Here is a 144,179-nt window from a genome sequence, read left to right as displayed (position 1 = left end):
TGCCTTTTGGTTTTAAGGGTTATTGGCTTTTTGCTCTTGCCTCTTGGTTTTAAGAGCTTTGGCTTTTTCTGCTTGCTTTTTTTTTTTTTCTATTTTCGCCTATTTTTTTTCTGCAAGTTTTGTTCTTTGCTGCTTTTTCTTGCTTCAAGAATCATTTTTATGATTTTTCAGATTAGCAAATAACATGTCTCCTAGTCATCATTCTTTCAAGAGCCAACATATTTAACATTCTTAAACAACAACTTCAAAAGACATATGCACTGTTCAAGCATACATTCAGAAAACAAGAAGCATTGTCACCACATCAATATAAGTGAGCTAAGTTCAAGGATAAATTCGAAACTCATGTACTTCTTGTTCTTTTGAATTAAAACATTTTTCATTTAAGAGAGGTGATGGATTCATAGGACATTCATAACTTTAAGACATAGTTACTACTACTAATGATCATGTAATGAAGACACAAACATAGATAAGCACATAACATAGAAAATGAAAAACAGAGAAAGCAAGAACAAGGAATGAATCCACCTTAGTGATGGTGGCGTTTCCTTCTTGAGGCACCAATGATGTCCTTGAGCTCTTCTATGTCTCTTCCTTGTCTTTGTTGCTCCTCCCTCATTGCTTTTTGATCTTCTCTTATTTCATGAAGCATGATGGAGTGCTCTTGATGTTCCACCCTTAGTTGTCCCATATTGGAACTCAATTCTTCTAGGGAGGTGTTGATTTGCTCCCAATAGTTTTGTGGAGGAAAGTGCATTTGAGGCATCTTCGGGATCTCATGGTGATGAGCTTCCTACGCCTCTTGAGCTCCATGAATGGGCTCTCTTGCTTGCTCCATCTTTTTCTTAGTGATGGACTTGTCCTCTTTAATGAGGATATCTCCCTCTATGTCAATCCCAGCCGAATTGCATAGGTGGCAAATGAGGTGAGGAAAGGCTAACCTTGCCATGGTGGAGGACTTATCAGCCACTTTGTAGAGTTCTTGAGGTATAATCTCATGAACTTCCACCTCTTCTCCAATCATGATGCTGTGGATCATGATGGCCCGGTCTATAGTAACTTCAGACCGGTTGCTAGTGGGAATGATTGAGCATTGAATGAACTCCAACCATCCTCTAGCTACAGGCTTGAGGTCCAATCTTCTTAGTTGAACCGGCTTGCCTTTGGAGTCAACCTTCCATTGAGCTCCTTCTACACATATGTCCATAAGGACTTGGTCCAACCTTTGATCAAAGTTGACTCTCCTTGTGTAGGGGCGTGCGTTCTCTTCCATGTTTGGCAAGTTGAACGCCAACCTCACATTTTCCGGACTAAAATCCAAGTATTTCCCCCGAACCATTGTAACATAGTTCTTTGGATCCGGGTTCTTACTTTGATCATGGTTCTTGGTGATCCATGCATTGGCATAGAACTCTTGAACCATTAGGATGCCGACTTGTTGGATGGGATTTGTTAGAACTTCCCACCCTCTTCTTTGAATTTCATGTCGGATCTCCAGATACTCATTTCTTTTGAGTTTGAAAGGGACCTCAGGGATCACCTTCTTCTTGGCCACAACATCATAGAAGTGGTCTTGATGGGCTTTGGAGATGAACCTTTCCATCTCCCATGACTCGGATGTGGAAGCTTTTGTCTTCCCTTTCCCTCTTCTAGAGGATTCTCCGGTCTTAGGGGCCATCAATGGTAATGGAAAAACAAAAAAGCTATGCTTTTACCACACCAAACTTAGAATATTGCTCGCCCTCGAGCAATAAAAGAATAGAAGGAGAAGAAGAAGAAATATGGAGAGGGAGAGGGAGATGTGGTTTCGGCCAAGAGGAGTGTAGATGGGTGTGTTGTGTGAATTTGATGAAGAATGGAGGTCTTTATATAGGGAAGGGAGGGGGGGAAGGTTTCGGCCATATGGGTGGGTTTGGGTGGGAAATTGCTTTTGAATTTTTGAAGGTAGGTGGAGTTTATGAGGTAGGTTTATGGGGAAGAGTGGATGGATGTGAGTGGTGAAGAGGTGATGGGGAAGAGAGTTTGAGGTGATTGGTGAAGGGTTTTTGGGGAAGAGTGTTTATGGGGTTGTGTGAAAGAAAGTGGTGAGAAGAAGTGAGTAGAGGTAGGTGGGGATCCTATGGGGTCCACAGATCCTGAGTGGATCCTGTGGGGTCCACAGATCCTGAGTGGATCCTGTGGGGTCCACAGATCCTGAGGTGTTCAAGGATTTACATCCATGCACCCATTAGGCATGTAAAAATGCCTTTGTACCCAACTCTGGGCGTTCAGCGCCAGGTTGGTGGCCATTTTGGGCGTTCAACGCCCATTTGTGTGCCATTTCTGGTGTTGAACGCCAAAACCATGCCTGTTCTGGCGTTCAGCGCCCAGAAGCTGCCCATTTTGGGTGTTCAGCGCCAGAACCATGCTCTGTTCTGGCGCTGAACGCCAGACAGATGCTCCTCCAGGGTGTGATTTTTCTTCTGCTGTTTTTGATTCCGTTTTCAATTTTTATATTTATTTTGTGACTCCACATGATCATGAACCTAAGTAAACATGAAAAACAATAAAAATAAGAATTAGATAAACATTGGGTTGCCTCCCAACAAGCGCTTCTTTAATGTCAATAGCTTGACAGTGGGCTCTCATGGAGCCTCACAGATGTGCAGAGCTTTGTTGAGACTCTCCAACACCAAACTTAGAGTTTGGATATGGGAGTTCAACACCAAACTTAGAGTTTGGTTGTGGTCTCCCAACACCAAACTTAGAGTTTGACTGTGGGGGCTCTGGTTGACTCTGCTTGGAGAGAAGCTTTTCATGCTTCCTCTCCATGGTTGCAGAGGGAGATCCTTGAGTTTTAAACACAAGGGAGTCCTTATTCCATTGAAGGACTAGTTCACCTCTGTCAACATCAATCACAGCTCTTGCTGTGGCCAGGAAAGGTCTTCCTAGGATGATGGATTCATCCTCTTCCTTTCCAGTATCCAGGACTATGAAATCAGTAGGTATGTAAAGGCCTTCAACCTTTACTAACACATCTTCTACTTGTCCATAAGCCTGTTTTCTTGAGCTGTCTGCCATCTCTAGTGAGATTTTAGCAGCTTGCACCCCATAGATTCCCAGTTTCTCTATTACAGAGAGGGGCATGAGGTTTATTCCTGAACCAAGGTCACACAGAGCCTTAAAGATCATGGTGCCTATGGTACAGGGTATTATGAACTTTCCAGGATCCTGTTTCTTCTAAGGCAATGTCAGTTGATCCAGATCACTTAGTTCATTGATGAACAAGGGAGGTTCAACTTCCCAAGTATCAATGCCAAATAATTTGGCATTCAGCTTCATGATTGCACCAAGAAACTTGGCAGTTTGCTCTTCAGTAACATCCTCATTCTCTTCAAAAGAGGAATACTCAGCAGAGCTCATGAAGGGCATAAGGAGGTTCAATGTAATCTCTATGGTCTCTAGATGAGCCTCAGAGTCCTTTGGTTCCTCAGAGGGAAGCTCCTTATTGACCACTGGACGTCCCATGAGGTCTTCCTCCTTGGGATTCACGTCCTCTCCTCTCCTCTCAGGTTCGGCCATGATGCTTATGTCAACGGCCTTGCACTCTCCTTTTGGATTCTCTTCTGTATTGCTTGGGAGATTACTAGGAGGGATTTCAGTGATCCTTTTACTCAGCTGGCCCACTTGTGCTTCCAGATTTCTAATGGAAGACCTTGTTTCATTCATGAAACTTACAGTAGCCTTAGATAGATCAGAGACTAGATTTGCTAAGTTAGAAGCATTTTGTTCAGAGTTCTCTGTCTGTTGCTGAGTTGATGATGGAAAGGGCTTGCTATTGCTAAACCTGTTTCTTCCACCATTATTAAAGCCTTGTTGGGGCTTTTGATCCTTCCATGAGAAATTTGGATGATTTCTCCATGTTGAGTTATAGGTGTTTCCATAAGGTTCACCTAAGTAATTTACCTCTGCTATTGCAGGGTTCTCAGGATCATAGGCTTCTTCTTCAGAAGATGCCTCTTGAGTACTGTTGGATGCAGCTTGCATTCCATGCAGACTCTGAGAGATCATATTGACTTGCTGAGTCAATATTTTATTCTGAGCCAATATGGCATTCAGAGTATCAACTTTAATAACTCCCTTCTTTATAGGCGTCCCATTGTTCACAGGATTCCTTTCAGAAGTGTACATGAACTGGTTATTAGCAACCATGTCAATGAGTTCTTGAGCTTCTGCAGGCGTTTTCTTTAGGTGAATGGATCCACCTGCAGAAGTGTCCAGTGACATCTTTGATAGCTCAGATAAACCATCATAGAATATATCTAGGATGGTCCATTCTGAAAGCATGTCAGAAGGACACTTTTTGGTCAACTGTTTGTATCTTTCCCAAGCTTCATAGAGGGATTCACCTTCTTTCTGTCTGAAGGTTTGAACATCAGCTCTAAGCTTGCTCAGCTTTTGAGGAGGAAAGTACTTGGCTAAGAAAGCCGTGACCAGCTTATCCCAAGAGTTCAGGCTATCTTTGGGTTGAGAATCCAACCATAATCTAGCTCTGTCTCTTACAGCAAAAGGGAAAAGCATGAGCCTGTAGACTTCAGGATCTACTCCATTAGTCTTAACAGTATCACATATCTGCAAGAATTTAGTTAAGAACTGAGAAAGATCTTCAGATGGAAGTCCATGAAACTTGCAGTTCTGCTGCATCAGAGAAACTAATTGAGGTTTCAGCTCAAAGTTGTTTGCTCCAATGGCAGGAATGGAGATGCTTCTTCCATGTAAATTGGAATTAGGTGCAGTAAAGTCACCAAGCATCTTCCTTACATTATTATTATTTTCGGCTGCCATCTCCTCTTCCTGTTCGAAAATTTCTGAAAGGTTATCTCTGGATTGTTGTATTTTAGCTTCTCTTAGTTTTCTCTTCAGAGTCCTTTCAGGTTCTGGATCTGCTTCCACAAGAATGTTCTTATCCTTGCTCCTGCTCATATGACAAAGAAGAGGGCACAGAAAAATAATAATAGTAGAGTTCCTCTTTTTTTTTTTGTGAGTGAGGGAGAGATGTTAGTAGATGAATAAACAAATAGAAGGAGATGAGAGAGAAGAGAATTTTCGAAAATTATTTTTGAAAAAAGAGTTAGTGATTTTCGAAAATAGTTTTTGAAAAAGGTTAGTAGTTTTCGAAAATTAAAACTAAAAATTAGAATAATTAATTAATAAAAAAGAAATTTTGAAAAAGGGGGGGGGGATATTTTCGAAAATTAGAGAGAGAGAGTTAGTTAGGTGGTTTTGGAAAAGATAAGAAACAAACAAAAAGTTAGTTAGTTAGTTGAAACAAATTTTGAAATGATAAGAAGTTAGGAAGTTAGAAAAGATATTTTGAAATCATATTTTTGAAAAAGATAAGATAAGAAGATATTTTTGAAAAGATATGATAAAAATTAGTTTTTTTGAAAAAGATTTGATTTTTAAAATCACAATTAATGACTTGATTCACAAGAAATCACAAGATATGATTCTATAACTTAAAGTTTGAATCTTTCTTAACAAGTAAGTAACAAACTTGAAATTTTTGAATCAAAACATTAATTGTTATTGTTATTTTCGAAAATTTGATATAAAAAATAAGAAAAAGATTTTTTTGAAAAACATTTTTATAATTTTCGAAAATAACTAAGAAATTTGAAAAAATTTGATTTTTGAAAAAGATAAGATTTTCAAATTGAAAATTTGATTTGACTCATAAGAAACAACTTGATTTTAAAAATTTTTGAAAAAGTCAATCCAAATTTTCGAATTTGATGAGAGAAAAAAGGAAAGATATTTTTTGATTTTTTGAATTTTTAATGAAAAACATGAAAATGATGCAATGCATGAGAATTTTAGATCAAAACATGTGATGAATGCAAGAATGCTATGAATGTCAAGATGAACACCAAGAACATTATGAATGTCAAGATGAACATCAAAGACACAATTTTGAAAAATTTTTAATGCAAAGAAAACATGCAAGACACCAAACTTAGAATTCTTTAATGCTTAGGCACTAAGAATTCAAGAATGCATATGAAAAACACAATACAACACAAAACAAAAAATCATCAAGATCAAACAAGAAGACTTACCAAGAACAACTTGAAGATCATGAAGAACACTATGAATGCATGAAATTTTCGAAAAAATGCAAGATGAATATGCAATTGACACCAAACTTATGATATGACTCAAGACTCAAACAAGAAACACAAAAAATGTTTTTGATTTTTATGATTTTCTAATTTTTTTGGATTTTTTTCGAAAATTATATGAAAAAGAAAAATAAGGATTCCAAAATTTTTAACATGAATTCCAGGAATCTTGCATTCTTAGTCTAAAGCTTCAGTCCAGGAATTAGACATGGCTCACTAGCCAGCCAAGCTTTCAATGAAAGCTCCGGTCCAAAACACTAGACATGGCCAATGGCCAGCCAAGCTTCAGCATGTAATTCAGACATGACATGCCTGACATACCCTACAGTTGTATAACAGCTGATGGTTGGAAGCCTCAGTCCAAAAGAATTTAGACATGGCTTTACAGCCAGCCAGGCTTCACATGCTTCATGAAACACTAGAATTCATTCTTTAAAAATTTTGAATAAATTTTTTTTTTTTGAAAACATTTTTTTTCGAAAACAAAAGAAAAATTTTTAAAAGATTTTTGAAAAATTTTTGAAAATAAAACAAAAAGAAAATTACCTAATCTGAGCAACAAGATGAACCGTCAGTTGTCCAAACTCAAACAATCCCCGGCAACGGCGCCAAAAACTTGGTGCACGAAATTGTGATCTCCAGGCTCGAACAAATCCTGGTAATGGCTCCAAAGCTTGGTGCTCTGATCTTAATTCATAATTGTCACAACTTCGATACAACTAACCAGCAAGTGCACTGGGTCGTCCAAGTAATACCTTACGTGAGTAAGGGTCGAATCCCACGGAGATTGTTGGTATGAAGCAAGCTATGGTCACCTTGTAAATCTCAGTTAGGCGGATATAAATTGATGATGGAGTTTTCGAATAATAAATAATAGAATAGGGATAGAGGTACTTATGCAAATCATTGGTAGGAATTTCAGATAAGCGAATGGAGAGGCTTTTCGTTCCTCTGAACCTCTGCTTTCCTGCTATCTTCATCCAATCAGTCTTACTCCTTTCCATGGCTGGCTTTATGTGATACATCACCACTGTCAATGGCTACTTTCGGTCATCTCTCGGGAAAATGATCCAATGCCCTGTCACGGCACGGCTAATCGTCTGGAGGCATCACCCTTGCCAATGGCTTCATCTTATCCTCTCAGTGAATAATATGCTCACGCACCCTGTCACGGCACGACTATTCATCTGTCGGTTCTCGATCATGCTGGAATAGGATTTACTATCCTTTTGCGTCTGTCACTAACGCCCTGCAATCGCGAGTTAGGAGCTCGTCACAGTCATTCAATCATTGAATCCTACTCGGAATGCCACAGACAAGGTTTAGACTTTCCGGATTCTCTTAAATGCCGCCATCATTCTAGCTTACGCCACGAAGATTCTGGTTAGGAGATCTAAGAGATATTCATTCTAGCTTACTTCATGTAGAACGGAAGTGTTTGTCAGGCACGTGTTCATAAGGGAGAAGGATGATGAGCGTCACACATAATCATCACCTTCATCACGTTCTTGGGTGCGAATGGATATCTTAGAAGAGAAATAAGAAGAATTGAATAGAAAACAGTAGTACTTTGCATTAATCTTTGAGGAACAGCAGAGCTCCACACCTTAATCTATGGAGTGTAGAAACTCTACCGTATGAAAATACATAAGTGGAGGTCCAGGCATGGCCGAGATGGCCAGCCCCCTAAACGAGATCAATAGTCTCCTAAGACGAACAATGGATTAAAACTGAGACCAAAGATTGTCAAAAAGACGTCTAATACAATAGTAAGAGGTCCTATTTATAATAAACTAGCTACTAGGGTTTACAGAAGTAAGTAATTGATGCATAAATCCACTTCCGGGGCCCACTTGGTGTGTGCTTGGGCTGGGCTTGAGTGTTGCACGTGTAGAGGTCCTTCTTGGAGTTGAACGCCAGCTTTTGTGCCAGTTTGGGCGTTCAACTCTGGTTTTGGCTCCTTTTCTGGCGTTGGACGCCAGATTTGGGTGGAAAACTGGCGTTGAACGCCAGTTTACGTCGTCTATTCTTGATCAAAGTATGGACTATTATATATTTCTGGAAAGCCCTGGATGTCTACTTTCCAACGCAATTGGAAGCACGCCATTTCGAGTTCTGTAGCTCCAGAAAATCCATTTTGAGTGCAGGGAGGTCAGAATCCAACAGCATCAGGAGTCCTTCTTCAACCTCTGAATCTGATTTCTGCTCAAGTCCCTCAATTTCAGCCAGAAAATACCTGAAATCACAGAAAAACACACAAACTCATAGTAAAGTCCAGAAATATGAATTTAACATAAAAACTAATGAAAACATCCCTAAAAGTAACTAGATCCTACTAAAAATATACTAAAAACAATGTCAAAAAGCGTATAAATTATCCGCTCATCAGGCAGCCATCAACAAACTCTAAGCACAAAGGTACTAAGAAAAAAGTACCTAAAGGCTGGAGGGACAAGAAAGTCCCTACTGAAGGCCTTTCACCTGGCATGAGAGTTGTCTTTACCAAGAAACCAATCATACCACATACAGTGAGTCGTATCCTGTCTTTAGAGCATGTGGAGCTCATTCATGAGGAGACAGGGAGAAAGTTTACTGTAAAGGGCAAAATTCTGAGCCCATACTCACCTCCGTAAGGAGCTAACCGTCAAGCTAATGACGTTAAAGAAGCGCTTGTTGGGAGGCAACCAACCTTAATTAATTATTTATTATTTCTATTTCTTAATTTTATTTTTTAAAAGTTATTTTCTTAGGTTCATGATCATGTGAAGCAGTCAGAACAGAGACAGAAATGTTCAGCAGAGAAAATAGAACACTCTGGATGGAGTTCTGTTGAAGTTAAACACTAGCCAGGGAGCAGACCCTAGGCGTTTAACGCCCTGAATAGGCAGCATTTCTGGCGTTGAACGCCAACCAGTGAGTAGACCATGGGCATTCAAATGCCAGTGCAGAGGGTAGGAATCTGAATTCCCTAGCCTCTCAGGACCAGTGGGTCCCACAGCATCCTTACCTACCCCCACTTACTCCTATTTACTTTCACACTTTCCCATACACACTTCCCTATAAACCCTATCCCAATCACATCTATATCACTTCCCCAAATCCATCATAACTCCCACCAACCCCCACTTACTTAAAAATCAAATTCTTTTTTTCTCTCCATTCCCATTCATGGCACCCAAGGTTGGAGAACCCTCTAGAAAGAGGAAAAGAAAGGCAGTAGCTACCACCTCTGAATCTTGGAAGATGGAGAGATTCATCACCAAATCTCATCAAGACCACTTCCAAGAAGTAGTGGCAAAGAAGAAAGTGATCCCTGAGGTCCCTTTCAAGCTCAAGAAGAATGAGTATCCGAAAATCCGAAGAGAGATCCAGAGAAGAGGTTGGAAAGTCCTAACCAATCCGATTCAAGATGTTGGGATTCTAATGGTGCAAGAGTTCTATGCTAACGCATGGGTTACTAAAAACCATGACATTGGTGTGAACCCAAATTCCAAGAATTGGAGTACCATGGTCCGAGGAAGAATCTTAGATTTCAGCATGGAAAGTGTGAGGTTGGCGTTCAACTTGCCTCCGATGCAAGGGGACCCACATCCTTACACTAGAAGAGTCAATTTTGATCAAAAACTCGATCAAGTGCTCTCAGATATCTGTGTGGAATGAGCACAGTGGAAAAGGGATTCCCAAGGCAAGCCCATTCAACTAAGAAGGCTTGACCTCAAGCCCAAAGCTAGAGGATGGTTGGAATTCATCCAACGTTCCATTATTCCCACTAGCAATCGGTCAGAAGTGACTGTTGACAGAGCTATCATGATCTATTACATCATGACTGGAAGTGAGGTGGAAGTACATGAGGTGATTCCTCAAGAACTGTACAAGATAGCTGAGAAGTCTTCCACTAATGCAAGGTTGGCATTCCCACACCTAATCTATCATCTATGTAATTCAGCTGGAATTGTCATAGAAGGAGATATCTCCATTGGAAAGGATAATCCCATCACTAAGAAGAGGATGGAGCAAACTAGAGAGCATGCACAAAAGCCTGTGCAACCGCCTCAACCTGAGATCCCTGAGATGCCTCAAGGGATGTATTCTCCTCCTCAAAGCTATTGGGATCAATGGCAGACTTCTCTTAGAGACTTGAGCACTAACATGGAGCAATTGAGGATGGAGCATTAAGAGCACTCCATCACCCTCAATGAAATAAGGGAAGACCAAAGATCCATCAGAAAAGATCAAAGGGCTATAAGGGAAGAACAACAAAGGCAAAGGAGTGACATTGAAGAGATTAAGCATCACATTGGATCCTCAAGGAGGAGTACTAGCTGCCACCATTAAAGGTGGATTCATTCTCTTTTATCTCTTTTCCCTTTCATTATTTTTTTGTTTTCTGTTATGTCTGTTCTCTTGTTCTTATTGCATGATCATTTGCATTGATGTCTTATAGATGTAGAATGTTCCATATATCTCTCACCTTGCTTAAAAGAAAAATTTTATTTGAAAAGAATTGAGAGATACATGAATTTCAAGTTTAAAATAAGAGTAGTTCAATTATCTTGATGTGGTGGCATTGCTTTTGTTTTCTGAATGTATGAATGAATAGTGCATATTTGAAATTGAAATTTTAGAATGTTGGCTCTTGAAAGAATTATGAAAAAGGAAAAGTATTATTGGTAATCTGAAAAATCTCAAAAATTGATTCTTGAACCAAGAAAAAGCATGTTGCAAAAGAAAAAAAAATTACATATGCATGCGAAAAAAATGGCGAAAAAAATAAATAAAGAGAAAAATCCATTATTGCCAAAAAATGATAGAAAAGAAGCGTAGATTGAAAAAGCCAATAACCCTTTAAACCAAAAGGCAAAGGTAAAAGGATCTAAGGCTTTGAGCATCAATGGATAGGAGGGCCTAAAGGAAACAAAATCCTGGCCTAAGCAGCTTAACCAAGTTGTCCCTAACCATGTGCTTGTGGCGTGAAGGTGTCAAGTGAAAAGCTTGAGACTGAGCAGTTAAAGTCGTGATCCAAGGTAAAAAGAGTGTGCTTAAGAAATCTGGACACCTCTATCTAGGGATTCTGGTAAAGCTGAATCACAATTTGAAAAGGTTCACCCAGTTAAAGTGTTTGTGGCATTTATGTATCTGGTGGTGATACTGGAAAATAAAGTGTTTAGGGTCACGGCCAAGACTCTAAAATCTGTGTTCAAGAATAAAAAACAACTGAACTAGGAGAGTCAATAATATCATCTGGATTCTAAGTTCCTAAAGATGCCAACCATTCTGAGTTTCAATGGATAATGAGATGCCAAAACTATTTAGAAGCAAAAAGCTACTAAGTTCCGCTCATCTAATTGTAACTGAGCTTCATTGGAAACTCTGAAATTTATTATATCTTACTTTTCTTTTTCTTGTGCTGTGTTTTTTAGTTTCTTGGGGACAAGCAACAGTTTAAGTTTGGTGTTGTGATGGACAGATATTTTATACGTTTTTTGGCATCATTTTCATATAGTTTTTAGTATACTTTGTTTAGTTTTTATTAAGTTTTTATAGGTTTTAGTGTTAAGTTCACATTTTTAGATTCTACTTTGAATTTTTGTATTTTTGTATAATTTCAGATATTTTCTGGCTGAAATTGAGGAGTTGGAGCAAAAGGTTGATTCAGAAACAGAGAAAGCACAGCAGATGCTGTCCTGATCTGACCTCCTTGCACTTGGAAGAGCTTTTCCAGAGCTACAGAAGTCCAAATAGAGCGTTCTCAATGGCTATAGAAATCTGACTTCTAGAGCTTTCCAGCAATATAGTACATACTTTGTATCAGATTAGAAGGCCCAAAACTGGTGTCCAACGTCAGCCTCCTACCCTCTTTCAGGCGTCCAGCGCCCAAGGAGAAGATACCAGCATCTAAACGCCCAAAGAGGAGCCCCTAGACAGCGTTCAATGCCCTAGAGGCCTCATAGCACTTGCATCTCATCAAATCTCAGCCCAAACACTCACCAAGTGGACCCCATAAGTGGATTTTAGCACTAAAAAGACTGTTTTACCCTTACTAGTCATTAGTTTAGTATTTAAGGGATTAGATGTATGTTATCCGAACAACAACATCATCTACCAACTTTACATCATACTTTCATTTTTACCATTGTATTTTCTATCAGTATGAGTTTCTAAACCTCCCAGGTTGAAGGGAGGAGCCCTGCTGAGTCCTATGAATTAATAAATATTACTGTTTCTCTTCGATCCGTGTTTGATTTAATTCTAAGATGTATACTCGTTCTTCAACATGGTGAATAGGATGATCCGTGACAATCAGCTCTGTTCATCATACTAAGACCGCGTGCCTGACAACCACCCGTGTATACTTCGGTTCGTGTGAATACGTGGCTGGAAATCGCGAACTGCCAGCTTGATTATACATCTCTCAGACGGCTAATCCACGACTTCATTGGAAACTTCTCGAGACACCAGTTCAACCAATTTTCAGGGAGATTAGGGTCTCTGTGGTAGAGGCTAGAACCCAAAAGAGCAGTATTCTCTGATCCGGAAGATTCGACCTTGTCTGTGGCATTTTGAGTAGGATCACCAAAGAGAATGAACTACTAGAGCTTCACCCTCGTTCAGATTGGATGACCGCGGCCATACGCTGTTTGATCTGAAGTAGAGGAGATTGATGACCGCGGCCATATGCCATTGATCACATATAGCCTGCCATAGAAGAAATCATTCACAATCAAAGGAGACAGTAATACCAGAGTTAATTCAAAAAGACAAAGTAACTCAAATCCTTAATCATCTTCCTATTACTGATTTCATTTAATTTACAAAGTATTTTCTACACTATTCCTTTAATGCAATTAAGCCTCAATCCAACAACTTCTGATTCGTCTGACTAAGATCTGCAAGATAACCATAGCTTGCTTCAAACCACAATTCTCGTGGGATCGACCCTGACTCGCTCAGGTATTACTTGGATGACCCAGTGCACTTGTTGCTACAGCTGTACGAAGTGTGGGGGATTCGTGCACCAGAGGATATGCAACAAGGATGGAACAATCAAAGGTGGAAGGAGCCATATACATATGATCAACCTTTTTGGCAACAACCTCCTCCAACTTACTATGAGCAAGAGCCATTCCAAGATGCATACCAACCCGATGACTATGGTGGACCTCCTTGTGATTATCAACAACCTCCACGATATGCCTATGAACCTCCTCCTCAATATAGTCCTCAACCATACTCACAAGCCTCATACCACCAAATACCTCGATATGACCCTAATCCATATCCCCCATACCAACCACCATATAAGCCATGTGAACAAGCACCCATTGAACCACCACAATTCCAACATCATTACCTTCACAACCCTTCTTTTCCCTCTAACCAAGCTCCTATGGATGATACATTTGGCATCATTCTTCAAGAGCAAGAAGAGCTTCAAACCACACTCACCTCTACCCTCACCGGTTTCACTTCCACCCTCCAAGAGCTTCTATCCCGTCTACCTCCACCTTCTACCAACAACCAAAGCACCTGCCAATCTCCAAGCTTTAATGCACCTCATTTTCAACCGCAAGACAAACTCTCTTTTCCACCACAACCTTCCATGGAAGAGTGTCCATATCTATCATTCCAAGAGCAATATGATCCTACTTATGTTAACCAAGTGGAACAAGAGCCAAGGAATCGTCTCAAGAAAGAAATGGATCGACTTCATGAAATCATCTGTCAAAAGGAGCAAGAGGAAGCCCAAAGGATGCGGGAAACTATCATGGCTAACATTGCTAAAATTCAAGCCACCTTGGACTCATGGGATACATGCCACAAGCAAAGTATTTCCACGGATGAGTGTAAAAAATCAACCGAAAAGAGGAGCATGAAGGATATTTTAGAATCTCAACATGAGAACAAGAAAATGGAGTGTGTTGTGCAACTAGTGGAAAGTAAGGAGATTGTTGAAGAAGAAGAAGTGGTTGAAAGCCTAGGCAAAGTTGAACAAAAGGTGGATTCCAAGCTTGAGAACACTTCCACACCAAGTGATGTTATTGATGATTTTATGGAAGTTGTTGAACCTTCTTCTATTGAGCATGAATTTGATGTTGACGAGGATAATGTGCAACCTCTTAGGCATATTGTGGATGATGAGAGACTCGAAGAGGTTGAGCAAGCGATAAATCCTATTATTGAAGATGATTTCATACCAACTAATGTGCTATTTGAGATTGTTGAACCTTCCTCATTGTGTTATGACATTGATGCTGAGGAGGCCAGAGTGCAACCTCCAACACATGACTTGAACAATGAGGAATGTATAGAAGAAGTTGGTGAGCAAGTAATTGAAATTGAAGAAGCTTACCAAAAGGTGAAGGTAGTCAAAGAAGAGCACAAGGGAGTGGAACTTACAAAATCATTGGGACCACCCCTTCCTAAGTCACCATCATCCATCCTTTCATTCAAGTGGGTAAATCTCTTATCCCTAAGCTTCACTTTCCCACTTGAATATGGTTTTCTTGAAACGGGTGGTCAACTTAGAGCTCTTTGTGGATTGAAGAGTAAGGGAGAGTTGTGTAGTGGTTGGCAAAATGATGTTAGGCTCATCAAGGTTGAACCCTCAAGTCATAGGTCTCATGGTTGGAGGAATGCTAAATTGTATGGATCTAGGAGGAGATTTTGGTGTCTAAATGAGAATTCGGCTCACCTCTCACCCAATTGGAACTATGATGATCAACTTGAACAACTTAGAGCTCTTTGTGGATTGAAGAGTAAGGGAGAGTTGTGTAGTGGTTGGCAAAATGATGTTAGGCTCATCAAGGTTGAACCCTCAAGTCATAGGTCTCATGGTTGGAGGAATGCTAAATTGTATGGATCTAGGAGGAGATTTTGGTGTCTAAATGAGAATTCGGCTCACCTCTCACCCAATTGGAACTATGATGATCAACTTGAACATGGGTGTGAAAACAAAGTGTGGGATCCCGGATCACAAAAAGAGGATCAATTTTGGGAGCCCTTAGCTTGTGTGGAACTTCATCAAAGCTTGGAGCTATTAATTTTGAACTTTGGAGCTTATTAGAAATCTAAGCATTGGTGAGTTGTGCTGGAACCGTGCAGGTAGGGTGCTAGGCGCACAACCCAACCCACGCGTGCACCTCATTGATGTGTACGCGTCACTTTACTTTCTGGCTACCTACGCGTGGGCGTAACCGACACCCATGCGTCGTCTCTTAATGCTGCCTCTGGTACAAAAACCAGAGAGTTGTGATGGAACTGTGCAGGTTTCGTGCGTCCAGCATGAATAGTTTTCACGCGTACGCGTGACCGACGCATATGCGTCACCTTCTGCTTTTTACCTCCCACGCATACGCGTCACTCCATTCTACTGCACACCACGTGTATGCGTGGTTGATGCGTCCGTGTCACATCCCTGTCTCTTCTTTATTTCTTTCCTACTTCTTCTTCTTCTTTCTTCTCTCCTTTCTTCTTCTTCCCTCTTCCTTTCTTATTTTCTTCTTCTCCCCCTTTTCAAAGTTTCACTTCTCATCTCTATCCCCTGTCATTTTCTTTTGTCTCTTGCTTTCACATCCTTTCATTCATTGCATTTTAACTTTGTGCATGTTCTTATTTTTTTCTAAGTTTGCTATTTTTCCATTGGTATTGACTTTTCTTACTCAACTGTTGACTATTTCTTGCATTATTTTGCTGCTTCGTGACTTGTTTTGAATTGTTGGGTGATGATATTTATAGGTCAATGCTTCATCTTTCATTACACTTGCGTTCTGTATGCATTGATATGAACTTGCATTGTCTTCTATGACCCACTCTTTCCTATTTGAACTTGATGCTCCTGAGTGCTCTCTTCATGCTATTTACTTATGCTTAAACTTTACTCTTACATCAAGTTTTAGTTGATATACCATTCGCTTATATTGCTTTCTCCATTACATGTTGTAGCTACCATGTAGGTGAGAACCCCACTCTTATTTGGCATTATCCCCACCTTTATTTTATTTGCTTTGATCACTTTTTTGTGGGCTTATTCTTCTTCCTTTTTCTCTTCTTTCAAGTTGGCCACCAAGAGGGGAACGGAAAAGCTTCTAAATGGAGCAATAAACAAGTTCCTCTGCATAATCTTTTGGAGAAACTCATCACTTGCAGCAACCCACCTAATCCACCTTGCTCTTCTTTACATGCACCTAGGACGGTGCAATCTTTAAGTGTGGTGAGGTCGAGGACCGACTTCCATGGGTAAGTACTCCTTTCACCAACACCAATTCTCAATCTTCTTTGTTAGTTATTTGCTTGCACTTAGGTACTACTTGGTTAAAGTGATGATTTCTTTTCCAAGAAAGTATTCTAGGACATTTCACTAATTTGAATTAAAACTTTTGAACTTGCTTGAAGAAATTTATTTTGGAACATGGTTTTAGAGCTAGAACACACAAACCCAGTGAGATTTTGAACATATTTGATTGGTTGCATCTTATCAACCAATTTTTTGTTTTGGTGTGTGTTGTTCTCTCTAAAATTGTGAACTTTGACTTGCTTGATTCTATATTTTCATTGTTTGATGTATGAATGCATCTATGTGATTGAGGCCTTTGTTTCACTAGCTCACATACCCATATGGCCTTAACCTTTCATCATCCTTTTCAAACCAATGTTGAGCCAGTCTGGTAATTACTATCTAATGCCAAGTTCTACCCCCAAGTGTCCCGTGTGTTCTTCGGCTGATTTGCTTTAATGGCATGGACAATGTAATTAGTGTACGTATTTTTATACTAATAAATCAGAGTAAATATGATTTAATTATTTATACTAATAAATTAAAAATGATTTAATTCTTTATTATACTTGTTTAAATGATAATTAATTATATTAGATAATTATGTCTTCATCTAATTTTCTCCTATTTTTCTAATTTTATTTACCTCTGGCTCAATTTTATTATTTTCAACCTTTGAATGACCTTTTACATAAATTTCTAAGATAGATGATAACTATGCCAAATATGATTTTCGGGCCAATATATAGAACGAAAAAAAGTGATTTTATATTAATTTTAGTCTGTACCGCTTTGTTCTGGGATCACTATACTGTGATCCGCCATTTGTTTTCACCCTAGTTATTCACAAATATTTTTAGGACTTTTCTTTTTATATTGCTTTGTATGGGTGATAGACAAGATCAAAATATCGTCTTTATAAGAAAATGATAAAACAAAATAATTAGTTACAAATCAATCTATGAGAGGTACACTATTCGGAACGTCACATTCTTGCAGACACAGAAATTGAACTGTTCGACTTTTGAGAGGTTCACGAATCGGATCGTCTGACTTACATTAAAAAAAATAAAAAAAATTGATGTATAGACAACGAGTATCCAATCCGTATACTTTCCACAATTTTAAAAAACACTACAAATTACAATGTTAGATATATCAATGCTTTTACATCCATATCCCAAAAAATTGGTTTGTGCGATGGGAAGACAAAAGGATTTTATTTGGTTGAACAATGGAGCCAAATTATCCAACATTGGCCCCGCGACACGGTTCGCGATGCTGCCCCGAGACGTGCGATAGAAGTCTCGCTGGTAATAGATGCACATAAGTATAATAAATATATACTCAGGTTCTGTGGGCATCACTGTAGACGACGAATAGCTTCACGATAAATTACAACAGCCCTAAAAAAAACACTCACACAGTTGAGAATGTTGCATGAATCGGGAGCGGATCCAACAAAGCCGTTTAGTGGCGTCGATCTCGCCGGACACTCTAGCGGCGAGATATTCCACTCCTTCGGCATGGACAAAAAATGACGGATTGGAAACCGTCTGAGGCCGCAGCGCTCAAGAGGGAGAAAGGCATCAAAGAAAAAATTCTTGCTTTCAGTGAGCATCTGAGGGAGGCGAAGATGACGCAGTTGACGGCCGAATCCAGGCTAAAGGCGAAGGAGTTGGAAGTGAGGGAATGCGAGCAGGCAAGCCATGATGTGGAAGCTCTGTTGCGGCTTGTGAGGAACACTATTGATAACGTAATTCAGCAACTAGAACAGCAAGCACATGAATTGACGGTGAAGGTCAAAAACTTTCGTCAACGGGAACAAGCTAAGTTTGCAAAGTGGTATGCCCTGAGAGTGAGGGTCGCAGAGCTGGATAAGAGACATCGAGCACTGCTCCGCCAAGTGGGTCTTGAACAGGCGCAATGGGCGTAGGTAGACAATCAACACGAGGTGTTTATAAAGGACAAAGAGGGTGCCGAAGCTGTTTGGCCTGGTATGTAAGCCCACGACGTCTGTCATTCTTCCATTTCCGTCCTCACATGAAGGATCTTCAATATTAGTATTTATGTTTAGTTGCTTGATAATACTCTTTTGCCTTGTGTGTTAATGCTCTCAGCTTAGGTGTCATATCGTCTCTCTTCCATTGAAACATAGACCCAGTGAATGTACCCGGTGAATGTACCCTTTGAAATGTTTCACTGAGAAAGTAAAACATGGACGACATGCTGCGTTATATTGCTCTGTGCCACGATTTCGCGGGTGTTTTCTGATAATGCTATAACTTAGTCTTTTTTCCTTTTTTTTAATTGTCTCAAGCACACACCACACCTCTGATCCTCAGATCCGAGGGTTTATATTTTTGTCAAACATAAAAAAAAAGTTACAAGTCAGACCAACAGACCTGGAGTTAACATAAAAAGGAAATTGAAAAAGGCATCGTATTCTGAGTTGTTTATTTGTTCTTTTTTACCAAAAGCCACCGTCAGTTTTCTACACTTGCCCAAAGCCGACCGTCAAAAGTACACCAAGTGGCCATAACTATGCACAACACGACATCCTAGTTAGCTTAAATCACGACTAAACTCAGAACACACAACTTAGCAAGTTTACATCATGACAGGAATGCTGTGAAATACATGTGAACAACTGCAATGGTGTGAAAGTGGAGTCCCTTTTCTGACGAACAGGGACTTTGAACCATCCGCCCGATGCAACCATCAAACGAATGTGATTAAAGTGTAATAGATGGTTTTAATACTTGCAGTTTTGTAAATTAAATTCATGGACGTGGGGAGAATAGTAACAAGAACTGTGTGGATCTGCGGTGTCGTCATCAAAATCTGACACTCACAATTTCTACACTCCTCCATCCCAATCGAACCCAATAGAGAAGACGAGACATACTTTTCTTGGGGCAAGACAAAAGTCTGTTGAAAACCAGAGAAAGGAAAAAGTTAAGGTGACCGTACACTAAACATTGGGGCACGGGTCCCGACTAGAGCCCAAAATGTCTCCCAGAAGATTCTTTTGAACCCACGCTTATCATTATAAATCAGTCGTTAGTGTCCTTTTCCCACGATACTGGCCACACACTTTACCTGATCTGACAACTAGTCCAAAACCCATGCCAAGTAATCTGACCATGTCCGAGGAGTCCATCACCGAACCAACCAACTAGAGGCGACCCGAGGACCTAACAGACCTGCTGGTCATGGACCTGATCAACATCATCCGTCTTGAGGGGAAATGTGCAGACTGCGATCTGGTTGAGGCGGCATTGGTGTAGCAGGAGGCTAATCTGAAGGCCAAAATCCGGGTATACACGAAAAAATAAGCACCTGCAGAACTACGCAGTTGAATGCCTACGTGAGGTTGAAGGCCACAGGATTGGAGCTGGCGAAAGTGGAGAGGGAAGTACGGGGGAAGCACCTGTTGCTTAGCCTCATAAGGGAGAAAAAAGACAGCACAGTTCGTCGAATTCAAGCCAGGGCAGATGAGCTGACGGCATAGATCAACAACCTCCGTCAACAAGAAAAGCGTCAGCTCACCAAGTGGCACAAAATGCTAGGCATGATGGCCACTTTAGAGGAGAAGTAAAGGTTCTCAGTTGAATCGCCTGGTGATGAACCTGAGCAGCCAGCGCATGCTGACGACGATCGCGAGGAGTCCGGTCAGTAAGAGGATGGTGGTTAAGGAACGTCATACTTGTCCATGTCTGTGCCTATTATGATATTTTTCGTTGTCCGATGGGATTAGGGCCAGGCTATTTGCTTTCTATGTTTGTAACACTGAATGTTGCACTTTTGTTACGTTGTTATTATACCCCTTTGATGGACACTGTCGCTTCATCGTGTTACTTTGCGATGTTAATTTAAGATGATTACGTTGCTTTCCTTTTCGTCCGCGTGATAGCCATTTATATGCCATTAAAATGGTCGCAACGTTTATCTGACTGTTGGGTCAGGCGTTTTCCGCACTTTATCTGCTTAATGTGCCCGTACACAGGTCTTTGGCACACGGCTCCTAAAAAGAGCCTGAAACGTGTCCCGGCTCCAATCCAAGCGACACCAGAAATCATTGTCCAATTTAATTACCGATATTTTTTATGTCATTAGGGTGCCATTATTATTATTAATATTTTTCCCATGTTATTATTGTTAATATTATTCTATAATTATTTAGTATATGACATTTGGTCGCCGAATTGATGTGAGCTAAACAACATTCACCACTGAAAGGGTCATCGGATCCTAAACAGGCATACACTTCTCGAATTTGTGAAGGGATTCACAATGTTAGCTGTGAGATATCGTTTATGCACGACACCAGTATTTTACATTGACCGCTCGACACCGTCACACCGACTTTAACGCATACCAGGATAAACACACACAGAAGAGGACGATATCGAACAGGAAATAAACGATAGCATCAGGTATACATCCGCTGCTTACATTAATTATGGCTGAAACTCGTACAATAACTAATCCCTGACAAATGACGCATAAACGAGGGAGTACTACTAATTGGCGAATTCAACGATTCACTTGATCGTAAATAGGCCCATGAACTCACGCAACTCGAAATCGGCTAGGCATTGAGCACATGTCACACGAGACAAATCTTCCACACCGCCCATTGTCCCGCAGGTAGAACACCGGCTAGACTGGCAAACAATGGGATCTTCAGGATCCGACGGCCTCACCTCCGCCCACGGTCGCTCGAATGCCATCCTGAAGACCATTCTGCACATTTCGAGTGCCCCCCACAGCACATACCATTGAGTAAAATTCTAACCCACTGTGGTGGTGCTCGACGCCTTCGTTTCCATGGGCCAATAGCACCATCGCGAACATGTAGCGGGCTTCGTCGTCACCGGCAGTGGCAGCCGTAGTCAGCGTCTCCATTCCGACGATGAAACAACCAATCCAGATGAAATCCATCATCCCTGCTCTGAATAGGGTGGCCGGATTTCCAGCATCCGCACAGCGACCAATGAACCTCTTTGCAGGCCAGTAAAAGTAATATGGATAGGACGCAATGGGTACGTCGGATATCGAGGCACTCTTGTAAACAACGGGTGAACTGGCTACGTCTACGAAGACTTTGCAGGTCACCTGCATGTTGAGCAGGTCCCGGATCGAGCCGGATGCTACCTTCGACGCAATCCTCGCCCAGAGATCGCGATGAAGAAAATTAAGCAGACATTCGTACTGAGCGGACACCTTTACTTTCTTTCTACCCCTTCTGCCGTTTTGGTCACTGTTGGATGGTCCGTCCATGTGCATGTTCCTCAGATGGGAGGGGAGGCGGGGTGGGGGCAATTCTATGAAAGCAACTCCGACGCTAGGAAATGGAGTCCCTCGCCTGACATATATAAACCCAGTTATCGTGGAAACGAAGACTAATAAAAGTGAAAAACAATAATGAGCCAATTTGGAAGGGTTCAAAAGTAACTTTTTTGAGCTTTTGACTTATGAAATGTAGTATTATTAATGTCTGGTGCAATTTTCAAAACCAAATTGTGACTTTCTAAGAAGTTATTTAGGAACTTATAGAGAAGTTAAAAAAATGACTTATCTCATAATACTACTATTTTTTTATCACATTTCTATAAAATAAGCACTTTTAGAACTAAAAACCCAAACATAAAATAACTTACTTATAAGCTACTTTTAATATAATCATTTATTATTTAAGCTATTTTTTCAAAAGGAGCTTAACTAAGTTGTTTACCCAAACACAAAATTAATTTATGATTGTTGTGATAAGATTACAGGATGTGGATGTTCGTTTTCCATGAGACTTGGTTTATCAAGAGTGATTGTATTTAGTTATGTTTTGGAAAATATACAGTAACAAGGGGGCGTATTATCAATACAAAGGTTTCTCTGCCATTGAATGGTTTCTCTCTCATATTTACTATTGATCCCACTTATGAAATAAATGGCGAGAGATCACACTTTACTCTCTAACGTGAAGCTCAAAATTTAGAGAATCTAAATCCAAAAAATTGGATTTGGATTCTTTAAAGTTTGAATTTTACTTTAGAGGATAAAGTTGAATCTCTTACCATTTATTTTATAGATAGGACCAAGAGAAAATATGAGAGAGAAATTATCTAAAGGTGAGAGATTGCACTTTACCTTCTAAAGTGGAAATTCAAAATTCAGAGGATCCAAATTCAAAAAATATAGCCTAATTCCTCCTCCCCCGGATCCCTATTTCCTATCGAAGTTGTTGCACCCTTGTTCGTATACCTTTCCTTTTCAAAACTTCATGCCCTCTTCCCAAGGCGTGTTGATAGGCCCAGAAAGGGGTATTCAATGTGGTTTTATAGGGATACAATCGAGCACATTGCATTTCCAAAGTATGGCTACGGGAACGCTTCGTTTGAGGGACCCACTTGAGTGCACTGCGTTTCCAAAGTACGGTAATCAGTACCTGTCCTGTAGTGGTGCGTCGACAAACCCGCACAGGTACATTGGGAACCCAAAGTATGCTAATTATTATCTGATTCCGAGTGCTACCCCCATGAGCCCGCGTATCCATCGTCTAATTTGCTTTGCCATGGGTATTGTAATTGGTGGACGTATTCTAATACAACTATTATTAATTAATTCTTAATTAATGTTATATCGAACTGGTTATCCCCACTTGGAGGAATGTTAACAGAGACGGCCCCAATCGTGTGCCACATGTCTCGTTAAAAACCGATGTGCATAAAAAAATATCAATCTTGTCATCTCTGGCCACCACTCCACCTTTATTGATATGCGCCACTGGTGAGATTGCATCCCAATTCAACCCCCGCCACTGAACCTAACGATGTCGTTAGGATTCCATGTCGAAACCAACGCTGCAGATGAGTGCCGACGATCTCGCAGAACTGTCAATCGGGGACTTGATCAACCTCGTTCGCACGGAGGAGAACCGTGCAGAATGTACCATGGTCAAGGCAGCATTGGTCAAGAGAGAGGCTAACCTCATGGACAAAAATCTTCTGTACCGTGGACTTGTGTACCCGACGAAGATGAGCCAAGTGACCGCCCAATCCGAGTTAAAGGAGAAACAGCTTGAAGCGGGGGATGAGGACAAGGAAAAATAGGTCATGGAGCCCCGGTGTGGGATGCAGAACACAATAACGAGTCCACGGTACGCACTCTGGAAAGGAAGGCAGCTGACCTGATGACGGTGGTCGACAAACTTTGTAAGCAGGAAGAGGAAGAGACTGCCAAGTGTCATGCTTTGGGACTGAGGGTCGTGACACTGGAGAGGATGCTTAGAAACAAGCACCGCAGCGGTGGTTTTGGACCGTCGCGGTTTGTCACATGCCTATAACCATCTGGAAGCGTCGGCGGTTGATGATGACGGTGCGGTTAGTAACTGACATGGGCAGGCATATTGACGTGGTCTTTAATTCTCTCATCTGCCAGTTTGATGCAGACAGCTGTTGCCGGTCACTTTGTTTAGCTCCTTGTCAAGACATTAGACCCTGGACATTTTGTTTTGGTGTTTAGTAGACCGTCTAGGCTTACATGGTGTTTTAAGTCCTGATGTTGTTTAACATTTGATGTGATTATTTAAAGTTTTCTGCCGGACGTAGCATGCTTATGTACAACACAAACACGGAAAGTAATCATTCAAACAGTTGTAATAAACTAACCGCACAAGGAACACAAAGTAAACCATTCTAACTGTAAAAGTTTTGTTGCCGTTGTCGTCGGCCTAACTAATAAAACTAGCAGAGCAGCGAAGACGCCGCTTACGATTATGTCCAGTCAATAGTGACGAAGGCTGATCAGTTGCTTGTTTATAGCTGTGGCATGCTGCTAACGATGGCCAGGGAACGGCTTGAGCCAACCACATACCGTGGCCGCCCCACCTGCCACATTCTTCGCCTAATTGTAGCATCGCCGTTCGTGCCCTACACGCCTTCTACGCGTGAAACACGGCGCACTGGAATTTTGTTATTCATTGTAACTGATATGAATGTTACTGTTATTATTACTGTTAACAAATTATTGAGACCATTTAAATTTGAGTTTAGGGTTAAACAAATCGTCCTCCCTAATACAAATCCAGTACATGACGGTGAACAAAAAACCCGAACCTTATTTTTCCACTCTAGGGCATGGAAGATGACGCCTAAGAGCACCTCCAACGGGCCAGTTCCTATTTAGCTTTTTTTTGACAATTGGAGGAACCAGCCGTTGGAGAGAAGAGAAGAGAAGTTCCTACACTGGTCTCAAGAAGGGAGAGTCCCTCTGAACGGGGACTCATATTGGCCAATAATAACTTGCCACTTGGCAAGTTATTATTAAAATAAATAATTATATATAATTTTAATTAATTAAATAATTATATTAAATAATTAAATAATAATTAATTTAGTAATAACTAAACCAATGATTTTCTTGAATAACATGAATAACTACCAATAAAATAAAAACACACTACACCTCTAAATTACCTACCTAAATTTTAATATTAGAATAACCATCCACATACCTAGTGAAATGAACATCTAATATATCTATTGTTCATATTGTTTAGTATTTTCATTGTCACCTATACTTTTTCCTACATTAAATAATGATATCTCTATTTAATTAATAATTTATATTAATTATTTAAATAACAATTAATTAAATAATTAAATAATAATTAAATTATTAATAATTATAATAATCAATTATATTAAACAATTAAATTTTAATTTAATGAATGATTTATATTAATTATTTATATCATAATTAATATTGAATATTATTTATATTATTATATTAAATTATAATTTTAATTATTTTAATTAATTAGCTAAGTAGGACCACAATAGGGAATAAAGTTAGTTCCTCCTAATAGAGAAGAGAGAGATGCTTTGAATTCCTATTTACTGTTTATGACACAAAAACTGATATAGAGTTACTTTTTATGACAGGTGGGCCATCAATAGGGACTGAGATGAGTTCCCTATTGAAGATGGTTTAAGAGCAACTCTAACGCTAGGAAATAGAGTTCTTCTTCTGACATATGGGAACTCAATTGCCGTTGGAGTGAAGAGGGAAGGAAGGCTCTTCACGTGGATCAAGGCTGAGAGTCCTTCTAAAGAGGGACTTGCAATAGCTAATAAAATCATGCCATGTGGTAACTTAATAAAAAAATAAAAAATATATTAGATATATATATTAAATAATTAAATTATAATTAATTTATTATATTTAATACTTATATATCTATTTAATTAATTATTTATATTAATTATTTAATAATTAGTTATATTTAATTATAATTAATATAAATAATTATATTAAATTAATATCAAATATTATTTATATTGTTATATTGAATCATAATTATTAAATTTATTTACATAAAAAATAAATTTAATTTTACATATTATAAAATAATTTTTAGTTGGATTATTTATTTTTATTTATAAAATTTAAAATACTAACCAAATTTAAGTTATTTATTTTAATATTTTATAATACTGAATTATTTTGAATTTATAAATTTAAATAATATTATTATAAAAAATAGTAATTATATTAATTTTAATTACTTTAATTAATTAAGTGGGACTACAATAGAGACTATCCTTCTAATGGAGAAGAGAGAGATGCTTTAAGATGGGCCATAAATAGGGACTGGAATGAATTTTCTACTGGAGATGGTCTAAACCGCTACACTACGAACGAAAGTAGGGAATTTACAAAGACATGAATACCAGCCACATGACTCATTAACAACAAAATACAATAAAGTTTGGTTACAACGAAGTTTCACTTGAACTTAAACAGATTCAAGAAATGCAACACCTCAAACTCGGCCAGGCATTGAACGCATGACACCTTCGACAAATCGTTGGCAGCACCCATGGTCCCGTGGGTAGGGCAGATGCTTGACTGGTAGACGACGGGATTCCCTGGATCCGACGGGTTCACCTCAACCAACGGATTTGTCGTCTCGCATTCAATTACCACCATATCATATTACTATTATTGTCGTCTCGCATCGTTGTTTATCACTTTGATCCATACATATCCATCCGGTTAACTTTTGAGTTGTTAATGATTTGTTACAAGAATTCTTTTCTTGTTTGATTTAGATTTTTATCTTTGTAACTATTATAAAGATACTTATTTCTCATACTTACCTTAAATAACTATTTTATTTGAGAATCGGGGTTTAATGAGTTTCACGCTCAAATAATAATTTCTTTGTTAGGATATTTTTTATTCGATAAATTAAATTTATGTTAAATTTTTTATCTGTAGTCTAAATTTGTCATACTCTAAAATGAAAATTCAGTGTCATTCTCATACTGCGATAGGTGTTTCAATGTCTTATCTGATTTCAATTAAAAAATTATTTATCATACAGAATCTATTGGATTGCACATAATACCTCGGTAGTAGGAAAAACTGGAGATTTCGAACAGAGCAGATGTTTTGCTGGATTATTTTAAAAAAATTATGTAAGGTGTGAATACAGCCAACCATTCACGTTGTGCAGACAATATGGAATCACACCATATTAATTGGGCAAAACTAAACTCCGGTGGATGTTGCCCACCTGAGCTTCCTAGCCTTTTCATATCGGGCTTTGTCACGGCGCAACCGGTGTTTCAGGGCTGCAAGCTCCTCTTCCATGTGGAACACACGCTCCGGCAAGCACAACCTCGACTCTCGCTCCAACTCAGCTACCTGTTCCTTGTACCGGAGGGCGACTTGGTAATTAAAGTACCAAACCTTGGTTCCCGTCTCCATCAATAGTACTTCCAGGGAGATGAATGCCGCGTCTTGCCTTGCGACATATTCATCGGTAGAATACTCGCCGAATGCTCCGAAGTTTATCCCGGTCGGGGTGCTGAACATGTGGACTACATAGGCATGGTGATCCTTGCCCCTCGCACGAACCAGGGATAAAGGGAAAAAATCAGGCGGTTCCACTCCGACCTTGGCGTAGGCCCCCTTCAGCTTCTCCTCGACAATCACGGACTCGCTGGGGTCCCACTCGGGCACAAAATCTACAACGCAAAAAAACGATGCCAATGGAATGCGATATTCAACTACAGGGAAGGCTGGTTACGAAAACCGTTAATCAAAAATGCTGGTGAACAGATAGCATACCTATATCAACCTCTTTGAGATCATCGGCTTCGAGCCCATGTCTGACACTCCATTCGCCTGCCCCCGCCTCGGTTTCGGGCACAGATACTTCCGAAGGCCTGCTATCGCGGGATTCTGTCACAGGATCCATATTTTGTAACGACGAAGGCTCATAGTGTTCCAATGGCTGCTGCTGGACTGATTGTGTGATTATTGTTAGTCAAAACTTTCCACTGAGGGTGTGTTTTGTGGGACTCACGGGGGTTATATATAAATTCTATCTCCATCTCATCAAGTGGAACATCACACCCGCACAAGTGGGCTCCACGCTGTTTGACTGATTGACGGAGCGATGGGAATCGGTGTAACTCTCTCTGTCTATCGATTATCGAGCTCCAAGTCAAGTTACGAGATGTGACACCCAACTCATTCTGACGGTTCATTGGAGGCGTTGGAGGGAAAAGGAACTGAGTTTCTTCACGTGGACCAAGGAGGGGAGTTCCTTCTCAGAGGAACTCTTGCATTCCAATAGAACTTTGACACATGGCAAATAATTAAAAAAATTAAAAGGTTTAATTACTCTGTTGGTCCCTATAGTTTCACCAAATTTTTAATTAGGTCCCTATACTTTTTTTCCTTTCAATTGGGTCCCTACACTGCTTTTAATTTTGTAATTACATCCTTTTCAGGTTAAAAATGTTAAAATTAACATAATATTTTTACCAAAATACATGCGGTCAAAGATTTAATTAAGTTTTTAATTATAAATACTTTCAATTTGCGAAGAAATGTTCAGTTAACTCTAATATTTTTTACACTAGGAAGGACTTAATTACAAAATTAAAGCAGTGTAGGGACCCAATTGAAAGGAAAAAAAATATAGGGACTTAATTAAAAATTTGGTGAAAGTATAGGGACCAACAGAGTAATTAAACCAAATTAAAATATATAATATATATTAAAATAATAGTTAAATTATATTAAATAATTATATCTCTGTTTAATTAAAGGTTAATAATAATTATAATAAATATTATGTAAATATTTATTATAATTATCTAAATAATTATAATAATGAACTATATTAAATGATTATATCTTTATTTACTTACTAATTTATATTAATTACATAAATCAAAATTAATATGATTAATTAAATTAATTTATGCTAAATTAATATTAAATATTCTCTAATACTGTTATATTAAATTATAATTAATTAAATTTGTTTACGTAAAACAGACTTAATTGAACACATATGTCAATTTCACAATGTTTGTCGTCAACTATAGATTTTTATTATATTTTTCTTTATATTAAGTAATTTTATAATAATTAGTTTAATATCGAATTATATATTGTGTATCATTGTCATATATGAAGTTACTAAGTTTTTTAATATTAATATTTTTCTGATAGTAAATTATGTTTAAATTTGTATATTTTAATAATATTATTATAAAAAAATAGTAACTACATTAACTTTAATTAATTAATTAAGTGGGGCTACAATAGTAACTACATTAACTTTAATTAATTAATTAAGTGGGGCTACAATAGGGACTAAAGTTATTTCCTTCTAATGGAGAAGAGAGAGATACATTAAAATACCACGGTTTATAGATTGACACCCCTGTTTCTTCTGTGGTTATGGCCAACAGTCCACGTAATACGAACTACTGGTGAATCGTTGAGTGTCAAGTGTTTAGGATTCCTCTTTATGTCTCAAATGCATCGAGAGTTTACATAACGGGGGATTTGGTTTCGAGACAAATTAAAAGTTATAATTTTCATAGCGGGATTGGTTGCCATCCTGAGTTTGGTGTTTCCCCCTGTCCTTCTCTTTCAAACGTCCATTAAGATGGCAGTTTCTAAGTATTTTCGGTAAGTGAAAACTGTAAAAAAAAAATGCCGTGTCTAGAGACAGGGAGAGGACCACCTCTTATGTGTTATTACTAATCTCTTAAATCACTTAACACACATATCAAGGCATCTAATGGTAATAAGAGAGGATTAAACATAGGGAACTTAAGATCAAAGAAGCATGTTTTCAATCAAAGCACATAATTAGGAAGGCAAATGTAAAACCATGCAAATAGTATGAATAAGTGGGTAAAGAGTTGATAAAACCCACTCAATTGAGCACAAGATAAACCATAAAATAGTGGTTTATCAATTACCTTTAAATCTCATGCGTCCATCAAACATTAGAATGGACGAATGAGATTACGTCATGAATAACTTATAAATATTTACAAGTAGGCCACAACAGAAAGTTTGAATTACAATAAACTTCAAACTTTTAGGGTTAACATTGTTTCTTTTAGGTAGGGTAGGGTAGGGTACGGGTTTAGGGTATACCCTGCGGCACCCTACCCGCACCTCTGATATATTATATAATTATATGTAAAAGTTATATATGTAGTGAAGATAGTGAGTCTTATACTCACAATCTTTCTCTTATAAAAACTTGAAATAATCACTAAACTAGTTGATGATCATATTATTTGTAATTTTATGTTGGATTTCTTTAAGATTTTATTGTTTTTAATTTTAATTTGAACATAATTTTTTGTTTTCCATTTTATTAATTTGTATGAAATTTAGAATGGTTGAATTTTATATTTGTTTGAAAAATTTTTTGTTTCTGCGGGTACGGTCGGGTAGGGTAAGGTTTAGAACTTTAGGGTGCGGATAGGGTTAGGGTTGAGAGATTCTCAACTCGCAGGTAGAGTTGGGTAGAGTTTTAAGAAAGTTTTCAACCCGCGGGTAGGGTTAGGGTAGAGTATAAACCCTACCCTACCCTACTCATTGCTAGCACTGATTATAGTTCAGGTTCCATGATTGACGGCCCAAAGGGTATGGCCTTAATAGTACTTCATTTAGGATTTAGAGTTTAGCGTTTACGGTTTAGGGTTTAGTGTTTAGTGTTTAAGATTTAGGGTTTACGGTCTAGGGTTTAGGGTTTAGGGACTTAGTGATAGGGGTGGCAAAACGGGTCGAGCCCGTCGGGCCGATCCGCTAAACCCGCTAAAAAGGTGGGTCGGGCTAGGATTTGGAGCCTGCCAAATTAAAAAAATCCGCCAAACCCGCACCGCCAAATTGGCAGGTTTTGGCGGGGTGGGGCGGGCCGGTCCGCCGGGCCGAAGATTTTTATTTTATTTTATTTTTTATTAAATAAAAGAGTGATTACTATTATAAAATTAATAATTATAGAATTTTTAAACACTTTTTTTCATTTTTTGTTTTTATTCTTCTTTTAGTTATTAACTTTATTTATTTTATTTTACAATTTCGTATATATGCTCAAATTATGTGACTTATTTTTTAAAATAAAGATGATTCTATTGACAAATATTATTTTGAACAATTTTATTGAAGTTAAAAATTAAAAAAAATAATAAAAAAATTATATTATAATTTGACTATTTTTTATTTGTATTTGATTTTTTAATTATTATTTTTTGGTTAATTTTAATGAATTTTATTTAAAAAAAAAAAAGAAGCGGGCTAGCCCGCCAATCCGCCATAAAGCGGAGCAAGCTAGCATTTTGAACCCATTTTAGTTGGTGGGGCAGGGCGGGTTGGGGCAGGCTGGCCCGCTTTGCCACCCCTACTTAGTGATTAAGGTTTAGGGTTTAGAGTTTTTGGCCACATAGGATAGATGCAGGTGTCTAGGGTTAATGCCTATCAACCAAAAAATCCTGGGGTTTAGGGCTGACGGTTTAGGTTTCAGTCTTAGTGTTGTTTTCTTCCAGTTTCTAGTGTTTAGTCTTCATGGATTACGCCTAAGGGTGTGGTTACTAATATTCGGGTTTCATAGTTAAGGCATCCGATGGTTTGGGTTCAGGGTGTTGTTTAGTGTGTGTCAGTATATTAGAGTCTCTAATTTTGTTATTATTTCGAAATTATAAACTACTTATGTTTTATGATTTCATCCGTCTCTATGATACATAAATTGTTGTTTCCATTAACCCTAAATCCTAAACCCATACAAATACTCCTGTCTCACGTTCACTATTATTTTAATAGCAAGCCTCTCTCGTTAGTAGGGTCGCACATGGATCGGATAATATCTGCGGTAATTATCAGCATCCGATCTGAATTTTGCGGATATTATCCGATCCGCACTATTGTTGGATCGGATTGCGAATTTGGCAGTATATTCGCGGATCCGATCCGCAAAGCCGCATATCCGCACATCACATATAAATAACATAGTTTAATAAAATAAACCCTAATATGATATGAATTTTAGTGTGTTAATTTATGAATTTTATGATATTTTGTTTTTAATTTTTTATGTTGTACTTCAATTTAGAATAATTAAACTTAAATCTTGTGTTATTTTTTTGTTATTCAAGAGAACTTTAGGCTATATCTAATCCGATCCGATCCGTGTGCAGCCCTGCTCGTTAGTGATTATATTGAAACTTATATTTCGATACATAAAAGCTCTTCGTATTGATAGTATATCTAATACTAAATAGAATAAAATATTAAAGTATTAGATAATGTAATATAATTTATGGTATCCTAAATAATATTATTATATACATGTGTCTTTACATCCGGGCCGGCTCTCATGCCATGACAATTGAGAAAAAAAACAACCAGAAACGATCCTGGTGGTTCTCATCTTCTTGGACTTCCCCTGGCCCATGACCCAGTAAAAATTAGATGAAGGACACGCTGGAAGTTTCCTTTGTATAAACCGGCTGAAAAATACTTGCGGCCTTCATTCGAAACCATAACACGCTTACCCCTTCGTCATTTTGCCTCCTACCACCAACCCCTCTACCGGAAGACTCCCGCACGAAGTTTCCTCAGTCCAGACACAACCACCAAGACAATCCAGGTAACCCGTCCCGAATCCCTTACTCCGCTTCGATTTAGACCGTCTGTTGGTTGCTTCACAGAATCCCGCTATTTGACTGTGTGAAACTAATATCATCAACCACTGAATCCGTCGGTACATGTTGCATTTTTTTCTGCAAAAAAAAAAATTATTATTATTATTATGTTTCCTTGCATCGTCACTCTTGTTATATGGAGCTTTTGCTTCGATGGTAGGGAAAACCCTAACCAGTCTCATTGGAGGTATTCCTTCCTAGGTGTGCATTATTTGCTGAACCCTTGCCTTGCCTCCACTATCTTGCGCTAGCTACCTTCTCTGCATGTTTCATCTAACTTGCAATCATGACGGTTTTTATCATTCCTTAGCCCCATGGCCAGCCTGCCTGTTTGCTTTACTTCGCGACTCTTGTGTAGAACCACTGAGTTGCACTAGCAGAAAAATGACTTTTTCTGGAACCCCTTGATTTATGCTTCAAAGCTTTTGCACATGTTTCTGTTGTTCGCTTCCATTTTTCCCCTTCTTAGATGAAACCCTAAACTCTAACGATATTTTCGGTTCCTTCAATTTTTTGTCGCGTGCTGTGACAGTGTTTATCTATTTGAAAATTCAATAACGGGGCTCTACTATTGTGTGTTGTTGTTTGATATACTATTTCATCCCATCTACGTTATGACTCTCAAGGCTGTTATTTGTTCTGTAATAGGTGAACATGTCTTCATCCAGGAATAAGGGCAAGCAACCTGCAACAGACGTTCAACGAAACCAGCAACACCTGCTACTGCATTTTCTGAAGCCAATAATAAGGCCCGCATGCTTCAAACTGGTAAGCCACCTCCCCTGACACGTACATCACAAGACACCCAATGTTATTACTTCCTGAATGATCAATGTGTTGACCAACACTTGCCTGTTCTTTCGCAGGCCCTCCCAATCGGTCCAGACAAACTCCCAAGCCGGACCCCCTACGTAACCCTGGTGGTCCCTGACGGCAGGGGTATCGGTAGGGGCGGCAATGGGTAGGGTAGGGTAGGGTTTGGATCCAACCCTAACCCTACCCGCGGGTTCAGATTTTTATATAAACTCAACCCTACCCTACCCGCGGGTTGAGAATATTCCAACCCTAACCCTACCCGCTCTTAACCCGCGGGTACCCGACCCTACCCACGGGTTACAAAAAATATACAACATTATTATATAACTTGATGATAATTTAAAATAGAACTGATTTTTATATAAAAAAATTAAATTATCAATTAATAATTTTTTTAGTGGTTAAGGATCTTTTGCATTCAGTGAGAGGTCTTTGATTCAACATCCACTTAAAACATATTTTTATATAAGTATATAACATAAACATATATAGAGTGTGGGTTGGTCGGGTAGGGTTGAGGCTTAACCCGCACCCTACCCGACCCGCACGAGAACTCTACCCGCACCCTACCCTACCCGCTGCGGATCGGGTTGGCAACCCTACCCGATCAGGTGGGGTCGGGTTGGGTACCTGTGGGTAGGGTACATATTGCCACCTCTAGGTATCGGCCATCGGTGCTTCTGGAAATAACAGCAAAATGGTAGCATCGCATTGACCCGTGGTTGGCCAGAGTTCTACCAGACGTACCGAATTAATTTAGACTCCATGCTTCTTTTCAAACACAAGGGCAACTTTGAATTCCAAGTACGTATCTTCGACTTCGGTGGTCGCGAAAACACATACCAGCCCCGACCATCCGAGGAACCGCCATACAAAGCAAAAGGTACTTACCGGCGTGCCCGCTGTATCAACAATCCTTCGTCACACAAGGCGAAAGTGATAGCTGAAATACACAAGACCAAATGGTCATTCCTTGTCATGGACCTCACTAGCCGCGTCTTGTCCTCCCACCTGTTGGTAAGGCACCAATTCATTTTCTTGTACGTGTCTTCGTCAATAAGTTTTTTCTCTATTAATGATCTATTGCTATGCTATAATCAGCCAAATGTCCCTCATTTGAGCCATTTCACTGGTCAGAGACACACACTCATCCTATCACACGGACACATTGAGGTCGAGGCCACCTACACCAAATTTAGTGGCAAGCAAGACGGTAGCTTCGGGGTCATCTCCGGAGGCTAGGCACATTTTGCTAGCCTGTGCAAATTCGAGCCCGGAGGTGTGGGATCTTTGAGGTCATGTCAACTGAGCCAGTCACAGTACTGCAGGTCCGATGGAGCAACGACGCTGCAAGCTCCTGAATCTTGCTATCCTTATGTTGTTAACCAGACTTGTATTTTGTGGATTATCTTTATGTATCACTTTTTGAGAATTTCATTACCTGATGTACTCATTCCTGGGAAAACAATGTACTACGTTTCTTGATACAGTTACTATTAACCACATATCGCAGGGGTGTTGTTTGCGTACAATGTTCATGCCTTCTACTGCGACCTGTTATTGCGTCGCAGCTTGGTCACCCAAACTGAATTCCATTAGCAATGCTTACATTACACTTGCTAGTACTGTTTTACTTCAGTTGGTTGCTCCATTATTAATTCTGTGCATTTTATGTCTTTTAACTTTTGGTGTAAATACAACGACTTAATAAGGACAGATAAATATTTCTCATATACCAAATTAAGGTTAATCTTGAAATCAGTTGCGATTGAATATCACAACATTTGCATCTGCATCAAGAATTTCCAGGTACATGTCCAATTGTCTATATAGAAGTGCTACTTGACCAGTTGTACAGGAGGGTTGGGATAACATTATTAACGTGTGGAACAGTATTCAGCCCTTTTTTTCGACGGGAGTCCAAGTCCATTACGATGATCCAACCCGAATTCAACAACTTCCCCATCCCCACACAAGTTCCTCTCCTCCACGCGGGTCTTGTATCTTCGTTTCCACCTCCATTACCGCTGTCTTACGAACTTCTTCTTCGAAACACCGTTTCACGCGACCGCATCCTCATAGTTTCGCTGTGTCTTCAAAGCGGCTGTGTCCTGTCTCCCAAGATCTGCAACGCTCACTAGGTGCCGTCGCCGCTCTGTATTAGACCGTCAAACACCTCCACCATTCAATCTCCCATCCTCGAACCCTCTCATTGGCATCGAGTTCCATCGATGGGCTTACGGAGCTCTCCCTAAGTGGCCGACGTCGTGCCGATGCCTCACCTCACCAAATCTCCTCTCCATTTCATCACCGCCATGCGAATGATGACTATTAGAACGTCGATGATAATTATGTGTGCTTTTTTGGGGTCTGGGTCTTGTTTCACACGTTTTTTTGGGGGGATAATGGTAGCCCACGATCCAGATATCATAATGAACAAAAAAGTTAACCCATTTCATCCAAAAAACTAATAAACCGAGTCATAAGAGTTAAATGAAACCAAACCAAGTTGAACCGGTTTATAATTTTATCAAACTTTGGATCAAATACATAATTTCCAATGAATCTCGTACCGATGCAATTCTGGCCATTAAAATAGCATCTTTCCATCTGGTCCATCAAGGTTCGGATAATACTTTTCCCACAAAAAACAAAGCCATAAATATATTACTGAATCCAATCATTAGGGAAAAGAAAGGAAATTGAATTTGAACAGAAATTATCCGGAATCTCTCTCCGTTATGATTAGTGAAAGAGAATGAAAGTGAGAAGTGCAAATTATGACTTATGAGGGACTAATACGGAAGCAGTTTATATATGATTTGCTTCGAAGTTAGAATGTCTTGAAAAGGATATTCCCTAATTTCATATCATACGTGCTTTGCTCAAATTCCCAAAAACCGCACACACATGATAACATCACAATTCGCACACAAAACAAAACGTTGGACCGTTCTTGTTATTTCAGTTTCCGTTTTGTGGCTCACACAAACAACCTCCGCCATCCAAATTCCCATGTCCAATTCTTAATTCCAAAAGGGAAAGAAAAGAAGAGAAAAAAAAAAATCTCTCTTTCCCCTAAACCCCTTTTGATTCCAAATTCCAAAAGGGGATAATCATTGTTCACTTCTCAATTCTCAATCACAAGAACGAAGAACACTGCTTTTCATTGACACCTCAGCTTCCCCCGCAGGCTGATCTCGAACTTGCGGGAAAAAGAAAGAAAGGAAGAGAAGATCTCTTTTTGACGAAAACCCTGGTTTGCTTTTCACCAAACAGCTTCAACTTGTAATCTTTTTGGAGTCTCATTTGCTGTAATTTTTGTGTTCAATTGTTCTGTTTTCCTTCTTTTCTCAGGTTTCTGTGTTTGCGGGTCACCATGGAGATCGACAGAGCAATCAGGGAGTGTAGCGATAGAAGGCTTCAAACCAAGTACAATAACGCCACCTATGTTATTCAGAGAGCTTTGGCTTTGTATTCGTAAGTATTTCTATGACTATGAGCTGGGATTTGCTGATTTATTGGGTGGTTGTTATCCTAGACTTAGAGAGCTTGATTTGAGTCTGGGATTGGATTTTATTTATTGGTTGGTTTGTAGTTGTTTTAACTAGAAAGATGAATATACACTCAATGTGGATGGATGTTTGATTCATGTTGGATCTATTTTGTCAAAATTCTTGGGTAATATTGAATTTCCTTCCTCGGTTGTATTGTCCTTTTTGGAAATGATTGGCTGCCTGAAGATAGTCACCGGAATTTCCGTGTTAATGAAAATGTAACCAATGGCTGATGGTGTGCGGACAAGGTTTTGCTAGGTCTATGTTAGTCGAAGAGATTTATCGGTCATGCCTGTATTGAACTATAAAAGAAAATGGTGATCTTAATTTTCAATCTCATCATTGTAATTTTACTGGTGCTGCATGTATTAATGTGTTTCTTCATACAGCATTGAAGAGGTTGCTTTCAGTTTCAATGGTGGAAAGGATTCAACGGTAAGTTTTAACATGTGTATTTTAGTTCTTTTTTTTTAATCATCCATCAGTATTCATGAGCTTGTTAATGTGACAATAAGCTTTGACATGCAGGTTTTGTTACATCTACTTAGGGCGGGCTATTTTTTGCATAAAGGGGGACAAAATAGTGCCAATGGGGATCTGAACGATTTTCCAATTAGAACAATATATTTTGAGACTCCTAGTGCTTTCCCAGAAATTAACTCATTCACTTATGATACAGCTGCCACGTTAGTGAAGCTTTCTCTTCCTTATACTTTTGATTATTCTTTGAATTGTAATTGCAGTGTAGATAACATGGAAAAGAGATATTTTCTTCTTTCTGATAATTTGTTCTTGAGCAGCTATGGTTTGCAAATTGACACCATTTGCACAGATTTTAAATCTGGTTTGGAGGCTTTGCTAAAGGAGAAGCCAATTCGAGCAATTTTCCTTGGAGTTCGAATTGGAGACCCTACTGCGGTATTCCTATTGTTTCACCATGAGAGGGCCTTTTTCAATTGTCTTGTTTTTTTTTTCTCTCTGATTTATTGACTCCTAAACGCGAAAGCCCATTCTGTTATTCTACGTCATAAGATTTTACTCAGATGCTTGACACTTTTTAAAAGCAAAATCTAGAAGCAATTTACAAAAGAGAAAATTTTGCATATACAATCCTTAATCAAAAGCGATGTCTATACTTATCATAGATATACGTTATGAGGAAAAAATTAGTTACATAATAAGTTTCAATGTTCTAAATGTAGCTTATTACATTACATGCCGTTAAAGCTTCAAAATGTTCCCAATGCAGTAGTCGAGTAACATTGTCAGTAATACCATTAATCCCAAAATGCATCTTTTATGCTTTAAACTAACATTTGATTAGCATGGTTTCTGAAAATAGGAATATTGAATATTCTATTTATATGTGCCCTCTAATCTTTCAGGTTGGCCAGGAACAATTCTCCCCTAGTTCACCTGGGTGGCCAGCTTTTATGAGAGTGAATCCCATTTTAGATTGGTCATACAGGTTTGGTCCTTTGTTATAAAGTGTTTCTCTTTACTGCTTAGTTTCTTTTAATTTGAGATTAGTGAACACAATAATGATCTGAAAAACATGGTTCTCTTATAACCACATGTGTGATTGGTGCTAACTTATCGTCTTATCCAATAATCCTTTCATTTAATCATAAAATTCACACTGAAAGTGTCTACCTTCACATACTTATTTATTAGTGGTGGCTGAAATGCATTTGTTCCTGAAACAGTAGTACTAGAGATAGAAGTTAGATATGAAACTTTGTGGCTATTGGTTGTTTGGGCAGTAGTACCACTTATAGTATAGGTGGACCACTTCTTAGGTCTTAGCTATTTCCAAACTTCTTTTTGAGCACTCATTTTCATCTACATATCTAAGCTTTTCCCTTTTGGATACAGCCATACAATATTTCTAGTCAATTCTTGCCTAGTATGTAATTTTTCATAAATCTTTAATGCTGTTGCTTAATCAATGTAGTTCATCCCACTTGGTGGAAGAAAACTTGCTTGTTGCCATAGTTTAATAGTTGTTTTATATAATTTTCCTTCTTTTCAGTATTCAGAACTTTTCAAAGGGTATTTATTTATTTATTTTTAAATCTCAGTTAGTTTTTTAATTTTAACTATGTTTTCCTGAATCCTGAAGATTTTTGACAACTGTCATCATTCATCTTCTAAAGTAGCTTGATACATCAGGGAAATGATTTGATTACCTTCCTTCAACTTTTGCGTTAACTATTGGCACATCACTTGGAAATATATATTGTTTGTTCTTTTCCTTTATTGTTTATGTAGATGCTCTTAGAATGTCATAATATTACTTTCATTATGATATTGACTTGCCTTGTATTTTTATGTAGAGATGTATGGGCCTTCCTTTTAACTTGCAAGGTGAACTATTGCAGCCTTTATGATCAAGGGTAATATTCAGTATATGTGCTGGACCTTCTTTGTTGGATTTGATATACCTGTGTGCCATAGTTTTTCCTTTTTGTTTAACCTGCTTTCCCCCATATTAGCAACATGGAGAATAATTGGATGGTTTCATAAATTTGCTCGATCTTTGACCTAAGGAAACTAAATAAACTTACTGGTCCACCATATTCACATTAAGTTGTTTATGTTCATTCATAGAAATTTGGTGTGACTATTACGTTTTTTGGTTGTGCAGTTATACTTCGATTGGGAGCATATATGACACTGTTCCCAATTCATTATTATCCACCAGTGATTCATCCGATAAATTTAAACCAGCATATTTGCTTGCTGATGGAAGATTAGAGAGGGCAGGGAGGGCTAAAAGGCTATCTTCTTCTAATTGTGGACAACGTCCTGTTGATAGCAATGGCTTGAGTAGCCTAGATTTGCATAAAAACAGTATGCTCACAGCTTCGGTCATTGCTGTGGGAGATGAGTTTCTGTAAGTACTATGCTTTGCAGTGCAATTCTTATTTTCTTATAATCCTTTCTCCAACTATTTTGATGATGTTCTCCATATGTTTACTCTGTTCCATAGCTCAGGTTTGGCACTGTTGAGGATCAGTTGGGACCTAATTTGTGTAGAAAGCTGCATTCTGTTGGTTGGTCTGTGTTGCGACTTTCTGTTGTACACAGCAATGTGAGTTCGTTTCTATATCTGTGCTACTTTATGTATATTAAGTTGCATTCCATCAGAGCCCGAAGATGTTCCTATGAATCTTCGGATAATGAAGCACATGTACATTAATATTATACTTTGATGGGGTTTACGACATATCCTTTTGTACCAGATAGATTCTGTGGCCGAGGAAGTTGAACAAAAGAAATCAAGTGATATGGTATTAAACTACAGCACACAGAGTTACAAGTATTTGATTTCTTGATGATGAAATGGTAGCAATCTGATCTGGTTATTTATTGGGCCTACTTGTAGGTTTTTATATATGGAGGTGTAGGTCCACTGCACTCTGATGTTACCATAGCAGGCATTGCAAAAGCTTTTGGTGTTCGTTTGGTACATTGCTTCTGTCCTTATTTGAGCATATGGTTTTCGGCTTGACGTTACTAAGATGTTTTCTTCATGTCATGTATCCACCCCACATATCGTATTGGTCCTTAACTAGTATGAATTCTTGAAAAATGAAGTTCCGCTTTTGTTAAAGTTTTGGCAAATATGATGGAACAAGGCCTGTATGTGGGTATACAAGCATAGCTGCATCATAACTGCTTCGGGTTTATCATAGTAACTCCATATTGGTTGGTGATTTTCTTGACATAGGCTCCGGATGAAGAATTTGAAGAATATCTACGGCATATTATTGGTGATCAGTGTATTGGTGACCGGAACGAGGTAAAACTAAGTTGAAAAACGATTCACTTCCAACTGATGAGTGATGACAGTTGTAGTATGAAATTTGCTCTGTATTGATTTATATTTTTACTTTCCCCTTTCAGATGGCTCAGTTGCCAGAGGGCATAACTGAGCTACTGCATCATGACAAGTTGTCCGTTCCCTTGGTATGTAACGTCATTTGCCTGAAGTTCTATTTTAGACCTAGGGAAAACTGATAAATGCTTTTATTTGTATTTATTTGTTTTCACTTTTGACATTTACATAATGAAAAAACTGGAAGGAATACTAATTTAAAATGGGTTGAAATAATCTCCATTTCTTGCAGATCAAGTGCCAAAATGTAATAGTTCTTACTGCGACGAATGTTTCGGAGCTGGAAAAGGAATGGAACTGTTTGATTGAATTAACAGAATCGAATGATCTGCTAACATTACTGGAACCTTATGTATCAAAGCAAGTGATGACAAATCTTTCAGATGTATGTTTCTAATTTCATTTCACTAAGCTTGAAGTAGCAATGTCCCACGAATCTGATATTGCGATATCCAAAACTGCAGGTTGAAATCGCTCAACCTCTATCGAAGCTTTGTCTTGAATTTCCAGACCTTCATATAGGTATGACATTTATGAAATGTTGAGATATTTGGCTTCATATGACTCATTATGCATTACTTCTTTCTATATCTAACCAAGTTTTGCCTTTGCAACATGAAGGATGTTACCGTACAGCCAGATATGGATCTCTTGTAGTAAGTCTCAAAGGAAAGGTACAAAGACACTTCCATGTTCTTTTCATCCACCAAAAAAGAGAATGAATTTTGAGTTGTATACTTTTCCCGTGTGAAAGAATTTTATGTAGACATCTAATCATGTATTGTTATATCATTAGAAGTATTTGGCTTAACGCCAATTTCATGACATCTTCAAAAGCATATATTAGAAACTTTGTAGAAACAAATATAGATGTTGAATATAGACTTTTCTAAATTTTGTTACAGGACCAAGAACGACTTGAATTGGCTATGAAATCATTAGAGAAGAAATTTCAACCTGGCACGTTCAAGGAGATGAACTAGGATGTGCAGAATAAAAGATGGAGTGGGAAGAAAATGAAGGGTGCTGCCGTCTTGGTACAAGAAAGAACAATGGTGTGAAAAATAGGTGGTTGAAGCTTCAATGTAGTGCAGATAGATAATGGAAATCACAGTCTAACTCCTTGGACTACTAACTCATTATTATTGAATTATCACAAAATCTATAGTACTAGTTTACAAATATAGACCGGCTTTTTATTGGAAATCCACCAAAAACTTTGAATTTAGGAGTGGTAATGACGTTGACTTTGTTGTTATATCACTGACTCTGATTAATTTGCTGAGTACTTGGCAAGCAGCAAATTGATTTTCTTATATGAACCTCATGAGTATTGGATAATCTTTGGATCCCCCCACCATAAATAAATAGATTAATAAGAGGGGGAAAAATATAAGCTCTCTGCACTTGGTAACTATCGACTATTTGAACCAATTATCAATTATTTGTTGTTTAATATCGACAACCAAAAATAGTGTGTAAAAATATGATTTCCAAATTAGATGATCCGTTATACACAAATAATTATCTTAATGTTCTCAACTAAGGAAAGAAACATTGGGGGGTTCAATTTTCTTGCTAGTGTGTATTATATATATTGTAACTCAAAATCCAACACCAAATATTACTAGTTTTCTTTTAATAAACTTTTTTCTTCTTTCGGTTTGACAAAAACAATTATTAATTTCAATAACAATAATAATAAGTCACCCAAAAAAAAAAAATTATCCACTCTGAAGCATTTTGATGCGCTTTAAGAAAGATCGTTATGGATTTCAAACGAATATGTTTAATAAGTAAAATTAGAAGGAAAAAACTTAATTTATTCTTGAACATAATATTTAATTGTCTTAACTTTTTTATTACTTTGCTCTTAAGAAAATAACAGTTAAATTTGTTAAACAAAAATGAAAATTTGGTACGTCAATTCAATATAAGTATAATCGTAAGATAGTTTACAATATAAATATAAAATAATATAAGACTAATTTATATAACATGAATTGGAATTTTTTTAAATAAATAATTTAATTCTTTTATTTATCGAAATAGATAATTTGAAGATAATTTTACAGTTTTAGGTATTATTACTTATCTCATTTATAGTGTAAATAAACTGACTATGTATGTATCTTGTTTACACTATTTTAAACAAAAAAAAATGGGTACACACGTGACACGTGGAAGACAAGAAACTGCATATATCTCGTTTACACTGTAAACGAGATACATGCATAATCAATTTGTTTACACGGTAAACGACATATAATATGACAAATTAAAAGTAACTATAAAAGGATTTGCAAGTATTAGCATTCCTCACAAATATATCACTTCTTCTTATCCATTTCTCTTCTCTATTCTTTCAATAAGTTTGGTAAAAATGTCTAATGATGAATATATTTTTGTGCGTGTATATCTTAATTGTCACATGAGAAACAGTAATGATAGAGTTATATTTGAGTGTGATAGTCCTATCCTTTTGCGCATTTGTTGATTAAGTACTCTGTCTGAGTTGAAGAGCCTAATATTAACGAATATGGGTGCTACTGGGACAAATGAGGTTGTAAGAGTTACGTTGGCTATAGGTTTATAGAACTGACGAAAAATAGAGTATTTCGGTTTCGTATTTTTTGGCTCGACGGCGATGAGCATGTGCTTATAATATTTGATGTCCATAGGAGAATCATGACCCAACAAGTGATGGAGCTTTCTGCGGAGGTTGGAGACGTAGGTGGTAGTAGTTCTAGATACTCGAATTTTGTCTAAGATGATCCACCTCTTGCACTACCATCTCTGCAATGTGCTAGTCCAATGGAACACATAGACGTGGACAGTGAGGAGTCGAATGAAGAATACGTCACCGATAGCAATGAAAGTGGTTCTTCTGAGGATGAGGAGGAGTTTGTACCAAAGACCCCGTGATGCAGATTTTACAAACCACAAACTACCGGCAAGTGCACCGGATTGTATCAAGTAATACCACGGGAGTGGGTTATCGTTCCTATGAGGATTAACGGATTAAACAAGCAATCATCAATTGATTATTCTAGCCAGACAACCAAAATTTAGGATTTTAGAAAGCTTGGACATAAACAGTGAAGTAAACAAAAGCAAACAGTAAGTATTGAAAGATAATATGATTAAAAGAGTTAAGGTTTAGAGATGTTGAGACTTCCGAACCAATATTTTCGCTTTCCACCGTGATCATGTAAAGATACATCCATGGCAAATCATTAATAATCAAACTCCAATCCCTTGGTAATTTAATTTCTCTTTAACCTAATGAATCGTTAATTCCTTAGTCAATTACTTAAGAAAAGAGTTGAGACATGTTCACTGATTTATATGTCACACAATTCATAAGAATCTCCCCTAGTTGATTCGATGTCACCTATCAAGTCTAATTTCAAAACCTAAGAACTGTAAGAATAAGTTTTCAAGCTTAAATCAATTAATTAACTTTTCCAATAAATTAAAAGAATTCAAGTAAAAAAAGAATTGTTTCCCAACACATTCAAGTCCTTTCGATGAAGAACAAAAACTTTTTCTTAAGAAGATATCAATGCATTAATCAAAGGAAGAAAAACTAGAATATTAGTCCATAGGAATCAACAGAGCTCCTCACCTTAACCAAGGAGATTAGTTGCTCATGTCTTCAGAGAAAACCTTAAAATTATGAAAGATAAAAATGTCCAAGAGGAAAGGCCGTCAGTGACTGATAAACCCCAATTTTTTGGTTTATCTTGCGTTGAATTTAGCAGATTTTATCAACTTATCTCACATTTATTCAATGAAATAGCATGGTTTTGCGAATTTCTCATAATTTGTGCTTAAGATTAAAAACATACTTTTTAGGCTCTTAATTTGCTAAATTTAATTCACTTGGATTCCACTCGATGCCTTGATATATTTGCTTAGTGATTTCAGGCTTAGGAGGCAAGTATTGGATCAAAGAAGTGAAGGAAAAACATACAAAGTGGAGAATTCATGAAAAGTAAGGATTTGGTGAGCGCAAGGCCACGCGTATGCATGCCTCACGCGTACGCATTAAGAAGGAAATTCGCCAGGCCACGCGTACTCATGACATCCCGCGTACGCGTGACACTTGTCGTGTGACCTCATTGAAGGAACACGCTGGGGGCGATTTCTGAGCTCAAAGAGGCCCAAATCCAACTCATTTCTGAAGCTATTTAAGACAGAATTCAAGAGGGAACAAGGGGAGAGCAATTAGGTTTAGTTAAGATCATGCTTTAGATCATGCGTCGACTAAAGCATCGATGCTTGGCAATGGGTAGGGATTTTAGGGCAAGCTTTGTTAAGGTCAGTATAGTCCACGAACATTCTCCACTTCCCGTTTGACTATTTTACCAATACGACGTTGGCTAGCCAGAGTGGGTATTTTACCTCCCTTATGAATCCTGCCTCTAGCAAGGCCTGTACTTGTTCCTCCACGACTTGTGTCTGCTCGAGTCTGAGTTTCCTGTGTTGGACAGGTCGGGAGCCCGGGTATATTGCGAGCTTATGGCACATTAGGTCGGGGTTTATGCTAGGCATGTCGGAAGCTTTCCAGACAAAGAGGTCGGCATTTTCCCTTATTATGTCGATGAGTTGCTTCTTTAGTTTCTCTTTCAAGTTCGCCCCTATGCTTGTCATTTTGTCGGGGGAATTCCCAATTTGGACCTCCTCGGTTTCCCCCTCAGGTCTAGGGTGCAGCTCTTCGTGAAATCGGGGGCCTCCTGATGAAGACCGATTTGCATAGGTTAGGAATTTTAATATCAAAATGGAATTGGCATTGTAAGTATAGTCCTAACTCAACAAATTGGCCATCAATCAATGTTATCACAAATTAAACCAAATATAAATCGAGAGTCTTTCAACCTCGGGTCGTCTTTCCTAGGAGTTGCAATGAAATGTACAATTATTGGCTATGAGAGAGAGAGCATGGGGTTGGATGATAGCAATTGGCAAGAAATGTAAAATGCAAGAAAGCAAATAAACATGTAAGGAATGTAAATGGCAACTCTTGGCAAGAAGTGGGTAATCTAGGTTTCCTATCCTAGTTGTGGACCACAAACTTGGCAATTGTGCGGAATCAATCCAAATTAGTCAATCCTCCTTGAGAATTAGTCAAAAGAGCATAATTGATCTGAATCCATAAGTTCTAGTCAACTCACTAATTACTTAGTGAAAGACTAGCGTCAATGGAAACCAAACTAATTAACTATTCTCACACAATGCGGGATGGACATCCACAACTCAATTCCACCCAAACACCCAATTTCTCAACCAAGAGTGTGAAAACTAAACATGCAAGAAATTAACATCAAAGCAATTAAATGCAAGGAAAAGAAACTTCAAATGCAAGAAAATATCTTGGCAAGTTATTGAGAGCTAAGGCTACCTATCCTAACCATTGACCACAAACACATGATGATTATGAAGAGTTAATCCTACTTAGTCAACCTTACATCGAAGATAAGTTAAATAGGCATAGCTAATTTCAATCCATAAGTCCTATGTCAACACTAAGGATCACATAGAGTCAATGGAGACCAAATCAACTAACTACTCTAATGTATCAAACAAGAATGGACATCATTGACTCAAGGAACACCAAAGTCATCAATTCCAAGCCAAGAGTGTAGAAAAACTAAGTGAAAACTAAGCCAAGCATTTTATCAAATACTTGGTGTGCATGAAAATAAAATAATATTAAATTGTATTAAAAATAAAATCTAAGATACCAAAAGCAAGGAAAATGACAATGACAACTAAAGAAAGCAATAAATGACATTAAAACATAAATTTGTATTAATTAGAATTAAAATAACAAAAGTGTTCATAACATGAGAATTGCCATAAAAGAGAAAATAACAAAAGAGATGAAGAAGATAAAGACAAGAAAGCATAGAAACATAAATGAAACTACACTAAAGCAAGAATTAAAGTGCTAAAATTAAAAGGAAAATAAGCTAAAAACCCTAATTCTAGAGAGGGGGAGGAGCTTCTCTCTCTAGAAACTAAGAGAAAACATCATAAAAGCTAAACCTAATTGCCCCCTTCATTCAACTTCACTTTGGCCTCATATAGTTTCAGAAATGAGTTGGACTGGGTTCTGGAGGCCCAAAATTTGCCCCCAGCGATTTGCAATTAATGAGCTGACGTAATTCGGGTCACACGTACGCGTAGGTCACGCGTACGCGTCATTGCGCAAAATTCACTCCCACGCGTACCCGTGAGTCACGCGTACGCGTCGCTCGCAAATCCCCCTTGTGTGTACGCACGCATACTTGTGCGTACGCACGGGTGCTGGAACTTCCAAACTTCATTTCTTCATGGTTTCTTCTCTTTTGCATGCTCTTTTCTTAACTCCTTCAACCCATACTTGCCTTGGAAGCCTGAAATCACTTAAAAAATACATCAAGGCACCAAATAGGATTAAAGTGAATAAAAATTGACTAAATTAAGCACAAAATAGCATGTTTTCACAATTAAGCTCAATTTAGGGAGAAAACACAAAAGCATGCTATTTAGATGAATAAATGTGGGTTTATGTGATGAAATTCACTCAAATCAAACCAAAATATATCGTAAAATATGGACTCATCACCTCCCAACTCGATGGTGTTGACTTCTTTTCCGCCCGAGTTGGTCTTCAAGCTTAGGCTTTCATTGTAGCATTTTCTTGCGAGTTGCGATAGCGATTCCTTCGTTTGTGGGGAATTTCACACAGAGATGTAGGGTGGAGACGATGGCGGCCAGCTTGTTTAGAGTTGTTCGACCTATTAAGGCGTTATAGGCCGAGCTTATGTCGACTACGATGTAGGGTGTGTTTGGATTTGCGTTGGAGAAGAGAGAAGCTCGTTTGAGTTCCTTGAACGCTTCATCTTTATGTTTGGCAATGTTTTTATTCTGTAAAGGTAGAAGTGATTTTTGTCTTCAACTCACGTTTACCAAAAGCTAAAAATTCTAGCTTTTCCGTTCAGCTTTTCACGTTGGATTAAACTTTATGTTCTATGCACCAATTACGTCCTTTATTATTCATATATTTATTGTTTTCTTTTTTATAATATATCTTTTTAATATTTTTTTATGCATATTATTTTTTATAAAATTTCTGTTTTTTATGATTTCTTTTACTGTTATTGTTATTTTTTTATGGAATATTTTTTTTACTTTGTATTATGATTCTATTAATTCTATTTAGAGTACTAAAGAATACTGAGAATACTAAAAAAATATTAAAAATTATTTAAATATTTAAAATAAAATTATAAGATAACATAAAATAATTAAATTCATGTCTTTTTCTGTAATTTTCTATCTAAAAGTGATTTTGAATAATGTAATCCAAACAATATTTAGTTTATTATAATCCATTTTGAATAAAAATTACCAAACATAAACCATGTTAATACTAACTCACTTTTGATCAAAATCACTTTTACAAAATCGATTTTATACAAACTTCCGTTTGCAAACGGTAATCCAAACACACACGTAATCGATGGTTAAGGTCCTTGACCTCGCCCCCTTTCCAAAGGTGGTGTGTAAGGAGACGTATCCTAGGGGTCGGATCGGGGTGTCCCTGAGTCCGAATAAGCTGTCTGGGTACGCTCTTAGGTCTTTTAATTCTAGTCTGAGTTTGTCGAAGGTAGAATTGAACAGAATGTTGGCTGAGCTTCCTTAATCTATTAAGGTGCGGTGGAGGTGTGTATTGGCTAGGATTATGGTTATCACCACAGGGTCATCATGTTTGGGCAATAGGCCCTACACATCCTCTTTTGTGAAGGAGATGGTGGGCAGGTCGGTCGACAGGCTACTTTCCCCGATTTTATATACCTCTTTAAGGTGTTTCTTTCGTGAGGATTTCGTTATTCCCTCCTGTGATCCCTCCATTGATCATGTGGATGTGACGTTCTGGGGTGTGAGGAGGGCGTTGTGGTCATCCTTCCTCTTCTTCCCTTCTTCGTTTCCTCAGGTCGTCCGACCTGTCAGCCAAGTACCTGTCAAGCTGGCCCTCTCTGGCTAGCTTTTCTATGACGTTCTTTAGGTCGTAACACTTATTGATGGAGTGTCCGTAGAGTTTATGGTATTCACAGTACTTGGTCCGGCTTCCACCCTTTTTGTGTTTGATTGGGCGGTGTGGTGGAATCTTCTCTGTGTGGCATATTTCTCTGTAGACGTCTACTAGGGAGACCCTTAGGGGGTGTAGTTGTGGTATTTTTGGGGTTTATTCGAGCTTGACTCTTCTTTCTTTTTGGGTTCCCGTTCTCTATCTCAAGGTGAATATTATAAGTTGGACTTTGAAGAGGTTTCTTTTAATCGGAAATTTTCTTCAATGTTGATGTACTTTTCCGTCCTTTCCTGTACTTCGTTTAGAGTGGACGGGTGTCTCTTAGAGATAGATTAGCTGAATGGTCCTTTTTTCAGGCCGTTGACCAAGCCCATACTCACTGTTTTTGTTAGTAGACTCTGGATTTCCAGCAAGCCTTGTTGAATCTTTCCATATAGTCCCGGAGATTTTCCTTGTCTCCTTGTTTTATTCCCAACAAGCTCGGTGGTGCAAGAAATTGACTCCATAATATTCATACAGATAGACCGGCAAGTGCACCGGATCGTCCAAGTAATACCTCAGGTGAGTGAGAGTCGATCCCACGGAGATTGTTGGTTTGAAGAAGCAATGGCTATCTTGTAGATCTTAGTCAGGCAGATAGAAAATATGGTTGTTGTGGAAAAACGCATAAAAATAGAATAAAGACAGAATTACTTAATTGGTGTGAAATCAGTGATGAGAGAACGGTTGAGGCTTCGGAGATGCTTTCTCCTTCTGGATCAACTTTTCTCACTATCTACATCAACTTCTGATGATTCATTCCACGGCAGGCTGTAAGTGATTAACGCCAGGTCAGTGGTCATTAATCTCCTCTGCTTTAGATCAAATGCTAGGTCAGTGGTCATCCAATCTGAACGAGGGTGAAACTCCTGCAGTCCATTCCCTTGGTGATCCTACTTAAAGCGCCACAGACAAGGTTGAATCTTCCAGATCTGAGAGTGCTGCGTCTTTGTTCTAGCCTATACCACAAAGGCCCTAATCGCCCCGTACCTCGGCTGAACTGATGTCTCCAAGTCCCCAACGAAGTCATGGATTAGCCGTCTAAGAGATGTATAATCAAGCTTGTGGTTCAGTACTATCCCATCAAGGACTCACAAGAACTGATGTAGAATAGGGATGACGGTCAAGTTACACTCCCAATTCATTAGAATGAAGAACGAAGATACATCTTAGAATAGAATCAAGCATAGATAGATTGAAAAAGAACAATGATATTATTAATCCATAAGAATCAGCAGAGCTCCTAACCTTAACCTAGGAGGTTAGTGACTCATAGCTTACAATAATGTTCAAAAGTAAAAGTGGGGGAAGAAGAAAGATGAGATTAAACAATGGTGATCTTCTCTTATAAATCTAATAACTAAGAATTACAGAAATAAGATAAACTAGTCTTGTAGTGCGAAAATCCACTTTCCGGGCCCACTTAGTGACTGTTTGGGCTGAGCTTGAGTGAAGCCACGAGTTGGTACTCCCTCTAGGGTATTGGACGCCAGCTTTGGACTCCTGAATGGGTGTTGGGTGTCAGCTGCTCCCTGTTGGGTGTTGGATGCCAGGAATGAGGTTGGTAGCTGGCGTTGAACACCAGTTTTGGGCCTTCATTTTCAGAGCAAAATATAGACTATTATATAATTCTAGAAAGCCCTGGATGTTAGATTTTCATAGCAATTGAGAGCGCACCATTTGAACTTCTGTAGCTCCAGAAATGCGTCTTCGAGTGCATGGAGGTTAGAATCTGACAGCATCTGCAGTCCTTTCTCGGTCTCTGAATCATACTTTGCCAAAACTCCTCAATTTCAGTCGGAAAATACCTGAAATCATCATAAAACGTAACAACTCAAAGTAGAATCTAAAAATATGAATTTTGCACTAAAATCTATGAAAATATAATAAAACTTAAAACAAAACATAATGAAAACTATATGAAAATGATGCCAAAAAGCGTATAAAATATCCGCTCATCAGAACACCAAACTTAAACTGTTGCTTGTCTCCAAGCAACTAAAAACAAAGTAGGATTAAAAAGAAGAGAATGATACAATAAATCTCAGAGTTCTCAATAAAGCTCATTTTCAATCAGATGAGCGGGACTAGTGGCTATTCACTTCTGAATAGTTTTGGTATCTCACTTTCCTTTGAAGCTCAGAATAATTGGCATCTTTAGAAACTCAGAATCCAGATGATATTATTGATTCTCCTAGTTTAGTTATTTTTTATTCTTGAACACAGCTTCTTTTAAGTCTTGGTCGTGACCCTAAGCACTTTGTTTTCCAGTATTACCACCGGATACATAAACGCCATAGACACTTAACTGGGTGAACCCCTTAGGATTGTGATTCAGCTTTGCTAGAATCCCAGCCAATGGTGTCCAAAGTTCTTAAGCACACTCTTTTGCTTTGGATCACGACTTTAACTGCTCAGTCTCAAGTTTTTCACTTGACACCTTCACACCACAAGCATTTAGTTAGGGGGAGGAGCTCATTTGAACTTTTTAGGCCAAGATTTTGTTTCTTTTAGGCCCTCCTAACTATTGATGCTCAAAGCCTTGGACCCTTGCTCTTGCCTTTTGGTTTAAAGAGCTATTGGCTTTTTCTTTTTCTTTCTTTTTCTGCTTGCTTTTTATTTTTTTTTCTTTTTGCTGCTTTTTCTTGCTTCAAGAATCAATTTTCTTTTGGATTTTTTCAGATTACCAATAATACTTTTTCTTTTTCATCATTCTTTCAAGAGTCAACATTCTTAACTCCAACATCAAATATGCACTGTTTATTCATGCATTCAGAATGTAAAAGCAATGCCACCACATCAAAATAATTGAACTATTCTTATGATATAACTCGAAATTCAAGCATCTTTAATGCTTCTAAAAAAATTTAAAATTTTATTCAAGTTCAATGAGATGATAAGAGGAACATTTTATACCTAATTGGAAAAAAATAGGGATAATAGAAACTTAAATCCTAATAATGCTTATGAAATTCTTAAATTAAAAGACAGAAACATAAATAAAAACTTAAATGCTACTAACGATCATCTAAATCTAAACATAAGAAACAACAATCAAAATAGGCACAGAAATAGGAAGGTAAAACTCAACCACCTTAATCATGGTTGGCGTTAGGCTCTTCAGGGGATAATTTCTTACGCTTCAACTCTTCTAGTTCACGGCCCTGCTTCTCTTGTTTCTTGACCAGTTTGCAAAGCATGCTAGTCTGGTCTTTTTGCTCCTCTCTTAATTGATCCAAGGTGGTCTGCAATTGTGCAATAGAAGCTTCCAGCTGGGTCTAATATTCAATTGGAAGGATCTCTTATGTTTGAAGAGGCTCAGGTGTCTTCGTTTTGGGATGATCATCTGGTAGTCTGGTGCTTTTCATCACTTGCTTGGTGATTGGGCCATCTGCTAGAATCCATGAGTCTCTGTTAATCAGGACTCTAGCCTCTTTGCATAAGCGAAAGATAAGGTTTGGGTAGGCCAGTTTGGCTTGAGTTGACATCCTATTTGCAACTTTGTACAGCTCAACGGGGATTAATTGGTGGACTTCCACCTCATTTTCCATCATAATGCAGTGAATCATCACAGCTCTTCTAATGGTGACTTCAGAGCAGTTGCTAGTAGGGAGTATGGAACGCCCAATGAAATCCAACCAACCCCTAGCAATTGGTTTGAGATCCAATCTCCTCGGTTGGTTTGGTTTACCTTTTGTGTTATTTATCTACTGAGTTCCAGGTAGACATATGTCTTCTAGAATCTGATCCAACTTGGGATTAGCCACCTCCCTCCTATTAAAGGATTCTGGATCATCCCTTTGTGGAGGTAATTTAAAGATCTCTCTCACCTTATCAAGATGAAAATAGAGAGTCTTTCCCCAGACCATGGTGCGAAAAGTATGAAACCTTTGTCCATCTTTCTTTTGCTTATCTGTCATCCACAGATTTGCATAGAATTCATGGACCATTGTTAATCCAACATTGGTCACAGGGTCGGCCAGGATTTCCTAGCCTCTCTTTTGAATCTGCACTTGGATCTCTCGGTACTTGGTGCGGGACGGAGTCGTGTTCTCCACACTTTTCTCACAACTTTGTGCAGCTGACCAGCAAGTGCACTGGGTCATCCAAGTAATAAACCTTACGTGAGTAAGGGTCGATCCCACGGAGATTGTCGGCTTGAAGCAAGCTATGGTCATCCTTGTAAATCTCAGTCAGGCGGATTCAAATGGTTATGAGGTTTTGATAATTAAAATATAAAATAAAATAGAGATACTTATGTAATTCATTGGTGGGAATTTCAGATAAGCGTCTGGAGATGCTTTGTTTCTTCTAAACTTCTACTCTCCTACTGCCTTCTTCCAACCATGCATTACCTCCTTCCATGGCAAGCTATATGATCCTCTCGGATGAAAACAAATCCATATGCGCTATCACCGCACGGCTAATCATCTGTCGGTTCCCGCTAGCATCGGAATAGGACCATTGTCCTTTTGCACACTGTCACTGTGCCCAACATTCACAAGTTCGAAGCTCGTCACAGTCATCCCTTTCCAGATCCTACTCGGAATACCACAGATAGGGTTTAGACTTTCCGGATCTCAGGAATGCTGCCAATGGTTCTAGCCTATACCACGAAGATACTAATCTCACGGACTCGGTCCATGTATTAGATATCCAAGAGAGTATACTCCAGCTGTCGTCCAATGACTATGTTGAACATCATGTAGATCGCTTTGTGGTTGTCAGGCACGCGATCTTGGCTAAGCGAGTAACGATGATAAGGTGATTGTCACGGGCCACCTCTTCATTCTAACTTAACTGAATTAAGAACAAGAGTATATCTTGGAGAAGAAGTAGGCGTGAATTGAAGGAAAAACAATAGTACTTGCATTAATTCATGAAGAACAGCAGAGCTCCACACCTTAATCTATGGGGTGTAGAAACTCCACCATAGAAAATACATAAGTGAAAAAGGTCTAGGCATGGCGGTGAGGCCAGCCTCCAAACGTGAACAAAGGTCTATAATAACATCAGATATAAAATAAATCTCTAAAAGTAGTTTTTATACTAAACTAGTAACCTAGGGTTACAGAAATTGAGTAACTAAGTGCAGATAGTACAGAAATCCACTTCCAAGACCCACTTGGTGTGTGCTTGGCTGAGCATTGAAGCTTTTTCGTGCATAGGCTATTTCTGGAGTTAAACGTCAGCTTTGGTGTCAGTTTGGTCATTTAACTCCAATTCTGGTGCCAGTTTGGGCGTTTTACGCCAAGATGTTTTAGGCTGGTTTTGGACGCCAGTTTGGGCTATCAAATCTCGGGCAAAGTATGGACTATTATATATTTATGGAAAGCCCAGGATGTCTAATTTCCAACTCAATTGAGAGCGCGCCAATTGGATTTTTGTAGCTCCAAAAAATCCATTTCGAATGCAGTAGGGTCAGAATCCAACAGCATCTGCAGTCCTTTTTCAGCCTCTGAATCAGATTTTTGCTCAGGTCCCTCAATTTCAGCCAGAAAATATCTGAAATTACAAAAAAACACACAAACTCATAATAAAGTCCAGAAATATGATTTTTGAATAAAAACTAATAAAAATATAATAAAAAGTAACTAAAACATACTAAAAACTATGTAAAAATAATGCCAAAAAGGGTATAAATTATCCGCTCATCACAACACCAAACTTAAATTGTTGCTTGTCCCCAAGCAACTAAAAAAAAGGATAAAAAGAAGAGAATATACAATGAATTCCAAACTTATCAATGAACTTAGTTCCAATTAGATGAGTGGGGCTAGTAGCCTTTTTGCTTCTGAACAGTTTTGGCATCTCACTTTATCCTTTGAAGTTCAGAACGATTGGCATCCATAGGAACTTAGAATTCAGATAGTGTTATTGATTATCTTAGTTCAGTATGTTGATTCTTGAACACAGCTAATTTATGAGTCTTGGCCGTGACCCTAAGCATTTTGTTTTCGAGTATTACCACCAGATACATAAATGCCACAGACACATGACTGGGTGAACCTTTTCAGATTGTGACTCAGCTTTGCTAGAGTCCCCAGTTAAAGGTGCCCAGAGCTCTTAAGCATACTCTTTTTGCTTTGGATCACGAATTTAACCGCTCAGTCTCAAGCTTTTCACTTGATACCTTCACGCCACAAGCACATGGTTAGGGACAGCTTGGTTTAGCCGCTTAGGCCAGAATTTTATTCCTGTGGGCCCTCCTATCCATTAATACTCAAAGCCTTGGATCCTTTTTACCCTTGCCTTTTGGTTTAAAGGGCTATTGGCTTTTTCTGCTTGCTTTTTCTTTTTCTTTTTCTTTCTCTTTTTTTTTTATTTTTTCGCCAATTTTTTTCTTTTTTTTTCTGCAAGCTTTTCACTGCTTTTTCTTGCTTCAAGAATCAATTATATAATTTTTTAGATTATCAAATAACATTTCTCCTTTTTCATCATTCTTTCAAGAGTCAACAATTTTAACATTCATAAACAACAATATCAAAAATATGCACAGTTCAAGCATTCATTCAGAAAATAAAAAGTATTGCTACCACATCAAAATAATTAAACTAATTTCAAGATAGAATTCGAAATCATGCACTTCTTGTTCTTTTGCAATTAAAAACATTTTTCATTTAAGAAAGGTGAAGGATTCATAGGACATTCATATCTTTAAGACATAGACACTAGACACTAATGATCATGTAATAAAGACACAAACATAGACAAACATAAGGCATAGGAAACGAAAAACAGAAAATAAAGAACAAGAAAATTAAAGAATGGGTCCACCTTAGTGATGGCGGCTAGTTCTTCCTCTTGAAGATCTTATGGAGTGCTTGAGCTTCTCTATGTCTCTTCCTTACCTTTGTTGCTCCTCCCTCATGGCTCTTTGGTCTTCTCTGATTTCATAGAGGAGGATGGAATGCTCTTGGTGCTCCATCCTTAGTTGTCCCGAACTCAATTCTCCTAGGGAGGTGTTGATTTGCTCCCAATAATTGTGTGGAGGAAAATGCATCCCTTGAGGCATCTCAGGGATTTCATGATGAGGAACTTCCTCATGCTTTTGTTGAGGTCCATGAGTGGGCTCTCTTATTTGCTCCATCCTTTTCATAGTGATGGGCTTGTCCTCTTCAATGAGGATGTCTCTCTCTATGGCAATTCCGGCTGAATTGCATAGGGTACAAATGAGATGAGAGAAGGCTAACCTTGCCAAAGTAGAAGGCTTGTCCGCCACCTTGTAGAGTTCTAGGGATATGATCTCATAAACTTCTACTTCCTCTCCATTCATGATACTATGGATCATGATAGCCTGGTCTATTGTAACTTCAGACCGGTTGCTAGTTGGAATGATAGAGCGTTGGATGAACTCCAACCATCCCCTAGCCATGGGTTTGAGGTCAAGCCTTCTTAGTTGAACTAGCTTGCCTCTTGAATCTCTCTTCCATTGAGCACCTTCTACACAAATGTCCATGAGGACTTGGTCCAACCTTTGATCAAAGTTGACCCTTCTAGTGAAAGGGTGAGGATCTCCTTGCATCATTGGCAAGTTGAATGCCAACCTCACATTTTCCGGACTAAAATCCAAGTAGTTCCCCCGAACCATTGTGAGCCAATTCTTTGGGTTCAGGTTCACACTTTGGTCATGGTTCTTAGTGATCCATGCATTAGCATAGTAATAAACCACTATTTTATGGTTTATCTTGTGCTCAATTGAGTGGATTTTATCAACTCTTTACCCACTTATTCATACTATTTGCATGGTTTTACATTTGCCTTCCTAATTATGTGCTTTGATTGAAAACATGCTTCTTTGGCCTTAAGTTCCCTATGTTTAAATCCTCTCTTATTACCATTAGATTCTTTGATATGTGTGTTAAGTGATTTCAGAGATTACAGGGCAGGAATGGCTCAGAGGATGGAAAGGAAGCATGCAAAAGTGGAAGGAATACAAGGAGTTGGAGAAATTGCTAAGTTGTCCAGCCTGACCTCTTCACACTCAAACGGCTATAACTTTAGCTACAGAGGTCCAAACGACGCGGTTCCAGTTGCGTTGGAAAGCTAACGTCCGGGGCTTTGATTTGATATATAATTTGCCATAGCTGCCCCAAAGTTAGGTGACGCGAACGCGTGAATGACGCGCCCGCGTCGCAACTGCGAACTTCAATCTGCGCGGACGCGTGGACGACGCCTCCGCGTCACTTACCCGCGTTCTGAATGTACCAGAATACACTGGGGGCAATTTTCGGGCTGTTTTTGACCCAGTTTTTGGCCCGAAACACACAGATTAGAGGCTATAAAGTGGAAGAATGCATCCATTCATAATCAAGCTCACAATTCACAATTTTAGGAGTAGATGTAGTTTTTAGAGAGAGAGGTTCTCTCCTCTCTCTTTAGGATTAGGATTTAGATTTAGGATTTTATTCGCTTTCAGAATTATCTCTTTTTATCAGGTTCAACATTCTTTTTTATTTATCTTCTCAATTTAGTTTATGAATTCTTCTATGTTATAAATTACTCTTTGAATTTAATGTTATTTGAGATATTTCAGTTTATTATTGCTCTCTTTTATTTATGTTACTGTTGCTTCCAATCTGAAGACATTTTTATTCCAGTAGATTTACTTTTCCCCTTTTGGTCTTGGCTAAGAAATCAGTAACTCAGGAGTTATCAAACTCAAACATGATTGATAATTGTTATCTTTGTTAATTGAATTGAACTTAAATAATCCCAATCTTTTCTTAGGAATTAACTAGGATTTGAAGATCAAACTAATTAATCACTTGACCTTCCCTTGCTCTAGTAAAGGTTAACTAAGTGGAATTAAGATTCAATTTTCACCATCATTGATAAGGATAACTAGGACAGGACTTCTAATTTCTCATACCTTACCAAAAGTTTATTTTACAGTTATTTATTTATTTTACAGTCTTTTACTTATTTCAATTGCAATTTAAATTACTTGTTCCTCATCTTAAAAACCCCAATTTACAATCTTCATAACCAATAATAAGAACATACTTCCCTACAGTTCCTTGAGAAGACGACCCGAGGTTTAAATACTTTGGTTATTAATTTATTTAGGGGTTTGTTACTTGTGACAACCAAAACGTTTGTACGAAGGGATTTCTGTTGGTTTAGAGACTATATCTACAACGCGACTGGTTTTATAAAATTCTTTACTGGCAAAAATCCTAACGTCAAAATGGCGCCGTTGCCGGGGAATTGCAAACGTGTGCCTTATTATTGGTTATTGTAAATATTTGCTTTTTTCTTGTTTAATTGTTTTTATTTTTGTTTTTATTTTTGCCTTTTCGTAAATTAAGAGGTTATTGGTTTTTATTTAGTTATTAAAAAATTTGTTCTTGGTGTTCATCTTGATCTTTAAGTTGTTCTTCGTGTTCATCTTGACCTTCAAGTTGTTCTTAGTTGTTTTCTTCGTTTTGATCTAAAAATTTTAAGTTTGGTGTCATTTTATTGTTTTTCTCTTTCCTCATTTAATTCAAAAATTCAAAAAAATTTAAAATTCAAAATTTCAAAAATTTCAAATTTCAAAATTTAAAAAAAAAAAATTTTTCAAAATTTAAATCTTTTTCAAAAAAATCATATCTTTTTCAAAATCTTATCTTACCTTATTTCAAAAATCAAATTTCAAAATTCAATATTTAAGTTTCAAATTTCAAATTTCAAATTTCAAATTTCAAAATTCAAACTTCAAAAATTTAAAATTCAAAAATTCAAAATTCAAAATTTAATTTTCAAATTTCAAAATTTAATTTTCAAATTCAAAATTTAAATAACCTTTTAATTTAAAATTTGTTTTTAATTTTTATCTACTATTATGAGTTCTCACCCCTCTCGCTTTGAGTTTGGTTCCAATGCTGTTGCAAGGAGTGAAAGTTATAACAGGAACATGCATCAAGGTCGGAAGAATCAAAGATGGGAGGAGCCACAAGGATTTAATCAACCCTCTTGGCAACAACCCCCTCCAATGCACTATAACCAACAACCATTCTGTGATGCATACCAAAATGATGACTATAGTGGACCCCCTTGTAGTTACCAACAAGGCCCACCATATGATTATGAACCGCCTCCTCAACACAGCTTTGGACCACCATACTCACAAGCCCCATACTACTAGACATCATCACATGATTCTAACCCGTATCCACCACACCAACCACCTTATGAGCCATATGAACCATATATAGAACCACCCCAATTCCAACCCAATTACTCCCAAGAACCACCACCTCAATATTTGCCATCTCCATATCCATCAATCCAAGAGCACTATGATCCTACTTATGATAACCGAGCGCAACAAAAATCAAGGGATCGTCTCACAGAAACATGTGCAAAACTTCAAGCAACCCTTCGCCAACTGGATCAAGCGATAAATCGATTACCTTCACGACGTTCGGACACTCAAGGAACCCCCATGGCATCATGTGGGCAATCTAATGAAGAACGTAGCATGAAGGAGATATTAGAAACTCCGGTGGATAGTGAGTAGCACGATTTTATAATGAAACAATTGGAAGAAGCTACGCCTGCCATTGAGGAGGAAGAAGTGGTTGAAGACTTAGGAGATGCTGAACCTCCATTGGAAAGTCCATTCATAAATCCTCCTTCCAAGATGTTTGAAATTGATGTTGAAGAGGGTGTACAACCTCCAAGGCATGTCATGGTTAAGGACTTGGAGGAGATCGATCAAGAGATGGAGATTCAAGAAGAAGAAGCACAACCTCCCATGCCCTTGGAAAGCAATAAAGAGGAGATTGAATTGGAAGAAAGCTACCAAGAGAAAGAGGTTGAAATTGAAGAAGCTTGCAAAGAGGGGGAAGTTTTCAGAGAAGAGCACAAGGGAGTGGAGCTTGCAAATTCGTTAACAATACCTCCCCCTAAGTTGCCATCATCCTTCACAACATTCAAGTGGGTAAAATTCATATCCCTTAGCTTTCTAATCCCACTTGAATATGGGCTACTGGAGACGGATGGTCAACTTAGAGCTCTTTGTGGCATTAAGAATAAGAGGAAGATGGCCAGTGGTAAGAATTGTCCTGCAAGGTTCATTATGGTTGGAAGCTTTAAGTTTAAACACAAGGGTTGGTGTAAAGCTCAGTTGAATGGGTCTAGGAAGTTGTTTGGACGCTTCAGTGCGAATTCTAAAGCTGAACCACCCGGATGGAATCCTGATAATTAACTTGAAGACGGGTGCAAAAGCAAGATTTGGGACCCCGGAATTCAGTCTAGCAATCAACACTCTTGGGGCCTTGTCACTTGCTTTAACTTACTTGAAGGCTTTTTGCGCCTAGTTTGGGATCCCGGAGGCTGTTGGAATTCCAAACACTGGTGGAGATTCCTGGATGAATACAAGCATAAGCCACCATAACAGGAGGACTCCCCAAATATCCAACTTAAGGACTTTAAATAAAAGTGCTAGGTGGGAGACAACCCACCATGGTATGATCGTTCCTTTTTCAATTTTATTTCGTTTTGTTTATTTTTATTTTATTTTATTTTCATTGAACCTGTAATTATTTATTGCATCTATATTAGCATTGCATTCTGCATACTGCATATAAAAAAAAAAGCACGCACGCGACGCGGCAGCGTCGCTGACGCGTCCGCGTCAACAGTGCATTAGGAAGAAAAGAAATCGAACAGAAAGTCACGCGAGAGCGTGGATGGAGGCATGCCTTTGGCACAATTTGACCCACGCGACCGCGTCGCTGACGCGTCCGCGTCATATGGGAAACATGCCTCCCACGCGATCGCGTCACCCACGCGGTCGCGTGATCTGTAAAATCGACGTAAAGGGGTGTATGGCAGTAAGTTGGGCTGGAATGGGGCTGGAATGGTGCTAGGCGCACAAGCCCTACGACGCGTTCGCGTGCCCCACGCGTCTGGGTCGCCCTCCGATCTTGGCCATCCATGCGATCGCGTCAACTACGCGACCGCGTCACCCAATAATTTGGCAAAAAGAGATTTAAACAGAGAGTTGCGCGACCGCGAGGCTGCCCTCGCGCCAACCGCACAAATCAGGTCACGCGATCGCGTGACCCACGCGTCCGCGTCACCTGACCTTATCGCGCACCACGCGACCGCGTCACTCACGCGTCTGCGTCGCATGCGGCGCAAAGAATATCCAAATCATCCAAAATATCTTATCTTTTCTTCCCTAAATCCTAATTTCTTTTTTCTCCTTTCTTACTTTCTTTTTTCTTCATCTTTTTAACTTCTCATCCTTTTTCACTTTCATTCTATTTTTATTCAATTTACTTGCATATTTCATTCATTGCATTTTAAATTTGTGCATATTTTTATTTTTTCTTTTCTAAATTTATTATTTTACCATTGGTGTTAAATGTTCTTATTCAACTGTTGCATCCTTTCTTGAATTTACTTTGGTGCTTAGTAACTTGTTTTACACTTGGGATGATATTAATTATCTGCCAATGCCAATCTTTTATGATACTTGCACTTCATTTGCATTGACATTAATATTGTCTTGCACTCTCCTCCCTTTTGTTACAATTTCTGCACCACTGATATGCCATGTGCTTCTATTGTTTTCTCACGAACATGTTGAAGCTTCCATGTAAATGAGACCCTTATCATCTGGCATTAATACCCATATTTTATTTATTCTCTATCTATTGGTGTTACTTTTCTTCTTTTTCTCTTCTTTCAGGCTGGCCACCCAAGACAGAAAAAGGGAGAAACTTCTAAAAGGGGAGACAAACAAGTCCATCTGCACAATCCTTGAAGAAAAAGTATCAGTTGGAACAACCCGTCCACCTGCACATCTCAGCATGCACCGAGGACGGTGAAATCTTTAAGTGTGGGGAGGTCGATACCGATCTCCATGGGTTAGTTATTTTCTTCTCAACACCAATATTTATTTAGTACATTGTTGCATTGCATAATAGATTGCATGTGTAGTTGATTTTATGCATTTAGCCACTGCTTGGTTAAAATAATACGTTTCTTTTTAAGATCCTATTTTTGAAAAATTTCACTAATTTAAAATCAAAAATTTTGTGTTAAACTTATCAGAAGTTGTATTTGGAACATGGTTTTTGAGCCAAAGAACACACAACCTGTGAGATTTTGAGCTTATTTACATGGTTATATTATTTAACCATAAATTTTTATTCTTGTGTGTTTTCTTCTCTATAATTACAATCTTTACTTTGTTCCATTCTATATGTCCATTATTTAGTGTATTTACATGCTTGCATATGATTGAGGCCATTATTTGTTATTAGCTCACTTATCCCAAATAAGCCTAACTTTTACATCACCCTTGTTAGCTCCCTTGAGCTTTTTAATCCCCTCTTGTTCTATAACCACATTACTAGCCTTAAGCAGAAAAATAAAATAAAAATCTCAAGTTGAATCCTTGGTTAGCTTAAGATAGATATTGTGTATAATTTAAGTGTGGAAAATTTTATGGGAATATGGGATGATAAAAAAAAGGGGGGGGGGAATTAAATTGAACAAGTTATTTCAGAAAATTTGGGAAGCACGCTCATGTGAAATCAAAATAATTAAATTACCATGTGTATTGAAAAAAAAAAGATATATTAAATAAGGGGATACAAAAAAAAAAGAAAAATAATATTACCCCAAATGCAAAATAAAAAGAATCAATGCACATGGGACAAAATTCAAAAATAAGTTGATACTTGAGCATGTAATACAAAAGTGGGAAAAATTTGGGTAGCTAGGTAAAGTATTTTAAAATTGTATACAGTATGTATATGTTAGGTGAGATCTTAGACTAATCAAAGATTCACTTTGTTAGCTCACTTAGCCTTATATATATATATATATATATATATATATATATATATATATATATATATATATATATCCCTACCTTTACCTCAGCCCCATTACAACTCTAAAAAGACCTCATGATGTTTGTATTGGTACATTAAATTTTTGTTGATTGGTTAGAAGAACAAAGTTTAGAAAGCATGACTAGAGAAGAGTAGAGTGATTAACCCTAGACACTTGAGAGTTAAAGTGATATACACTACCAGTAAGGGTTCAATGCTTGATTCTATGTTCCCTACTTTCATGAGCTATCTTCTTACAAGTTTACTTGCTTTTTATTGTATGATTTGAATTAGTGAAATCTGATTTATGTTTGTCTTGAAGAGCTTATTTACTTTTAACCATGTAGGTAGAAACATTTTGCATGTAGTTGCATTCATACAGATAGGTTGCATTTCATACATTCTATCATTCCTCTTCAATCCTTTATAGCTTCTCTTGAGCTTAGCATGAGGACATGCAAATGTTTAAGTGTGGAGAGGTTGATAAACTACTATTTTATGGTTTATCTTGTGCTCAATTGAGTGGATTTTATCAACTCTTTACCCACTTATTCATACTATTTGTATGGTTTTACATTTGCCTTCCTAATTATGTGCTTTGATTGAAAACATGCTTCTTTGGCCTTAAGTTCCCTATGTTTAAATCCTCTCTTATTACCATTAGATGCCTTGATATGTGTGTTAAGTGATTTCAGAGATTACAGGGCAAGAATGGCTCAGAGAATGGAAAGGAAGCATGCAAAAGTGGAAGGAATACAAGAAATTGGAGAAATTGCTAAGCTGTCCAGCCTGACCTCTTCGCACTCAAACGACTATAACTTTAGCTACAGAGATCCAAACGACGCGGTTCCAGTTGCGTTGGAAAGCTAACGTCCGGGGCTTCGATTTAATATATAATTTGCCATAGCTGCCTCAAAGTTAGGCAACGCGAACGCGTGAATGAAGCGCTCGCGTTGCATCTGCGAACTTCAATCCGCGCGGACGCATGGACGACGCCTCCGCGTCACTTACCCGCGACCTGAACGTACCAGAATACGCTGGGGGCGATTTTCGGGCTGTTTTTGACCCAGTTTTTGGCCCGGAACACACAGATTAGAGGCTATGAAGTGGAGAAATGCATCCATTCATAATCAAGCTCACAATTCACAATTTTAGGAGTAGATGTAGTTTTTAGAGAGAGAGGTTCTCTCCTCTCTCTTTAGGATTAGGATTTAGATTTAGGATTTTATTCGCTTTCAGAATTATCTCTTTTTATCAGGTTCAACATTCTTTTTTATTTATCTTCTCAATTTAGTTTATGAATTCTTCTATGTTATAAATTACTCTTTGAATTTAATGTTATTTGAGATATTTCAGTTTATTATTGCTCTCTTTTATTTATGTTACTATTGCTTCCAATCTGAAGACATTTTTATTCCAGTAGATTTACTTTTCCCCTTTTGGTCTTGGCTAAGAAATCAGTAACTCAGGAGTTATCAAATTCAAACATGATTGATAATTGTTATCTTTGTTAATTGAATTGAACTTAAATAATCCCAATCTTTTCTTAGGAATTAACTAGGATTTGAAGATCAAACTAATTAATCACTTGACCTTCCCTTGCTCTAGTAAAGGTTAACTAAGTGGAATTAAGATTCAATTTTCACCATCATTGATAAGGATAACTAGGATAGGACTTCTAATTTCTCATACCTTACCAAAAGTTTATTTTACAGTTATTTATTTATTTTACAGTCTTTTACTTATTTCAATTGCAATTTAAATTACTTGTTCCTCATCTTAAAAACCCCAATTTACAATCTTCATAACTAATAATAAGAACATACTTCCCTGCAGTTCCTTGAGAAGACGACCCGAGGTTTAAATACTTTGGTTATCAATTTATTTAGGGGTTTGTTACTTGTGACAACCAAAATGTTTGTACGAAGGGATTTCCGTTGGTTTAGAGACTATATCTACAACGCGACTGTTTTTATAAAATTCTTTACTGGCAAAAATCCTAACGTCACATAGAACTCTTGAACCATTAAGATCCCGACTTGTTGAATGGAGTTGGTGAGAATTTCCCAACCTCTTCTTTGAACTTTATGTCGGATCTTCGGATATTCACTCTTTTTGAGCTTAAAGGGGACCTCGGGGATCACCTTTTTCTTGGCCACAACTTCATAGAAGTGGTCTTGATGCACTTTTGAGATGAATCTCTCCATCTTCCATGACTCGGAGGTAGAAGCAATTTCCTTCCCTTTCCACTTTCTAGAGGTTTCTCCGGCCCTAGGTGCCATTAATGGTTATGGAAAAACAACAAGCTTTATCTTTTCCCACACCAAACTTAGAATGGTTGCTCGTCCTCGAGCAAAAGTAGAAAGAAAGGAGTGGAAGAAGAAGAAATAGAGGAGATGGAGGGAGGTGAATGGTTCGGCCAAGGGGGTAGTAGTGTGTGTGTTGTGTGAAGATGAAGGTGGTAAGGAGGGGTATTTATAGGGTAAGGGAGAGAGGGTAGCCGTGTATAAGGGGTTGGGTTTGGGAGGGAAATGGTTTAAATTTGAATGGTGAGGTAGGTGGGGTTTAATGATGTATGGATGTGAGTGGTGAAGAGAATATGGGGAAGAGGGTAGGATTTGATAGGTGAAGGGTATTTGGGAAAGAGTGTTATGGAAAGGTGTGAATAAGAGAGCAGAAGAGGTGGGGTAGGTGGGGATCCTGTGGGGTCCATAGATCCTGAGGTGTCAAGGAATTTGAGTCCCTACACCATTCTGGCGTTCAAACGCCCATTCTGTGCCAATTCTGGTGTTTAACGCCAGCTCTGTTACCTTTCCTGGCGTTAAACGCCACTCTGCTGCCCATTTCTGGCGTTAAACACCAGCCAGATGCCAGACAGCTCTTTCTGGCGTTAAACGCCTAGAGTGCTGCCCATTCTGGCATTTAACGCCCAGAATGCTGCCAGGCTGCGCGTTAAACGCCCATTCTGCTATCCTTACTGGCGTTTAAACGCCAGTAAGCCTGTCCTCCAGGGTGTGCTATTTTTAATGCTGTTTTTCATTCTGTTTTTGATTTTTTAGTTATTTTTGTGACTTCACATAATCATCAACCTAAAGAAAACATAAAATAACAATGGAAAATAAAATAAATATAATTAAATAACATTGGGTTGCCTCCCAACAAGCGCTTCTTCAATGTCAATAGTTTGACAATGAGCTCTTAGAGAGCTTCACAGAGACTCAGAGCTTAATGATGGCCTCCCAACACCAAACTTAGAAATTGAGTGTGGGGGATCTGTTTGACTCTGTGTTGAGAGAAGCTTTTCATGCTTCCTCTCCATGGTTACAGAAGAAGATCCTTGAGCCTTAAACACAAGGTAGTCCTCATTCAATTGAAGGACTAGCTCTCCTCTGTCCACATCAATCACAGCTCTTGCTGTGGCTAGGAAGGGTCTTCCAAGGATGATGGATTCATCCTCTTCCTTCCCAGTATCTAGGATTATGAAATCAGCAGGGATGTACAGGCCTTCAACCTTCACCAAGACATCCTCTACAAGTCCATAAGCCTATTTTCTTGAATTGTCTGCCATCTCTAGTGAGATTCTTGCAGCTTGCACCTCAAAGATCCCTAGTTTCTCCATTACAGAGAGGGGCATGAGGTTTATCCCTAACCCCAGGTCACACAGAGCCTTCTCAAAGGTCATGGTGCCTATGGTACAAGGTATTAAGAACTTTCCAGGATCCTGTTTCTTCTGAGGTAATTTCAGTTAAACCAGATCATTTAGTTCATTGATGAGCAATGGGGGTTCATCCTCCCAAGTCTCATTACCAAATAACTTAGCATTCAGCTTCATGATTGCTTCCAGATATTGAGCAACTTGCTCTTCAGCAATATCTTCATCCTCTTTAGAGGGAGAATACTCATCAGAGTTCATGAATGGCAACAGTAAGTTCAGTGGAATATCTATGGTCTCTATATGAGCCTCAGATTCCTTTGGTTCCTCATTAGGAAACTCCTTGGAGGTCAGTGGACGTCCATTGAAGTCTTCCTCACTGGAAATCACTGCCTTTCCCTCCTTTACAGGTTCAACCATATTGGACGTGTAGATGGCCTTCCACTCCCTCTTTGAATTCTCTTCTGTATTGCTTGGGAGAGTACTAGGAGGGAGTTCAGTAACTCTTTTACTCAGCTGACCCACTTGTGCCTCCAAATTTTTAATGGAAGACCTTACTTCAGTCATGAAACTGAGAGTGGTCTTAGATAGATCAGAGACTACAGTTGCTAAGTCAGAGTGGCTCTGCTTAGAATTCTCTATCTGTTGCTGAGAAGATGATGGAAAAGGTTTGCTATTGCCAAACCTGTTTCTTCCACCATTATTATTATTGAAGCCTTGATTAGGCTTCTACTGATCCTTCCATGAGAGATTAGGATGATTCCTCCATGAAGGATTATAGGTGTTTCCATAGGATTCTCCCATGTAATTCACCTCTTCCATTGCAGGATTCTCAGGATCATAAGCTTCTTCTTCAGAGGAAGCTTCTTTAGTACTGCCTGATACAACTTGCATTCCAGACAGACTCTGAGAAATCATATCGACTTGCTGAGTCAATATTTTGTTCTGAGCCAATATTGCATTCATAGTATCAATCTCAAGAACTCCTTTCTTGTGAGCTGTCCCATTATTCACAGGATTCCTTTCAGAAGTGTACATGAACTGGTTATTTGCAACTATTTCAATGAGTTCCTGGGTTTCTGCAGGCATTTTCTTCAGATGAAGAGATCCAGCAGTAGAATGATCCAATGACATCTTGGACAATTCAGACAGACTATCATAAAATATACATATGATGCTCCATTCTGAAAACATGTCAGAAGGATACCTTCTGATCAATTGCTTGTATCTTTCCCAAGCTTTATAGAGAGATTCACCTTTCTTCTGTCTGAAGGTTTGGACTTCCACTCTAAGCTTGCTCAACTTTTGAGGTGGAAAAAATTTGGCCAAGAAAGCATTGACTAACTTTTTCCAAGAGTTCAGGATATCTTTGGGTTGTGAGTCCAACCATGTCCTAGCTCTGTCTCTTACAACAAAGGAAAAAAGCATAAGTCTGTAGACCTCAGGATTAACCCCATTAGTCTTAACAGTGTCACAGATTTGTAAGAATTCAGCTAAAAACTGATGAGGATCTTCCAATGAAAGTCCATGAAACTTGCAATTCTGCTGCATTAGAGAAACTAATTGAGACTTAAGCTCAAAGTTGTTTGCTCCAATTGCAGAAATTGAGATGCTTCTTCCACAGAAGTTAGAAGAGGGTGCAATAAAGTCACCAAGTATCTTCCTTGCATCTCCACCATTGTTGTTGGGTTCGGCCATCTCTTCTTCTTTTTCGAAAAATTCTGTCAGGTCCTCTTCAGAGTGTTGTGCTTTAGCTTCTCTTAGCTTCCTCTTTAGAGTCATTTCAGATTCCGGATCAGCTTCAACAAGAATGTTCTTATCCTTGCTCCTGCTCATATGAAAAAAAAAGAACAGAAAAGAAGAGGAATCTTCTATGTCACAGTATATGGATTTCTTTATGTGAGTAGAAGAAGAGAAGAGTAGAAGAATTAGAAGAGAAAAATTCGAACACAGAGAGGGAGAGAGGGTTCGAATTTTAAGAAGAAGAGAAGTGTTAGTGATTAAATAAATAAATAGAAAGAGATGAGAGGGTGAAGAATTCGAATTTAATTAAATAGAAAAGAAAAATATTTTTGTTTTTATTTTAATTATTAGTTAGAATTCGAAAATTATAAAAAGAAATAAAATTAAAATTAAAATTTAAAATAATTAGTTAATTGAAAGGAATTTTGAAAAAGTGATAAGGGATTTTCGAAAATTAGAGAGAGAAAAATAGTTAGGTGGTTTTGAAAAAGATAAGAAATAGTAAACTTTTAAAATTAAACAAAAAAATCAAGTAGTTAATTGAAAAAGATTTGAAAATCAATTTTGAAACGATAAGAAGTTAGAAAAGGGATTTTGAAATTAAATTTTGAAAAAGACATTATTGAAATTTATTTTGAAAAAGATTTGAAAAGGAAATTACAAAGATTTAATTTTGAAATTAAAGTTGATTACTTGACTAACAAGAAACTAAAATATATGATTCTAGATTTTAAAAATTGAACCTTTCTTAATAGGCAAGTAACAACTTGAAATTTTTGAATCTAAATATTAATTGTTAGCATTAATTTCAAAAATATGAAATGAAATTAGGAAGAAGATTTTGGAAATCAAATTTTTAAAATTTTTGAAAATATTAAGAAAAAAATGAAAAAGATTTGATTTTTAAAAAAAAATTGAAAAAGATAGAATTTTTAATTTGAAATTTTGACTTGACTAACAAGAAACAACTAAATTTTAAAATTTTTTTACTAAATCAATTCAAAATTTCAAAATTTATGAGTGAAATAAGGGAAAGATATATTTTTTTTTTTGAATTTTTAAAGAGGAGAGAGAAAAACATAAAAATGATGCAAAACACAAGAAATTAAGATAAAAACAAAAATGCATGCAAGAACACTTTGAATGTCAAGTTGAACACCAAGAACACTTTGAAGATCATGATGAACATCAAGAACATAATTTTGAAAAATTTTTAAGAAAAGAAAGACATGCAAGACACCAAACGTAAAATTTTTAAACTATAGACACTAATAATTCTAGAATACATATGAAAAACAAGAAAAGACACCAAATAAGAAAAATGTAAAGATCAAATAAGGAAAGTCATCAAGAACAACTTGAAGATTATGAAGAACACATGCATGAATTTTCGAAAATTTTAGTGAAAATTAAAAATATGCAATTGGCACAAAACTTAAAATTTGACACAAGACTCAAACAAGAAACACAAAATTCTTTTTGGTTTTATGATTTTATTAATTTTTTTTGTATTTTTCGAAAAATTATTTTGAAAAAGGAAATAAAGAAATTCAAAATTTTTAATAAGAATTCCAGGAAACATGCAATGTTAGTCTAAAACTTCAGTCCAAAAATTTAGACAGGGCTTAATAGCCAGCCAAGTTTTATGTGAAAGCTTCGGTCCAAAAGGTTAGACATGGCCAATGGCCAGCCAAGCTTCAGCAGAGCATTACATACAACAGCCAAATTGATGGGAATCAAAAGGCTCCTGCAATGATAAGTGGAAGCCTCGGTCCAAAAAATTAGACATGGCTTGACAGCCAGCCAAGCTTCAACAGATCATGATGAAACTCTAGAATTTATTCTTAAAAATTCTGAAGAACAAAATAAAATATTGTATAATTTTTTTTATGAATTTTTCGAAAATAAAAAGCTTTAAAATAAAATAAAATTACCTAATTTGAGCAACAAGATGAACCGTCAGTTGTCCAAACTCGAACAATCCCCGGCAACGGCGCCAAAAACTTGGTGCGGGACATAGTCATATTCTCCACACTTTTCTCACAACTCCGTGCAACTGACTAGCAAGTGCACTGGGTCGTCCAAGTAATAAATCTTACGTGAGTAAGGGTCGATCCCACGGAGATTGTCGGCTTGAAGCAAGCTATGGTCATCCTTGTAAATCTCAGTCAGGCGGATTCAAATGGTTATGAGGTTTTGATAATTAAAATATAAAATAAAATAGAGATACTTATGTAATTCATTGGTGAGAATTTCAGATAAGCGTCTGGAGATGCTTTGTTGCTTCTGAACTTCTGCTCTCTACTGCCTTCTTCCAACCATGCATTACCTCCTTCCATGGCAAGCTATATGATCCTCTCGGATGAAAACAAATCCATATGCACTGTCACCGCACGGCTAATCATCTGTCGGTTATCGCTAGCGTCGGAATATGACCATTGTCCTTTTGGACACTGTCACTACGCCCAACATTTGCTAGTTCACGGCCCTGCTTCTCTTGTTCCTTGACCAGTTTGCAAAGCATGCTAGTTTGGTCTTTTTGCTCCTCTCTTAAATGATCCAAGGTGGTCTGCAATTGTGCAACAGATGCTTCTAGCTGGGTCTAATATTCAATCGGAGGGATCTCTTATGTTTGAAGAGGCTCAGGTGTCTTCGTTTTGGGATGATCATCTGGTAGTATGGCGCTTTGCATCACTTGCTTGGTGATTGGGCCATCTGCTGGAATCCATGAGTCTTTGTTAATCAGGACTCTAGCCTCTTTACATAAGCGAAAGATAAGGTTTGGGTAGGCCAGTTTGGCTTGAGTTGACATCCTATTTGTAACTTTGTACAGCTCAATGGGGATTAATTGGTGGACTTCCACCTCATTCCCCATCATAATGCAGTGAATCATCGCAGCTCTTCTAATGGTGACTTCAGAGCAGTTGCTAGTAGGGAGTATGGAACGCCCAATGAAATCCAACCAACCCCTAGCAACTGGTTTGAGATCCAATCTCCTCGGTTGGTTTGGTTTACCTTTTGTGTTATTGATCTACTGAGTTCCAGGTAGACATATGTCTTCTAGAATCTGATCCAACTTGGGATTAGCCACCTCCCTCCTATTAAAGGATTCTGGATCATCCCTTTGTGAAGGTAATTTAAAGATCTCTCTCACCTTATCAAGATGAAAATAGAGAGTCTTTCCCCAAACCATGGTGCGAAAAGTATGAAACCTTTGTCCATCTTTCTTTTACTTATCTGTCATCCACAGATTTGCATAGAATTCATGGACCATTGTTAATCCAACATTGGTCACAGGGCCGGCCAGGATTTCCTAGCCTCTCTTTTGAATCTGCTCTTGGATCTCCGGGTACTTGGTGCAGGACGGAGTCGTGTTCTCCACAATTTTCTCACAACTCCGTGCAGCTGACCAGCAAGTGCACTGGGTCATCTAAGTAATAAACCTTACGTGAGTAAGGGTCGATCCCACGGAGATTTTCGGCTTGAAGCAAACTATGGTCATCCTTGTAAATCTCAGTTAGGCGGATTCAAATGGTTATGAGATTTTGATAATTAAAATATAAAATAAAATAGGATACTTATGTAATTCATTGGTGGGAATTTCAGATAAGCGTCTGGAGATGCTTTTTTGCTTCTAAACTTCTGCTCTCCTACTGCCTTCTTCCAACCATGTGTTACCTCCTTCCATGGCAAGCTATATGATCCTCTCGGATGAAAACAAATCCATATGCGTTATCACCGCACGGCTAATCATCTGTCGGTTCCCACTAGCATCGGAATAGGACCATTGTCCTTTTGCACACTGTCACTGCGCCCAACATTCGCAAGTTTGAAGTTCGTCACAGTCATCCCTTCCTAGATCCTACTCAGAATACCACAGACAAGGTTTAGACTTTCCGGATCTCAGGAATGCTACCAATGGTTCTAGCCTATACCACGAAGATACTAATCTCACGAACTCGGTCTGTGTATTAGATATCCAAGAGAGTATACTCCAGCTGTTGTCCAATGACTATGTTGAACATCATGTAGATCGCTTTGTGGTTGTCAGGCACGCGATCTTGGCTAAGCGAGTAACGAAGATTGGGTGATTGTCACGGGCCACCCCTTCATTCTGACTTACTGAATTAAGAACAAGATTATATCTTGGAGAAGAAGTAGGCGTGAATTGAAGGAAAAACAATAGTACTTGCATTAATTCATGAAGAACAGCAGAGCTCCACACCTTAATCTGTGGGGTGTAGAAACTCCACCGTAGAAAATACATAAGTGAAAAAGGTCTAGGCATGGCCATGAGGCCAGCCTCCAAACGTGAACAAAGGTCTATAATAACATCAGATATAAAATAAATCTCTGAAAGTAGTTTTTATACTAAACTAGTAACCTAGGGTTACAGAAATTGAGTAACTAAGTGCAGATAGTGTAGAAATCCACTTCTGGTGCCCACTTGGTGTGTGCTTGGGTTAAGCATTGAAGCTTTTTTGTGCATAGGCTGTTCCTAGAGTTAAACGCCAGCTTTGGTGCCAGTTTGGGCGTTTAACTCCAATTCTGGTGCCAGTTTGTGCGTTTTACACCAAGATGTTTTAGGCTGGATTTGGATGCCAGTTTGGGCCATCGAATCTCGGACAAAGTATGGACTATTATATATTGCTGGAAAGCCCAGGATATCTACTTTCCAACGCAATTGAGAGCGCCCCAATTGGGCTTCTTTAGCTCCAGAAAATCCATTTCGAATGTAGCAGGGTCAGAATCCAACAGCATCTGCAGTCCTTTTTCAGCCTCTGAATCAGATTTTCACTCAGGTCCCTCAATTTCAGCCAGAAAATACCTGAAATCACAAAAAAAAACACACAAACTCATAGTAAAGTCTAGAAATGTGATTTTTGAATAAAAACTAATAAAAATATAATAAAAAGTAACTAAAACATACTAAAAGCTATGTAAAAATAATGCCAAAAAGGGTATAAATTATCCGCTCTTCAGTACTCATCTTCTTTTAATTCGAATCTGTCCTCTGGGATCATTGTCCTCTTGCTCATTATTTTGTAATAATGTTCTTCATGCTGCTTGGTACAGAATCTGAACGGTTTGAAAACAGCTGTTGGGTTGTATTCTTTGCTTCTTGAAATGGGTTTTCCACTTTTTGAAGCCATGAAATTCGAATGGGTGAGAAAGCAAGGATCTTTCCACACCAAACTTAGAAGGTTTGCTCGTCCTCGAGCAAAAAGAAGATAAAGAAGACGAAGAAGAGGAGAAGGATTCGAATGGAATGTGGATGAGGGAGTGTATGGGGCAAATATTATATATAGGGAGGGGAGGGTGGGTTTTCGAAATTAATTAGAAGATATGATTCACACTTTGGTAAAAGATAGAAAAAGATAAGTTTTAAAATTTGTTTAATCATCAAAGATATGAAAAAGATACAAAAGGTTAAGATAGAAAGTATGAGAGATACAAAAAATATTTTAAAGTTTAATAAAAAATTTGAAAAAGAATTGCAAAAAATATGAAATTTTGAAAAAGATTTAAAAAAAAAGGATTGAGAAAGATTATAAAAGATTTTAAATTTGAAAAGAATTTGAAATTAAAAGATGATGGTTGAAGGAATCTTGTTTAAAAGATATGATTAAAAAAAATAAGATTTGAAAAAGATAGGTTTTGAAGAAGTCAAAAACCTCCCCAACCTTTGTTGGGCGTTGAATGCCCAGAATGCTTGTTGGGCGTTGAACGCCCAGAATGCCCTTATTCTGGCGTTCAACGCTAGTTGTGTGCTCCTCCTGGGCGTTGAACGCCCAGACAGTGCCTCCTGGCTGGCATTCAACGCCAGCTTGCCACTCCTCTTTGGGCGTTCACCAGCGCTCCCTGGATGGCGTTAACGTCAGCTTTCTTCTCCTTTCAGGGCATTGAACGCCCAGCCAGTGCTCCCTGGCTGGCGTTCAACGCCAGACTTGTTGCTCCTTGAGGGCGTTTGATGGCCATCCTTCCCTCTTGTATGGCGTTCAACGCCAGCAAGGCGCTTTCCCCAGGGTGCTCTGTTTTTATCTCTGAACATTGCTGTCTCTGTTCTAGGAGGTATACATGATCATAATCATTAGAAAGCAAAGTAATTATGAAACATACTTGAAATTGCAAGAAAACTAGATTAATGAGAACAATTTATAGAAACTAAAAATAATAATATGCTATTAATCTTTGGGTTGCCTCCCAACAAGCGCTTCTTTACTGTCGTTTAGTTGGACTTTACTGTGCTCATGTCAGTAACAGGGTGGATTTCTCTTGCTCAACTTCACCCCCAAGTAATGTTTCACTCTCTGGCTATTAACAGTAAATTTTTTATCAGAGTAATTACTCTGGAGTTCTATATGACCAAAGGATGATATATTAGTGATTAGGAAAGGTCTTGTCCAATGTGACTTGAGCTTTCCAGGAAAGAGCTTCAGTCTAGAGTTGAAGAGTAGAACTCTCTGTCCAGGTTCAAAGACTCTGGAAGATATCTTTCTGTCATGCCACTTCTTGGCTCTTTCTTTATAATTTTTTGCATTTTTAAGTGCAGCTAGTCGGAATTCATCCAACTCATTTAGCTGGAGCAATCTTTTCTCTTGGGCTTGTTTGATTATAATATGATTTTTATAATATGATTTGGCGCCCTCTGCTAGAGAGCCTTCCTGTCATGATGAACCTCCATCAGCGAGTCGCGACAGCAACTCCACAATGCCCTTTTTGCCACGGAGAGGAAGAGACTATCATGTACTGCCTATTTCACTGCATTAGAGTACAAGAAATTTGGATCAGAAATCCTTTCAGTGGAATCATAACAGGAGAAGACAAAAAACAATTCTACCTTTGTTGAAATGACAAGAAAGCACACTTTTAACACCTGAAGATGGAGAATATAGAATTAAAAAAATTAGGTATCTATTGTTGGTGGATATGAAAGTCTCACAATAAATTCATATTTGAGCATATAGCAAGATCCTCCAATAGAGATAGTTCAATTGGCAAAGCATCTTTCCTTTTCTCTATCTGGTCGTGTATCCCCCATTCAACCTTAATTTCTTTTTTAGGGATTGTTACTTTTCCCTTTCTTGAAAATGCTATGTAGTACGGTGATGTGCATTCGATTAACCCCCACCTTTTTATTTTTTGTCCTAGTGGGACACTAATAATTTCTTAAGTTAATGAAATGAATAAATCTATCTTTAGAAAAAAATCTAATTATATATGAATTTAAACTTTGATTTAAATTTTTGAGTTTGATTATTACTTTGGGTTTGTTTGATTATAGTTGAATTTTGTAATATAATTTCAATCCTATTTGATTATAATCTAATTATAGCAAGAGTTTTAACTTTCTCTTAAAACATGGATAATCAAACTACCAAAGTATAATAAATCTTTGTACACTATTGCACAATCAAATTTATTACCGGATAATATTCAAACATGACTATAAACAACTCAAATAAAATATTCAATCATGTAAGCTATGGTTTAACGTAGTTCCAGCCTCATTTGTGCTAAATGTCAGGTCCTGCATAATCAAGATCCAAAAAAAGATTCATAATTCGATGCAAATTGCAAAGTATATAATGGATAGTTGAATGAAAATCAAGAAAGAAAAAAAAGAGCTATGCTTGGAATTCATGTATTAGGAAATAACATGGTAATAAAACTCAATTAAGATCAAGAAAAATGCAAATAAAAACGGTAATAAAATATTTTAGCAATAACAATTAAACATTGGACTTGTGTCTTTTTTTATCTTTCACATTCTCAGTCTATGTTTTACATAGCGGCTCTTATCTTTTATGTTCTTTGTCCATTTCTTGGTACACTTCTTGCATGGTGAAGTAAGTTTTTTGGTGTTTACAAATTGAAGTTTTTCAGTATAATCAAACATGCTCCAAATCAAAATTCATGAATAAGATCATAATCAAACAAGTCCTAAATCAAAGTTCAATAATAAGAAGACATGCTCCACAACGAAGTTCAAGAATAAAACTATAATCAAACAAGCTACAGATAATAAAGTTATAATCAAACATGTTCTACATCGAAATTCAAGAATAAAACTATAATTAAACACATTCCAAATTAAAGTAAGTCCTTCTTTTACTAAAAAAATTTGGATTGTTAAATTTATCCTTTTCAAAAATACATAAAAATATCATAACTATATCAATAAGAATGAAAAGTTGAGAAAAAAAATTGCCAACGCAGGTGAAGCATTTTAAGAAATAGGTAATATGGATTTTGTAAAGAGAGAGTAAAGTGTTGTGTTTTGTAAGAGTAAGAAAAATGAAATAATAATAGGTAGAACTGCAACATATTAAGAGAGAATGGTGAGAGAGAGAGGGGGGGGGGAGGGAACACTGAGTGGGGTAGAACTAGGAATTTACAGAAAAGAGATCCTAGGATTTGGAATCGAGAAGAGTATCAACGATTGGAAAACGTTTCTTTCTCTGTCTTTGTTAACAATCTGCCGTATGATATTTCAAAGGAGGAGTTATTTCACTTATTTCATTGGACAGGACGAATCAATGACATCTATTTGGCTCGAAAGCTGAAAAATAGAATTGTGTACATGTTTGCGTTTATACGATATACGACAAGAAGGGGAGCGATGAAGGTCATAACTGAAATGCATCATGCAAGAATAAGGGGAAAGATTATCTCTGTAGGTCAGGCCAAGTACAGAAGGGCTATGGGAGGGGAGAACGATAGGGTACGTAAGGAAGACCTTGCAAGAACTAAGGTAGAGAGTAGGCAAATTCAGAAGGGTGAAAGCTCTACAAAAGTGGAAGAAACTAAGAAGGTAACACCTGTCAAGGACACCCAAGGTAATGGTTGGACAAAAAAGGTCGAAGTGCCAGTAGCAAAAGAGAATTTTGATTGGCTATTAAGGAGTTTAGTAGGCGAAACAACAAGAGCCATCGATTTCAAATCGCTACGGAGAGCCATTGTTAAGAACTTTCCTCAGGTGGTTGAAGTCAGAGAGCTTGGAGCTTACAAAGCCCTACTAGTGTTTGATTCTGTGAAAAGTGCGGAGGAAGCGTATACCTTCAAAATGAATAGTTTCCTACAATTCTTTTACAATGTATGGAGATGGGAGGAATCTGAACGTAGTGAAAGTAGAAGAGTCTGGTTAGAATGCCATGGAGTGCCTTTACATGTATAGTCAGTGGAAACTTTCAATACGATCGGCGGCCTATGGGGAGAAGTAGTCAAGTGTGATGATGCAACAAAGTCTACTTTATCCTTCAGTGCTGGCCGAGTGTTAATCGATACATGTGTCTTTGAGGTGATCAAGGAATGGATTCATATCACGGTTGGCACCAGTGGTTTCGATGTATTTGTGAAGGAAATAGGCCGTGAAATATATGGAGACAAATGCTTTCTGGAAGATGCAAGCGCAAAATTGGTATGTGAAAATGCTAGCTCACAGTCCGGCAGAATGGAGTTGACGGTGGCGGCTTGGGATCCGGCGGCTGACCTAATCGGTATACGAGCCAATGACGATGGTGAACATAAGGGTACAATGGTCATAACGGACATGTTTTTGAATGAATGCAATCAAGATAATTTAATGGCATTGCAAAGGCAGCGGATAACGGATCCATTCAGAATTAATGAAATTAATGAGAAAGCTTATTTTGAGGGATTTGATGATTGTTTAGAATGTGAATCAGAAAGGACGGTTACAGAAGTGTGCTTTGCCAAAGGAAGTGGGGCCAAACATTTAGGAATACAAGTTCATAGGGGGAAGGAGACGCACAGGTTATTAACAAGGAGGGAGGCCCATATAATAAGCAATAAAACTGCACAAAAATTGGTCCATATAACTAAAGGGCTGGTGGAAGGAACTGGGCCTGATGGACTGCTGCTGCTGCCTGGGGTCCACGTGCATAACCAAGGCACTATCCAGGGGAACGTGCTCTCCAGCGATTCAGGTGCAACTCAGCCCTGCAGCGGATCAGCGCGATTTGGGCCGGGTCAGGCGCGATCCAGCAGTTCCGGGTCAAGGAAGCTTCATATTTGTTCGAGAAAGGTAGCGTTTTGTGGGCAAACAGACGCGGCAAGGGGAGACGCGGTATGCCGGGCAAGTGGGGGAGAGGAAGAACGAAGCCAACCTCTGGTTATTTGCAACGGTGCAGTAAGGAACATGGTGGCACGGGAGAAGTCGGGAGATGTTGACGACGAACCGGAAGTGGAGGGATTTGTCGATGGAGCAAGTAGCTGGGTTAATCATGGAGATCAAAACATATCGGGCCATGAAAAGGTGATCACCTTGGCAGAGAGAGAAGGCGAAGAAGAATGTGTGGGTCAGGACAATGAGATTGAACAGGTTACGGAGGATACTAAATCTGAGACAGAAGTTGAAAGCTCAAAACCAGGTGATGACCTGAGGGATACGCAGGAAGGACAGTTAGTGGAGAATAAGGAAACGTTGAAGCTAGCAGTGGAGTCAGGTGCGATTTTTTATGACGATGAAGAAGATATTATGGCGATTCTACAAAGTCAAAATGAAGCTATGGTAGCAAAAAGAAAGATGGCAAAACAAAAGGAGAAAGCTAGGAGGAGCATGCCCAAACAACGTAATAAGGTGTGTAGAAATTTTTTAAAATGATTTATAGTTGCTGGAATATTAGAGGGCTAGGAGGGTATGGAAAGGTGAGTATGGTGAAAGAGTTGAAAAAAAAATATAGATTAAATATGCTAGGATTGATTGAAACTAAAAGGGAGGTGGTTACTAAATTTGATGTAGCACGCTTGTGGGGTTGTGATACGGTGGGTTGGGAATTTATGGAATCTGTTGGTGCCTCTGGCGGCTTATTGTTAATGTGGGATAATTTAATGTTTACACAATTGAACTGTTATAAAGGGGATGGTTGGCTGTGCGTTGAAGGCCTGCTGACAAAAAATAATTTTAAATATGCTTTCTGCTTGGTGTATGGTGCACATGTGCGGAGTGAGAAGTTGGTGATGTGGGAGGAATTAAGCTACATTGTAGGTTTATGTCAGGTTCCGTTTTGTTTCATGGGAGACTTTAACGAGATAGTACGGTTGGAGGAAAGGAAAGGAGCTGTTAGTTTACCGGCATCTGCAGAGGATTTCAAGGAATAGATACAAGGTTTACAGCTAGTTGATTTACCGTTAACCGATCGGAAATTCACGTGGTTTCGAGGTCGTTCTTGTAGCCGTATTGACAGGATCTTGGTCAGTTTGGAGTGGCTTGAGAAATTTCCAGATACTCATTTGAAAGGAGACCCTAGAGGCCTATCTAATCATTGCCCGTTGATATTAGAAGATTCTAGATTCTGGGCAGGCCCGAGACCTTTTCGTACTTTGGACTCCTCGTTCACACATGAAGGATTTCTGAAGTTGATAAAGGATGAGTGGAGGAACTTAGGAGATGGTATGTTCACAAACAAGCTGAAGGCCTTGACAGTACCGTTAAGAAGATGGCATAAGGATAATTTTGGAGACATGGATAGCAGAATTCAGAAATTTGAGGATGAGATTAAGAAGGTTAATGATATGGTTAGTGCTGGTAGTTATGACGGAACAATGGAAGCTAGACGAAAGGCCCTGGTGACTTGCTGTTCGAAGTGGTATGTCAGAAAAGCAATTCATTGGAAGCAAATGTCTCGATCCCAACATGCTAAGGATATGGATAAGAACACTAGGTACTTCCACAACCTAGCATCGGCAAGAAGGAGGAACAACAGAATCGAGTCTCTAGTGATCAATGGAAGATTGGTGCAGAATCAGGCCCGAATAAAGACTGCGATTACAGGTTTTTTATAAAGAACTGTATAGATAGGAGTATGCCCCTGTGATCGGGATCCGTGATGGGCTGGTTAAGCAGATTGACGATGAAGAGGCAGCAGCGCTAGAGGGATTGCAATCAACTGAGGAAGTACGAGAGGCAATCTGGGATTGTGAGTGCAGTAAAGCTCCAGGTAGTGATGGTTATAATATGAACTTCAAAAAGAAATGTTGGGGTGAGATAGGTCAGGAGTTTACTGCAGTCGTGATGGGCTTTTTCCAGAATGCAAAGCTACCAACATATGCTAATGTTACTTGGGTGGCACTAGCTCCAAAATTTGTGGGGGCCAAGGAAATTAAAGACTTAAGACTGATTAGTATGGTTGGCTGCGTTTATAAGGTAATATCCAAAGTGCTGGTAAGAAGAATGAGGTTAGTGATGCCACACCTAGTAGGGGAGACTCACTCTGCGTTTGTAAAGGGCCGCAAAATACATGATGGTGCTCTCGTTGCTTGTGAGACGGTCCAATGGTTGAAGCTCAGAAAGAAGCAGGCGGCAATTGTTAAACTAGACTTTCAGAAAGCATACGACAGAGTGAGGTGGAGCTTTGTGGATAAAATACTGTAGAAGATGGGCTTTGGTCTTAGGAGGAGGACTTGGGTGAAGGAATATGTGACTACAGCATCTATGTCAGTCTTGATCAATGGATCACCATCCAAGCCGTTCAAGATGAAGAGAGGACTCAAACAATGAGACCCTCTTTCTCCTTTCCTGTTTGTTCTGGTTGTTGACGTTCTGCACAGGATGGTGGGGGAGGCGGTAAGGAATGGATGAATTTCTCCACTGCTGGTGGGAAGGGACAATATAGAATTGTCGCATCTCTAATTTGCAGATGACACAATCTTATTCTATTCGCAGGAAATGGGGATGCTAGTGAATTATAAGAGGCTCCTGCGTTGTTTTGAGCTAATGTCTGGCCTGAGCATCAATTTTGATAAGTCGAGCCTAATTCCAGTCAACTGTGAGAAGGAATGGGTGACGAGTATGTGTGGCTTGTTGGGATGTACCGAGGTGGTATTACCTGTCAGATATTTAAAAATTTCTCTTGGCGCTAATCCTCGGCTGGTGAAGACCTGGAAACCAATCATAGACAAGGTGGAAGACAAGCTGAGCGTTTGGAAAGCTAGATCTCTCAACAAAGCGGGTAAGTTGGTTCTAATAAAATCTGTTCTTAATAGTCTGCCAGTCTACTACTTGAGCTTGTATAAGATGCCAAAAGCGGTTGCAGAAAAGATAATTGGACTTCAGAGAAGGTTCTTGTGGAGTAAAGAAGATGGGAATAATGGTATACCACTGGTGAAATGGGAGGTAGTTCAAGCTCCGAAAAAGCTAAGTGGCTTGGGGGCGGGAGACGCTCTAATTAGAAATGGGTCGCTTCTGTTCAAGTGGTGGTGGCGCTTCTCAAAGGAGGACTGCCCGCTGTGGAAGAAGATTGTATGCTCTTGTAATCAGCTGGACCCATCTGTAATGTTGTCGAACCAAACTTTGCCATTGAAAGGGGGTCCTTGGAAAGATATTTGCCAACTTAATATTAAGGAACAACATGTAAGAGACATGATGATCCGTGGTTTGTCTATGGAGGTGGGGAACGGTAGGAACACTTGTTTTTGGGAGGATGCTTGGTTACAAGGCGGCCCATTAAAAGATAGTTTTTCGAGACTCTTCTCTATTTCAAATCAACAAGGATTCGTCATAGGGGACTGTGGGTTTTGGGATGGGATAGAGTGGGTATGGAACTTCCAGTGGAGGAGAGAACTATTCCAATGGGAGTTAGAGTTGCTCAATCAACTTCACGAATGGTTACAGGTTTTAAGATTATCGAGTGATAGAGAGGACTCAGTTGTATGGAAATTTGACAAAAAAAAGAGTTTTTTCTACTAATTCTTTTGTGCAGGTGTTGCAAAAAGGGACTCTTTCAGAGGATATCACGAGTTACAGCTTCACGAGTTCGATTTGCAGAGGCTTGGTTCCTCCAAGAGTTGAACTATTTGCATGGTTTGTTTTAGTACGCAGGGTCAATACGAAGGAGAGGCTGAGTAGACTGGGCATTATTAATCATAACGACAATATATGTGTATTGTGTAAAAAGGATATAGAATTTGTACATCATTTATTCTTGGCCTGTGAGTTTACATGGCAGGTGTGGTGTGCTTGGTTGAAGTATGCTGATAGAGCATGGGCCATTCCGGGGTCCATTAAAGAGTTCTTCGAGAGTTGGACTGGCGTACCAGACAGAAAGTTGGAGCAAAAGAAATGGCTAATAGATTTCTTTGCGGTTATCTGGAACGTTTGGTTGGAGCGGAATAACAGAGTATTTCAGAGCATAGAGACAAGTGTTGAAGGTGTAAAAATTATGTCATTTTCGAGTTATAGGGAATGGTATGGAGTTGATCCGTTTGGTTGTTGATGGCAATGTCGGAGATGACCACGGATTATACTTGGTATTTGTGTTTATGTCTTGATTTTAGTGTGATTGGATCCTTACTGCTCCACTTTATTGTGTTGAGTTCCCTTTGTTCAAAAAAAAAAAAAAAACTGCAACATATTAAAGGAATGAAAAGAATGCAAAGAATAAGACATGGCAACCATGAGAAACAATGAGCACCATCGGAAGAAGGAAGAGAGGCGAAAATTTGCTGTGGTAGGACGAAGGCGATGTCCGGCAAAAGCAATGAATGTCATTAGAGGGAGAAGTCTTATGACAAAGGGAAGGAGAATAGGTTCATGCGTTTTGTGTAATGCGTGCTTTGTCAGTGGATGCTTAGGTTTTGAGCGCGTGAAATAGTGATCAAGAAAGTATAGGGAACTAAAAGAGTAGTTATACAATATGTATAATGAGGGTATAGAGATGTTCGATTCAGTAGGATATTAGATGTTTATTATTCCTAATACCCGGATGGTTATTCTGGATAATATGGGTGTATTGTGTTTGAGAAATTAGTAATATTTTATCTTAGATGTTTATTTTTTAACTTATATTACACCAAATAAATAGTCCATTATACAAATATTTCATTAACTTCTTAATAGAACTCTGATTGATTTGGTTGCTAATTTGTTTTGCACTTATAGAATATCAAGATATATAGATAGCTAGCGACCTATTGTGGTGACTGATTTTAGTATATATATATAAATAAATAAATAATTGAAAAGTTTATCGTGAATGCTATGGTGTTTAAAATATGGTGCCTAATTTACTAAAAAAGAGAAAAAAAAATAATAGAGTAAAGTATCATTTTTGTCCCCAACGTTTGGGGTAAGTCTCAAAGTTGTCCCTAACGTTTCAATCGTCCTATTTAAGTCCCTAACGTTTCAAAATTGACTCAATGTTGTCCTGCCGTTAGGGATCCGTTAACAGAATTGACGGCAGGACAAAATTGAGACGATTTTGAAACGTTAGGGATTTAAATAGGATGAAAATGTTAGGGACAAAAATGTTACATAAAAATAAATTTTAATTTAATTTTATCTTTCAATAATATTATTTTTTTACTGTACATAGTATTCAATTATTTTTTAATTACATCTAAATAAATTACACTTAATCACATTATTTTTATTTTAAATAAATTTATTTTTTTATAATTTTAAAGAATTTTGATACATTAGAGACAAAAGGTATAATTTATATATATATATATTATTTTTTTCTTTTCTACAAGTTTATATACTAATCATTTTACAAACATTTCATGATAACTAAAAATCTTTAAGAGTAAAATTATAAAAAAAATAATTTATTTAAAATGAAAGTAATATGATTCAGTATAATTTACTTAGATGTGATTACAAAATAATTGAATACTATGTACAGTAAAAAATTGATATTATTGAAGGATAAAATTAAAATTTATTTCTATGTATCATTTTTGTCTCCAACGTTTTCATTCTATTTAAGTCTCTAACGTTTCAAAATCGTCTCAATTATGTCCCACCGTCAATTCTATTAACGGATCCCTAACGGCAGGACAACATTGAGTCAGTTTTCAAACGTTAGGGACTTAAATAGGACGATTGAAACGTTAGGGACAACTTTAAAACTTACCCCAAATGTTGAGGACAAAAACAATACTTTACTCAAAATAATATTTAATAAATTTTAAATATTTTATATTTACTTTATACATTTTATTTTTTATTTATAAAAGCATGTTAGGCAATTTAGGCACCTCAATGAAAGGCACCATAAAACCACCAAAGTCTATATGCACATTAAAAAGCAATCTGTATTTTAACCGTAACTTATATATATATATTTGAACCTTTTTATTTTTTATTTTTTACACTAAGCAATAAAAAAAGTTAAAAACAGCCACCAAATCAAGTCTTCTTGTTAATTGGACTACACTTACATTAGACATGGCAAAGAATAGTTTTATAAGACCATTTTTAGTAGAGAATTTATCTTAGTCTTTATTTATGATCCATATATCATAAAAAATAATTCCATATCAATATTTGTAATATAAACATTAAATAGGAATTCAAAATATTTTCTCTTTCTCTGTTAGGAGAAACTAATTTTAATCTCTATTATGATTCTACTTAATTAAAATAATTAAGATTATATTAGATATTTTTTTTATAATAATATTATTTAAATTTATAAATTTAAAAATAATACACTGTTAAAAAATTTATAATACGGTTAATATTTTTAAATTTGCAACAGCTAATTTTATAATATAATTAGAATTTTTAAATTTTATAAATAAAAATAAACAATCTAACCAAAAGTTATTTTGAAATGTGTAAAAATTAAATTTATCTTTTTACGTAAACAAATTTTATTAATTATAATTTAATATAATAATATATATAATATTCAATAATAATTTAATATAATTATTTAAATAATATTAATTATAATTTAATATAATTATTTAATTAATTATAATTTAGTATAATTATTTATTTTAAAGATAACTTGCCACATGACAAATTACCGTTGGATACTAAATTAGCGTTTGGTGGAGAGACAGAAACGGAAAGACTGAGACTGAGAAACAGAGACTATGAGACAGAGATTGAAATAAATCTCAGTATTCTATTTAGTGCAAAATGGAAGATAGAAATTGAAACAAAAATGAAACTCTAATTTTGTAACACCCTAACTATCAAAACTCACACTTTCGGCTGCGCTACTCTGATAGTTCGGACATTACGACGACTCTTATACTATTTAATACTAAAATATGAGCCTGTTTAAAACTTTAAATCACAATACCGCTCCAAAAAAATATTTTCGTTCGGTAACGTACATCCATACATACAATACAACTTACAAAAACTCTCAAAGAGTATATATATAACTTTACAAGCATTAATCAATACAATTCATATCCCTCTTATAGAAAGTATAAAGGTAAAGGTGAGGAAACAATAAACAATAACTAAAGCAATACAAAACATCACGACAACAACTAGATAAGCTCTTTGTGACTTCTGCGTCCATATCCTAAAATGGAAAATTTGTAGGGGGTGAGAACATCATCCTCGAAAGGGTTCTCACCGTAGGGTTGCAGAATTACTATAATAGGATACGAGAGATAAAATTGTTACAGTGATTGATAACCGTCTTATGTATCTTTTCAAAAACAACGGTTTATTATAAAAGATAAATCTGAAATCTTTTTTGAAAGAGGAACGGTTCAATTCTTAAAAACTCAAAAGCCATTTCAAAAGGTTTATCTAAGCTGAACCAAATTAACCTTTCATGCTTTTCCAAACCAGAAACACCAACCAACATGGCCTTCGACCCAAATCATGATCAACCACGGCCCCAAGCCCAAACAGTCCAACCAACAACCAATCACCACGGTCCAACAGAATCCCAGTCACAAACACAAGTAGGAAAGTTCAAGCACAAATAAACAGTTACTGCAAGTAGAACAATTAGCAGATAATCACAAGTAATCACAAAGACAAACCAAGTACAATATGCACACCCAAACAATGTCACATAGATGCATATGATGCATGCCTGTTCTAGTGGCTGATGATATCATATGTCGGTTATATAGCCATCCCGACAAGTCCTGGTAGCTAACCATTGGACTGTTCCTCTGTCGTGCATCCCCAACTCAAGTTATTCTCGATCATCATCGTGATCATAATCATAATCCATATCCAACATCCTCACTGGTGTATATTCACGGGGGCGAGCTCATCCGGGACTTTCATAGTACCCGGCCACACTTACGACATAGGGTCAGCAGAGTATCGAGTCTCAACCTAGAGCACGTGGTGGCTAGCCACTGCTTTCACCCAGGAAAACTCGTATCTCAGATAGTTAGAAGTGCAAAATCACAATATCAATGTCTCAGCATATATGCATTTATTCTCAGCCATAAATCAATATTCATTTCAGCCATCCGGCTTAAATTCATGACTCATAGTTAGCCATCCAGCTCATAACATATTCCGCAATCAGCCGGAATTCATTATCACACAGCCATTCCGGCTCATAACAAAATAGTACTTCCACCATCCAACATCATCAATTTCATAAAATCAGCATTCAAGCCATAAATCACTTTTTCTCAATTCATTTCACTTTGAAATCAAATTTCAACTCTTTCAGCCTTGGCTTTAAAGATCTCATTTCTCAAATCATCTCAGGCTCATAAGCCACTTTTACTCAAAGTAAGTTTCCTTTTTAAAACAAAGCGACCATCGGCATTCTCTTTCCAAAACTTCCAAAACCATGGCAAGTTAAGGATTTATTTTGAAATATTCACAATCATCCATCCAACAATGGAATTTTATAACAAAGTTTCTTCGACAGAGTCTCAAGTCTTTAGGGAAGGACAACCTATCTCAATTCCTTAAAAACTAATTAAAACTCTTAAAATCATAGATTCTCGGTTCAAGTAAATAAAAGCTGAATTTATTATGAAACCGAGTCATACAAAACCACAAGTTAATACCCAAACCAAAATCAATTCACTTGAAATGGAACCAGTCCATTGAATCAAACTACTTTCAGATTTCTTCTTAAAACCAATTCTCTAACCTCTTCCAAAATATCGCAAACGTAATTATTCTATCAAAAGTCCAATTTCCTTGAAATCACTAAAAGCTTCTTTGAACGAAACCTTTAAGTCTAACCAAAAGCAAAAGCCCTTTTTATATTAAAACCAATATTAGAACATAATACTCTCCTTCAGTGATTCAAATGGTAAAATAGTTCATTTCTAAATAAATCGAACTCGAGACATATAGTTTACTTAAATAAATTAAGCTCGAAAACATAAATATTTTCTTAATAAATCAAATAATACGATTTCCCAAATTCAAACCTTTCCAAATAACTTTTCAAACAAAGTCTAGGAGTTTATAGAAATTTCGACAGCACCTCCCCTAAAACTTGGACTTTTCCACCCGGTTTGGGTCCCAACTAAACCGTTCCACAATCCTTTTCAACAGTCCAAAATCCAAAATCAGTTCAAAAGCAAGCTAAGTCCAGCAGTCATCTCATTTTCATATCTCAAGGAAACCGTTTCAAAATCAAATCGTTATCAACCGATTAAACTCGTTTCCAAAACCTTAAAGAAATAGTTCAGCAACAATTCATTTATCAAAACCAAATCAATTAAAGCAAACCAGGCTGAATCCAAAAGTGTATTCTATTTTTCACATTATCAAGGAAATCAACTCAACTCAAATCAATTCCCAACGGATTAGACTCGATCTCAGATCTTTAACGGAATCAACTTCAAAAATATTCCGTTTCACAAAGTCGCACAACAATCCAGTCAAACAAACATTCATAATCATTCAAGACAACCAAACAATACATAAGACTGATACAATCACCAATATGCATTGCCTCACATCAGTATCCATATGTAATAACTCCAATATATAAAATATAGTTTTCAGAAAACAGCCCCTACCTCGACACGTTGAAACTATAATCCAAACGCCTCTCAGAAATCCTTTCGCCTCGACCCAAAATCAACGGCAGCTTCAAAGCACAGCCCCACACATTTTCACAGCAGCATAAACAGCTCTAAATTACAACAAGCAACCTTAGTTACTAAATCCTAAGAACATTAATATCGTAAAGACTTTAATACACGTACGGGACACTAACGCGGGGCTTTCGAAACATAATTACTTACCGAATTAACACAATGAGGAGCTGCGATTCCGAACCGACCCAGCAACAGCTCCGGTAGCGGCCAGAAGCTCCGGTGGATCAACTATAATAACCACGCAGCATCAAAACCTTCTTGAAATCCAAAAAGACAGAAACCTCAATTAAAACCCTTACCGGTAGAGTTTTCCGGCGACGGCAGAACAGCCAGAAGCTTCGGCGGTGGTCTCAGAAGTCATAGAACGACTCCCGGCGGTCAGAATTGCAGAGACGTAGCTCCCTTCTCCGGCAGCGGCACCTGCGGTAGCCTGAACCCTCTTCTGACTGCGATTCGGCTTACCATCATCAGCAGCGGCGAACTCAGATGGTGGCAGTGGCGATGGCCGTTCCGACGGAGGCAACGCCGGCGACGCGAGCAGCGGCTGGGCACGGTGGTTGAACCCCAGCTCAGCCTCAGAGCTCTCTGTCTCCTCTGTTCCCGAGTTCTCTCTCTCTGACTTTGCCATAAGTGGCGGCGGCTGGCTCTGTGACGAGGATGACGGCGGCGCAGTGAGGGCGACGGCGGCGACGCGACGGCAGCTACTAGACACGGCGCCTTCTCCCTCCCGATTTGGTTCGCGCTCGTCTCTCCCTCTCTCCCCTGGCAACGACGAAGACGGCATGGCTGTAGCGGCTGCGCGACGCGACAGGGACTGGGCGGCTCCTCCAGCATCGCGTTTTCTCCCTCCTCCTCTCGGTGACAGAGGCGCGACTCATGGCTCCGTGGACGGGACGACCATGGCGGCACGGATTGGGTAGCAGCATCAACGCGGCCTCCTTCTTCTCTTCACTTTCTGCTTTGTTTTTCTTCTTCATTGTAGCGTTGCTGCTGCTTCTGGGTCTGTTGCACGCTGCTGCTGGGAGTAAGGAAGAGGGGTTGGGGGTGTGGCGGCTGAGGGATAGGGATTAGGGTTTCATTTTTGATAATTAGAATTAGGGTATTTTAGTAATTTCAAATAAAATTGGGAATAATATAATAATTGAAACCTAAATTAAATCCAACACTAATCATATATAGAAAAATACTATTTGTTCATCAGTTTTATAAATTATTTTTAATAAAATGTTTAAATCTAAAAATTAAAAATAATATAATTAATTTTTCTATTTTCTAAAACAACAATATTAATATATTAAAATATTAATCATTTAGTCCAAATCATATAAAATTCTTATTATGTCACAACTACCAACTTTACAATTTGAATATAAAAAATAATTGTAAAATTAGATAATAAATCTTGATTTATTTCAAATTTAATTAATCAAAACTTGCTTTAATTTTCTTTAATAAAGAAATTTTTGAAATTAAAGCTACAGAAATACTGAATTTGAAATTAACTCATGATAGTCCTTTTTCAAAAGTTCTGGCTCTTACAAATTTAATTTACAAAAGGGTAAAATTGGAATTAATTAATTGAAATGGAGATATTTTAGGTATAAAGTGTTATTAAAATTTCAGTTTCTATCTCTAAAAATTTTAGTCTCCTATGTCTCATTTTTTGAAAGTACTGAAATTCTAAAATTTTGGAGATAGAAACAAAAATTTTAATATTAGTCTCTAAACCAACAAATATGATACTAAATTTCAGTCTCTCAATCTCTGTCTCAATACTTCAAAACAAACATTACCTAAAAATTGCTGAACTCCTCGAACTACATGAAAAAACTCAACTTCTCTCTTCTCCAGGAAATGAAAGTCCATCGTGTCGAAAAAAGTGAGTTGGAACTCATCCATTGGAATTGCTCTAAGTGCAGGTTTTATAAAAACCAGTGATTAGTCTAATTTTTTAAATTAAGTCAAATTTTTATTTATTTTTAAAATTCAGATAAACAGTAAACTACTAAAAATTAAAAACTGTATCCATCTTTTTTGTAATTTTGACAAGAATGACTCGTATTTTATAATAAAAATATTTTTAAAATTTATTTTAGACATTGAATTTTTAATGGGTTTTTTAAGCAAGATTAGAAAAGTTCTCTTATTCCGACGCCGTTTTGGTTTATGAATTTGAAAAAAAAAAAAAAAAAAAAAAAAAAACCTAATTTCCCAACGGCACCCCAAACCATCCGGTCATCCCCAACCTCAACTCACTATCTCCCAAGAATCACAGCTTCACTCACACACTCTCACCTCTCTATCTGACTCACACACTCTCCTCGCCGGCTCCTCCGCCGCGTCCCCACGCCGCCAGTGTTTGCTCGCCTCTGCCACCTCCGTCTCTGTCTTTCCGGCCGCCTTGTTTGTGCCGTGCCTCCCCTGTCTCTGCCTCAGCCTTGTGCTCGTCTGCCTCTGCTGCCTCCGTCGTCATCGTGTTGGCTCCTCTGCAAGCTCTCCTCTGCTCCTCTTCGAAGCTCTGCCCTCTCTCGCCGGTGGCCTGCTCTGCAACGGCGCAACCTGCACCGACTCCAAGTTAGAAAACCGTCCCTGACTCTGTTTATGCTTCTGCTGTAGGTCAGTTTTTTATTTTTTTTAGTTATTTTTAATTTTTATACTGGATTTTTGCTGTTTTAATGTATTGATGCTAATTGTATTTGTATGTACAACTGATTGATTTAATTTGTAATAGGTTTAGATGAATTGTATTTGTAATTTTATATGTAATATTGATGCTCATAGGTTCTGTGAATCAAGAGATTGGAATGGGAAGAATTTGTCAGTGATAGTGTTATTAGATAATAGGTGCTGTGATTGATTGATTGTTTTTTAAACATTGTTTTAAGATGGCTTCTCACAAACTCATTGGACATAATTTATGGATTGTTATGTTTGCACTCTTATTGCGTCAAATTAAGATCCTACTTAAGTAAATCAACTTGGGTTAGTCTATCGGTTAATTCACTAGTCCACTTAAGCAAGTATCGGGTTTGAATATGCAGGAACTCATTGGCGCGGCAAACCCTTAAATGGAGCTTAAATTTACGGCGAATTAGTTGTTCGCCTATCGGGCTAAGAGATACCATAGAAACCAAAAAACAAAAAATATTGTAGTACTAATTAATTTGATGTCTATTTTTTTATTAATTATTTTTAGAAATTGAGACTTGATTGTTGTTAAAGTGTTAATAAAGACGTGTATTTTAAATTTTAATTTTGATGATTTTATATTTTTATTTGAGACCGGTTCAACTTGTGATTCACTAGTTGAACTAATAACCTAGTGATCTAGTAGTCTGACCGGTTCGATTATTGGTTTAGTTCTGACAACTAGGTTTGATATCACTCATACTTTCTTGGAATTCTATTACTGAATTGACGTATACATCCCTAGGATTGGATTGGGATTGATTACCGGTAGGCATAGAATGGAGAAGGGCTTAAGTAGCACCAGCAGCACCAGCAGCAGCAAGGAAGGGTTACCTCTCACCCCTCATTCCAACTTCAGAACTGCTTCCACCGACGATGACCTCTCTCACATCCTCTTCAACATCAAATCCTCCAAAACTTCCGTAACCACCCCTTTCCCATTTCCCAACAATCTCTTCCCTTCATCTTTCTGCAATTTCTAATGACATATGTTTGATTATTTTTTTTGCAGGCTGTTATCAGTTATGGCGCCTCTTGGTATGTTTATCTCTTCTCTGAATATGTTTGATTTATATTACTATACAAGTAATTAAGAATCAATATAATAATGGAAACTGATGTTAAGTGAACACAAAAACAGGTAGCATCTTTTACCATTTAGGCTTACTTGATTGTTGTAACTTGTAAGTTGGTTGTGTGAAATTGAAATATAGAACAGGAGATTATGAATGATCTAGTTTCCTTGTTTTTCAGGTGCCGCGTGTGCAGTGAAATCCTCCCTGCATTCCATAGATTGAGCAATAATTTTCCAAAGCTCTCCTTCCTCTATGCAGATATTGATGAATGCCCAGAAACAACTCAACACATTCGATACACCCCTACTTTTCAATTTTTTCGAGATGGTGAAAAGGTAGATGAAATGTATGGTGCTGGAGAAGAGAGGCTGCGTGATCGCGTCTGGTTGCACTCTTGAGTACACTATACAATGTCATTTTTATTGTCCGAGTTAAGTAACATGCTTGCAATTTTTCAGTAGATGTAACATTGTGAATCATGAACAATTCAGTGAATATTCAGGCAAACCCAGTATTGAATGTCTCCATTTGAAACTACAACCATATAAACCGTCCTTTTATGAGGTAAACAGCTTCATAAATTGATAAAAAAATATCACGTAGATTGCATTTTAAGTTTACACCAACTACACGAGATTGGCTGCAAAACAATCAACAGCAGAAATGGGAAAAGAATCGGCAACGGATTAAGAAATCTGAAGTGGTAAAACCGAAAAAAAAAAGAGGCAGCTAATGCTGCAAGCTCCTATTTTACTAATGTATCCGCCTAAGAAGCATGTCTAACCCTCGTTCCTCATCAAACTGAAACGTAATCTTCAATAAGAGGTACGCATTGAAGCTCCTTTTATTTTCTTGTTTACCCAAAGTCTGAAAGATGGCTGCGATGATAACCACCTGTAATCTGGTTATTTCATCAAGCCTTGGGCTTGAGCATCTTCACCGTCTCCCAAGTGAAATCAGGATCGTCACGTCCGAAATGTCCGTAAGCAGCAGTCTTCTGGTACCTGAAGTTGCCTCCTCTCATGAGGTCAAGATTGATGGCAATCATTCCTGGCCTGAAGTCAAAATTTTCCTTAATCAGAGCCAATATGTCCTTGTCTGGAATCTTTCCTGTTTTGTAGGTGTCTACAAAAACAGAGAGTGGCTCTGGGACTCCAATTGCATAAGAAACCTGCACAAGACAGCGTCGAGCAAGCCCTGAAGCTACCACACTTTTTGCTGCTTGCCTAACAATGTATGCACCACTCCTATCAACCTTGGTTGGGTCCTTGCCGGAGAAGGCACCTCCACCATGAGCACCCCAACCACCATAGGTGTCAATGATGATCTTACGGCCAGTTAGTCCTGCATCTCCATGGGGTCCACCAATCACAAAACGACCAGAAGGGTTGAGGTGGAAGATAGTCTTGTCATCAAGGTATTTAGCTGGGATGACAGGTTTTATTACATGCTCCTTCAAATCGCTGGCTATCTTGTCATTGGTGACAGTTTCATCATGTTGTGTTGAGATGAGGACAGTGTGCACACGAATCGGGATCATGGCTCCATTATCATTCTTGTACTCAACAGTAACCTGTGTTTTTCCATCAGGTCTCACCCATGGGCATGTTTTGTTCTTTCTAACTTCAGTGAGCTTGGCACCAAGTTTAGTAGCAAGGACATGAGTAAGTGGCATTAGCTCAGGTGTTTCATCTGTGGCATAGCCAAACATGTGTCCCTGGTCACCAGCACCAATTTCCTCAGGCTTTTTGGTCATGTGACCATGAACTCCTTGGGCAATATCAGGGCTCTGTTGCTCAATGTTGACCAGAACTTTGCAGTTGTCAGCATCAAGACCAACATCAGCTGAAACGAACCCAATGCCTCTGCAAGTGTCTCGAACTATTTTCTCATAGTTCACATTTGCCTTGGTTGTGATCTCACCAAAGACCATAACCATGTTGGTTTTTGTACAGGTCTCACAGGCAACCTTGCTCTCTGGGTCTTGCTCCAAACAAGCATCAAGGATGGCATCCGAAACCTGGTCACAGATCTTGTCAGGGTGACCTTCATTTACAGATTCGGAGGTGAAGAGAAAGGTCTCCATATCTGGCATTAAATAAGGAAAAAGGGTGTCAGGTGAGAAAAGATATGTTGAAATGTGTTTAATGAATAATCTATAAAACAATAATCAAGAGTAAACAATGTACATTCTAATGCATGAAATTAACAAATATCAAATTTCTGTAGCACCTTCAAATATGTTTTAATCGATTGATTAGTGCATAAGTTGTCATCCATTATAGCTCCATGTAAAGCAATAATGATCGTAGATAACCTTTTGGCCAAATCTCTTTGAATATAATGAAGTTAAGCAGTATAACAGAGTTCGTGAGTTAGGAGTTGCACTTGTACAGTTGATTTGTTGTTATATCTATCATACTTTATATACATCTCAGGTCTACATCTCAGGTCAATGAAGATGAAATTAGATTTCATTATCACATTAAATCTGTGATGAAATCATTGAATCGTATGTAGATCTACGATGTGAAATGTTTACAACAGGAATCAAGCACTGCGTAATTTTAAGTAAAGTCGACACGTTGATTTATAGTTAATCTAATGATCTAGGAAAGGTAGCGATAGTTTTGGCTTCTACTAGCTTGCAATTATTTATTTGCAAAAGCTACTTCGTTTCATGCCTGATAAAATAGATCAAAAACCGCATAACCGACCTCTCAATTCTCTGAGCTTTCACTAGAGAATTACAATTTCACTTTATTATCACTTCATGCAAGCATAATCACCAAGCAAATAAAAAAAAATCACAAACACAAAAAAAAAAGAGAAAGGACATATAGATCCCAATGAGCTGCAGAAATCGAGAGCCACAAATATTTTATACCAGATAACGATAATGCGGAGCAGATCCAAATGGATTTGGATAATGGCAATAATAACAAACGAATAATTCCGCACACGTCCAAACAAGAAGAACCAGAAGAACAACACAATCAATTTATTAGCAATTAAGCACTAGACCTAATCAAGGCGAAAAAAAGCAAATTCTGAAGCAGACATTGTGAAATTTGGATCGAAGATCTGAAAACAACTAAAAATGCAGTTATAGATTGATCATGAGTAGATGAATTCTGAATGATAATGAGCAAGCGATTATCGAAATGCGAGAGAAACTAAGGAAAAAAGAGTTACGCACCTTTGTGCTGCTGCGTTGAGGCGTAAGTGAAACTAGGAACGTGAGGAATTCAAAGAGGAAGGGAAATGAAAGCGAGTGTAGCATTATATAGACAGACATTCTGAATATTCGCGGTAAGAAAATTTACACGAATGACTCGCTCTTTTTCTCCCCCGCTTTTTTTTTTTTAGTTTTGATTAATTAATTAATCTCACTCTTTCCGGTTTGTTTGTGGTAGTAAAGTCGTTATATAATTAGTATTAATCTCACTCTTATGTCATATGTTTCACATTGTTCCTTCTTAGTGTGAGAAATAACTAGTAGCTTCCTTTCCTCTGCTTGGTTTCTTGGACTTCCATTAAATTACAAATAATAGGCGTAGAAGTTTTCTTAAGTAATAGAATTAATGTGATTCCTATTTTTGATAATGTCATTTTATATATAATTTTTTTATATTATGTGTTTGCATAAACTTATAAGAAAATAATGATATTATTAAAATAAGAATGACAATATTCATTTTCAAATAATAATGTAGCATTACTTTTGTGAGCACCATTAAAATTCCTAACTAATAAGTGGGTTTTTAATATTTATCACCAGTTTGTCCTTAACAATGGATTTTTTTAAAACAAATAATTTATATATTTTATTTATGAATATAGATAATTTGTAGCATATTTATTAATTTTTATTCTTTTACATATTTCGTTTACAGTATAAACGAATTAAGATTGCTTATATCTCGTTTAAACGAGATAAAATATTATTTTATTTAACTTTATTTCAATTGTAAATGAGATATGTATATTTATAAATATAAAATATAATTTTTGAAAATAATAAACAATATTAATAATTTAATTTAAATAAATTTCAAAAATAAGAATTGATATTTTGTAACTATTAGATTGATTTTAATTAATTTATATGTCATCTATATTTTAAATTTTAAATTAATAAATTTGTTTGTTTGTATGGAACTCTTCTTTAAAATAGAACATTTCAAATAATAGGAAAAATATGCAGTTTCAATTAACAAAAAAGATAGACAGTTTCAACTAATATGCAGAGTTAGGAACTCATCAACATGGAAGAAGTGATCACTTATTATATTGCAAAGGCATAATATGTAATATATTTATGGGGTTGATTCATGTATAATGTAAGGATAAAAGTAATATAGTAGGTAAAGTAAGAACATGTGATTTGTGGTGTTATAGATCATTGCAAACTTCTCACTAGTTAGATCAAGATATAACACAAACTTGCATGAGTGTTCATTAGTACACCATCTAGCTAGTGTCAATAATGTGAATTAATTTTGTCTCTTTTCATTAATTTTTAAAAATTAAATTTTAGAAAAAACTTAAGAGAATTACTTAAACATGAGATAAACTAATCATTAATTCCAAATTCTTTATCTTATTATTCCAAATCCCTATCTGTATACATCACTGACATGATTCAACTTCTCATAATAACTATTTCAAGTTCAGTTGTATGATACGGCTTCTTTTTTTAAATTTTTTTTCAGAAAAATTATTTATCCTCTAATGTATTAGCCTTTATTCGACCTTTGTATCTAATAATAATTTAATTTTAATAATTTTTAACCACACATTTTCCTACTCCAAGAAAATTATATCCAGTTAAATTTAATTTAAATTTAGGAATAAAGATTTTTTTGATCACTTTTGTAACTTCCCCTTCACTTTCTCAATTTATTAGGTTTCTTAATTTTCTCCATACTTTGATACTAATTATATCAATTTCTTATTAAGAGATTAATTTAGGATTTAGAATTTTATAATTTTAGGATTTAGAGTTTAGAATTTAAAATTTAGAATTTTAGAGTTTAGGATTTAGAGATTTAATATTTTATGATTTATAGTTTTAGAATTTGGGATTTAGGATTTAAAATTTTTTTAGATTTGATTCTAATATTTTTATTTTTGAATTTAACTTTAAACAAAGTGATTTTTTAGTTTTTAAAATTTTTATTTTAAATCTATATATGTGTTGCAATTAATTTTTTTTTAATTTATGTAAAAAAAAAGCCAAAAAATGCTGATTTTTTTTAATTGAATTGTTTTTTTTTCTCCCAAGTGATGCTCTTAAGTACAATGTATGTGTAAATTGGATAATCCAAATGACAATATTCCCGGTTGCAGCTCACGACCAATACTATTTTTGTATATATACGGATTCAAATAAAATTACCAAAATTATTGAAATATAAAATATAGATTGACATGGTCATTATAACTCAGCGGCTATAAGCTATAATTCGAAAAATTAAGTCAAAAGAATGTTAAAGATTTTATGACTCTAATTATCAAGTCATTAGATGAATAATTCGGCCGTTATAATCTGGTTCATTCTGTATTATTCAGTAACGACCACCCATTACTCAGAGAATAAATTTTGATTCATTTTCTATAACTCGCTAATAAAACCTATACCTCGACCCAAAAAAGTTATAACCCGACACAGTTATACCTATAAATTAGAATTCAAATAAAATAAATAGAACGTGATCTATTTTAATTAGAGAGAATTTCTGCTACAACAAAACTATTTAAAAATAGATTGAAAGTGGTTATCAAAATATTAGGAAAATATCTCAATTACTCCGAAAAGGTAATCCTCGATAAATACAAAATCATCATAAATATTAAATACGTAAAAGGTACATTATTTACTTTGAATAATATTATACCAATTTCTTATTTTTATTAACTTGAGTGTCGGAATATTTTTACAAGTGTTTATTGTCGTTATTTTTCTTGAAGTTGATGTATATCTTATCCATTCCAGAGAAAGATATGCTCAACTCTAGATAGAATGAGCTATACAACAAGTCAGACTTATCACTCAGGAATACATAAATTAAAAATAAATTAAATTATATATATATTTATACTAAAATATATAATTATTAATTTTGGTGTATAAATAATATTTTTGATATGGACGCGTGTTAAATCCTATTGCATGTGTAGCTAAAGGCTGTTGCAGCGTCCTTATTTCTTGTTTCATTCTGAATTTGGTTCAAATTAAGTGAATGAAATGGCACGTATACATATTGTCATTCACTTGCCATCAACGTTGAAAACATTATATACGTTTCACATTTTAAGAGAGACATGCACTAACTATGTTGTTAGTAGTGACGTCTTGGTAACCAATTCTTCGAGTATGGGCTTCAAATCCTTGCACATCATACAATCTGTATATAACACTACGTATAGTACTTAGGTGACAAATTAAATTGGTTTACATATGCAACCTTGCAATCTTATTTTATAACACACTAAATTTTAATTTGGGTATTTGATTTCTCTTTTCATTTTTGAATTGTCTGTGTTGATTATTGTACACAACTCACGTGTCACGTGTCTATATATTTTTGAATGTTCAAATAGCATGAACTTCAATTTCGTTCTCTCTTTGCTTGCACATATAGCTTTGTCTCAACAACTTGAAAATAAAAGCATGAACTACAACTACAACACACGTAAAGGACCACTTAGATATTAGCTTCTAATTGGAATCGTCGATTTCTAGGGCAGGCTCCTCCAGGCTCCAATATTATTTTATTTGACATCACAAGTCTGCTTATAACACAATCTTAATTTTTGGCTATTATATATTACCAAAACATTAATGCTACGGCCTGACTAATAAATATTATTATTTTGGGTTAGTAATTAGTCAATAATAATTTGCACTTATATTTGTAATATTTGCATATAAAAAATATATAATTTGCACTTATATTTATCAGAATTTATGTACAAATAAGTCAATATAATTTACATTCATATTTTTTAAAATTTATACACATAAATTAGTAAAATTTATTTGTTGAAGATAATTTAGTATTTGTGCTGGACAAATAATGATCAAAATTACTAAAAACTACTGACTTTCTAATTTTTTTGTAAACAAAAATATTAAGTGTACAATAAAATCAGTTATTATATATTTATGTATAAATATATGTATAATTAACTCATTTTTAATATGTATTTTATATTTTAATTTAAAAAAAATGACATTCTCTTCTCTTACGAAATGTCTAAATGATGATACTTTCATCCCCTTTATTTTAAAATGTATATTTTTCTTCTTTATAATAATTAAATAACATACACTTTAGTCTATTTAACTAAAATGCTCTTTAATAATTATTATTATAATTATATATTATTAATATAATAAATTTAATTTATTTTTAATATTTTAATTTGTTACAATATATTTAATTTAAAATTTTTATATATTTCATGATTAATAATAAAATATTAATGATAAATAGAACTTATTACTTTAACAATAAATATATTATTATTGTTACTATTACATAATATAAAATATTTTAATTTTTACAAAAACATTTAATCTATTTTTTTTATATTTCATAATTAATGATAAAAAAATTAAAAATAAATAAAATATATTTTAATAATAAATGAGTTTTATATTATTATTTTTACCACTATAATAATATTAACAATAATATAAAATATATTACTATTAATGTAATAAATTTTAATTATTTTTAATATTTTTTATTAACCATGAAATATAATATATAAAAAATTTTGAATTAAATATTTTTGTAACAAATTAAAATATTAAAAATAAATAAAAACTATTACAATAATAATAAGTATATATTTTATAAATATTCCTTTCTTTTAAGTAATAAAATAATTATCACTAATTTATATATAAAAATAATTATTAAAAATTATTTTAATTAAATAGAATAAAATGTATAATATTTAACCCTTACAGAAAAAAGAGGTATACATTTTTTTTAATTTATTTAACGTGTATTCTGTAGTTAATTATTTTTTATATGATGAATGAAAGGATGTATTATGTTGGTATGAGTTGAAATGGGTGTATTTCACAAGTGTGATGCACAATACAAATCGTTACTTACAATTTGCATAACAAAAAAAATTGTTATTCACGATTTCATAAATTACAATTTTTTAAATTAAAAAATTAAAATTGTGACTCACGATTTCTTATTTTTTTGTCTTATTTAAAATCGTAATTCATAATTTTTGTTAACTTTTTTAATTTTTTGTCTTATTTAAAATTGTTATTTACGATTTCTTTTTATCCCATATCACTGTATTACACCAAAACATCATAATATTAATGAAAAACACCAATAATAATTCAATATAAAAAAAAATTAGTCGTATTCTGTACTCTAGCTTCGTTGATATATATATAGGAAAATTTTTAAGTGTACCGTCATACCGGTATTTCAATTATTTTTAACCGTTGATCTTAATTATAAAAAATATATATAATATATAATCAATAGTTAAAAATCACTGATACACCGATATAACAGTACACTTAAAAATCTTTCATATATATATATATATATATATATAGATCCTCGTTGGAATTAACTAGTAGTCAGTTAGTCACGTACCTTTGTGTGTGTGTGTCACTAGTAGCTAGTAGTCACTTACCTATATAAGTAACCAAACTCCAAAAACAGAATGTGATGAAGTGTTAATTAACTTGTGCCGCCTTTACGTTCGAATATGAAATAATTAGGATAATCAGCTTACCCAACCATTATATTTCGTGCCAATTTCATCTTCTCTAAGATGAAAAGATCTATCCACTCAAAAAGACGAAATTGTCTATTATTTATTAACAATGCAACCAGTAACCTTCATTTTGTATGAATTTTTTAGTGCGCTTCGTAGAGATCACTCAACCCTCCATAGTTTATCTACAAAAATTATATATGAAAAAAATATTAAAAATATTTATGAAATTTACAAACACTAATAAAAATACTCATAAATTAAAAAAATTAACGTTATATTCATAGAAAATAGATTCCATAGGATAAAAATATCTAAATCCTAATTTTTTTATTAATTTTTTAATGAAATTCCCAACTATTTTCACCCTTAATTTCAACTCCACCGTTACAAATCTCTCATTTTTTGCTCATAGCTCTATCGGCCTTTTTTTTAGCCTTCCTCGTCACACTCAAATCCCTCTTTTTCCATCGCATTCAAATCTCTCCTTCTCATGGTCTTTTCCATTGCATTTACCGTCTTCATTTTCTAATCCCGCTCCATCGTTTCTATGCTCTTCCTCAGCCACCTCGAAGACCTCTAGTTCTCCGTAAAGCATCACCTACCCTCTCACGCAAGCCTCCCTCGTTGGCACTCTCCTCCGCCTCAACTTTGTCAGTGTCGCCGCTGCCTCCGCCACCTCCAACCTCTTCATCCTCCTCTTTGGTCTCAGTGACAACGGAGGCCTCCTTGATAGCAACATCAACGTCGGACCGAACAAGAGCTCCAGGATGTGACTGAAGACGTGCGGCAGGTGACGGAGCTTTCTTCTGGTGGCGGCTGCGGTGCCGACACTGAATTGAATGGTCATGTTGCGCTTTCAGAGACAGCGAAATGAACCTTTATGGTGGGCGATATGGATATTAACACGATAGATAATTGCAACGCTAAGATTAACAACAGGATCAACCAATACTGATGAAGAATCAGAGAAAGAACCATAAAGGAACAATTTTTAATCATTTTAGTTGTTTTCTCCTTTTTTTTCTTAATTTGTGGCTTTCTTTATGCGAAGGTAGTGAAAAAAAATGGAAAAGAGTTCACCATACTAGATTTTCCTGCCAGGAACTAGTCGAGGTCCACTATCACCATCACTTATTTTGGCCTGGTCTATCATAGGAATAATTTTGGACTCCATGGCAAGGGTTTTAAAGGTGCAGGTTGAGTTATGGAAGGTTGAAAAAGGGAGATGAGGTTGGGGTGGGGGTAGTTTAGAAATTTTTATTGAAAATTGAACAAAAAATTAGGATTTAGATACTTTTGCCATATAAAACCCATTTTCCATGAGTACAGCATTAATTTTCTTAATTTATGAGTACTTTTATGAGCGTTCGTAAACTTTATAGGTATTTTTAGTAGTTTTTTCTATTATATATAATTAGGACGGAAGAGAGTTTAGTGCACACATTTTCGTATTTAACATCTTTTATCTGTATATTCAAAAAAAATACAAAAATTTTTAAGACTTGAACTCAATCTTAATTGTATATGTAGTGCTAAGTATTTACTATTTTACTAATTTTACATTTATAATTTTATATAGGAAAATGCTATTTGTACACTAAAATCAGCTACTAAAATTAGTCACCAATATATTTGTGTATAAATACATGTGTGGTTTAATTTATTTTCAATGTGTATTTATATTCCAACACGTATTTTATACTGGTGGCTGACTTTAGTGGCTGATTTTAGTGTACACGTACCATAATACTTTATATATATAATAGACAAAGATTTAAAGTGAACTAATAGATACATTATATTGGTGCTTCTTTAATACATTAGTATATATTGTTGAGAAAATATTAAGGTTTAGATAAGAATCTGTCTAACAGTAGAAGTATCAAAAATAACATTTTCATAATCTGCATAGTTAAATAGAAAACTCCAAAGATATTCTAAATAATAAATATAATGGAAGAAATTAAATAATTAAATACCAAAATTTTCATCGTGGGAAAACTCTCAAAAGAGAGACAAAAAATCCACGAGACTTAGTCCAGTAAAACTTTTCACTATCAAAATAATGAATATACAATCAGTCTTTTAAGTAGCACTAAGGCATCTCAATAATCAACAAAATACATCATCAAAACTGATGGAATTAACATAAACTCTCTACAAAAGTGGGTATCTCAAATCAGACAAAAGAGAAGGCAATACAAGTAGCAAGTTATATCCTAATGTTCATCTCTACACCAGAAACAACATACTAAAATTTTATAAAAAATAGAACAAGTTTACCAGGTCAATAAGATCAAAATGGCACCACTATTTTTCTCCTTTTCTTCTTCTGTTCTCGTCGAAGCTCTCTCCCTCTCTCCTCTCCCTTACTGTTTCTTTTCTTTCTTTCAAAAATGACTCTCTCTCTCCCTCTCTCTCTCTCTCTGTCTCTCTCTCTCCCTTGGCTTAAAGCCACTTTCTTTCTTTTTATTATTTTTTATTTTGTTTTGAGTCGTGGGTCCTACTTGAGTTGGGAACCCACCAACATATCTTCCCTCACTGACTCAAGTGGGGATAGGATGCTCTACCAAGCCCACCTTCTCTTTGCAAGAATCAAACATCATTACAGGTAAACTCTTAGTCATCATATCTGAACCATTATCATCACTATGGATCTTCTCAAGTGCATATAACTTCATCTCAAGTGCTTGACGTATCCAATGATACCTTACCTCTATGTATTTCGATCAAGAATGAAACGTCAGATTCTTGCTGAGATGAATAACACTTTGACTGTCACAAAAAACATAAACTTTTCTCGAATAATGCCTAACTCTTGTAGAAATTTTTTCATCTACAAGAGTTTTTTACTTCTTGCCAGTGTTCCTTCCCAGGATTAGAGAAAAACTGACTAACAACTCCAATGGCATGAGCAATATCTGGCCTGGTGTAAATCATAGCATACATCAAACTACCAATCGCAGATGCATTTGGAATCTTCTTCATTTATGCTTTTTCTTTCTCACTTGTAGGATATTGCTACGAATTCAACTTGAAATGACTAGAAAGTGGAGTACTAACATGTTTGGAATTACTCATGCTAAACCTCTCTAAAACCTTCTCAATACACTTCTGCTATGACAACCACAGTTTTTTATTCTTTCTGTCACAAGTGATACTCATGCCAAGGATTTTCTTTGCAGGACCCAAATCCTTCATAGAAAAATATTTCTTCAAGTCTTTCTTAAGACTTTCAATTTTCTTAATGTCATGACCAACAATCAATATGTCATCAACATAAACTAAGAGGTTATAAAATCACTGATAAACCACAATTTTATTGTTTATCTTGTTCAAATTTGGTGGATTTTATCAAATTTTCCTACATTTATTCACTAAAATAGCATGGCTTTATAATTCTCCCTAAATAGTGCTTAAGAGTAAAAACATGCTTTTTAGGCCCTTAATTTGCCAAATTTAATTCACTTTAATTCTATTTGATACCTTGATGTGTTTGTTAAGTGATTTCAGGCTTAGAAGACAAAGATTGAATTAAAAAAATGAAGAAAAAGCATGTAAAAATGGAGAATTCATGAAGAAAAGATATTTTGGAATTCTGCCCAGTTGCGCGTACGCATGCCCTACGCGTACGCGTGACACAAAGCACGTGACTCACTTAAAAAAAATGTGGCTTGTGATTTCTATACCTTCTCAAGCCCAATTCTAACTCATTTCTGAAGTATTTAAGGCCAAATTCAAGAAGAATCAAGGGGAGAGCAATTAGGTTTAGAATAGAAACATCCTTTAGCTTATATTCTAGAGAGAGAAGTTCTCTCTTTTCTCTAGAATTAGGGTAGAATTAGGTTAAATTTCTCTTAAATTTAGGTTTTAATTCTTTTTTGATCTAGTTTCATCTACTTTTCCTTGTTGAATTACCTTAATTCTCTTAGTTCTCTTGTTAATTTTTCTATTTTTGTTACTTCTAGTTTCATGAACTCTTGTTAATTTGATTCTCTTTAAAGCAATTTATGTTTTCATGATCATTGTTGCTTTTTTTAATTGCTATTATTGTTATCTTGCGTTTGGTAGTTTTAAATTTTATTATTATTGCACTTTTACCATGCTTTATTTTTATGCCTTCCAAGTGTTTGATAAAATGATTGGTTGAATTTTAGAGTAGATTTTAGCATTTTTGACTTGAGATTAAGGACTAGGTGCCTTAATGTCATTAATGTTCAGTGTGATTGATAATTTAGAGTTGTTAGTTGATTTTAGGACCAATTATGTCCACTTGACTTCACCCTCCGATGTTAGAGGAAAACTAAGTGGAATTAACCCCTTTGTAATTACCATGTTATGGTCAATGATCTAGATAGGAAGCCTTGACTCTTGATCTTTGCCATGAGTGCCTTTTAGCATTTTATTTATTTGTTTGGTCTTTACTTTCTTGCACTTTTAATTTCCTATTCATCATTCCAAAACCTCAAAATACCTCATAACCAATAATATGTATAGTTCCCTACAATTCTTTGAGAGACGACTCGAGGTTTAAATATTCTCGGTTTTTATTGGTTTGCATTGTGACAAACAAAATTAAACTTTGATTGAGGGTTAATTGTTGGTTTGGATCTATACTTCAACGGAATTATTTTGTGAAAATTCTAAACTGACAAATTTCCTACGTCAAGTTTTTGGCGCCGTTGTCGGAAAATTACAAATGCGCGCATGTTATTGGTTATTGTATATATGTTAATATTGTGAATAGTTGTAGGACTTTGTTAAAATTCTTACTTTTCTTTGTTTTTTATTAGTTTTTGTCTTTATTTTCTCTTGTTACTATAAATTCTCACCCTTTTGGCTATGAATTTGGTTTTGACTATGTTGTAGGAAATAAAAATTTCAACGAGAAAATGCATCAAGGATGGAAAAATTAAAGGTGGGAGGAGCTTCAAGCATATGAACAATCTTCATGGCAATAACTTCCTCTGGTATACTATGAGAATTATCCAAATAATTATGCATACCAATCTAATGGATATGGTGGACCTCTTTGTGATTATCAACCACAACCACCATATGCTTATGAATCCCCTCCTCAACATAGCTTTCAACCTTATTCACAAGTCCCATACAACTAAACACCTCCATATGACTCTAACCATATCCACCATACCACCAACCTCCTATACCACATCCTTGTGACCACTATGAACGAAAATTCTTAGAACCACCCCCATTCCAACATCAATACTCTTAAGATCCACAAATTCCGTATACACTACCTCAATACTCCCACCAATATAAACTACCTTCTAATTATGAACCCTTTCTCACAAACAATGAACCCTCCTATCCACCTCAAGAACTCATGGCTAACACTCTCATGTCATTTCTTCAAGAGCGACTTAAAGCTTAAAGGAGACAAGACCAATTCATGGCTACCTTGACTGAGGTAGTGACCAATGTAGTCTCCCAACGCTTATGTACTCAAAGCACTTCCATTGCCAAATATGGAGAATCAAGTGAAGAGCGTAATATAAAAGAGAGATTGGAAACTCCAGTAGAGGATGAGGAGTGAAATTTTGTATTAGAACAAGTAAAGGAAGCCAAAATTATTGAAGAGGAAGAAGTGGTTGAAGACTTAGGAGATGTTGAATACAAAGAGGAATCTAGAGTTGTAGAGCCTTCTTCCGTTGAGCTTAGAAGTGATGTTGAGGAGGATAGTGTACAACCTCCAAAGCATATTATGAATGAATAATTGGAAGAAATGGAGCAAGCAACAAGTTTTCTTAATGATGATGATTCTGCATCAACATTTGATCTCCTTGAGTTGGTTGAATCTTCCCCCATGGAGTTTGAATTAAATGTTGATGTAGACTTCACTCAACCTCCGACTTAAGACTTGAGTGATGGGGAAGAGCTAGAAGAATTTGGTGAGGAAGAGATTGAATTGGAAGAAAATTGCCAAGAGATGGAGGTAATTTAAGAAGAGAAAAAAAGAGTTGCGATCACATTGCCAAAGCCGGTTGGAGCCTCTCTCGCTAAGCAACCATCATTTGAGTAGGTAAAATTCATATCCTTAAGTTTTATTATCCCACTTAAATATGGTTTGCTTGAAACGGATGGTCAACTTTGGACTCTTTGTGGATTGAAGAATAAGAGAGAGTTGTATAGTGGTTGAAAATACAATTCTAGGTTCATTTTGGTTAGATCATCAAGATTGACATGTGGATTGGTGTAAAGCTCAATTGCTTGGGTATAGGAGGATGTTTGAATGGTTTTATGAGAATTCTACTTGCTTGTCACCCGAGTGAAATCACAAGAGTCAACTTGAAGACGGGTGTGAAAATAAAGTTTGGGTTCCCGGATTAAAAGATGAGGATCAATTTTGGGAGCTCTTGACTTGTGTGGAACTTCATCAAAATTTGGTGCATTTGGTTGAAAATTCTAATAATCACTTGAAGACCAAGCATTGGTGGAAGTTCACTGTTGAATTTAAGCATAAGCCTCCTTGATTAGAGCTCTCCAAAATGTCCAACTTAAGGACAATAAATAAAAATGCTAGGTGGGAGACACCCTACCATGGTAAAACCTTCTAATTTTACTTCTTTATTTCATTCTTGTAAATATGTCTCTTAATTGTTAGATTGATTTGATAGATTTTAGTTTGAATGGAATGTTTGAATAGTTGAATAAATTTTTGGATTTTGATTTATTTTAGAATGTGCATAGTTACATAGTTGAATTGCATAGTTTTTGGACTTTTATTTTGGATTATGGATTTGATTTTGTTTTGAACTGCATAGTTGAATCTAGTTGAGAAGTTGTGGTTAATTTTAAGTTTTGTTATGTAAAAAAGAAAAAAACCAACCATGCGTACGCATGCTCAATGGTGCATTGATAGAAGAGGATTTGCCGTCGGTCTAGAATTTCTTCAAATGAATGAATTCTTGTTGTAAGTATAGTTCTAAACCAACAAACAATCCTCCCAATAAAAAATATTGAGTTGTCACTGGTACAAACCCCAATGAATTTATAACCGAAGTATTTAAACTCCATGTCGTCTCACAAGGAATTGCAATGAAGTGGTCAATTATTGGCTATGAAGAACAAGGGGTTTGATTTATAAATGGACACGAAAATAAATGGGCAAGAAGGTATAAAAGCAAGAAAGTAAATAACAAGAACTAATAAAATAAGGGAAAAGAACTCTTGGCTAAGACATGGGTAATTGAGATCACGATCCTTGTCTACAAACCATATATTGACAATTATGAGGAACCAAGCTCATTAAGTCTACTTCCAAAAGCCTTAAGTACGTAATATCTACTCCTAGGTTTGAAGTACGTCAAATGGCTTGATCAACATCAATCCATAAGTCTCAACCTAGCTACTAATCAACTTAGTAGTAGGCTAGACTCAATGGTTATCAAATTGACCACCAAGGATTCTCAAATCACCAATTCAATGAGACCCAATGACTCAAGGTCACTCAATTCCCTAAGCCTAGGCCAAGAGTCAAGAAAAGTACTCAAAAACTAGAGAAAATATTTCATCAAACACTTGGAAGGCATAAAAAGAAAGCATAATAAATTGCAAGAAATAGTAAAATCTACCAACTACCAATTGCAAGGAAAGTAAGATCACAACTCAAATCAACAATCAAAGAACATCAAATATTAAATTTCATTAAAAGGGATTCAAGTCCAACATGAGCATCCATAAACATAAAAGAGAGCATGAAAAGGGAAATTAATACTACAAACTAAGAGAATCAAGATGTAGAAATAAGAAATCATAGAGGAAACAAGATGAAAACATGAAATTGGACCTAGATCTAAGATGGAAATATCCTAAGAACCCTAATTCTAGAGAGAAGATGGAGCTTCTCTCTCTAGAAACTAAACTACATGATGCTAAGCTACAACTAAGTGCTCCCTCCTTGCTCAAGCTTGAATTCTGCATGAAATACCCTCAGAAACGAGTTGGATTTGGGCCTAGACAGCTCATAAATGGCTCCCAGCGATTTCACTTTAAGTGGATCACGTGCCAAGCGTCACGCGTGCGCGTGGGTGACACGTGCGCGTCGCTGGCAAAAACCTCTACTCACGCGTACGCATGGGTGACGCGTGCGCGTGGCTTGTAAATCTTCAATGCACACGTACGCGTGCATGACGCGTGCGCATGGCCTTCAATTCTCCAAAAGCTCATTTCTTCATGAATTCTCCACTTTGCATGCCTTTCTCTTCACTTCTTCCATCCAATACTTGCATTATGAACCTGAAATCACTCAACAAATATATCAAGGCATTGAATGAAATTAAGGTGAATTAAAATCACCAATTTAAGGACCTAAAAAGCATGTTTTTACACTTAAGCACAAATTAAGGGAGAATTACAAAATCATGCTATTTCGTTGAATAAATGTGAGAAAAGGTGATAAAATCCCCCAAAATAAGCATAAGATAAACCACAAAATTGGGGTTTATCATGCATACACATAACCCCAAAATTGGACCATCTCGCGTGCGCAGCCATTTGCCGCATACGCGACCAGGCCAAACAGAAGCTACCACCCGCATACCAATTGCTCGCGTACGTGGCCTTAATCTCCACATCCCAACTCGTGCGTACGCACCTTTTCTTCTCTCTTTTTCTCTTCTTCTCTCTTCTTTTCTCTTCTTTTCCTCATTCAATCACCATCCACCATCATCCATCACCACCATTCACCGTCTACCACCATCTCAATTAGTTAGTTAGTTAGTTTGAAAATTCATTTTAGTAGATTAGGTTATATTTTGGTGATAAATGTTGGATTATTGGTTTGATTTGCTAATTCTGATGAGATATTGCTGCTGATTATTGACTTGATACTATTTTAGCATCATTGTTGTTAATATTCATTGTTGAATTTCTTTATTGAGCATATACTTTGTTGCTTGGTATTTAATTTTTTATGCTTAATATTTGTGAATACCAAGTGCATGTGAATTGCCTTCAAAGCATTTTAAATCTTTTGAATTGTATGCTTTGGCCACCATGTGATTTAAATTTTTTAACTATGACTAGCAATTTCTTGATGAGTGATGTTGTGCATTTATCTTAATGCATTGTGTTGCTTGATCATATGCATCCATATTATTTTTGGCTTAATTACAAGGTTATACTTATGCCTTAATGACATGTTGATCCTCAATTGTTTAACTATGTGCTCTACACATACTTGAAACTAGTCATTTTGGCATAATGCTTCATTTGTAAAATTGGATCGCAAACTTACCTAGTGACATATTTTTTAACTTTTTAAACTTTGTGGACCATGCTTGCTATGTGATTGATTTTCACCTTATATCTTTCTTTTCCTATATTGCATAGCACCCATGCTCCTCCACTTTTTGTCAATTAGATGATGCAAACAACGAAATTTAAAGTGTATCATTGATTGATGTGAGTTTTCTATTTTCTTTGGTTCTTTGAATTCTCTTGCATATCAACTAATTTCCATTCATTATCCATTTCACAATTACTTGATTCTTGTTTGAATGCTTTCATGCTTCTTTATTACTTGTTTGTTTGTCTTAACCTACAAATTTTCTTTAAGGTATCTCAAGAACACTAGAATGAATGAAGTGCATACTCCTTTTATGTAATTGTGACATAGCTTTCTATGCTAGTGTGTGAGTTCTAAACCGCGCGCAACTTAGAATTCATTCACTATTTTCATTAATGTCACAACCTTATTAACTCACTTCATTTTAGTGATTCTTACATCATTCCAACAATCTATGCTTTCTTGCTTTTGCATTTACTTGTCTTACTATCCTGTTTTCTATCTTTCAGATGAGTCACCATAAGCAAAAAGGAAAGCAGAAAAAGAACATGCAGCAGCCAGATGACCCACCAGCTGAAGGTGGGGTGATGACTACTCCTTCCACTCCGCTTGACTTCATGTGCACCGAGGACCTTGCAAACTTTTAAGTGTGGGGAGGTCGTCTGACCAATCGATCAATCTTGGGTAAAAAAATTCTAATCCCAACACTTTCACATTTCAAATTTTTTGTTATTACCATGTCTTTTAGAATTTTTAGTTGCATTTTTTGAATTTGCATATATATATAACTTAGTCGAAACAATAAAATTTTTCAACGAATTTATCCATAGGGCATCTCAATTGATTTGAGTTAAAATATTTTTCATTAAACTTGCTTGAACTATATTGTGGAACATGGTTTTTGAGCTAAGAACACACAATCATGTGAGTTTTGAGCCGAATTGAGTGGTTACATTCATTCTTGTGTGTATTATTCTCTTTCTATGATTGTAATTTTTGATTTGTTTGATTCTTTATGTCCATTATTTGATGTATATATGAATTTATATGATTGAGGCCTTTATTTCATTTGAGCTTACTTACCCAAAATGGCCTTACCCTTTTATCCACCTTTGTTAACCAATTTTGAGCCTATTTTAATCCCCTTTTGTTATTTATTTTAGCACATCACTATCCCCGAGTGAAAAATAATAAATGTCCTTCATTTGGATCTTTGATTTGCTTAACCTAGTGAGGGTGTGTATCATTTAAGTGTGGGGAAGTTTCGGAACATTCACTACAAGAAACACCTTTAAAATCAACGGCCAAATTGACGGCTAGGCCGTCGATAATATTAAAAATCGATGGCAAAATCAACGGTGGATGAGGTCGCTATTAAACTTGTCAATTTTTCAAAATTCTAATAAAATCGATGGCTTACCAGGCTGTTGATAATAATTCATTAAAATCAACAATATTCCCCTCTATAATATAAGTGTGAGAATTTACCTTCTTAATAAAATCGACAGTTTTACCGTCGATATTATTATATAAAATTGACACTATTTCCATCGATATTTGATTCAATAAAATCGACAAAAGAGCCGTCGATTTAATTATTAAAATACCAATAAGTTTGTTGTCTATATGTTGTTTTCTTTTGTCTATTTTAAATTAAAAAGCGACAACTTTACCGTCAATTTTAATAGCCACACTTTTTTAATTATTTTTTTCTATTTGAAAAATGGTATACAATTAATGCAAATAAAAGTTATACAAAATATTAGATAACAAGACAAATAAACTTTTAAATATAATTTATATTAAATATTAGATAATGAATTTACACTTAAATGGATTGATGGGCTACTAATATAAGTTTATTACCCTTCAATATTCTGTTCCTCACAGTAGCTTTCAAAGAAGATACAGACTCTTAATCAAAATAGCTTACTGAAGGTGCCTTGTTAACACTGCTTCCGTGTATCCAGTCACTTGAGCTGTGCAAAAAATGATCAACAAACTTTGTAAAAGACAAACAGAAAGAAATGATCAGTAAACTTTTCATTACAAAATAGTAATGAACAAATTCCGTCTAAAATATAACTATTTAAATCTCAATGGCCAACTAAGCGATCATGGACAAAATTAAGTAGATACAAAATTCTTACAAGAATCCAAAAATGCAAAATGTAGAGGTCGAATAGCTAACTGGAACACAAGAATTAACATGGAAGCAGAATATAATGCAAACAAATTTTAGTAAAATTTAAGTAGTATATATGGCTGACAAGAAATTTTTAAGTGCTCAGATAAGACCACCAAAGAAAAGAAGACTACAAAAAGATCGTTACTCCCCCAAGAAGGTCATCAGCAAGAAATGAAAATCCAACTAAACTCTTACTCAATGAATTTCTGTATATCTGAAAAATGGTTTACAAACCTTAACCGGCAATTTTGGGGGATTATTTAGCACCATGGTAGCCGAGTCCTTCGAATAATACATTGAACATAACATGCAATCAATAAAATATATTGCCATGCATTTGAAGAATGAGAATAGTAACAAAAAGTTGTAAAATAAAATAATTTTGACATTGGATGCAAGACACGCCTTATGAATGACAAGCCTTTGCAGATACTTAATTTCATCAGCATTGGGATATAGTGTTCCACTTGGTATAGCATCATATCTTTTGAAAATTCTAGCCTGGCAATTGGCACAGGGATATGAATTCTTTCCCCTTGCTTCATTACTTCATTAGGTCTAATCTATAGTGAAGCTGTATTGTTGTAGTATTATTAAACCCAAAAGCAAATCATATTATCATAAGCAATTGACTGAGAGAAAAAAAACATACAGATATGAAACTATCAAAAGCAAAGTTTTTCATACAAAAAAGTACAGAGTAAAATTAATACCTTCCGCAAGGGTCTCCTTGGCTCTTCATTCTGAGATAAATTATTGTTAGAAATTGGGTCCTCCATTTAGACCTAGTATAGGAGAAGTACAAATAAAGCCTGTAAGCACACCTTTCAATTTTCATATCTATTTTTGACCATTAAAAGAATTTAGAACAAAAACAAAGTGGAGTTAACTATTTAGATTAAACAACACTATTATGCTTTACCATAAAACATATCAAGAGATAAGTCACTTCAAATTAAATCTAAGCTTTCCTAAAAGTTTCTTCCACAGTTTTTATTAAAGATTATATAAATGTTAATTATCACAGAAAGCATAGATCCAAACTCATTTTATAACAAATACAAGGGTTAGTAGCATCACTACTACAGATGAACAAATTGAGAAAACAAAATGTACATACAAGCAATAGCCAATACCAGTGGATTGAAATGTTGCAAACTAATATCCACAAGTGCCTTCTTCCTCAAGACTCACATTCTTTAAACTGAAGCTCGAAATTAACAAAAAGCCAGCGATGACAGTGAATGGGTGAGTCACTGACACAAAATTATGGCACATCCCTTTGCAGGAAGCATCTAAGCAACATGGCTTCAAATTTTCTCTTATCTTCCAAGTATATTATAGGCACGGTATTGATTAGATCAGGTGTATAACCATGTCCTCATGCACTACAATTAATATACTATTCTATACCTTCAGCAATTAGAGAAAGTAGACACTGCTTTGGAATAAAATATCTCTCAGTATCTAAAGGATAAGCTCCAAGCCATTGTATCTCCAGGACACGAAGATGTTTTGTGTCATAAGCCATTTGCTAACAAAACATCAGGAAGTAGATTAGTCTACCAGTATTAGAAATGTAACTTGGTCATGAGGCAAAGATTCAATCCAATCAATAATCGTGTAATTTCATATTCAGAACCATATCACGATATGCATGTTTAAATAGTTACAAAATAATGAGGTTTAAAATGCTAACCATGGAACCGAATCTGAAGTGGTTAAGATGTCAAAGCCATAAGGGATCACAAGTATTATCAATGACTACAAGAACCTCCACTAGCATGTTAAAATGTAATCAAGTGAGAATACTATGTCATACCTCTTTAATAGTTGCTGTGGAACTTTCTATGAGTAAGAAAATAGGAAAATTGTAGTACTTCCACATAATACCAGAGTCCTGCTGATGAAGAACAAAACGAGCAAATAAAAATAAATTTATCATCCTTGATAATAGATTGTGTTTTCTGAAGATTAAATTAGCTATAGCAAAATTTGAACATTGAATTTTCTACACATCATATCATTACAAGCTTCATATTTTAAGACTTAATCATAGGGTCATCATTCATGTCACCAAATTTCAATAATGAGCATCAACCAAAATTAAGTAATTTTTTATAAACCAGAGCATCTCCATAATGCATAAATCATAATTTCAATTCTATAAATAGTAATAAAATTACAGTTGGAAAAAAAATATTAGCAGTAACAACAAGAGAAAAAGCAAAAGAACAAGTAATTGAAGATACAGAACTTCATCAAGGCTGATTTCACTGAGAACTTTCTCTTCATTGATATGCTTTGGCAATGGAAGATAAACCAATATACCTGATTGCATACATTTTTTGCCTCAAACATGAGCTAAAAATAAAAGCTTGGAATGGTAACAAGTAACATAAATCTAATACCATGAACATCAGGGTTAACATTGAGCTGGTGAACTTGCTTAATCAAATTGGATTTGGAAACCTGTTCGGGAAGGTCAATGTCAAAGGACTTAATCCCTAGTTCAGCACATGTCTTTCTCTTCATTCCCACATAACTCTGTGAGTCCTTCCTGTTCCCTACTATCACCACCGTGATGTAAGATTTTTGTCGGTAAAGAATTTCACAATAAAATCTCGTTGCAAGTATAATTCTAAACCAACAACAATCCTCAATCAGAATTTAATTTGTTTGTCATAAGAACAAACCCCAATAAAAATAACCGAAGTATTTAAACATCGGATCATCTCTCAAGGAATTGCAGGGAAGTGTTCTTGTTATTGGTTATGGGATAAGTATTTTTGGGGTTTTGAATAAGGGACATGAAAAATAAATGGCAAGGAAGTAACTAAAACTCAAATGGTAAAAAGGTCTTGACAAGGGTTGATGGTTAAGGATCTTTATCCTCTTTACTAACCACAACATGATAATTCCAAAGATCAATCCCATTAAGTCATCCTCTAACAAGTAAAAGAAAGTCAAATGAGCTATATCAATCCTAATCTATAAGTCCTAGCTACCTCACTAATTAATTTAGTGGAAGCTAGAGTCAATAGACACCAATCATCAATCATTTGGACATTAGTAACTCAAGTTCACTTAAGTTACCATCCCAAGCCAAGAACACAAAAATCTACTCTAACATCTTTCCTAGCATTTTGTAAAATACTTGGAAGGCATAAAAGAAAAGCAAGATAAAATTGCAAGAAATGTAAATCTACAACTATCAATTGCAAGAAAATTAACAACAACAACTCAAATCAACAACAAAAGAACATAAAACATAAATTGCATTAAAGGAAAATAAAAGGAACAAGAGTGCATTAACAACAAGGTAAACAAATACAAGGAGTAAAATACTAAACTATAAAAGTAAAGATAAAGGAACAAGAAATGTAAAAGGAAAAGTAAATCAAAGCATGAATTAAACCTAGATCTAAAGAAATTCTAATCTATATCTAACTTAATTCTAGAGAGAAGAGAGAGCTTCTCTCTCTAGAAACTAACTAAAGCATGGTGAAAAACTCAACTAATTGCCCTCCCTTTGACCCCTCTTAGATTCTGCATGAAATAGCCTCAAAAAATGAGTTGGATTTGGGCCTAGGAAGCTCAGAAATCACCCCCAGCGTTTTTACTTTAATGAGGTCACGTGTGAGCTGTGACGCGTACGCATGGGCCACGCATACGTGTCGTCTGGCGTTTTGCTTCTCACACGTACACGTCGTGTCACGCGTACACGTCGCTTGGACAACCTCATTTTCACCCGTGTGCGTCTGTCACGCATGCGTGTCGATGTATGCACTCCAAATCCTTGATTTTCCATGAATTCTCCACTTTGCATGCTTTTCTCTTCACTCCTTTGATCGATTCCTAGCCTTTTAATCCTGAATTCACTAACAAATACATCAAGGCATCTAGTGGAATCAAAGGTGAATTAAAGTTAGCAAATTAAAGGCCTAAAAAGTATGTTTTTAACCATTAAGCACAATTAGGAGAAAGTCATGAAACCATGCCATTTCATTGAATAAATGTGAGAAAAGTTGATAAAATCTCCTAAATTAAGCACAAGATAAATTCTAAAAATGGAGTTTATCAACCTCCCCACTCTTAAACCAAGCATGTCCTCATGCTAAACTCAAGAAAGAAACAAAGGGTATCAACATTTATTCAATGCAAACTACCTAAATGCAACCTATCTAAATGCAATCTATCTAAATGAATGCAACTACTTGGTCAAAACAACTCAACTTCCAAGAAAGCATATATGCATATGAGGGCTAAAGGTATTAACAACCAAGACAAACCCACAATTGAATTGAGTTATTAAAAAGAATGTACAAACTTGCAAGAAAAGAGATGATCACGGGTGAAAAACATGTAATTGAGCAATCGAACCCTCACCGGATGTGTATCTGCTCTAGTCACTCAAGTGTTTAGGGTTGATTCACTCAATTCTCCCCTAATCATGCTTTCCAAGATTTATTTTTCAACTAACAATCAACAATTATTTCATGCATGCATACAAATATCATGAGGACTTATCCATAGGTTGTAATGGGGCTAGGGTCAAGGTAGGATTGTATATGGTTAAGTGAGCTTGAAATTTGAATCTTTGATTAACCTAAGCTTCCTACCTAACCTATATAACAACCTATACAATTCTAAACAAACCTAACTATTCATTCTTCACTTATTCACATACTCATGCATTCTTTTCTTGATCACAACTCATATGCATTGATTATTATTGGATTTTACTTTGAGGGCATTTTGTCCCCTTTTTATTGATTTTCTTTTTCTTTCTTTTTCTATTTTTTTTGTTTATTTTGTATATATATATATTTTTTTTCTTTTCGCAATGAGGTATATACAAAAGTATCAATGCATATGGTTTAAATATAATTAATACATGAGTATGTACCCAATTCCCAATGTTTTCAAGAAAAAACTCAAATTACACTTTTACCTAAACCAATGTCCCTCCAAGTTTTCCCACACTTGAATGATACATATATTTGCTAGCCTAAGCTAATCAAAGATCCAAATTAAAGACATTTATTGTTTTTCACTTTAAGGCTTGTAATGTGCTAAAATTAAGAACAAGTGGGTTTAGCATAGGCTCAAAGTCGGCTAACAATGGAAGATAAAAGGTAAGGCTATTTGGGTAAGTGAGCTAATTGAAACAATGACCTCAATCATATAAAAGAATTCATACACAAAATAATGGACATAAAGAATCAAACAAATCAAAGATTACAATCATAGAAAGAGAATAACACACACAAGAATGAAAATAAGTGGTTATATGATGTAACCACACAATTAGGATCAAAACTCACAAAGTTGTGTGTTCTTAGCTCAAAAACATGATCCACAATGTATAATTCAAGCAAGTTCAATGAAAATTTTTTTACTCAAATCAATTGGGGTGCCCTATAGATAAATTTCTTAAAAAATTTTATTATTTTGACTAAGCTTATTATATATATGCAAAATAAGAAAATACAACTAAAATCCTAAAAGACCTAAGAATGAGATGCAAAAGTGTTGGGATTAGAAATTTGTCACCCAAAAGCGCCGATTCGGTCGGACGACCTCCCCACACTTAAAAGTTTGCACCGTCCTCGGTGCATTCAAAGATGAGCAAGGGGGTGCGGCGACTTTCCGGATTGCCACCTTCAGCTAGTGATGGATCAACCGGCTGCTGCATGTTCTTTCTCCCACTTCCATTTTTTTGCTTATAATGACTCATCCTGAAAATAGAAAACAGGATAGTAAGAAAAGTGAATTCAAAAGCAAGGAAGCATACATTGTTGGAATGAGGTAAATCACTAGAATGAAATGAGTGAATTAGTGTGACATTAATGAAACAAGTGTGTGAATTCTAAACTGGGCGCCGTTTAGAACACACACATTAGCATAGAGAGCTATGTCACAATTACACAAAAAAAAGCGTACACTTTACTCATTCTAGTGTGCTTGAAATACTCTAAAGAGAACTTATAGGTTAAGACAACCAAACAAGCAATAAGAAGCATAAAAGCATTCAAGCAATTAATCAAGCAATTGTGAAATGGATAATGAATGGACATTGATTGATGTGCAAGTAAACTTAGTGAACCGATTGAAATATAAAGCATCACACATCAAACAATGACACATATTGAAGTTGTTGCAATACCTAAGTGACATAGAAGTGGAACACATGAGTGCTATGGAACTTAGGAAAAGAGATTTAAGAGTTAAAATCAATCACATAGCGCACTTTACATTATTCTAATTCCCAATGTTGAGTAGGTTAGATTGGGATTGGGATCGGGATTGAGTACCTTGCCGTACTTTTAAGAGAGGGAGCACACTTCCTCCGCGATCTCAGATCTGATAGTTTGTAGTATCGCCTTCCATCAATTATGGAGCGACAGCGGTGCGAGTGTGACGGAGCGACGACCGGTGCTGCGGTAATGGAGTGACGACGGCTCGAAAGTAGTGAAGCCACGACGGCGCAGTGGCAGCAGAGAGGGAAGGTTGGTGAAATGGAGAGGGCCCAAATTGGGGTTTGTTAATTTTTTCAGGTAAAATGTAAGCGGGGAATTGAGTGAAACGAGAGACGTGGGAAGTAAAGGCGGTGTAATTTTTTGTTTATAAAAATCGACGATAACTTCGTCGATTTTAATTAAAATAAAAATCAACAACGTAACCATCTATTTTATTTAATAAATATATATCTTTCATTTAATTTCGAAAGGAAATCTCGATCGTTTAAAATTATTGACGACAAAAGCCGTCTATATTATATTTATTAAAATAGACGACCTGTGTGTCGATTTTAAAGAAAAAAAGTGAAACGAGTGACGCGGGAAGTAAAGACGGGATAATTTTTTGTTGATAAAACACAATGGCAACTTCGTTGATTTTAATTAAAAAATAAACAACGTAGTCGTCTATTTTATTTAATAAATCTATACCCTTCATTTAATTTCGAAAAGAGATCTCGATTGTTTAAAATAAAAGTTGTCTATATTATAATTATTAAAATAGTCGACCTGTGTGTCGATTTTAAAGAAAAAAAGTGAAACGAAAAATGCGGAAAGTAAAGGGTGTGTAATTTTTTGTTGATAAAAATCGTCGGTAACCTCGTCGATTTTAATTAAAATAAAAATCAACAACTTAGCCATCTATATTATAATTATTAAAATAGTCGACCTGTGTGTCGATTTTAAAGAAAAAAAAGTGAAACGAGAAACGCGGGAAGTAAAGGTTGTGTAATTTTTGTTGATAAAAATTGACGCTAACTTCGTTGATTTTAATTAAAATAAAAATCAACAACGTAGCCGTCTATTTTATCTAATAAATCTATACCCTCCATTTAATTTCGAAAAGATATCTCGATCGTTTAAAATTATCGACGACAAAAGCTGTCTATATTATAATTATTAAAATAGACGACTTGTGTGTCGATTTTAAAGAAAAAAAATTTTCAGCATATCCCTCCATCTACAATGTGACGATAAGAGGAAGAGCCTTAAAAAGTTATCAAAATAATAGACGACATAGTCGTCGATTTTAATATTTTATTTCTAATTATTTCTTTTTCATTTTATCGACGACAAGCCGTCGAAAAAAATTGACGAAATTCTGTCCGTCGATTTTTTGCGTCAATAATTACACTGTTTCTTGTAGTGATTGGTTGTGGTAAAAATATATTTTTGTATTTTTATTGAAGATCTTGAGAATTGGGTATATACTCATGCATTAAATGTTTAAACCATATACATTGATGCTCTTGTATATATTTATTTTTTAAAAAAAAGAAGAAAAATAAAAATAAAAAGAAGATAAAGAAAAAGAAAAAAAAGAGAAAAAAATAAAAAGGGGATAAAATGGCCCAAAAAAAGTAATAAGAATAATGCATATGGGATATGAATTAAAAAGAATGCATGAGTGTGTGAAAAAGTGAATAATGGGTAGCTAGTTTTGCATTAGAGTAAATAGGTTGTCATAGGTTAGGTGAAAATAATCAAAGATTTAAATTCTAGTCCACTTGACCAAATACAATCTTACGTTGACCCTAGCCACATTACAACTTATGGAAAAGCCTTCATGATAATTGTATGCATGCATTGAATAATTGTTGATTGTTAGAAGAAAAACAAATCTTAGAAAGCATGATTAGAGGAGAATTGAGTGAATCAACCCTAAACACCTTAGCGACTGGAGCGTAACACATCCAGTGAGGGGTTCGATTGCTCAATTCTATATTTTCACCTATGATCACTTCTTACCTTGTAAGTTTACAAATTCTTTTATAGGACTCAAATCAATTGTGGATTTGATTTGATTGTGATTGCTTTACCCCTTATATATGTTCATATATGTATTCTTAGAAATTAATTTATTTTGATCAAGTAGTTGCATGCACTGCATATAGGTAGTTTACTTTGAATAAAGGTTAATACCCCTTTCTTGTATCTTTCTTGAGTTTAGCATGAGGGCATGCTATTGTTTAAGTGTGGGAAGATTGATAAACCACAATTTTATGGTTTATCTTGTATCGAATTTGGTGAATTTTATCAATTTTTCCTACATTTATACACTAAAATAGCATGGTTTTGTAAATTCTCTCTAAATTGTGCTTAAGAGTAAAAACATGCCTTTTAGACTCTTAATTTTTCAAATTTAATTCACTTTAATTCCATTTGGTATCTTGATGTGTTTGTTAAGTGATTTCAACCTTAGAAGGCAAAGATTGGATTGGAGAAATAAAGAAAAAGTATGTAAAAATGAAGAATTCCTGCTGAAATAATGTTTTGGAATTCTGCCCAGTTGCGCGTACGCATGCCTTGCGCATATGTGTGACCTGAGATTTCGCCATGTCGCGCGTACGTGCGACCTTGCATGTACGCATAACACGAAGCACGTGACTCACTTAAAGAAAATGTGGCTGGCGATTTCTGGACCATCTCAAGCCCAATCAAACTCATTTTGAAGTATTTGAGGCCAAATTTGTAAGACCCTAAATTTTTTAAAATTAAATAATAAATTATTTATGATTTATTATATTTAATTAAGATTATATTTTAAGAGACTTTATATATAAATTAAGCAATTTCTTATTTATGATTTAAAGCTTTAGTAATTGAATAATAATAAGACTTCTATATACTTTAAGTTGAATAATTAGATTTATAACTTTATTTTATGATTATAAAGGAAATTAATTTTTATTATCTCTAATAATTGAATTAGAGTATTTATTTGAAAATAAATTTTAAGTTAATAATTAAATAGTACTTTTATAGATATTATTATTGAATTAAGATTGATTTTTAATTACTCTATTACTCCTAATTTTATTAAAAATTACCTAAACTACCTAAAAATTTCCAATTGAAACCTTAACCCTAATTTAACCCTAACAGCCGCCATCCACTCCCCCAAAAACCCTTACCCATCGAAAAAAGAAAGAAAAGAAGGGGGAATTCAGAAGCAGGGAAGGAAAGGGGAAGGAGGGAAAAAAGAGAGGGAGCTGTCGCAGAGCCTGCCGCCACTGCGCTATGCCCTGTCTTGCGTTGCCGTCGTTGTCTTCTTTGCATGCATCGCCATCTGTGGAGCACCATCGACTCGTCACCGTTACTGTTGGGTCGTCGTCATCATCAATTTCACCGGGAGGAGAGTTCGCGCGAGTGAAAGGAGAAGCCATTCACCGTGGCATCTATTGTTGCGAGCTCGCCGTCGGGACTGCCACCGCCAAAGCTCTGTTGCCGTCCCCGCTGTTCGGGTCGTCACTGGACAGGGTCACCGCTTCTTGAAAGGAGATAGAACGAGCAGAATGTAAACTGAGAGGAGAGGCACTCGCTAGAGGAAAAAACCCCACCGTCGTGCCTGGCTGCCGGAAAACACCACTAGAGCTATTGACGCTCCGTTGTCTTGTTTCTCTTTGACCGTAGTAAGTCGTTCTAGCCTTGAAACCCTCACCGCTAGTGTAAAAGAATTCTGTTATGAGTTTGTTTTAAATTTTGAGGTTTTGGTAACATAGAATCGAGTTCTGATTATTTTAGGTCGTGATTAAAGCTGCTGCTGCTACGGGCCAGAGGGAAAAAGGAATTTTTGATGCGTTTCATAGCTTTCGGGTTTCAACAATCGAGGTAGGGGCGATTTCTTAAACTTAATTTACTATCAAAAATTGTTTTAAGTTGATATTAATATCAAGAATATATTTTATGATTTCGTAAGTTTTATGAATTGAAATGAGTTTCTTGAATGAATGTAAATGCTAGTTTAAATGGTTTATTGATTGATTGAAGATGTTTAGTTGGGTTTGTCTTTGGTTTAAGGTTATTACGATGATGATTGAATTGTGGCTGTTTCTGATTATTGAGTTGGAAAGTTGGTTTGATTAAATACTATGTAAAATAATTTTCTTGATTTGTGATTAATTTGATATTGAAAATGAATCTGCATTTGAAAGGATTTGGGATATTAATAATGGGCTTTGTTAATTTATTGAAAATGATTCTGAGAATTGAAAATGATTTTAACATTGGAAATTTGTTTGAATTGTTGGTCATGAACTGAGATTTAAAGATGATTTTTGATATTAGAATTAGTTTGAGTTATTGGAAATGGTTGAAAAGAGGTTGAGAAATGGTTTGGTTGGGACCCTTGAAGGGTGGCAAAAATTTCAGTTTTAGAGGAGATGCTGTCGAAAATTTTATAAAACTCTGAGATTTTGTTTGAAGTGTTATTTAAAGAAAACTTTGGTTTAAGAATCATAATATTTGATTTTGGTTTTATTATGAAAAGATGATTTATTTTGAGGTTGATTTGAGACTCTTGTTTGGGTGAAAATAAGTTTTATGAAAGAAAAATGGGTCTGATTTGTTCTTAAAAGAGAGATTTGATATTTGAAATACCTGGATAGTACGCAAGGGTTGTGGCTTAGTACCACTTGCTGCAGGTCAAGATTTTAAGAAAGATGTGGTTTTGAATGTGAATTTTTACCTGGTAAGGATCGTGGTGGTGTACCGCTTGCCCAATGTCGTGATATCCGTGAGGATCGTGGTGGTGTACCACTCACATGTAGTGGAGATTGTGGTTCTGTACCACCCACGAGTTTTTTGTTTTCCAATTGAAAATGTTTGTGGGGATCGAGGTTGTTTACCGCTCGTAGATGGTGGGGATCAAGGTGGTTTACCATCCACCAGATGAGGATCCTGGTACTGTACCGCTCACCAGTTTTCAAGAGGACCATATCCGGGTTAGCTACCGGATGTATCAGATTATGGCAAAGTAACCGACACATGAGCTCACGGCTAGTAGGATAGGCATGCATTATGTTGCATTTGTGTGATTCGTTAGGGTGTGCTTAAGTGTTTTGGTTTGCTTATTTGATAAATTTTGTTTAACCGGTAACCGTAATACTTGCTATAACTGTTTTGTATATGTGTTTGCCTTGAATTTGTTTGTGTTTATGATTGATTTTATTGAGATTGAGTTTTGATGGTGAATTGTTTTAAATTAGGCTAGAGGCCGAGGTGATTTGATTTGGGCCAGAGGCCAAGATTTGATTATATATTGGGCCGGAGGTCGTGATTGGTTATGTTTGGGTCGGAGGCCATGGTTGACTGGATTAGTGGTAAGTTTAGGTTAAAATGTTATTTTACATGGAATTTTTGTAAGAGAAATACGAACTTTAGATTTGAATAATAAATTGATAATCACTATGTTTTGAAAATAGTTTTTAATTACAATATCTTCTTACGATAATTCTTAAAAACCCTCTACTGAGAATCCTTTCGAGGATGATATTCTCTACAGACTTCTCTTTTCAGGAAACGGACAAAGAAACTTATAAAGAGTTGTTGAGTTTGGCTTAAGTGATATGGATGTATTAGTTTAGTTATTATTATTTTTCCCTCGCCATTAATATTATATTTGTATATGCTTGTTTGTTTTCAAGATAAAGTAATTTTTCCGGTTTTTTCAAAGGAAACAGCAGTACGGTTTTGATGAGCGGATATTTTATACGTTTTTTGACATCACTTTCATATAGTTTTTAGTAGTTTTTATTTAGTTTTTATTAAGTTTTTATAGGTTTTAGTGTTAAAATTACATTTTTGGATTCTACTATGAGTTCTTGTATTTTTGGGCAATTTCAAGTATTTTCTGGCTGAAATTGAGGAGCTGGAGCAGAAGTCTCATTCAGAGACAGAGAAAGCACTGCAGATGCTGTCCAGATCTGACCGGCTTGCATTCGGAAGAGCTTTTCTGGAGTTCCAGAAGTCCAAATGAAGTGCTCGTAATGGCTATAGAAAGCTGACTTCTAGAGCTTTCCAGAAATATATAATAGTTTATACTTTGCTTCGGATTAGAAGGCCCAAAACTGGCATCCGATGCCAGCTACCTGCATTCTTCCAAACTTCCAGCGCCCAAAGAGTAGAGCCCAACGTCCAAAAGGCCCAGAGAGTCCCCCAGCTAGCATTCCACATCCCAGAGACCTCATGGCACGTGGATCTCATCAAAGCTCAGCCCAAATACTCACCAAGTGGGCCTAGAAGTAGATTTTAGCACTAATTAGACTGTTTTACGCTACTAGTCATCTATTTAAGGGATTAGATTCATGTAACTTAGACATCTTTACAATCATCTTCTTCAACTTTAGAATTCCCCATTAGGGGAGGTCTGTCATTATTTTTATCCTTGTGTTTTTATTTTCAGTATGAGTTTCTAAACCTCCTAGGTTGAGGGGAGGAGCACTGCTTAGTCCCATGAATTAATAAAAGTACTATTTCTTCTTCTTCGATCCGTGTTTGATCTATCTCTAAGATGTATATCCCGATCTTCATCGTGATGAATAGGACGATCTGACAAATTGGCTCTGTTCATCACATTAAGATGAACGTGCCTGACAACACTCGTGTCTACTTGGGTTCGTGTGAATACTTGGCCGGAAAGCACGAATCAACAGCTATGGATTTACATCTCTCAGACGGTTAATCCACAATTTCGTTGGGGACTTCTTGAGACACCAGTTCAACCAATCTCCGGGGAGATTAAAGTCTCCGTGGTATAGGCTAGATCCAAGAAGCAGCGTTCTCTGATCTGAAAGATTCTACCTTGTCTGTGGAGTTTTGAGTAGGATCGCCAAGAGAATGGATTGCTATGCGCTTCATCCTCCACTAGATTGAATACCAAGGGCCCTGGCGTTCATTCTATAGTAGAGGAGATTAAGGTCCATTAGCGTGGCTTTGATCACTTATAGCTTGCCATAGAAGAAGATCATTCACAAGCAAAGAAGACGGTAGTACCAGAGTTGCTTCAGAAAGACAAAGAAACTCCAACTCTCAATCTAATCCTATCACTTATTCCTATTATTTTATCCAAGCAATTATGACATATAATTATTCAAATTTTATCCAACATAAAACCTTCTGATTCTGCCTGACTAAGACCTGCAAGACAACCATAAGCTTGCTTTAAACAACAATCCTCGTGGGATCGACCTTAACTCGCTCAGGTATTACTTGGACGACCCAGTGCACTTGCTGGTACTGCTGCTATTGTACGAAATAGTGTGGGTTTTGCGTACACGCGCACCAGGTTTCAAGTCAAAGGCTCCTATTATATTATTAAGTATATGAAGTCGTCGTAATACTTGTTGCCATCAGAGTGGTGCAGCCGGAAGCGTGACATTCTCATAGTGAGGGTGTTACAAAATTCAAGAAGGATCAAGGGGAGAGCAATTAGGTTTAGAATAGAAACATGCTTTAGGTTATATTTTAGAGAGAGAAGCTTCTCTTCTCTCTTGAATTAGGATAGAATTAGGTTAAATTCCTCTTAGATTTTGGTTTTAATTCTTGTTTTGATCTAGTTTCATCTACTTTTCCTTGTTGAATTGCCTTAATTCTCTTAGTTCTCTCATTAATTTCTCTATTTTGTTACTTCTAGTTCTATGAACTCTTGTTAATTTGATTCTCTTTAATGCAATTTATGTTTTCATGATCATTGTTGCTTTCTTTAATTGCTATCATTGTTGTCTTGCATTTGGTAGTTTTAAATTTTATTATTATTGCACTTTTACCATGCTTTATTTTTATGCCTTCTAAGTGTTTGATAAAATGTTTGGTTGGGTTTTAGAGTAGATTTTAGCACTTTTGGCTTGAGATTGAGGACTTAGGTGCCTTAATATCATTGATGTCCAATGTAATTAGTAATTTAGGGTTGTTAGTTGGTTTTAGGACCAATTATGTCAACTTGACTTCACCCTCTAATGTTAGAGGAAAACTAATTGGAATTAATCCTTTGTAATTACCATGTTGTGGTCAATGATCTAGATAGGAAGTGTTGACTCTTGATCCTTGCCATGAGTGCCTTTTAGCATTTTATTTCTTTGTTTGGTCTTTACTTTCTTGCACTTTTAATTTCCCGTTCATCGTTCCAAAACTCCAAAATACCTCATAACCAATAATATGCACACTTCTCTGCAATTCCTTTGAGAGACGACCCGTGTTTTAAATACTCTCGGTTTTTATTGGTTTGCATTGTGACAAAAAAATTAAACTTTGATTGAGGGTTAATTGTTGATTTGGATATATACTTCAACGGAATTATTTTTTTGAAAATTCTAAACCGACGATTTTCCAATGTCAATCACCATTAGAGAATTTCTTAACATATACACAATGATAAAAAGAAGCCTTACTATACCCATGACCTTCCATGAAGGAATCAAACTTTCTGTACCACTGCCTTGAAGCTTGTTTTAACTCATATAAACTCTTATTCAACTTGCATACGCTTGCTTTATCTATGTCATCGTAAAGAAAAACAATCTTCATATCAAGCTGCTCAACCTCTAACTTCAAGCTAGCTGCCAATCCAAGCATGACTCGAATAGAGAACATCTTCACAACTGGAGAGAAAATTTCTTCAAAATTAATGTCTTTCTTTTGCTCAAAGCCTTTCACAACCAACCGAGCTTTGTACCTTGGCCGTGAGACATTTTCATTCACTTTTAATTTGAACATTCATTTATTCCTGAATGCTCTCTTACCATTCGGCAACTTCACCAATTCAAATGTATGATTCTCGTGTAAGGATTTTATTTTTTTTACATGGCCTTCAACTAATCTTCCTTATGCTCATCAGACATAGCTTCCTGGTAGCTTTCTAGCTCTCCAGTCTCAGTGTCCATTACATACTCATGAGGAGAGTATCTCTAAGAAAGATGACGTTCTCTAGTAGATCTTCTCAATTCAGGCTCAATTGGTGATTCAGGTGAACTTTCAACATATAGTGGAACTTCTGCATCTGGTACCTCAAGTTGAGGTGTAGGTTCATCATGAAAATTAGCACTTATCAACTTATACATCTCTCCTATCAACAGGAGTTCTAGTGAAAGGACCAGGTTCATCATCAGTAGAACGTCTAACAGTTATTGTTGGCTTATCTGTCTTCTCAAGATCTTCAATAGTTTCGCCTTAAAAAAAATTACATCTCAACTTCTAATTATTTTCTTGCTCATCGTATCCCATAATTTGTAATCAAAGTTTTCTTGATCATAACCCATCAAGATACACTGCTTTGACTTTTCATCAAGTTTGGACCTTTCATCTCTTGGAATATGAATAAAAGCCCTGCAGCCGAACATTCGCAAGTGACTATAAGAGACATCTTTTCTTCTCCAAACTTTCTTTCAAATATCACCACTTAGTGGAACTGAAAGAGAAAGGTTGATCACATCTACTGCAGTTCTCATCGCTTTACCTCAAAAGGATTTAGGCAACTTCGTATAAGAGAGCATACACTTGACTCTGTCATTGATAGTGCGACTCATTCTCTCTGCAACTCCATTATGTTGAGAAGTCTTAGGAACCGTCTTCTCAAACTTGATCTCATGTCCTTTACAATACTTTTCAAACGGACTTATGTATTCACCACCATTATCTGCTCAAACACATTTCAATTTTCTTCCTGTTTCTCTTTCAACAGTTGCATGAAAGTGCTTGAAGATACTGAGCACCTGGTCTTTAGATTTCAAAACAAAAGCCTACAATTTTTGAGAATAATCATCAATAAAAGTAACAAAGTATGATGCACTGCCTAGTGTCTTAGCATCTATAGTGCAAACATCAGTGTGAACTAAAGAAAGAACATGTGATCTCCTATGAGGTCCAGAACTATGAAATGATACTCTAGCATGCTTTTCAACAAAACAATGAGTACAAGTATTTAAAGTTGTACCTTTCACAGGAAGTGGGTGCTTCTTGGCTAAGACGTTTACTCCTTTCTTGCTTAAGTGACCAAGACGCATATGCCACAAATCAAAAGAGGAATCATCAGCTACATGCACCTCTTCTTTACATAACTTTGCTTGCAACTGGTAAAGAGTAGTGAGACTATTGTCTTCTTTTGCAACAATGAGAGCCCTTTTAGTAATCTTGCATTTTCTACTACCAAAAGATGCACAATACCCCTCTTGATCCAGTGCTTTCACTGAAATCAGATTGAACCGCATATCTGGCACATGGTTAACATTCTTCAATTACAACTTGCTTACCATGTTAGTTTCAAGCCACACATCACTCATATCAATGATATCACACACTCTTTTATATTCTAATTTGATATTGCCAAAATTTTTAGCAGTATAAGAAGTGAAAAATTTACGCCTCGGAGTGACATGACATGAGGCACTAGAGTCCATAATCCAAGTGGAATCATCATAGACATGATTAATATAATTTTCATCATAGGTGATAAGAACATCTTCATAAACAATAGCAGCGGTTTCTTTATCACTTTATTTACCTTTGTCTTCATTTCTTCCCCTTGATTGTTCTCTTTTTAAGAACCTACAATACCTCTTGATATGCCTCGACTTGCCACAATGGCGCTAAATGAACTCCTTTCTTGGCTTGTACTTTTCTCTTGACTTTTTTGACTCTCTGACCTATCAGAGCTATGAGATTTTCTACTTTGCCTTCTCTCTCGTGACTCTGAAACAAGTGCTTCTGACTGGGAGGGGGCATTAAGCAAACCCCACTCTTTCTTTCTAGCTTCTTCATTCAACATGCTCTCTTTAACATTGCTAACGTCAACTTTCCCTTTGGAGTTGAGTTAGTCAATATCACAACCAAAACTTTTTAACTATCAAGCAAAGAACTCAGCAACAACAAGACTTGCAACTCAAAAATTAAAGTAATTTCATTATTTTTTTAGTTGGTTCACCGTCTCCTGAAAAATGCTCAAGTGTTTCGGCATTAATTTACCTTCAATATATTTCATATTAACTAACTTCCTAATTAAGAATGCTTCGTTTTGCACATTCTTCCTCTCATATATCTCTTTCAATTTTTTTCATATCTTTTCGGCATTAGTTTTAGTGTCAGCATATGGATACACACTGATATCAAGCCATTACCTAATCAAAGTAACTGCTTTCCGATTCAACTTCTTCTATTCAGTATCGGATTTAGTACTTTAAGATTTATCCCCCTCCATAGGATCATACAAGTCCTTGCTGTACAACATATCTTCTATAAGTGTCTTCCAAATCGAATAATTTTTAGAATTTAATTTGACCATATTTGGGCCATGAGTATTTTTCTCCATTTAATTAGCACAAAACTAACAAATCAAATCTCTGGATACTACTTTGTTAGAAAAAAATCAAGGTTCAGACAAGAATATATCTAACAGCAGAAGTACCAAAAATAATTTTTCTACAACTTGTGCAGTTAAATAGAAAAATCCCAAGATACTTGATGGGTGGAAATCAGATTCCACACTAAAACTCACCGGAAAGTGAATCGGATCGCATCAAGTAGTAATTACTCACAAGAGTGAGGTCGATCCCACATGGATTGATTTATTGAGCAATTTCAGTTGGGTGATGAATATAGTTAAGCAAACAGTTGATGATTTGAGTGATTTTGATTGACAGAAGCTAAATTGCAAGTAAATAAAATTGCAGAAGATAAATTGAGCAAAAGAATAAAGTGCAGAAGAGATAAGTTACATGAAACTTAAAGTGCAAGAAAGTAGAAGAGCTGAAACTTAAAGTGCAAGTAATGTAAATGACTGAAACTTAGATTGCAAGAAATATAAATAGTTGAAGCTTAAAGTACAAGAAAACTAAATGACTGAATCTAAATTGCTGAGAAATATAAATTTCTTGAAAAGTAAAAGGATTTGGGTGCTGGGATTTAAATTGAACAAGGAATTGCAAGTTAAAGAAGATCAGAGAGCTCTGAGATGAAGAAATTCAGCTCAGCAGCCAAACAGAAATGTAAAATTGAATGCAAAAACAAACATTAAGAAAACTTAACTCAATTATGAAATTCTAAAGAGAAATTGAAGATCGAAGAAGAGAAATGAGAGTAGACAGCAGATCTAGCCTCAATTGCTCTCTTGATCAAGTAGAAAAGTAATTGCAGAAGAAAATGAAATTTAAAACAGCAGAGAAGATTAAAACCCAATCTTTAGATCAATTGAGAGGAAGAGTAGAAGATGATTCTCAAAATTTGAATCAATAGAGCTCCTCACTCTCAATTCACGATCCAAAACAGAAAAGTAAAAGTTGCAGAAGAAGAAAATGAAAACAAAAAACTAAACTCAGATCCAATCCTTAGAACAATTGAAAAGAGAGGTAAAAGATGATTCTCAAACTTAGAATCAATGAAGCTCTTCAATCTCAATTCAAATTCTAAGAACAGAAATTAAAAGTTGCAGAAAAAAGAAAAATGCAGAAAGAAAACCAGATCCAATTCCCGAAATCCCAAATTCAAAACAAGAGTGAAAACTAAAATTTAGCTAAAAGTAAAACTAAAATTGAGCAAAAAGTTCTTTACAAATCAAATTAACTCCTATTTATACACTTTCTATTTTTGGTTTTTTAGAATTTGGAGTGGGCTTTTCATGTTGGTGAAGAAGTGGATCCAAAATTGGCTTTTGATTGAAAATTGGACCAAGGGCCACCTCCAGTGGAGCGCTCAGTGAAGTAAGAAAACGTAGCGCTCCCTTGCTTAGTGTCAAACCTTCGAACCAAGCCTTGTGCCAAAGTATGCATAGCGCTCAGTTGGGTGAAGCAATGTAGCGCCCCTTGCTTGCCTTGGTCTCCCTTTTCGAGCCTTGGCTATTTCATTTTGGAGCAATTCCTCATGCTAAAGTAGCGCTCCGAGGCACTCTGCCCTTTCCCTATTTGATTACTCAGATGGGCCGCCGAGCTGAGGTACCCTGGGAGCTTGCGGGTGAGAAGCCACCAGCCGCCGACTGCAAGAAGATCATCCCACATGGCAGAAAGTTCGTAGCTCTGGGCTACAGACCACCCTTTCTCACTGCCTCCACTGATGCAGCCACATCCTCTGATGCTCCTTCAGCACCTGCTGCACCACCTACACCCACAGCACCCCCCACCTACCTCTCAGCCCATTTACTACTTAGTGCACCGCCGCTTTGAGCGGCTAAACCCGATGGAGCGTCGCAACCAGCGACGATATGAACGGTCTGAGTGTCGCAGCAAGCGACGCTATGAGCATTTAAAGTTGATGATCTGGTCGGGCCACGATGACATCCCCTCCGAGCCTGACACACCATCAGAGCCCTCTGAGGTGGAGGAGGATGAGCAGGAGGACGATGCACGGGCAGAGGCTGAGCAGGCTGTGCCACATCATGAGGAGCCCCAGCAGATCCAGCCGGCCGACCTACAGGTCCCTTTACAGACAGAGCCTCTGCTTTAGCAGGCAGATCCCCAGACACTCACACAGACTGTAGAGCACCTCAGGCCGCTATTGAGACACCAGCAGAGCACCCTTTCGGAGATGCCACTTCTTCACACCCAGCCTGATTGAGCATCGAGGACGATGCTATTATATAAGTGTGGGGAGGTCGCCATCTCCGGCGAACTTTATTTTGGTGAACAACTTTCAGACTCTTTATCCTGTTTTATTTCCTTTTCTGTATTTTATTTTATTTTATTTTATCTTATTGTCCCTTCAGTATTTGTACATTTTCTTTTGCTGTATTTCTGTTTATTTCGACTTTTTGCATTTTGGGCTGTGTATATATATATATATATCTTAGATATTTAGCTTAATTTGCACTCTTAGCTTATTTAGTTGTGATATAGAAACATATGGATTATTTAGTTTAGTTTACCTTTTTAGCATATGAGAATTTGGTTTAATTGAAAATAAAAGAGTAAACTAGAAATTTTAGTTTTTTAGAATCACAACAATCCACCCACTATATATATAGCAATAAATGTTGGTAAATTGACAATATTTTTCAAAGAATACACTTATTTTTATATGAGCCCTCAAAGATTCACATTGAGTTGAATGGAAACTCTTAATTCCTACTTGCATGATATACATAACTGATATATGGTTTTTGAGCCAAAGAACACACAACCCGTGAGTTTTTAAGCTTAATTGCATGGTTACATTATTTAACTATAGTTTTCATTCCTGTGTGTTTCTCCCTTCTTCACTATAATTGCAGACTTTACTTTGTTTCATTCTATATGTCCAATATTCAATGTATTTACATTCTTGCATATGATTGAGACCATTACTTATTCTTTGCTCACTTATCCCAAATAAACCTACCCTTTTATGTCACCCTTGTTAGCCCCCTTGAGCCTTTTAATCCCCTTCTGTTCTATAACCACATCACTAACCTTAAGTAGAAAAACAAATCAAATATTCCAAATTGAATCTTTGGTTAGCTTAAGATAGAGATTGTGTAACAATTAAGTGTGGGAAACTGTGGGAACATGGGTTGATAGGAAAGGATTAAATGGATAAAATAATCAGAATTTGGGAGCATGCTCATGTGAAACTTAAATAATTAAAAGAATCCATGTGCATTGATAATGTTATGTTTTCTTTAAAAAAAAACCTTTTAAGTAAATAAATAAATAAGGGGACAAAATTACCCCAATAATAAGTTTAGTAAAAAGATCAATGCACGTAGGATAAAATTAAAAATAATTTGATGCATGAGTATGTGACAAGAAAGTGGGAAAATTATAGGAAGCTAGGCATAATTTTAAAATTGTATAGAGTATGTATATGTTAGGTGAGATCTTAGACTAATCAAGGATTCAATTTATAGCTCACTTAGCCTTATATATATGCCCTCACCTTTACCTTAGCCCCATTGCAACCTTGAAAAAGACCTCATGATGTTTGCATGTGTACATTAAATATTTGTTGATTGGTTAGATGAAGAACAAAGTTTTAGAAAGCATGACTAGAGAAGAATAGAGTGATTAACCCCAAACACTGAGTAACTAGAGTGTATACACAAATCCAGCGAGGGTTCAATAGCTCATTTCCATATATCCATATTTAATTATTGATTGTCTTGCAAGTTTGTGAACTCTTTTAATTAACTCAACTCAATTGTAAATGTGTTTTAATATGATTTAGCCTTGGCTGTGCATATATGATTCCTTAAAAATATGAATCAATTTAACCATATGTAAGCTCTATATATATAGATGGATAATAATTAGAATTACATGATTCATTTAGGTAGCTTGAATTTAGAATAGATTGCATTGCATAAGATTCCACCATTTTACCTTCACTCTTTTCTCTTGGATTTAGTATGAGGACATGCTAATGTTTAAGTGTGGGGAGGTTGATAAACCCCTATTTTATGATTTATCTTGTGCTCAATTGAGTGTTTTTATCAATTTTCACCACTTATTCATATAAATTGCATAGTTTTACAATTCCTTCCTTATTCTGTGATACAAGTGAAAACATGTTTCCTATGCCTTAAAAATATTAATTTTAATTATCCTTTATTACCATTCGATGCCGTGATCTGTGTGCTAAGTATTTTCAGGCTTCATAGGGCAGGAATGGCTTAGAGGACAGAAAGGAAACATGCAAAAATGGAAGGAACGCACAAAATGGAGTTTTGTAGAAAACACAAGCGACGCGCACGCATGGACGACGCGCACGCGTGCCTGGTGCAGAGCACAAACGACGCGTACACGTGACTGACGCGTACGCGTGGCAAAGAAAATCTCCAAATGACACGCACGCATGACGGATGCCACGTGCAGAAAATTACAGAAGTCGCCCCCAGCGATTTCTGGGCCCATTTTTGGCCCAAAACCAAGCCCAGAAACATAGAATAGAGGCTGGAGAATGGGGGAATCAGAAGAACAACATTCACAATTCATAATTTTAGGTTTTAGATGTAGTTTTCTAGAGAGAGAGGCTCTATCCTCTCTCTTAGGTTTTAGAATTAGGATTTCTCTTAGTTTATGGTTATTTCTTCATTCCAGGTTCAATGTTCCTTTAAATTAGTTTCTCTTATCTATTTTTATTTACTCTATTACTTTAGTTGCTCTATTTCACTTGCTAATTACTTATGTTGCCAAATTGGCTTATGAACTTCCCATGTTAGATTTGAATTTATGTTTAAATACAATTTGAGGTAATTCAGATTTATGATTGTTTTCTTCTATTTATGATATAAATAATTTAGATTTTTCTCCCTTTTGGATTTGGTTGAGTAATTGGTGACACTTGAGTTGTCAAACTCAGCTGTTGATTGAAAATTAGGAATTGCTGATTGATTTGGATCCCTCTAATGCTAGTCTTTCCACAGGAGTTGACTAGGACTTGAGCAATCAAGTTAATTAGTCCACTCGACTTTCCTTTATTTAGTAAGGGTTAACTAAGTGGGAGCAATAAACAATTCTCATCACACTTGATAAGGATAACTAGGATGGAATTTCCAGTTCTTATATTTTGCCAAGAGTTTTTCTAGTTATTAATTTACTTTCCTGCTATTTAATTTCCCTGTTCAACCTTTCAAAAACCCATAAAGATACTTTTCTATAACCAATAATAAATCATACTTCCCTACAATTCTTTAAGAGACAACCCGAGGTTTAAATACTTCGGTTATAAATTTTATTGGGTTTGCTTAAGTGACAACCAAAACTTTTATACGAAAGGATTCTCTGTTGGTTTAGAAACTATACTTTCAACGAGATTATTTTTATAAAATTCTTTACCGGTAGAGTTCAGTTTGTCAGTAATCATATGCCACTTTATTGAAATTTAAACAAAGCAAAGAAAGAAAATAAACCAAGTAGAGAAATGAAATGTTACCTAAGGTTGGGTTGCCTCCCAACAAGCGCTCTTTTAGTGTCATTAGCTTGACATGTTGTTCTTCACTTTCTTCCTCTTCTTCCAGTATGTTAAGAGGAATGACCTCAAGGGGGGAGAAAATTCAGCTATTGTCCCCTGTCTTAGTCTCTCCTCAGCAAGCTTCCTTTTGTTAGTAGCTTGATTAAGCTTGCTTGCTGGATCAGGGGTAGGATTGGTGCTCTTGTTAGTTGTCTTCACTCCTTGAATATCAAGACATGGTTGCTGTGTGATTGTTGGAGCTTTTTCTTCATCAAAAGCCTTTTGAATTGGTGGTTCCATGAGCCCTTCCTCTATGCACTTCTCTGCTTCACTTGAGTGTGGACTCTCTTGAGTGACTTCCTCGCTTTCTTGTTCCTTCACTTCCTCCTTTGCACTCAACATTTGATTTAATAGAACTTTCATGGAGGAGGGTTATTGATCTTCCCAAGATTTCTTCATCTCCTCTTCATATCTTTCAATCATAAATTCAAGTGCTGAGACGTTTTGGTTCAGGGCAGTTTGTGAGGGTTGTGAATGTTCATATTCCTTTGTCATCTCAAGTGGCTTATGTAGATATGTAGTCTCAGGTTTAACTATCTCCATAACCTCATTCTTCACTGAAAATTTGTTTGACACAGGGGCCTCTTCTTCTTGCTCTTCCACTTCCTCCTTCACACTTAACATTTGATTTAGCAGTACTTCCATATTTTTGAGGGAGTTTTCTTGGTCATTTCAGGACCTATGTGCTTCCCTTTCATATCTTTCAAGCATGGTTTCAAGCCTTGAGAGGCTTTGGTTCATGAAAGTTTGTGTGGACTATGAGTTTTGAAAGAGATTTTATGGCAAGGGATAGTTAAGTAATGAAGAATTTTCAGATGAAAAACTGGGAGGTGAGGTTTGACAGCTTTCCATGAATGAATTGAAGATTTGCTCAAGTGATGATAGCTCTTGATAAGTGGAGTATGAATTGTCAAATACTTTCTGATTTTGATTCTCCCAAGCACAACTTGAAGAATTATTGAATTCATCACAATATGAATCATCTTGTGGCATTGGGGAACAATTTTCCATGTATGCATTGACAGCACAATCAAATGATGATGTTCCTTGATGAACAGAAGATGAAACATTGAAATTCCCTTCCCAGCCACAATTTATGTCAGTATCATAGCAATATGAGTCACTTTGTGGCTCTGGGAAATAGTTCATTTCACTTGATTGTTCATACTCTTGTTGATATACCCAGCTACCATGAGGATAATGACATAAATCATTTTGTGGTTCTGGACAATATCTCATGTGATTTGCTTGATCATTTATCATTTCTTGGTGATACTCCCAGCCACCATTAGAATAATGACTTACATCATTTTGTGGTGGAGGGAAATATCCCATATGATTCTCTTGCTCATCTTGTGTCTCTAAAGCAAATCTCCATGGATTGGAGTGCTCAGAATTTGTATTTTCTTGGTGATATTTCCAGCCACCATTAGAGATTGGTGATGGTGGGTAATATCCCATAAAATTTGTTTGATCATAAGATGAGTTGAACTCCATTTGAATTTTGTAAAACACAACACTAATAAAAATTGAAATTCATGTCTCAGAGAAGAATTTCTTAGTGAGGCAATAACTCAAATACCTTGCTATCAATTTAAAATAGAGAACAAAAACAAAGAAAAATACTTAATCTAGACTTCTCACTCACTTAATCATTGTTGATCTAAATCAATCCCCGGCAACGGCGCCAAAAACTTGATGGGTGGAAATCAGATTCCACACCAAAACTCACCGGCAAGTGAATCAGGTCGCATCAAGTAGTAATTACTCACAAGAGTGAGGTCGATCCCACAGGGATTGATGGATTGAGTAATTTTAGTTGGGTGATGAATATAGTTAAGCAAACAGTTGATGATTTGAGTGATTTTGATTGACAGAAGCTAAATTGCAAGTAAATAAAGTTGCAGAAGATAAATTGAGAGAAAGAATAAAGTGCAGAAGAGATAAATTGCATGAAACTTAAAGTGCAAGAAAGTAAAAGAGCTGAAACTTAAAGTGCAAGTAATGTAAATGACTGAAACTTAGATTGCAAGAAATGTAAATAGCTGAAGCTTAAAGTGCAAGAAAACTAAATGACTGAATCAAATTGCTGAGAAATGTAAATTGCTTGAAGAGTAAAAGGATTTGGGTGTTGGGATTTAAAATTGAACAAGGAATTGCAAGTTAAAGAAGATCAGAGAGCTATGAGATGAAGAAATTCAGCTCAGCAGCCAAACAGAAATGTAAAATTGATTGAAAAACCAAACAGCAAGAAAACTTAACTCAATTATGAAATTCTAAAGAGAAATTGAAGATCGAAGAAGAGAAATGAGAGTAGACAGCAGATCTAGGCCTCAATTTCTCTCTTGATCAAGTAGAAAAGTAATTGCAGAAGAAAAAGAAATTTAGAAACAGCAGAGAAGATTAAAACCCAATCCTTAGATCAATTGAGAGGAAGAGAAGAAGATGATTCTCAGAATTTGAATCAATGGAGCTCCTCACTCTCAATTCATAATCCAAAACAGAAAAGTAAAAGTTGCCGAAGAAGAAAATAAAAACAGAAAACTAAACTCAGATCCAATCCTTAGAACAATTGAGAAGAGAGGTAAAAGATGATTCTCAAACTTAGAATCAATGAAGCTCTTCAATCTCAATTCAAATTCTAAGAACAGAAATTAAAAGTTGCAGAAGAAAGAAAAATGCAGAAAGAAAACCAGATCCAATTCCCGAAATCCCAAATTCAAAACAAGAGTGAAAACTAAAATTTAGCTAAAAGTAAAACTAAAATTGAGCAAAAAGTTCTTTACAAATCAAATTAACTCCTATTTATACACTTTCTATTTTTGGTTTTTGAGAATTTGGAGTGGGCTTTTCAAGTTGGTGAAGAAGTGGATCCAAAATTGGCTTTTGATTGAAAATTGGACCAAGGGCCACCTCCAGTGGAGTGCTCAGTGAAGTAAGAAAATGTAGCGCTCCCTTGCTTAGTGTCAAACCTTCGAACCAAGCCTTGTGCCAAAGTATGCATAGCGCTCAGTTGGGTGAAGCAACGTAGCGCCCCTTGCTTGCCTTGGTCTCCCTTTTCGAGCCTTGGCTATTTCATTTTGGAGCAATTCCTCATGCCAAAGTAGCACTCAGTGAGAGGTTTCAACGTAGCGCCTTTTCTATGCATTGCGTGCCCCTCTTCGAGCCCTGGCTGTCCCATTTATGAGTGTCATGCCTTGTTTTCCTTTTGATGGGCCACGATAAAGTGAAAAGAGTTAACGGAGCTCTCTTGGTTTTGAGCGCTGGTGCCTTGTTAATTTGGTATCCCTTGAGCGCTCAGTTTGTAAACACAACGTAGCGCCCTTGCCTTTCTTTTGGCCGCTCCTTTACTAGCACTCAATTAGAGAGCGCTATGCTTGGCCTTGGTTGAGTGCCACGCTTTTATATCATGGGTCACGCTTTTCAAAGCATGGCCTAAGGTCCAAAGCATGCTCTAAGACTCCTTTTTCCTTTTTTTTTTCATCATTTTTTCACCTACAAGTAATCAAAACAACCAATCAAAGTATCACCAAATTCACAAAATTTCTAAATCATTCAAAAACCAACTAATTCTAGCTTAAACTTCATGATTTTGTGACAAATAATTGATGGTTGATTGAATTGACATAACCATGCAAATCCACTCTAAATCACTTACTTATAATGCAAGAAAGTGCATAAAACCTAATGAAACAAGTGAAAAATGCTTGAAAAGCTAGCATAAGATGACTTGTCATCAATACTCCAAGCAGCAAATATAATGACAAAAATTAAATAATCAAATACTAAAAATTTTATCGTAGAAAAAACTCCAAAAGTGGAACAAAAAATCTATGGGACTTAATCCAGTAAAATCTCCCACTATCAAAATATTGGGTACATAATCAGTCTTCCTAGTAGTATTAGGACATCTCAATAATCAATAAAATACAGCATCAAAACTGATGGAATCAACATAAATTCTCCACAAAAGTGGGTATCTCAAATCAGACAAAAGAGAATGCAATACAAGTAGCAAGTTATATCCTAATGTTCATCTTTACACCAAAAACAACGTACTAAAATTTAATAAGAAATGGAGCAAGTTTACCAGGTCAATGAGATTAAAATAGCACCGTTATTTTTTTTTCCTTTTCTTCTTCTCTTCTCGTCGAAGCTCTCTCCTCTCTTTTACGGTTTTTTTTTCTTTCTTTTAAAAATGAGACACTGACTCTTGATGTATCTCGGGGTGCGCCGGTAAAGATTTTCTCAATAAAGTCGCGTTGCAAGTATAGCTCTACCAACAACAATCCTCGAGTATCAAATTTTGAAAGGGATTTGGTTGTCACAAGTTCAACCCCAATAGAAATAACCGAAGTATTCAAACCTCGGGTCGTCTCACAAGGAATGGGCAAACATGTGCTTCAACATTGGTTAGAAATCCGGGGTTGTGAGTCATGAGCAAGAAGTTAAACTAGAAATCTTAACAAGCAAGTAATCTTAAATTGCAAGAAACTAATTCAAATAACTAAGCAAGATATGAGCAATTCCAAACTAACAAAGCAACATCCAAATATGAATTTGGGTTTTCAAATATGAATGATAAAAGCAACTCTTGGCTAGGTATGGGAATTGGGGTCACCATCCTTGTCTAATAACCATATCTTGACAATTATGAGGAACCAAACTCATTAAGTCTACTTCTATACTTGAAGTACGTCAAATGGTTTGGTCAACATCAACCCATAAGTTCTAACCTCACTACTAATTGACTTAGTAGAAAGTTAGCGTCAATGGCTATCAAATTGACCACTAAGGGCTCCCAAATCATCAAATCCATTAGACCCAATGACTCAAGTTTACCCAATTCCCTTAGCCTAGGCCAAGAGTAAATAGAACTACTCCATAATCAAGGTAAACAATTCATCAAACACATGGTAAGCATTAACAAAAGACATGTTCCAAATTGCAATTAAATTGAAATCAACAAATACCCACTAACAATTATCAACATACAATCACTCAAACAACACAATTAATCATAGAAATCATCAATGTAACATCAACAAACCAAGATTTACAACATTCATGAGATGGGTATAAAATGACAATTAACAAGAATTCATAAAACTAACACAAGATATAAACGAAATTATACTAAGAAATTCAAATTGAACAATTAAAACTAGTAATTAACAAGATCCAATTCAGAATTCAACAAGGAAAGATCAAATTAAAGCTAGATCTAGAGAGGAACAAAGGTTTCTCTCTCTAGAAGAACAAAGAACCAAAAACTAGCTAAAAATTGTGCCTAGTGTAAAATGATTGATCCCCCCATTCCCCTAGCATCCTTGGGTCTTTTCCATACAGAAACAGCTTGAATTTGGGCCTGATGAGCCTCAAAAATCGCCAGTCATGATTTCCTTTAATGAGGTCACGTGCAGCTTTCCGCGCGTGCGCGCCATGCGTGTGTGCGCGCCGATTGCTTTCGAGATCCACGCGTGCGCGCCAGGTGCGCGTGCGCGTCGATGGAAATTCTCTGATCCGCGCGGATGCGTCCATCCTTGTGCGCCACTTCTAGCTATCCTCATCCACGCGTGCGCGTCGAGTGCGCGTGCGCGCCAATGCTGAATTTCCCAAAATCCAAATCTTCATGTTCCTTCCTCTTGTGCATGCTTTCTTTCTCTCTTCTAGACCATTCTTACCCTATTAATTCTGAAATCACTTAACAAATACATCACAGCATCGAATGGCAATAAAAGAGAATCAAAATATAGCAATTTTAAGGCAAAATAAGCATGTTTTTCATCATGGAGCAATATTAGGAAGTGAACACAAAACCATGCATTTCTTGTGAATAAGTGTGAGAAATATTGACAAAAACCCCCAAATTAAGCACAAGATAAATCACAAAATCAGGGTTTATCAAATCTCCCCACACTTAAACTAAGCATGTCCTCATGCTTAGAATAAGAAGACCAAAGATCATGGTGAAAAAGGGTTTATGAAATGCAAACTACCTAAGTGAATGCATGCAAATAATGTAAAGTCATCTACCTACTTGGTCAAGGGCATATCTATCCTCCAAGAACACATGTGAACATATAGGGTGAAAATAATATGTAGTTCATGAATCCTACCAAATCGAACATCACTAAGGAGTGCATATAACTTGCTAGATGAACGCTTGTGAAAGCCGGGAACAAAGAATTGAGCATCGAACCCTCACCAGAAGTGTATCCGCTCTATTCACTCAAGTGTATAGGGTTCGTCATTCAATTCTCTCCTAATCATGCTTTCCAAGATTTGTCTTTCATCTAACAATCAACAATTACTTAATGCATGCTTACAAGTATCATGAGGTCTTATTCATGGGTTATAATGGGGCTAGGGTGAAGCTAAGTATGTATATGGCCAAGTGAGCTTAAAATTTGAGTCCTTGATTAACCTAGGATCCCACTAGACACATAGAACAACCTATACAACTATAATACATTACCTAGCTACCCTTGAGCTTCACTTTTTGCATACTCATGCATTCTTTTCAATTCACATCCCATATACATTGTTTTTATTACTTTGTCTTGGGCTTTCTTTGTCCCCTTTTTTTTTGTCCCTTTTTCTTGGGGCTTTATGTACAAGAATTTCAATGCATATGGTTCAATCTTTCAATACATGAGTATGTTCCCAAATCCTAGAATTTTCAATTACAACTACAATTACACACCTCTATATCTACCCAAATTTTCCAAGTATACCCTCCCAATTAAATGATACACACCCTAACTTACCTAAGCTAATCAAGGATCCAAATTTAGGGACATTCATTGTTTTTCTGCTTAGGGTTGTTGATGTGCTCTTTTTAAGAAGAAAGAGGGTTTATCATAGGCTCAAAATTGGTTAGCAATGGTAGATAAAAGGGTTATGGCCGTTTGGAAAAAGTGACTATTGAAATGATGGCCTCAATCATGTAAATATATTCATACACAAGTAATGGACATATAGAATTAGACAAAACAAGGATTGCAATCATAGAGAGAGATATATGCACACAAGAATGGGAAATAATGGTTAGAAGATATAACCATGCAATAGGCTCAAAACTTACATGCTTGTGTTCTTAGCTCAATCACTATGTTCCAAAATACATTCTTAAAGCAAGTTCATTGTAAAATTTTTTTTTTTTCAAAACTTTGGTAGGGTACCCCAGAACACAGTTTTTTGGGGGAAGAAGTTATTATCTTGACCAAACAACTCTATGGAAACTAACTATCATGCAAGGAGTATTTACAAGCAAGACTAACTACACATGCAATGTACTAACTACTAAGCAAAAGATAAATCCATGGGTATTGAAAGGAAGAGATTGTTACCCATGGAGATCAGTCGAACGACCTCCCCACACTTAGAATTTAGCACGGTCCTCCGTGCTACAAACAACGTGCAGAGGGCAGTCGGGGCCGGAATCCTCACTATCCTCTCCTTCAGAGCTCCCATCCCTTGGGTTTGAGGTGGATGTGAATATTTCGGGTTCCTCCATGCTAGGGGTAACACAACGCAGAAGCTTCTTGATGTAAGTATATCAGCGTTGATTGCGCCGCTCATATCTATCAAGCTTCCGGGGTAGATCTTCTATCCTTTGATGCGTGGATCTTTGCTGTGGTGGTGATGATGAGGTGGAAGGAATAGTAGATGGAAGGGCTATGTCAAGGCTTGGGTTGTTCATGGGAAGATGTAAGTATTTTCCGCTTGGGACCACATCGCCTTTAGCTGGAACTATAATCTTCCTGTCCTTGGCATCCCAAGGAATACCCGCAGCAGTAACTAAATCGGATACCAATGCTGGAAATGGCAAATTATCCCAGGCATGGACTTGACTCATCGCTTGCTTGACAAGAAACGGAATGTTCACCGGCCTCTCTGTGAGAACACACCAAACAAGCAAGGCGAGGTCCGCCGTGAAGGACGACTTGTGGGTGCTAGGTAGCACATAGTGAGATAGGATCTGGGCCCAAGCTCTAGCTTCCACAGTGAGGAAACGAGCGTCAATGCACTTGGGCCTCATCTGGAGTCGACCATGGATCCAAAATGCCTCTAGTTCAGCAATGACTCGGAGGATCGAGTCCCAATCAAATCCAAACTTCTCTCGCTGACGTAAGACTTCTTGGTAGCCATCCATGTCACTTGGTACTGGTAGGACATTAAGCACTTGTTGAATAGCCTCTTCTGAAACTGATACTTGCTTCCAGCGCATGTATACCAATTAAAGAGAGGGAAGATGGTAGTTAGCGTAGATTTCTTCCACCCAAGAGAGGTTGATCTCCCTTGGTTTTCTCAAAAGAAACTCCCATCCTCGCCGTTCAATGCGGGGTAGAATACAAGGAGCAACCTTATCCGATGGAGCAAGTAGATGCTCAGGATGATAGTTCCGTACAGCTATGGAGGGGAACATATGTTCACAGAAGCGGTTGAAAAACCTTGAAGAATCTTTTGCCGGTTTGCCCTTTTCATTCTCATTAATAGGAGCGGGTGACTTCGCCTTCTTAGATAGGGGTCTGGCTCCCAATGAAGAGTGCACCTTAGAAGTTGATCTTTGGGGTGCCCTCTTTGCGGCCGGTTTCCTTAAAGCTTTCTCCTTGCCTTTCTTGGTAGCCATCATGAGAAAGGAAGGGAAACAGGAAGATATTAAACCCAAAGAATCATTTTAACAAAAACATGCAAGTGAAGGATATTGCCCAAAAGAAATATTGCAACAAAGGGATCATAGACATGGGATGCAAGAGGAAGTAAAGCATGCAATGGCATGAGAGGAGTAATCTCAAGCATCCATAACAAAGAGCAAGTCATGTTCAATGAGTATCTAATTAGCAAACAAAGTGGACTCAATGCGTGTAGAAGACAATAAGTGAATAAAGAGAAGTACCTAATTAAAAGTACATTATTAAAATAAACCAAAATGGCATTCATGCATTTCCTCGAACACTTGGTGTGCAATTATCAAGCAATGAGCAATTATAAGATACTCAATCAATTTAAAGCCCAAAATAAAA

The 144,179-nt window shown here is 36.6% G+C and overlaps 4 protein-coding genes, 1 non-coding gene and 1 pseudogene across 13 annotated transcripts; 3 read left to right on the top strand and 3 right to left on the bottom strand.

The window, feature by feature from the left end:
- The first annotated feature begins 4,323 nt into the window (after positions 1 to 4,323).
- Positions 4,324 to 4,431, top strand: LOC148555424 (small nucleolar RNA R71). The gene has a single exon (XR_015887300.1). It is a non-coding gene; the product is annotated as a small nucleolar RNA R71 (small nucleolar RNA).
- A 31,539-nt stretch (positions 4,432 to 35,970) lies between these two features.
- On the top strand, positions 35,971 to 42,064 carry LOC107648436 (phosphoadenosine phosphosulfate (PAPS) reductase family protein). The gene is made up of 17 exons (XM_016352302.3): positions 35,971 to 36,543; positions 36,642 to 36,764; positions 37,231 to 37,276; positions 37,370 to 37,527; positions 37,642 to 37,759; positions 38,227 to 38,309; positions 39,178 to 39,237; positions 39,489 to 39,737; positions 39,839 to 39,935; positions 40,087 to 40,134; positions 40,230 to 40,310; positions 40,575 to 40,646; positions 40,751 to 40,813; positions 40,975 to 41,127; positions 41,207 to 41,264; positions 41,364 to 41,416; positions 41,648 to 42,064. The coding sequence occupies exons 2-17, from the start codon at positions 36,664 to 36,666 to the stop codon at positions 41,723 to 41,725; spliced, it is 1,518 nt and encodes a 505-aa protein (XP_016207788.1). The 5' UTR covers positions 35,971 to 36,543; positions 36,642 to 36,663; the 3' UTR covers positions 41,726 to 42,064.
- Positions 42,065 to 51,956: 9,892 nt separating this feature from the next.
- Positions 51,957 to 66,918, bottom strand: LOC148555423 (uncharacterized; annotated as a pseudogene).
- Positions 66,919 to 74,214: 7,296 nt separating this feature from the next.
- LOC110263307 (uncharacterized) lies at positions 74,215 to 88,966 on the bottom strand. Of its 6 annotated transcripts, XM_088491793.1 has the most exons (5): positions 88,206 to 88,960; positions 88,054 to 88,134; positions 87,826 to 87,941; positions 74,936 to 74,971; positions 74,215 to 74,856 (listed from the first exon to the last, which is right to left on the bottom strand). In XM_088491793.1, the coding sequence occupies exons 1-2, from the start codon at positions 88,688 to 88,690 to the stop codon at positions 88,131 to 88,133; spliced, it is 489 nt and encodes a 162-aa protein (XP_088347919.1). In that variant the 5' UTR covers positions 88,691 to 88,960; the 3' UTR covers positions 74,215 to 74,856; positions 74,936 to 74,971; positions 87,826 to 87,941; positions 88,054 to 88,130. The 6 variants fall into 6 exon arrangements, with proteins under 6 accessions (XP_088347919.1, XP_020960105.1, XP_020960104.1 ...); XM_021104446.2 differs by lacking the exon at positions 74,936 to 74,971 and having other exon boundaries at positions 88,054 to 88,960; XM_021104445.2 differs by lacking the exons at positions 74,215 to 74,856; positions 74,936 to 74,971 and adding an exon at positions 75,516 to 75,625 and having other exon boundaries at positions 88,054 to 88,960.
- A 1,142-nt stretch (positions 88,967 to 90,108) lies between these two features.
- On the top strand, positions 90,109 to 92,174 carry LOC107648444 (thioredoxin-like 3-3). Of its 4 annotated transcripts, none has more exons than XM_088491813.1 (4): positions 90,109 to 90,480; positions 91,340 to 91,517; positions 91,607 to 91,632; positions 91,849 to 92,174. In XM_088491813.1, the coding sequence occupies exons 2-4, from the start codon at positions 91,374 to 91,376 to the stop codon at positions 92,066 to 92,068; spliced, it is 390 nt and encodes a 129-aa protein (XP_088347939.1). In that variant the 5' UTR covers positions 90,109 to 90,480; positions 91,340 to 91,373; the 3' UTR covers positions 92,069 to 92,174. The 4 variants fall into 4 exon arrangements, with proteins under 4 accessions (XP_088347939.1, XP_088347937.1, XP_020960107.1 ...); XM_088491811.1 differs by having other exon boundaries at positions 90,144 to 90,522; positions 90,948 to 91,517; XM_021104448.2 differs by having other exon boundaries at positions 90,164 to 90,522.
- Positions 92,175 to 92,251: 77 nt separating this feature from the next.
- LOC107648443 (S-adenosylmethionine synthase 3) lies at positions 92,252 to 94,946 on the bottom strand. The gene is made up of 2 exons (XM_016352307.3): positions 94,870 to 94,946; positions 92,252 to 93,758 (listed from the first exon to the last, which is right to left on the bottom strand). Exon 2 carries the CDS (start codon positions 93,754 to 93,756, stop codon positions 92,584 to 92,586), a length of 1,173 nt encoding a protein of 390 aa, XP_016207793.1. The 5' UTR covers positions 93,757 to 93,758; positions 94,870 to 94,946; the 3' UTR covers positions 92,252 to 92,583.
- Positions 94,947 to 144,179: the final 49,233 nt, after the last annotated feature.

Source organism: Arachis ipaensis, chromosome B6 (genome assembly GCF_059453495.1).
Source record: "Arachis ipaensis isolate K30076 ecotype BB chromosome B6, ASM5945349v1, whole genome shotgun sequence".
NCBI lineage: Eukaryota > Viridiplantae > Streptophyta > Magnoliopsida > Fabales > Fabaceae > Arachis > Arachis ipaensis.
This window is presented reverse-complemented; position numbering and strand designations above follow the sequence as displayed.

Bases quoted from the DNA above. Each gene is read 5' to 3' on its own strand.
- LOC107648436 (XM_016352302.3), top strand. From the start codon at position 36,664: ATGGAGATCGACAGAGCAATCAGGGAGTGTAGCGATAGAAGGCTTCAA. The intron at 39,238-39,488 runs GTAATATTCAGT...TTGGTTGTGCAG, and splicing joins TGCAGCCTTTATGATCAAGG to TTATACTTCGATTGGGAGCA. The intron at 40,135-40,229 runs GTATTAAACTAC...GCCTACTTGTAG, and splicing joins AAAAGAAATCAAGTGATATG to GTTTTTATATATGGAGGTGT.
- LOC110263307 (XM_088491791.1), bottom strand. From the start codon at position 88,690: ATGCCGTCTTCGTCGTTGCCAGGGGAGAGAGGGAGAGACGAGCGCGAA.
- LOC107648444 (XM_088491813.1), top strand. From the start codon at position 91,374: ATGGAGAAGGGCTTAAGTAGCACCAGCAGCACCAGCAGCAGCAAGGAA. The intron at 91,518-91,606 runs GTAACCACCCCT...TTTTTTTTGCAG, and splicing joins TCAAATCCTCCAAAACTTCC to GCTGTTATCAGTTATGGCGC. The intron at 91,633-91,848 runs GTATGTTTATCT...CTTGTTTTTCAG, and splicing joins ATCAGTTATGGCGCCTCTTG to GTGCCGCGTGTGCAGTGAAA.
- LOC107648443 (XM_016352307.3), bottom strand. From the start codon at position 93,756: ATGGAGACCTTTCTCTTCACCTCCGAATCTGTAAATGAAGGTCACCCT.